Source organism: Hemitrygon akajei, chromosome 8 (genome assembly GCF_048418815.1).
Source record: "Hemitrygon akajei chromosome 8, sHemAka1.3, whole genome shotgun sequence".
Taxonomy (NCBI): domain Eukaryota; kingdom Metazoa; phylum Chordata; class Chondrichthyes; order Myliobatiformes; family Dasyatidae; genus Hemitrygon; species Hemitrygon akajei.
In genome coordinates, this window is record NC_133131.1 from 127,451,770 (window position 1) to 127,595,948 (window position 144,179).

General features: G+C 41.5%; 1 protein-coding gene across 1 annotated transcript; it reads left to right on the forward strand.

Annotated features, from left to right (window-relative positions):
• Positions 1-18,513: 18,513 nt before the first annotated feature.
• LOC140732248 (alpha-2,8-sialyltransferase 8F-like) lies at positions 18,514-87,342 on the forward strand. Its single transcript, XM_073054595.1, has 7 exons — positions 18,514-18,728; positions 44,443-44,532; positions 48,499-48,585; positions 50,937-51,081; positions 66,438-66,550; positions 75,109-75,198; positions 86,249-87,342. Exons 1-7 carry the CDS (start codon positions 18,634-18,636, stop codon positions 86,280-86,282), a joined length of 654 nt encoding a protein of 217 aa, XP_072910696.1. The 5' UTR covers positions 18,514-18,633; the 3' UTR covers positions 86,283-87,342.
• Positions 87,343-144,179: the final 56,837 nt, after the last annotated feature.

Below are 144,179 nucleotides of genomic sequence, written 5' to 3' on the forward strand. Positions count from 1 at the left end.
ACTGTTTGTCATGTTGGAGGCCAGTGACTAGTGGTGTGCCTCAGGGATCTGTTCTGACCAATTGTTTGTCATATACATTAATGATCTGGATTATGGGGTGGTAAATTGGATTAGTAAGTATGCAGATGATACTAAGATAGGTGGCATTCTGGATGATGAAGTAGGTTTTCAAAGCTTGCAGAGAGATTTAGGCCAGTTAGAAGAGTGGGCTGAAAGATGGCAGATGAAGTTTAATGCTGATGTGTGAGGTGCTACATTTTGGTAGGAATTACCAAAATAGGACATACATGGTAAATGGTAGGGTATTGAAGAATGCAGTAGAACAGAGTGATCTATGAATAATGGTGCATAGTTCCCTGAAGGTGGAATCTCATGTGGATTGGGTGGTGAAGAAAACTTTTTGTATGCTGGCCTTTATAAATCAGAGCATTGAGTATAGGAGTTGGGATGTAACGTTAAAATTGTACAAGGCATTGGTAAGGCTGAATTTGGAGTATTGTGTACATTTCTGGTCACTGAATTATAGGAAAGATGTCAACAAAACAGAGAAAGTACAGAGAAGATTTACTAGAATGTTACCTGGGTTTCAGCACCTAAGTTACAGGGAAAGGTTAAACAAGTTAGGTCGTTATTCTTTGGAGCATAGACGGTTGAGGGGGGACTTGATAGAGGTGTTTAAAGTTATAAGAGGGATAGATAGAGTTGACGTTGATAGGTTTTTTCCATTGAGAGTAGGGGAGATTCAAAGATGAGGAGATGAGTTGAGAGTTAGGGGGCAAAAGTTTAGGGGTAACATGAGGGGGAATTTCTTTACTTGGAGAGTGGTAGCTGTGTGGAATGAGTTTCCTGTAGAAGTGGTAGAGGCAGGTTCGAGATTGTCATTTAAAGTAAAATTGGATAGGTATATGGATAGGAAAGGAATGGAGGGTTATGGGCTGAGTGCAGGTTGGTGGGACTAGGTGAGAGTAAGCATTCGGCACAGACTAGAAGGGCCGAGATGGCCTGTTTCCATGCTGTAATTCGTATATGGTTATTTGGTTATAAGTACAATAAGACCTATACTTCTGTTTCATTGACTACAGAAAATCCTTTGCCACACCAAATCATCATGAAAATGCTTGAAGATATTAATATCGATGGAAAAGATCTAAGAATAATCAGGAATCTCTACTGGCAACAAAGTGCAGCCATACGGATAGACAATGAGATTGGTGAATATCAGCCAATAAAGTGAGGAGTCAGACAGGGTTGTGTTCTATCGCCAGACCTGTTCTCCCTGTACAGTGAAAACATCATGACAACCATACAAGTCCTACCTTGAATAAGTATAGGAGACTACAATATCAACAACCTTCGCTATGTGGATGATACAGTACTGATAGCAAACAGTGAAGTAAATTTCCAGAAAATAGCTTCTACCATCAACACAGAGAGCAAAAGACTTGGCCTAAACTTAAACAAAAAGAAAACTGAACTAACAGTAATATCAAAGTATCCTGGTATCCCAAACTGTAGGATCATATTGGGAAATGAAATCCTGAAACAAGTTCACAACTTCAAGTACCTTGGATCATGGTGACATCTGATGGCAAATGTGAAACAGATATAAAAGCAAGAATAGCAATGGCAAGAACAGCATTTACAGAAATGAGAAACATCCTATCAAACAAGAAAATAGCAATTGACATCCGCCTTAGAACTCTGAGCTTCTACATTCTTCCTATATTGATGTACGGCTGAGAGTCATGGACCACCACAAATTCAAAGGAAAAAAGAATCAATGCATCAGAGATGTGATTCCTCAGAAGAATACTAAGCATATCATATATGGACAGGATAACCAACGAAGAAGTGGAGGGAGGGTGGATGCATTTGCTGCTGCTTGTGAGTGGGTGGGATGGGAGGGTCTTCAAGGATCTGATGATTCTGTCATTCATTCTTTGTTTTTTTTTCTGTTTCATGGATGTCTGTGAAGAGTAAGAATTTCAGGTTGTTATACTGTATAAATTCTCTGATAAGAAATTAAACCATTGATAAGTGGGCCTAAATTGCTCACAACAGTCCATGTAAGGCCTCACCAGTGCTTTATAAAGCCTTAACATAACATCCTTGCTTTTATATTCTAGTCCTCTTAAAATAAATGCTAAGATCACATTTACCTTCCTCACCACTGACTCAACTTGCAAATTAATCTTTAGCGAATCCTCCACATGGACTTCCAAGACCCTTTGCACTTTAGATTTTTGAATTTTCTCTCCATTTAAAAAACATCTGCCCTTCTATTTCTTCTACCAATGTGCATGACCATACACTTCTCAACACAGCATTCCATCTGCATTTCCTTGCCCATTCTCCTAATCTGTCTAAGTCCTTCTGTAGCCTCTGCCACTCCATCTATCTTCATTGTCTGCAAACATTGCCACAAAACCATCAATTCTGTCATCCAAGTCATCGACATATAATGTCAAAAGAATCGGTTCCAACACAGATCCCTGTGGAACATAGTTAGTCATATACAGCCAAGCAGTTACGGCTTCCTTTTCCCACACTTTGCCTCCTGTGAATCAGGCACTATTTTATCTATGCTGGTACCTTTCCTTTAATAACATCAGCTCTTAACTTGTTGCGCCTCCTCATGTGTGGCATCTTGTCAAAAGCTTCTGAAAATCCAAGTACACAACATCTACCGATCCTTCTTTGTCGATCTTGCTTGTTATTTCTTCAATGAATTCCAACTGATTTGACAGGCAAGATTTTCCATTCAGGAAACCATGTTGACTATGGTTGAAAAATGGAAGGCACTGTGGGAAGGTAGTGTTAGAATGATCTTGAGGTTGGTTAAAAGGATAGCAAAATATTGTGGGCTGAAGGCTCCGTACTGAGTTCTATGTTCTATATTTAGATCACAGCCTTAAAAAGGAGGACATTTCAGAGCCACTCTTCTTTCCTCAATCTGCATTTCACCCTTCCCCACATAGATCCACTTATCACCTACTAGCTCTTGCCCAACGCCTTCCCTCTACCCTTTTCTACTGACTATCTTCCATGTATCTTTCAGTTTTGATGAAAGTCTTTGACCCAAAATGTTGACTGTCTGTTTCTCCGCCAGCATTTGTGCGTTGCCAAAGATTTGGATTATTTTACAGTCCTGTATACCAGGCTGAAATGCAATTCCTTGTTCACATGAGCCAATCTAATCGCTTTAGAATGCAATGATGAAGAAAGAAATTAGGGAAGAAAAATTGCTAAAACTCAAGAGGTTGGCAGCAGTTTGCACCTGTTTTCACCTCACAGCTCTCTTTTTCTCCTATTCTCTCTGATACACATTTATCTTTGTCTTTATTTTTAGTTGATTAATAAATCCAAATTAACAATCACCTGTCTTTAATGATGGTTGGATTGGATATTTGTTTTAGTTCCCACATCCTGCCTGCAATCAATTGGATATATATATGTTCTGAAATACTTCTTCTAAAAAATATTTATGTAATATAGACTCACCACTTTTGTACACCATTGAGACAGCAAGTTAATGGAAAAATCAAAGGCACAAATTTGTCATCAGACTAGCAAAGACAATAGATGAGATAGATTTGTATTTAAATTATTTAGAAATAAATTACTAAAACTTGACACACAGAACATAGAACAGTGACCTATTTGGAAATACTTGTCTTTAAAGGTACCTTGGTGTCCTTGTACACACACTATTAAAAGTTTATGTGAAGATACAACAACCAATTTGAAAAGCAAATTGTATGCTGGTCTTTATTACCGAGTGTCTTGAGTACAGGAGCAATGTTGTCTTATTACATTTATAAAGGGCTTTGCTGATTCCTACAGGACCAGACAGGCTGGTTGGAGTGACAGCATTTCCACTGGCTGAGTAATCAAATATTAATCGTAGGACCAAGATGAGTAGAAATGTTTTCATTTGCTGATTGTTTACCATTGTCTAGGCCTATGGGACCTCAGTTGTCAACTTCACTCAAAAGAATAGATTTCTGAACATTAACAGATATGGGGATAAGTTGTGAGAATGGAGCTGAGGAAGAAGGTCTGCCATGATGAGTAGTGGTGCTGCCTCAGAGTATCAAACAACAAATTTCTGATTCTTTGGTTATGCTCCCATGCTCTCTTGACAGCCCATGGCTTGCATCATGGAATCTCCCGTCATCAACATAATACTAATCATACGGTTCACCATTGACCAGATATTTACTCGGATCATCTAGAACTGGAGTATCCTTTGCCCACCTCCATATAAATTAACCAGAACTTGAACTGCCAAGAGCTGTGCATTAGTGCTGCCAAAAGATTTTACTAAATGGGAAACAAACCCTATTCTTTGATAAAATACTTTGAGGCTATGTGATTACGGTAACTTTAAGGCAGCAGCTGACACTAGGATAGCCTTCCCTTTCTCAATTACCCTGTCTGCTACCAGATGAACATTTGACTACCCAAGACGTTAATTCATGAATGACTCCAATGATAGGTAAGGATTCCTTTCCATACAGCAGTGTTTCAGTAGCTGCCATTTAATACTTTTAAGATGAAAATACTCATTAACAGTAGAAGTAGCCATAAACACTAGACATTGCATATCTTTCTTCGATATAAAGCTAGGTTTTCCACTGCTTCTAGTCTGCCACTGTGTACAACAGTCCTTCAACACTCTTCTCCTTTTCTGCTACTATCTAAACTAGTTGTTTGATTCAGTTTTCATGCAATAGTCATAATTTTAAATTACATTCAAGATGTTTAAATACTATTCCTGTTGTTTCATGAACCTACTCTTTGTTGTTGAAGCAAGATATTGAGCTGAAATGTTATATATACACATATGAGATAAAACTGCATCGAAAGTTAGTGCCACAATAAAAGCACCTAACCCAGAATGTAACAGATTGGAATAAACAGATAGTTGACCAGCTAACAGGAAACAGATATTATATTTCTCGGTTGACAAGACATGACAAGTGATGATAATCTAGGTAAATAGTTTGGATGAAGGAATGAAAGGTACGCTTGCTAAATATGCTCCTGGCATTAAGTGGCAGAGTAAATTGAGAAGTGGATAAAAGAAGCCTACTAAGAAATACAGGTTTAGTGAATAAATATTTGGCGAATACTGTATATTATAGGATAATGTGAAATTGTCCATTTTGGTATTATCTAAGAGGTAAGAGATTGCTCTTCACCATTCTTGCCAGTCACAATAATGTCATCAAAGTAACTTTGTGTTCCTGGGATATCTTGGATCAATTGGTCCATTGCTCTTTGTCAAGTTGCTGAATCAATGCTGAAGACTAGATGATTATACTGGAACAGTCCCTTGTGAGTGTTGATTGTGAGGAGCTTCCTGCGTGACTCCTCAATCTCCATTTGCAGATAGGCTTGTGACAAGTCAATCTTTGCAGACCTCTCCCTGCCTGCCAAAGATGAACAAATGTCTTCTACTCATGGCAGGGGATACTACACAGTACACAGTACTGGGTTTGATGCTCACTTTGAAATCCCCAGATATGCAAATAGCTCTGGCTCTCCCTTCCTTGATCGCTGGAACAATGGACATAGCCCAATCACTGCACCCAACCTTGGAGAGAATTACTGACACTTCCCAGCTCTGAAGTTCAGCATCCACTCTAGGGCATAGTGCGTAAGGCATGGGACATGCTTTATGGAATCTTGGTGTTGCTACTTCAGTCAATTCAATTCCGGCCTTCATGCCTTTGAGTTTACCAATACCCTTCTCATGAGCATTCAGCAGCTGTGACAGTCTCTGGTTAGTGCTACCATTTGGGCTTCAATAGCCGGTTGATGGCATATTGAGAGCTTTGATTGTGTGCCAGTCTAGTTAGATTTTTCTGAACCATTTATGTCTAAAATTTGTTGCCCCTCTACTTTTCAACACATAATGTTCTAACTGCTTTGTTTGACCTCCATATGTCTTATTCACTGTCAGTTTGCCTTTGAGAGACAGTTTTTTAGCTGTGCAGATCACTGAGGACTCCTCCAGTGGTAGCTTGGAAAACAGTGTGTTGTAGATAGTCTCTGAAATTATAGACAAAGCTAACCCTGTGTTCAGTTCCATTTTCAGTTTTACACCAGACACACCTATCGTGAGCCATAAGAATTTCTGATCTGCTTCTGTAATACTATGTAGTTCTAAATACTCTTTCGACCTTTTTTACATCTTTTCTGCAGTTGGGTAAACAAAACTGCACACAATGCTCCAAATTAAGCCTCATTAACATTTTATACAACTTCAACATAACAACCCATCTCCAGTACTCAATATTTTAATTTATGAAAGGCAATGAGTCAAAAGCTATCTTTACAAACCTATCTATAAATTTGCCAATAAGACAACTACTATGGCAGAATTTCAGATGGTGGCAAGGAGGCATACAGAAGTGAGATAGATAAACTGGATGAGTGGTGTTGCGACAACAATCTTGCACTCAAAGTCAGTAAGACCAAGGAATTGATTGTGGGCTTCAAAAATGGCAAGTCAAGGGAACACACACCAGTCCTCACTGAGGGATCAGCAGTGGAAGGGGTGAGCAGTTTGAAATTCCTGGGAGTCAACATCATCTGGTTCCATCATCTGGTATGGAGAGGCCATTATGTAGGATCAGAAAAGCTGCAGGAAACTGTAAACTCAGCCAGCTCCATCATGGGTATTAGCACCCTACTCACAGCATCAAGGACACCTTCAAAAGGCAATGTCTCAAAAAGGTGTTATCCATCATTAAGGACCCCTGTCACCCAAGACATTGCATCTTCTCATTGCTTCCAACAAAAAGGAGGTACAGATGCCTAAAGACATACAAACAATGTTTCATGAACAGGCTCGACCATCGGATTTCTGAATGGACAATGAATCCTCTCTCTCTTTGCACTACTTATTTGACTTTTTTAAGATAATTTATAGATTTTTTATTATTATATATTGCAATACTCTACTGCAGCAAAACAAAAGTATGCTGATATATGCTAGTGATATTAAACCTGATTCTGACTCTGATAAAGGTACAGGTATATCTTTATACATAAGCTAGCTGAAAATATAGTTGGAGTGAATATGCTGCAGGGACAGGCAGTGCAGACTAAATTGTGAATATTCATATTTGGCATCTTTAAGGTGACTGTTTTACTGGTGGTAGTGAGGTTAGGCGTCTCTTACGATACTGCCATCTGGTGCAGTGGTCTACGTGAAGCAATATGGGATACTTGGTAGGCACTCGGAGGTCCTCGACATGATAAAAGGATTATTAAAACAAGGAAAGAACAGACATTCAATCGCAAAGTATACAGTCCTGTTTGGCCAGTGAAGACATTAGTTGGCAGTTGGAGAATGACAGTTGATTATCACCGGTTAAATAAACACATCCCTCTGTTTGCTGCCACTATTCAGAACATACTGAGCTTAGTGAAGGCAGAAGCTGTAACAGAGGGAAGCGAGGTTACTATAAGACCCAACCTCACCATCATGATGTGGATGCCCTCAGAGGATTCTGCTCTCAGAATGGGGAGGGCATCTTAAACCTCTCTTGTAAAGTAGAAGTGGTACATTGCAAAACAAGCAAAGTCCAGAGGGAGTCAGCAAGTCACATGTCTGTGGATAGGTGTATACAGACTATCAAGCCTCCTATTCTAGTGCCTCCCTCCCTGTTACATGGGGCATGCCATAACACAGCTGCCTGAAGCAAACATCACATCTAGTTTACGGATGGCTCCAGTCACTGGAAAGCCAGTGTAGAGGGGTGGAAAGCTGTTGTATTTCACTCAATCACAGAAATAACCTTATAGCAACAAGTGAAGAGGAGAGATTCCCAGAGAAACCAGTTGTCTATATTAGAAGGGGGACTGGCCCAGCCCAGTATGGCAGATTGGTCATGTCCGACACTGGCCACAGCAGCGATGATTTAACTATTTGCTCACTATGACTGACACCTATTCAAGTCTTCTGATGTTAATTTCTTGTACAACAGGTGATCAGGATCTTACTTTGAAGGGATTTCAGAAGTTAATTTTCTGCCGAGGGCCCCTAGCGATTATGGGTCTAATTTGTCAACATGACTGGACTGCCCAAGAAGGCATTCATTAAATACTTGTCTATACTGATAAATATCCGATTTGTCAGTATAGAATCATGACTAATGGAATGGACTATTGAAGTAACAAATTTGTCTATTATCACCAATTCACAATTTACTGGCTTCCACTTAAATCTGCGGAGGTTCGACATGTAATGAAAAACCTTGGCAAACTGCTACAGGTTTGTGGTGTAAAGTGTGCTGACTGGCTGCATTATGGCCTGGTGTGGGAACACCAATGCCATTGAGCAGAAAATCTTACAAAAAATAATTGGTTCAGCCCTGTACATCATGGGTAAAACCCTCACAACTACTGAGCATATCGACATAAAACGTTGTCAAAGAAAAGCAGTATTCATCATCAAAGATCTTCACCACCCAGGCCATGCTCTTCTCTTGTTGCTGCCTTCAGGTAGAAGGTGCAGGTATCTCAGGACTCACACTACCAAGTTCAAGAACAGTTACTACCCCTCAACCATAAGGAACAAAAGGGTAACTACACTCATTTATGGACTCTGTTATTGTCATGGTCCGGTCCAAAGCCCGCATTCTGGTTCAAGGTCTGGTCTGCGACTCCGGACTCTGGGTCCTCCGGCTGTCCCTTGCTTCGGTTGGACTTAACCATAAGCACCTGATGCTCATCTTGGGGCTGGGAATATAAGTGGCCCTGAGAACGAGTGTGGTTGGGGGGTTGTCTTGTCAAGATTCCCTGGGAGCAAATGGCCGGTGGAAGGCTAGAATGGCCACTTGCCACCTTTAGGTCGTGTTGGAGGACCATTGCTTCTTGGAGCCTTGCTGTCAGTAGTCGGAGCTGTCATTGCGGTATGGATTCGGCCATTTCCCGGGCCAGCTGGGTGGCCGTCAGCCACTCTGAGTTAGGTAGGGATCCGGTTGTTTCCGTAGCCAGCCAAGGTTGCCGGCCGTAACGGCTACTCGGAGCAGCCCCGATGCAGAGATGGAACTGTCTGTCGTTCTTTGGTGTTTGTCTCTTCCTGTCCTCGCCCCGTGGGGTAAGTCAGGCCACTCTGCCGTTGTCCTGCGGGATGATCTGTCTTGTCTTGTCCTCTCCTCCGTGGGGTAAGTCAGGCCATTCTGCCGTTACCCGACGGATGGACCTGCCCCACCTTGGTGTGGATTGAAAGTTGAGTCCCGGCTTGTCGAAGGAGAAGTCCTGGCTCTATGTCTATGTACTGTTCAGTCTCATGTTAGTGACTTGTTAAAGAGGAGTCCCGGCTCTATGTTGATGTACAGTTCCTAGTCTGCCTCCAAGCTTCAGCCTCTAAGTTATGCAAGCCTCAAGCCTCAAGACCCCAGCCTCAAGCCTCAAGACCCCAAGACCACAGCCTCAAGCCTCAAGACCCCAGGCCTTGTCATGTCTTCGCCTGGTTTGGGGTCCGAGCCCGAGTCAAGACCCAGGTTCTGGGTCCTTGTCTGGTCTTGGGCTCGGAGTCCAAGCCCAGGCTCCTAGTTCCCAGCCCCTTGTCCTGGTCCTGCTTCCCTAGCCTAGACTGACCTGTCCCATCCTTCAGTTTTGTCCCGTCCTGTTCCTAGTACTTCAGTGTCTGTGCCCTGCATTTGGGTCCATTCCCAACTCCCCCACATATGGCAGTTATATTGTTATTTATTGCTATTAGTTTATATCTGCATTTGCACAGTTTGTTTACAGTTCAGACTTCCTGATGCTTATAGTTTACAGTTACTGTTGTATAGATTTGCAAAGTATGCCACAGAAAAAAATTCTCAGGGTTGTATGTGGTGACATGCATGTACTCTGATATTAAATTTTACTTTGAACAACAAACCCTTATCCCAGGGATCACTGAAAACCAGAATGAACAAATTTATTCAGAACCCATGGAGGGGGAGGGCAACAGGGGAGGGAAGGTATGGTTGCACATTCCAAATTTTCCGGTTTGCAGGAGGAGACTGGAAGAAACTGAGATGGTAACACAAACTGGATATCAGAACAAGGGAAAGACAACTTACAAATTGACAAGATAACAAGAGTTTAAAACTTTGGAATTCTGATAAGACAAAATGGTGTTAATCTGTGATGTGGGAACTTTTGGAAAAAGTATGTTGGAACCAGTCGGTAGTAATGTTTTACTGTACTGTTCTGTGTTCTATATTCTATGTTGCTTCCTGTTCATCACCTTTGCCTCCTTACAAAGCCTCATAAATCTCACTCCTACACTGGCTCACTCTCACAATGGTCACTTCACTTGAGCTTACTAGACACTAGAATACTACAGCACAGTGCAGGCCCTTGGGCCCTTGAAGTTGTGCCGACCCATATATTTCTTAAAAAAAGTACTAAACCCACACTACCCCGTAACCCTCTATTTTTCTTTCATCCATCTGCCTGTACAAGAGTCTCTTAAATACCCCTAATGTTTTAGCCTCCACCTCCATCCCTGGCAAGTCATTCCAGGCACCCACAACCCTCTGTCAAAAACTTACCCCTGATGTCTCTCCTATACTTCTGTCCTTTAACTTTGTATATATGCCCTCTGGTGTTTGCTATTCGTGCCCTGGGAAACAGGTGCTGGCTATCCACCCTATCTATGCCTCTCAAAATCTTGTAGACCTCTATCAAGTCCCCTCTGATCCTTTAATGCTCCAAAGGGAAAAGTCCCCGCTCTGCTAACCTTGCCTTATATGAATTGTTTTCTAATCCAGGCAACATCCTGATAAATCTCCTCTACACCCTCTCCATAGCTTCCACATCCTTCCTATAATGAGGTGACCAGAACTGAACACAATACTCTTAGCGTGGTCTCAGCACAGATTTGTAGAGTTGCAACATGATCTCTCTACTCTTGAACTCAATCCCCCCATTAATGAAGCCTAGCATCCTAGCAACCTGTGCAGCAACCTTGAGGGATGTATGGATTTGAACCCCAAGGTTCCTCTGTTCACCCACACTCTTAAGTAATCCTGTACTCAGCCTTCTGGTTTGTCCTTCCAAAATGCATCATCTCACACTGTCATAAGGGGGGGGGGGCATTGGAGTGGACCCAAAAGCAAGACACAGACACTGAACTACCTGGAAAATGACTAGGCATGAGAAGGAAGCAAGGAAAATGGGGAAGAAAGGACACTGGACATGACACCGGCCTCGGATGAGACAAGGACTCCAGGCCTGGGCTAGGACCTGACTAGGATAGGGAACCAAGACATGGAACTGGGAACTAGGAGCCTGAGCTTGGACTCCGAGCTAGAGACTGGACAAGGACCCAGAACCTGGGTCTTGACTCCGGCTCGGACCCCAGAACTAGGCAAGGACAAGATGAGGCTACAGGACGAGGAGAGGCACAGGACTGGACATGAGACTCCTGGACAAGGGAACCCAGCACAGATGAGGGAATCCCAGCACTGGGCTGGGCAAGGAACTCCTGTGCTGGGCGAGACAAATGGACAAGATGAAAACACAGAGACTTGGTTGACGGAGAGACAACAGGACTGGACGTGAGAGTTCTGGACCAGGGAACCCCTGCACAGGATGAGGGAATCCCAGCATTGGGCTGGGCAAGGTACTCCTGTGCTGCACGAGGCACATGAACATGACGAGAACACAGAGCCGAGGGAGAGACAGGAACATGGAACACAGAGCTGGGACCGCTTCTTGGGTACAGGACGCAGGGCCCGGACTCATAACACAGAACGCTGAACATGATGAGACAGTTCCCAATGCCAGGACCTGCAAGACGGCCGGACATACCTAACGAAGGCGTGGACACCGACAAGCTGTTCCAAACAGGGTGAGGCGAGGCTCCAGGCAGAGGCAGAGTCAAGGGGAGGCGAGGCTCCAGGCAGAGGCAGAGGCGAGGAGATGCTCCAGGCAGAGGCAGAGGCGAGGAAAGGCTCCAGGCAGAGGCAGAGGCGAGGAGAGGCTCCAGGCAGAGGCAGAGGCGAGGAGAGGCTCCAGGCAGAGGCAGAGGCGAGGTGAGGTGAAGATCCAGGCAGAGGCAAGGTGAGGATCCAGGCAGAGGCGAGGCGAGGATAATGGCAGAGGTGAGGTGAGGCTCCAGGACGAGGCAAGGGGAGGCGAGGCTCCAGGATGAGGCGAGACTCCAGTCAGAGGCGAGGCGAGATGAGGATCCAGGCAGAGGCGAGGTGAGGCAAGGATCCAGGCAGAGGCAAGGCGAGTCGAGGTGAAGATCCAGGCAGAGGCAAGGTGAGGATCCAGGCAGAGGCGAGGCGAGGATAATGGCAGAGGTGAGGTGAGGCTCCAGGACGAGGCAAGGGGAGGCAAGGCTCCAGGATGAGGCGAGACTCCAGTCAGAGGCGAGGTGAGGCTCCAGGCAGAGGCGAGGCGAGGTGAGGATCCAGGCAGAGGCGAGGCGAGGTGAGGATCCAGGCAGAGGTGAGGCGAGGTGAGGATCCAGGCAGAGGTGAGGCGAGGTGAGGATCCAGGCAGAGGCGAGGTGAGGCAAGGATCCAGGCAGAGGCAAGGCGAGGCGAGGATAAAGGCAGATGAGGGGAGGCTCCAGGACGAGGCGAGGGGAGGCTCCAGGTCGAGGCGAGGATCCAGGCAGAGGCGAGGATCCAGGCAGAGGCAAGGTGAGGGGAGGCTCCAAGCAGAGGCAAGGTGAGGCGAGGCTCCAGGCAGAGGCGAGGCGAGGCTGTGCCAAAGACACTGCACCCCTGTGGCTCCAATGACTACAGACCGGTGGCATTGACCTCCCACATCATGAAGACCCTGGAGAGACTTGTTCTGGAGCAGCTCCGGCCTATGGTTAGGCCACACTTAGACCCCCTCCAGTTCGCCTACCAGCCCCGACTAGGAGTTGAGGATGCCATCATCTACCTGCTGAACCATGTCTACGACCACCTGGACAAGCCGGCGAGCCCTGTGACGGTCATGTTTTTTGACTTCTCCAGTGCGTTCAACACCATCCGCCCTGCTCTGCTGGGTGAGAAGCTGACAGTGATGCAGGTGGATGCTTCCCTGGTGTCATGGATTATTGATTACCTGACTGGCAGACCACAGTACGTGCGCTTGCAACACTGTGTCAGACAGAGTGGTCAGCAGCACTGGGGCTCCACAGGGGACTGTCCTGTCACCCTTTCTCTTCACCATCTACACCTCGGACTTCAACTACAACATAGAGTCTTGCCATCTTCAGAAGTTTTCTGATGACTCTGCCATAGTTGGATGCATCAGCAAGGGAGATGAGGCTGAGTACAGGGCTACGGTGGGAAACTTTGTCACATGGTGTGAGCAGAATCATCTGCAGCTTAATGTGAAAAAGACTACGGAGCTGGTGGTGGACCTCAGGAGGGCCAAGGCACCGGTGACCCCTGATTCCATCGAAAGGGTCAGTGTGGAGGATTACAAGTACCTGGGGATACGAATTGGCAATAAACTAGAATGGTCAAAGAACACGGAGGCTGTCTACAAGAAGGGTCAGAGCCATCTCTATTTCCTGAGGAGACTGAGGTCCTTTAGCATCTGCCGGACGATGCTGAGGATTTTCTACGAGTCTGTGGTGGCCAGTGCTATCATGTTTGCTGTTGTGTGCTGGGGCAGCAGGCTGAGGGTTGCAGACACCAACAGAATTAACAACCTCATTCGTAAGGTCAGTGATGTTGTGGGGGTGGAACTGGACTCTCTGACAGTGGTGTCTGAAAAGAGGATGCTGTCCGAGTTGCATGCCATCTTGGACAATGTCTCCCATCCACTCCATAATGTACTGGTTAGGCACAGGAGTACATTCAGCCAGAGACTCATTTCCACCGAGATGCAACACTGAGCTTCATAGGAAGTCATTCCTGCCTGTAGCCATCAAACTTTACAACTCCTCCCTCGGAGTGTCAGACACTCTGAGCCAATAGGCTGGTCCTGGACTAATTTCCACTTGGCATAATTTACTTATTATTATTTAATTATTTCTGGTTTTATTTTGCTATATTTCTACTCTATTCTTGGTTGGTTCAACTGTAACGAAACCCAATTTCCCTCGGGATTAATAAAGTATGTCTGTCTGTCTGTTCACGTGAATACTGAAGCAAGGTATTCATTTAGGACCTCCCCAAACTCCTCTGCCTCCAGGCACATGTTGCTTTCTTTATCCTTTAGCGGCCCTACCTTCATTCTTGTCATCCTTTTGTCCTTCACATACACATAGAACGCCTTAGGGTTCTCCTTAATCCTACATGCCAAGGCCTTCTCATGCCCCCTTTGAGCTCTCCTAAGTCCTTTCTTAAGCTCCTTCCTGGCTACCCTATATTTCTCATCAGCCCCTCCCGCTTCCTTTTGACGAGTTGCCTCACTTGTTTCGTCAGCCATGATCTCCTTTTCCTACCATTTTTTCCTTGTCTCATTGGGACAAACCTATCCTGAACCCAGCACAAGTGCTCCCTAAACTTCCTCCACATTACTTCTGTGCTTTCACCCTTGAACATCTGTTTCCAATTTACTCTCACTAGTTCCTGCCTCATCCCTTCATAGTTAGCCCTTCCCCAGTAAAGCACTTTCCCAGTTTGTCTGTTTTTATCCTTTTCCATTGCTATGCTGAAGCTAAGGGAGTTGCGGTCACTCCCACCAAAATGCTCCCCCACAAAGAGGTCTGCCACCTGACCAGGTTCAATACCCAGATCTAGATCAAGTATGGCCTCTCCTCTCGTCAGCCAGTCCACATGCTGTGTCAGGAATCTTTCTTGAACACACCTGACAAATTCAGCCCCATCTATCCCCCTTGCAGTAAGGTGGCGCCAGTCAATATGAGGGAAGTTGAAATCACCCATAACTACTACCCTGTATTTCCTGCACCGTTCTAAAATCTGCCTGCTTATCTGCTTGGTGTCCCGAGGGCTATTTGGGGGCCTATAGACTACTCCCAGCACAGGGATCGATCCCTTCCTATTTCTGACTTCCACCCACTCCAACTTAGTGGACACTCCCTCTGCAGCATCCTCCCTTTCTATAGTCGAGATACTATCCCTGACCAATAATGCTACTCCCCACCCCTGCCCATTTCTACTTCCCATCCTATTCCTTTTAAAACACCTAAACCCCGGTACCTGCATCAGCCTATCCTGCCCTTCCTCCAGCCAAGTTTCAGTAACGGCCACAACTTCATAGATCCACATACTGATCCATGCTCTAAGTTCATCCCCTTTATTCCTAATACTCCTAGCTTTGAAATCAACACATTTCAACCCCTCTAACTGGCTATATTTATGTTTTGTCCCCTGCCTGTCCTTCCTCACCAACTCAGAACACATAGCGTCATGCCTTTGTCCTTCTACCCTAATCTCTGCACTCACATTTTGATTCCCACCCCCCTGCCAAACTAGTTTAAACCCTCCCCAACAGCTCTAGCAAATCTGCCCGCCAGGATATTGGTCCCTTTCCAGTTCAGGTGCAGCCCATCCTTTTTGTACAGGTCAGACCTTCCCCAGAAGAGATCCCAATGATTCAGAAATTTGAACCCCTGTCACCTGCACCAACTCTTCAGCCATGCATTCATCTGCAATAACTTCCTGTTCCTACCCTCTCTGTCTCATAGCAGAGGCAGCAATCCCGAGATTACCACCCTCGAGGTCCTGCTTTTTAACATCTTTCCTAACTCCCTGTATTCCTTCTTCAGGTCCTCATCCTTACTCCTATCTATGTCATTGGTCCCCATGTGGACCAGGACATCCAGCTGCTCACCCTCTCTCCTGAGAATACCGAGAACTCAATCTGAGATATCGCGGACCCTGGCACCAGGAAGGCAACAGACCATCCGGGATTCTTGATCTCTCCCACAGAACCTCTTATCTGTCCCCTTAACTATCAAATCCCCTGTCACTACTACTCTCCTCTTTTGCCTCCTTCCTTTGTGAGCTGAGGGTCCAGTCTCAGTGCCAGAGATGTGACCACTACAATTTGTTCCTGGTAGGTCATCCTCACCAGCAGTATCCAAAACAGTATACTTATTGTTGATGGGAACAGCCACAGAGGTGCTCTGCTCTTTCTGTCTATTCCCCTTCCTTCTCCTGACAGTCACCCAGTTACCTGCCTCCTGACTTTTAGGGGTGACTGTCTCCCTGAAACTCTAATCTTTTACTGCCTCTGCCTCCCAAATGACCCGAAGTTCATCCAGCTCCAGCTCCAGTTCCCTAACTCAGTTTGCAGCTGGATGCAACTTTTGCAGGTGTAGTCATCAGAGACAATTGTGCTGTTCCTGACTTTCCACATCTTACAATCTGAGCACTGGACTGCCCTGTCTAATGCCTCCATTAGCAACTCCTAAGTTAATTGAATTAATTAAAGAAACTTACCCGGCTTCACCTCATTGGGAGCAAGCTTGCCCTCCACCTCTTCGCGCTGAAGCCTTTTGAGTCAAAGCCTCAAAGCTCCACTCCTTCACTTGCCCACTAACTCACTTACCTTCCTTTTGTTGGCAGTGTTGTCACACATTGAGCCAAAGAGAAACATAGATTGCACAAGTGAATTGTTTCTCAAGCCTTCCAATCACTCACAAGTCTGTTCCTCTTCCCGACAGTCATCGATAAAGTAAACCATGTCCCCAGTGAAGAGCAGCTGAATTATAGTCATAGATTAATATAGCAAAGAATCAGGCCTTTTATCACAACTGCTCCACAGCAGCCATCCCACTAGTCCCAGTTACCCATGTCTGGTGCATAATACTCTATGCCCCTCCTCTCCATGTACCTAACCAAATGCCTCTTAAATGTTGCTAATGTACCTGCATCAACCATCTCCTCTAGTAGCTCACTAACTTTGATGTGGAGAAGTTACCTCACAGGTCTCTTTCAGATCTCTCCTCTTATGCCTGTGTCCTTTAGGTTTGTGTTGTGGTAGTTATTAGGTTAATCCTATGCCAGGTGGTTAACCGCTCCCACATGGGATAAGTTCATTTAATGCACAAGTAGTGTTATCAACAAAGTTCATTTGAATAGAATGCATACTGCTGGTGTTTTTGTATGCTCTGCACCTTCGTTAATGAACACAACAATTTGAACTCCCCAATGCTGGGATAAAGACTATGACCATCCACCTTATTTATTTATTTAAAGATACAGGCGGAGTAGGTCCTTCAAACTGTGTCACCCAGCAACTACCAATTCTTCCCTAGCCTAATCACAGGACAATTAACATACTAACTGTTATGGCTTTAGATTGTGGGAGAAAACCAGAGCAGCTGGAGAAAACCCATGCATTCCACAAGGATGTACAGCTCCCTACAGATGATGTCAGAATTGAACTCTGAACTCTGACACCCAAGCAGTAATGGTATTGAACTAACTGCTACCCCACTGTAGCACCCAATAAAAATTATCCATATCCCTCATAATTTCATAAACTTTTATAAGGTCACCCCTCATTCCCTTACACTCCACGAAATAGAAACCCATTATGGACAACCTCTCCCTATAATTCTGGTCCTCTGGTCCAGGCAACCTCGTCATAAATCTCTACAGATATATCATGGAGAGCATTCTAACTGACTACATCGTCGTATGGTATGGGGGAGGGGGTGGGGTGGGGTGCTGGCTAATGCACAGGATCGAAAAAAGCTGCAGAGGGTTGTAAAGTAGTCAGCTCCATCATGGTCTCTAACCTCCGTTGTATCCAGGACATCTTCAAGGAGTGATACCTCAAAAAGGCGGCACCTATCATTAAAGACCCTCATCACCCAGGTCATGCATTGTTCTCTTTGCCAACATCAGGAAGGAGGTACAGAAGGCCACAGGCACACACCCAATGACTCAAGAACAGCTTCTTTCCCTTTGCACCTGATTTCTGAATGGACATTGAACCCATCAACTCCACCTACTTTTTAATTTCTAATTTTCATGACTTATTTAATTTAACTATTTAATATACTGTATATATACTTACAATAATTCATATTTCCTTATTATTTTGCATTGATTGTACTGCTGCCGCAAAGATAACAAATTTCACGGAATATGCCGGTGATCTTAAACCTGATTCTGGTTCTGAAATCTCTACGCATCCTGTAGCTTTGCAATGTTCTTCCTCCAGAAGAATGGACCAAAACTTTTCACAATACTCCGCGTAACCTCAGCAAGGACTGATCTAACTGCAACATAATGTCCCCCACTCTTAAGCTTGCTGTCTTGACTGAATAAAGCCGTCATGTCTATTTGTGCAGCCACTTTGATTCTCTTTCCTACTCGACACTGCCCCGCCATTTCCATCTAGGTTCTACCATGATTTAACTGTCCAAAATGCATCAGCTCACACTTATTTAGATAAAAATCCATTTGCCATTTCGTAGCCCGTCTTGCTAATTGATCAAGATCTCTTTGCAATACATTGTAACCTGCTTACACCATCGATATAAGATTTTCGAATGAACAACCCGTAGGCGCGTACAATCGAAGGCTTTGTAGGACGTGGGCGGAACCAATCGCTGAAACACACTCGGTGAATGTTCTTATTACTGTCGTGGAAGGCGAGCGAAGTGAAACTGTTACTAGCGTCTAGAAAATCACCAGCGCAAATTTGGGTTTAGAATCTCTTTCTCAGACATTTGAAAGATTAACCATGCGAAATAAATTTTATCTGTTTATTCTACTAGCTTTTCTATTTTGCTTCTGCTGCATTTCCTGGTTTGGACGACAGAAGACCAATTACTTCAGGTACGAATCCCAATATTTGCGAATATTTTATCGTTGTTGAAAGACTCGCGTGAATAATTTGAAAGTAAAATCCAATACATAAATGTATTTAAGTAATTTGATTTGACGGTTCTGTTTCTCTACGAAGTAGTTGTTCGAGTGACGCTCAGTCATTCTTGTTTTTTTAATCCCCTCAGATCTTTTAATTCATTCCAATATTGTTTCCAAATTCGCATAGTCCTTTCTGACCGTGGAGTATAAACGAACAGAGCAAAGAGTTACAATACAACCGGAGACCACGGATAGAGTCAATATACTTTTCATTAACAAGTTACAATTAATTTCAGACTTAAGTGTTTAGTATTTTGCCAAACTAACATATAAATAAAGTTCCCCAGGATGTAAACAAATGTTTTCTGTGTCGATATTACACGAAATTGCAAGAAAGCACAGCAATAATAATTGGGGAACATTGGAAAAAGAAGCCTTGTTCGTGGGCTGCTTTGGAAGGGTTACTGTGATTGGGTAGAGTTGTTTGTAAAGCACAATACGATCGTAGTGAGTAGCAAAATTTATAATATTATTAAATTTTACATTCCGAGTGAAAAAGAAACGAATGGATACAGGAATAGCATTTCAAAGAGGATTAATGATGTAAGCCTGTAAGCAGAACTAGCTAAAATATTGAGGCATTGGCAAATTAAAATAAGCGGGAGACATTCAAGATGATTTTTCAGAATACAAGATGGAGGTAGCTTTCAGTGTCGATAAAAAGGTGTCTGTGTGTGTGTGTGTGTGTGGGGCGGGGGGGGGGGCGGGGTTGGACTACCCACGTCTGTTTTACACGTACACAAGGTGTGTGCAATGTCAGAAGATAGCACAGTTTAGTAAAAAATCCTTAATGACTAGCTAAAAGACAGATAGGAGACTAAAAGAGCGACAAATATGAATTGAATTGACTTTATTACTTAAATCCCCAGGGGTGTCAAACTCATTTTATGCCACAGGCCGGATTAGGCAAAATGCGGCGTCATGCGGGCCGTATCAGTTGTGCACGCGCGCATGCTCCCACAGCTTTCGTTGCCTTCGCTTTTTCAGCCCGCTCTCCTGTGTCTCAGTCTCTGCTATAACTACAAACTGCTTCACTTTACGAATTTCGTTTCTTAAGAAGAAGATTGCCTATTATTTTTATGATTGGTATTAACTTACAGTGGTAGACTACAAGAAAGTTATAATGAGAGAGAGAAAAAACGATGCTACTTTGGCTAAGCTTGCTTTGGGAGTCACACCCTTTCCATTAATAAATCATTTGAAATTGAACATTAGCAGACACAAGTGTAGATCTAATGAAACAAATTGTAAATGTAGGCTACACCACTGCACCTTATTTTTATTAGCATGCTTCCAGCAATCAAACTCAGACAATGAACTCAGTTCATTTTATGAACCTCTAAATTTTATTGAAGTGATTACATTTACAATAATAGAATAGTCAGAAAATGAATGAATCACAATATTACGACGCTCAATATTTCATAACGCATTTTGCTTACATGTCGCAGTGCATCGAACAGTGTCACTCATTTTTCACTTCCTGCTTCCAGACACCTGACATCTCTTGGCTTTAACCAGCCTGTCAACATCAGGGACCAGTTTCCGGGAAGTTGTGACTTTCATAATGTCATTTAGATGTCTGTGTGTCAGCTGCGAGCGCAGTTTGGATTTGTTAATGTTCACAGAGATATGTTGTCCCGAACATGCAAAGGATCTTTGAGGCAAAGTCTGTCATCTTGGGGTACATCGGTCTCAGGTATTGATAGTTTGAATCCAGACCCGCTGTCTCAAATTTATATTTCAAAGCCGAGTTACACTGAATTAGTTCCATTTGGAGTTCCTCCGACACATCTGATACTGCGTTGACGGCAAACGGCGAGCAAAATAGTGAGAATTCCTTCTCAAGCTGAGTAAAGACTTGGGAATGATTCTGAAACTCACTTTTCAGCCGTGATATTGTGTCCTTGTACCCGTCCATGTTGTCATTATTCCCTTGAGCGACACGCATAGATTGCAAAGAGGGGAAATGAGCTGGGTTGCTGCGGGATAGTTGCATCTCCCACAGGCCTAATTTAATTCGAAAGGCACGAATGCTGCTGTAGTATTCCGTAGCAAGTTTGTTGTGGCCTTGCATGTTAACAATAAGCACATTTAAGTGCTCTGTTATATCCACCAAAAATGCAAGATCATGAAGCCACTCTGGGTCATTCAACTCTGCCACTGGCTTCCCTTTCTCGTTCATGAATAGTCCTATTTCCTTTGACATGGTTTGACACAGATCAATGCTCTACCTTGAGCTGTATCAAAGAATGGTGGGCGCAAATAAATGAGTTATTAACCAAATAAAAAATTTTACTCTATTGATTATCTGAAAATGACTCTTGAAATTCCAATTCCCAAGCATGTTTAATTTTATCGTTAGATATCATTCGTAAATTCAATAGCCGTTTATAAATTATAGCTATCAGCCTTTTTTGAAGTGGTTTAAGCTGAAAGAGAGCATCTGTCATGTTATGTGGATAAGGAAAAGGATAATTTGGCAGCAGACCATGTAAAAAATCTTAATTTGTGAATATCTAAAAAAGTGTGTACATTAGATAAATCATATTTATCCACTAACTGAGAAAAAGATTAAACAATCCCCCAAAAATGCATCTATTTTAATGCTAGGAGCATTGTAAGAAAGGTGGATGAGCTTAGAGAATGGATTGATACCTGGAAATATGATGTTGTAGCTATTAGTGAAACATGGTTGCAGGAGGGGTGTGATTAGCAACTAAATATTCCTGGATTTCATTGCTTCAGATGTGATAGAATCGGAGGGGCAAGAGGGGGAAGTGTTGCGTTGCTTGTCAGAGAAAATATTACAGTGGTGCTCTGGCAGGATAGATTAGAGGGCTCGTCTAGACTATTTGGGTGGAATTGAGGAATGGGAAAGGGGTAGTAACACTTATAGGGGTGCATTATAGACCAGCTAATGGGGAGCGAGAATTGGAGGAGCAAATTTGCAAGGAGATAGCAGATATTTGTAGAAAGCACAGGGTTGTGATTGTGGGAGATTTTAATTTTCCACACATAGACAGGGAAGCCCATACTGTAAAAGGGATGGATGGTTTGGAGTTTGCAAAATGTGTGCAGGATAGTTTTTTGCAGCAATACATAGAGGTACTGTCTAGAGAAGGGGCAGTGTTGAATATTCTGCTAGGGAATGAAATAGGTCAGGTGATGGAGGTATGTGTTGGGGAGCACTTCGGGCCCGGTGATCACAATGCCATCAGTTTCAATATAATTATGGAGAAGGATAGGACTGGACCCAGGTTTGAGATTTTTGATTGGAGAAAGGCTAACTTTGAGGAGATGCGAAAGGATTTAGAAGGAGTGAATTGGGACAATTTGTTTTATGGGAAGGATGTAATAGAGAAATGGCGGTCATTTAAAGGTGAAATTTTTGGGGAACAGAATCTTTATATTCCTGTTAGGTTGAAAGAAAAGGTTAAAAGTTTGAGAGAGCCATGGTTTTCAAGGGATATTGGAAACTTGGTTAGAAAAAAGAGAGATATCTATAATAAATATAGGCAGCATGGAGTAAATGAGATAGATGCTCAAGGAATATAAAGAATGTAAGAAGAATCTTAAGAAAGAAATTAGAAAAGCTAAAAGATATGAGGTTACTTTGGCAAGTAAGGTGAAAATAAATCTGAAGGGTTTCTACAGTTATATTAATAGCAAAAGGATAATAAGGGATAAAATTGGTCCATTAGAGAATCAGAGTGGACAGCTATGTTTGGAGCCGAAAGAGATGGGGGAGATTTTGAACAAATTCTTTTCTTCGGTATTCACTAACGAGAAGGATATTGAATTGTGTAAGGTAAAGGAAACAAGTAGGGAAGGTATGGAAGCTATGATGATTAAAGAGCAGGAAGTACTGGCGCTTTTAAGGAATATAAAAGTGGATCAATCTCCGGGTCCTGACAGGATATTCCCTAAGACCTTGAGGGAGGTTAGTGTAGAAATAGCAGGGGCTCTGACAGAAATATTTCAAATTTTATTAGAAACGGGGATGGTGCCGGAGGATTGGTCTATTTCTCATGTGGTTCCTTTTTTAAAAAGGGTTCTAAGAGTAAACCTAGCAATTATAGGCCTGTCAGTTTGACGTCAGTGGTGGGTAGATTAATGGAAAGTATTCTGAGAGATGGCATATATAATTATCTGGATACACAGGATCTGAGAAGGAACAATCAACATGGATTTGTGTGTGGAAGGTCATGTTTGACAAACCTTATTGAATTTTTTGAAGAGGTTATGAGGAAAGTTGACAAGGGTAAAGCAGTGGATGTTGTCTATATGGACTTCAGTAAGGCCTTTGACAAGGTTCCGCACAGAAGGTTAGTTAGGAAGGTTCAATCGTCAGTTATTAATATTGAAGTAGTAAAATGGATTCAACAGTGGCTGGATGGGAGATGCCAGAGAGTTGTGGTGGATAACTGTTTGTCAGGTTGGAGGCCGGTGACTAGTGGTGTGCCTCAGCGATCTGAACTGGGTCCAATGTTGTTTGTCATATACATTAATGATCTGGATGATGGGGTGGTAAATTGGATTAGTAAGTATGCAGATGATACTAATGTAGGTGGCGTTGTGGATAATGAAGTAGGTTTTCAAAGTTTGCAGAGAGATTTAGGCCAGTTAGGAGAGTACATTTTGGTAGGAATAATCAAAGTAGGACATACATGGTAAATGGTAGGGCATTGAAGAATGCAGTAGAATAGAGTGAGCTAGGAATAATGGTGCATAGTTCCTTGAAGGTGGAATCTCATGTGGATAGGGTGGTGAAGAAAGCTTTTGGTATGTTGGCCTTTATAAATCAGAGCACTGAGTATAGGAGTTGGGATGTAATGTTAAAATTGTACAAGGCATTGGTAAGGCAAAATTTGGAGTATTGTGTACAGTTCTGGACACCGAATTATAGGAAAGATGTCAACAAAATAGAGAGAGTACAGAGAAGATTTACTAGACTGTTATCTGGGTTTCAGCACCTAAGTTGCAGAGAAAGGTTGAACAAGTTAGGTCTTTATTCTTTGGAGCGTAGAAGGTTGAGGGGGGCATGATAGAGGTATTTAAAATTATGAAGGGGATAGATAGAGTTGACGTGGATAGGCTTTTCCCATTGAGAGTAGGGGAGATTCAAACAAGAGGACAAAAGTTGAGAGTTGGGGGGCAAAAGTTTAAGGGTAACACGAGGGGGACTTTCTTTACTCAGAGAGTGGTAGCTGTGTGGAACGAGCTTCCAGTAGAAGTGGTAGAGGCAGGTTCGGTATTGTCATTTAAAGTAAAATTGGATAGGTATATGGACAGGAAAGGAATGGAGGGTTATGGGCTGAGTGCTGGTCAGTGGGACTAGGTGAGAGTAAGCATTCGGCATGGACTAGAAGGGCCAAGATGGCTTGTTTCCGTGCTGTAATTGTTATATGGTTATATGGTTAAAAACAAATCTGAAGAAGTTGTTATTCCCTTGATTTTCTAAATTTAAAAGGCCTTATCCAAAATTGATGGTTTAAAAATAATTAAAATAGATATTAGTAGAAAGAACAAAATTATTTTAACTCAAAAAATCTATGAAACTGAAACCAAATTCTTAAAGTATGTTTAATAATAGGATTAAAGTCTTGTCTGCTAATCTTAAAAACGTAAAGGGAAGAGGAGCACTCAGTAAAGAGGCCAAGGAAAACTCCTTCACCGAGTTTTTCTCCAAATCCAACTATGAATGACTTTCATGTATGTCTGAATAATAAATCCAAAAAGTAATATATTGAATATTAATTGCCCAATAACACATTCTAAAATTTGGCAAAGCCATACCGCCATCCTTTTTTAAATTTCTGCACATAGTTTTTCCAACATCAGTCCTATTTGTGACAGATGTAATATTGAGGTGGCCACAAAACTCATATGTTTTGGTCTTGTATAAAGCTAGACAATTTTTGGAGAGGAAATACGAGGAAATTTTTGGAGAGTTGTTTTTAAAACATTATTGAAAGTCCTGTGTCTGGTCCTACGATCTAATTTACTTACTGCAATATTTGGGATTACCCCATTGGAACCAGGAAATATTCCTGTTACTGCTCAACGTATGATAGCCTTTTCAACTTTATTGGCTAGGAGAGCCATTTTACTGAAGTGGAAGGATTGTAATCCACCTATTGATTTTTTTATTGGCTTTCCTCCATTATGTCCTGTTTAAGTTTAGAGAAAATATGAAATCAGGCATTTGATACATCCTTTAAATTTGAACAAATCTGGTGAATTTTATTCAATATTTTCATTTAATTTGATTTATTACTCTTCCAATTTCTTTTTTGAAGTCTTAGATTTGACCAGAAAGTCATTCTTCCTTTCTTTTTGGTCATATCCTCAGAATGGACTATCCAGTCCCTTTTTTACCTCTTTTTTTGTTTAGTGTAGCGGGTATTTTTTCTCTTTTTCAATCAATATTTTAAATTTTTTTCTTTATTCATGAACTGCTAAGAGGAGAATTGATTATCTTCTTTTTTATTATATATTTCATACTAGCTTAACACTATGTATGATTTTGATAATGTTTACTTCACCTTCTGTTTGTATTGTTATTGATATACATATTTGAGATAATTCTCCTCCTGTCTGTATTTATGCTCATTTTAAATCAATAAAAGCATTGATAAAGAAAGAATAGTCCAATTTCCACATGTAATTGAATAAAACGTTTCAGCCCTCTGCTCAACCAGCGGACTTCAATGTGGTAGGGTAGGCCATGTCCAATATTACTTTCGGACAAAAGAGTGTCAAATTGCCGATGGTTGAGTCCCTTAGCTCTAATAAAATTAACCGTTTTGATTACTACATCTATGACATTGTCCATTTTCAGGTTCCTGCTACATAGCTCCTCTTGGTGTATAATATAATGAAAATTCCAGAATTCATGCTCTGGATTCTCTGTCTGAACCTTCTTTCTGAGTTTCGCAACAACACCTGCCTTTTACCAACCATGGACGGTCCACCATCTGTTGCCATGCTGACAGCGTGACTTCAGTCAACACCCAGTCTGTCCATGGCCTCGACGAGGCTGGAGAAAATGTCGTTTGCCATTGTGGTGTTTGTCATGGACACCATCTTCACAAACACTTCAGTGATGGTCAAAGATGCATCAACACCACGAATAAATATTCCCAATTCAGCTACATCAGTCAAGTTGATGCTCTCATCAATTGCAATAGAGAAGGCAATAAATGACTTCACTTTGCCTTTTAGTTGACTGTTCAAATCTCCTGCAAGGTCCCCGATTCTCTCTGCTACAGTATTTCTTGACAAACTGATATTACCAAAAGCCTCTCTCTTCTGAGGGCACACCAGCTCAGCCGCCGTCAGCATGCATGCTTTGATGAATTCCCCCTCTGAGTATGGTTTCGACGCAGAAGCTATTTTGTTGGCAACAATATAGCTGGCCTTGACAGCTGCATCATGAGTCTCTTCACTTTTGGTGGACACTGATTCCTGTTTTTTCAGAGCTGCTTCAAGCTCATTTACCCTTTGCGTTCTCAGTCATCCTGCATACTTGTCATATTCTTCTTTGTGTGATGTCTCATCACGTCGTTTGATATTGTACTCTTTTGCCACAGCCACTTATTGCGAGCATATCAGACACACAGGTTTGCTGTTGACCTCACAGAAGAAAAAACGATCTTTCCAATTATCGTTGAATATCCGAACTTTGATGTCAACTTTTCTTGGAAAGCATTTTGAACCACAGCAGCAAACAGTCTCAGCCTTGCTACAGGTGTTACTTACCAGAGTACTGTGTGTGTTTATACTGTGTCTGAAGATGCAAGTGCGACCCTAGAGGTCTTCAGTGTAGGGTGGTAGGTGCTAATACACAGCCAGTGGTTAACTGCTGCCTATTGTATGGCTGCCATACTGATACATAATAAATGGTCGTTAATTTACTTTTTTTCCCCAAATCATCTCATGAGCCTGATTGGACCCCTTTGTGGGCCGGTAGTTTGACTCCCCTGTCCTACACAGAAAGAAGAGGAATAGTATGAGGTGGAGGATAAATGCGTGGCTAAGGGATTGAAGCAGGGAGCAGGGATTCAGATTTCTGGATCATTGGGACCTCTTTTTGGGCAGCTGTGACCAATACAAAAAGGACGGGTTGCACTTAAATCCCAGGGGGACCAATATCCTGGCGGGGATGTTTGCTAAGGTTGCTGGGAAGAGTTTAAACTAGAATTGTTGGGGAGTGGGAACCAAACTGAAGAGACAGGGGAAGAGGAGCTTAAGCTCACAAATAGAGAAAGCTTGTAGACAGTGCGAGAGGGAGGATAGGCAGGTGATAGAGAAGGGACGCACTCAGACTGAAGGTTTGAGATGTGTCTATTTTAACGCAAGGAGTATTGTGAACAAAGCAGATGAGCTTAGAGCATGGATTAGTACTTGGAGTTATGATGTGGGGGCCATGACAGAGACTTGGATGGCTCAGGGACAAGAATGGTTACTTCAAGTGCTGGGTTTTAGATGTTTCAGAAAGGACAGGGAGGGAGGCAAAAGAGGTGGGGGAGTGGCCCTGCTGATCAGAGATAGTGCACAGTTGCAGAAAAGGTGGAAGTCTTTGAGGGATTGTCTACGGAGTCTCTGTGGGGGGAGGTTAGGAACAGGAAGGGGTCAATAACTTTACTGGGTGTTTTTTATAGGCTGCCCAATAGTAACAGAGATATGGAAATAGATCCTGGAAAGGTGTAATAATGACAGAATTATCATGATAGGAGACTTTAATTTCCCAAATATCGATTGTCATCTCTCTAGAGTGAGGGGTTTAGATGAGGTGGAGTTTGTCAGGTGTGTTCAGGAAGGTTTCTTGACATATTATGTAGATAAGCCTTCAAGAGGAGAAGCTGTAATTGATTTGTTATTGGGAAATGAACCTGGTCAGCTGTCAGATCTTCGGCAGTAGAGCATTTTGGAGACAGTGATCATAATTCTATCTCCTTTACAATAGCATTGGAGAAAGATAGGAACAGACAAGTTAGAAAAGCGTTTAATTAGAGTAAGGGGAATTATGAGGCCATCAGACAGGAAATTGGAGGCTTAAAATGGAAACAGATGTTCTCCATGAAATGTATGGATGAAATGTAGCAAATATTCAGGTGACATTTGTGCATTTTTCTGTATAGGTACTTTCCAATGAGTCAGGGAAGTTATGGTAGGGTACAGGAACCATGGTGTACAAAGGCTGTAATAAATCTAGTCAAGAAGAAAAGAAAAGCTTACAAAAGGTTTAGAGAGCTAGGTAATGTTAGAGATCTAGAAGATTATAAGGCTACTAGGAGGAGCTTAAGAAGGAAATTAGGAGAGCCAGAAGGGGCCCTGAGAAGGCCTTGGCGGGCAGTATTAAGGAAGACCACAAGGCATTCTACAAGTATATGAAGAGGAAGAGGATAAGATGTGAAAGAATAGGACCCATCAAGTGTGACAGTGGGAAAGTGTGTATGGAACTGGAGGAAATAGCAGAGGTACTTAATGAATGCTTTACTTCAGTATTCAGTCTGGCAAACGATCTTGGCAATTGTAGGGATGACTTGCAGCAGACTGAAAAGCTTGAGCATGTAGATACTAAGAAAGAGGATGTGCTGGAGCTTTTGGAATGCATCAAGTTGGATAAGTCGCCGGGACCAGACAAAAGGTAACCCAGGCTACTGTGGGAGGCGAGGGAGGATTTATGAACATTTGGAGAGGTATAATATGATTAGGAGTAGTCAGCATGGATTTGTCAAGGGCAGGTTGTGCCTTACGTGACTGATTGAATTTTTTGAGGATGTGACTAAAACACATTGATGAAGGAAGAGCAGTAGATGTAGTGTATATAGATTTCAGCAAGGCATATGATAAGGTACTCCATGCAAGGCTTATTGAGAAAGAAAGGAGGCATGGGATCCAAGGGGACATTGCTTTGTGGATCCAGAACTGGCTTGCCCATAGAAGCAAAAAGAGTGTAGATGGGTCATATTCTGCATGGAGGTCAGTCACCAGTGGTGTGCCTCAGGGATCCCTTCTGGGACCCTTACACTTCGTGATTTTTATAAGTGACCTGGATGAGGAAGTGGAGGGATGGGTTCATAAGTTTGCTGATGACACAAATGTTGGAGGTGTTGTGGATAGTGTGGAGGCTTGTCAGAGGTTACAGGAGGACATTGATAGGATGCAAAACTGGGCTGAGAAGTGGCAGATGGAGTTCAATCCAGATAAGTGTGAGGTGGTTCATTTTGGCAAGTCAAATATGATGACAGTATATAGTATTAATGGTAAGACCCTTGGCAGAGTGGAGGATCAGAGGGATCCTGGGATCCGAGTCCATAGGACACTCAAAGCAGCTGTGCATGTTGACTCTGTGGTTAAGAAGGCATATAGTGTATTGGCCTTAATCAATCATGGAATTGAACTTAGGAGCCAAGAGGTAATGTTGCAGCTATATAGGACCCTGGTAAGACCCCACTTGGAGTACTGTGCTCAGTTCTGGTCACCTCACTATAGGAAGGATGTGGAAGCCATAGAAAGGGTGCAGAGGAGATTTACGAGGATGTTGCCTGGATTGGGGAGCATGCCTTATGAGAATAGTTTGAGCGAACTTGGCGTTTTCTCCTTGGAGTGAAGGAGAATGAGAGGTGACCTGATAGAGTTGTATAAGATGATGAGAGGCATTGATCATGTGGATAGTCAGAGGCTTTTTCCTGGGGCTGAAATGGTTGCCACACGAGGACACAGGTTTAAGGTGTTGGGCAGTAGGTGTATGTTTTTTACGCAGAGAGTGGTGAGTGCATGGAATGGGCTGCCGGCAATGGTGGTGGAGGTGGATACAATATAGTCTTTTAAGAGTCTTTTAGATAGGTACATGGAGCATGGTAAAATAGAGAGCTATAGGTAAGCCTAGTAATTTCTAAGGTAGAGGACACACTGTCGTGGAATCTGTGGAATATCAACGTAGTTGCCTTCTCACAACACTCACCTTTGGATTACAAATATCTCACATTAATTAACCTGTGCATTTGAACTGAACTTTTCTTACATACTGTAAGACTGTAACTCTTATCACCTGACCTTGAGAAAGTTCGGTAACTTTATTTACACCTATATATGCATAACACTGTTAACTCTTGATTTACCTGGTTTAAGTTACTATATTACATAGTTACTAATGAAATAGTGTTTTGTTAACAGCAAAACCAGATTCCAGGTGTGTTCTATTGCTGCTGATACTTTTACAGGGTTGCATGTACGTGACAGTAGAAACATAGAAATCCTACAGCACAATATAGGTTCTTTGGGCAACAAAGTTGGGCCAACATAGAGTCGAGGGAGAGACAGAAACATGGAACACTGAGCCGGGACGCCTCCTTGGGTACAGGACGTAGGGCCAGGACTCATTACACAGAACGCTGAACATGACGAGACAGTTCCCAATGCTAGGTTAGTGGCAAAATGGCTGGACCTACCTAGCGAAGGCATAGATATGGAGAGGCAGTTCCCAACGCTAGGTAGTGGCAAACGGCCAGATCTACCTAGCGAAGGCGTGGACACGGACAGACAGCTGCAAACAGGGCAAAGCTCTAGACACAGGCAGGGGCGAGGCGAGGCAAGGCTCCTGGCAGGGGCGAGGCGAGGCAAGGCTCCAGGCTGAGGCAAGGCGAGGCAAGGCTCCAGAAAGAGGTGAGGCGAGGCGAGGCAAGGCTCCAGAAAGAGGTGAGGCGAGGCGAGGCAAGGCTCCAGAAAGAGGTGAGGCGAGGCGAGGCAAGGCTCCAGAAAGAGGTGAGGCGAGGCGAGGCAAGGCTCCAGAAAGAGGTGAGGCGAGGCGAGGCAAGGCTCCAGAAAGACGTGAGGCGAGGCGAGGCAAGGCTCCAGAAAGACGTGAGGCGAGGCGAGGCAAGGCTCCAGAAAGACGTGAGGCGAGGCGAGGCAAGGCTCCAGAAAGACGTGAGGCGAGGCGAGGCAAGGCTCCAGAAAGACATGAGGCGAGGCGAGGCAAGGCTCCAGAAAGACGTGAGGCGAGGCGAGGCAAGGCTCCAGAAAGACGTGAGGCAAGGCGAGGCAAGGTTCCAGGCAGAGGTGAGGTGAGGCAAGGCAAGGCTCCAGGCAGAGGTGAGGTGAGGCAAGGCAAGGCTCCAGGCACAGGTTGCAGGGCAGGGCTTCAGAGGGAAGGAAGGGAACAGTCCAGCCTTAGGGTAATGGCAATGATGGTCTGACTTACCCAATGGAGGCAAGGACTGGGAGGGACAGATCCCACCATAGGGTAACGGCAAGGACAGGATACCAACAGGATGAAACCCATACAGCAGCAAGGACAGGACACTGACAAGATAAACCAGCACTACACTCGCACCCAGGGCCACTTATATTCCCGGCACCAAGACGAGAACCACGTGCCGACGATTAAACCCCAAATGAGACAAGGGACAGCCGGAAGACCTGGAGTCTTGAGTCCATGGACCGGATGGTGAGCCGGAACGCGGACTTCACGGACTGGACAGCCGCAGAGACACTATAACATTGATTGTCCATCAAATAACTCCACCCCTCCCTCCCTCTCTCTCTCTCTCTCTCTCTCTCTCTCTCTGCGACCCCCTCTCTCCCTCCCTCTCTTGAGCAGCTTAAACAGTGCCCAAAAGTCAGTCTCATTCTCCCAGTGTTTTAAAGTGACAATCCACAGAAATAATGAACCCTGGGGGTACATCACACAACATACGTGAGTAAATATTTTTATGTTGCATCTCATCTCATTCTAAATTTGAAATTTATAGTAATTTGTAATAAATATATATACAAGTGTATGTTATATGTCAATATAACATAGAAATGCAATTACATCAGCGTGAATTAATCAGTCTGATGGCCTGATTTAAGAAGCTGGTCCGGATCCTGCTGGTCCTGGCCTTTATGCTGTGGTACAATTTCCCCGATGGTAGCAGCTGTAACAATCTGCGGTTGGGGGAACTCGGGTCCCCAAATATACTTAGGGCCCTTTTTACACACCTGTCTACAGATGCACTGTGTTGTCTGCACTACTCTCCGTTAAGTCCTGTCACTGAGGGAAGTACAGTCCCTGTGTTGCATTGAGCAAATGAAGCAAATCCAAGTGCAGGAGATGGAGTTAGGATGCTTACCTGGACATCAATGTTGGACAGCTAACAGGAGGGATCTTGACATGGAGCCTTGACACAGAGAGATGAGATTTAATAGGTAAACCCTGAAACTGGAGCAAAACTTAGAACACATGGTTCTAAACGGCTGGGAAATTCACCACACAGGCAAAACCAATGATCTGGCGACTAGTGGTTGTAACACCAGGGTTCTTATGCTGCAGGTCTTGATGGAAACCAGGTGTGCCGTCATCACAGAGAATTAGATGCAAATGGGAAATTAATTGTCAGAACCATGGCACAATCAAAGGAAATTAGGAGCAAGATAGGGAATTAATGATCGGGACTGTGATAGCAACCAACAACGGGAGCATCCAGGTGAACCACCAGGCTTGTCCAGATTGTCTCGATGGAAATCATGGATGAGGGAAGGGTCCAGGATGAAGGAGCGAGGAATGCAGGAGCGTTCCACCGGGCTGTATCCATCCTAATCTACCAGATACTAGAGGCCCCTGCCTCGGTGGTGCACATCCAGTTTTCGCCAGACAGTGTACGCTGGGTGGTCGTCAATGATCCGGGCAGGTGGAGAGGGTTTGGCAGGAGGGCCCAAAGGGCTGACAGATACAGGTTTCAATTGGGAGATGTGGAACATGGGATGAATGTGCATGGATCCGGGCAGTTTCAGTCTGACCACTGAGGGGTTGATGACATTCTCAATCTCGAATGGTCCCAGGTAGTGAGGGGCGAGTTTCTTGGGCTCATTCTTGAGGGGGATGTCTTTTGACGAGAGCTAAACCTTTTGCCCAGGCTGATAATTTCGTGCAGGAATTCGATGGTGATCGGCAATCCTTTGGTTGCCGTCGAATCAGCGGAGCAGGGCCGGATGTGCATCCTCCTCGGTCTTGTGGCACCAGCAGAGATGGGCCTGAACTGAAGGCACAGCAATGTCATCTTCATTTGCAGGAAACAGAGGGGGTTGGTAACCAAGGGAGCTTTCAAAGGGAGACATTCAGGTGGCGGTGCTGACCAGGGAGTTGTGGGCGTGCTCAATCCAAATGAGATGGGTGCTCCAGGATGATGGGTTGTTGGCGGTTATACAGTGCAGTGCTGCTTCCAAATCCTGGTTTTCTCATTCTGTTTGACCATTAGTTTGTGGATGGAAGCTGGAAGACAGGTGTACTGAGGCTCTAAGGGCTTGACTAAAGGATCTCCAGACTTGAGAGATGAATTGGAGGCCCCGGTCAGAAATAATGTGCTAGAGGAATTCTTTGGAGGTGGAAGACGTGATGAACAAGGAGGTTGGCTGCCTTACCGGCTGTAGGGAGTTCGGGAAGGGCTATGAAGTGCACAGCTTTGGAGAAGCGATCCACCACAGTGAGTACGGCAGTGTTCCCATGTGAAGAGGGTAGTCCAGTAACGAAATCCAGCACAATGTGAGACTAAGGGTGGCTAGGGACAGGTAGGGGACGAAGCAACCCAGCAGGTGGTTGGTGGGAGGCTTTTCCGCGGGCACAAACAGAACAGGCAGAGATGAAGGAACAGGTGTCAGCATCCATGGAGGGCCACCAGAAACGTCTCTGCAGAAGGGACAGAGTTTGATCGATTCTGGGATGGAAGGCAAAACGAGAAGCATGTCCCCACTAGAGAACCTGAGACCGAACAGAATCAAGCACGAAGAGGCGATTGGAGGGTCCGTTGCCTGGGTCCGGTTGAGTCTCTTTGACTATGGATTCCATCTCCCAGGTGAGAGCAGTCACTACACAGGATGGTGGAAGGATGGTCTCGGGGTTGGGAAGGCGCTCCTCGAAGATGTATTGACAGGAGAGAGCATTGAGCTTCCCGTTCATGGACCCCGGACGATAGGTGAGTGTGAATCGGAAACGGTCAAAAAATAATGTCCAATGTGCTTGGCAGGAATTCAGGCATTTGGCGGTTTTGATGTAGGCGAGGTTCTTGTGATCTGTCCAGACGATAAATGGATGTTCAGCTCCCTCCAGCCAGTGCCTCCACTCCTCCAAAGCAAGTTTGACAGCCAGTAACTCTCGGTTCCCTACGTTGTAGTTCCATTCCGCGGGGGTTAGACAGCGAGAGAAGAAGGTGCAGGGATGGAATTTTTGGTCAGGACCGGAACATTGGGAGAGAGCCGCTCCCACCCCAGAGTAGGAGACGTCGACTTCCACAATGAACTGGCGAGAGCAATCTGTTTGGACCTGGATGGGAGCGGAGGTGAAACGCCTATTCAGCTCCGAGAAGGCTGAGTCCGCTTCAGGGTCGCAGTGAAAAGGGGTTGTAGGCAAGGTGAGTCGAGTAAGGGGTGCTGCCTCCTGGCTGCAATCCCTAATGAAGCAACGATAGAAGTTTGCAAACCCCAGAAATAGCTGGAGTTGCTTCAAATGTCGTGGATTTTGGCCGCTCCGCCACCGTCTGGATCTTTTCAGGATCCGCCTTCACTTACCCCGCTCTCAATGAGGTACCCTAAGAAACTGACGGCGGGGACATGAACCTCGCATTTCTCTGCCTTAACGAATAGCTTGTTCTCCCAAAGCCTCTGTAGAACCTGATAGACCTGGTGGGTGTGTTCCTGAAGACTGCAGGAGAAGATTAAGATGGTGTCCAAATAAACAAAAATGAAATGGCTAATAAAGTCCCTAAGGACATCATTTATCAGGCTTGGAAAACAGCGGGGGCATTGGTGAGACCGAATAGCATGACTAGGTATTCGAAGTGACCAAGAGGGGTGTTCAAAGCTGTTTTGCATCTATCTCCCTCCCTTATCCTGCCCAGATGGTAGGCACTTTGTAGGTCCAACTTGGAGAAGATGGTGGCTCCGTGAAGTGGTTCGAAGGCAGGGTTGATAAGGGGCAGTGGATACTTTTCTTTATAGTTATGCTATTCAGGCCCCAGTAGTCAATGCAGGGGTGCAGTAAACTGTCTTTCTTCCCCACAAAGAAGAAACCTGCGCCTACAGGGGAAGATGAGGGTCGGATAATGCCCTCCGTGAGACGGTCTTTTAGGTGAGCCTCCACTGCTTCCCCTTCTGGCCGGGACAGATTATACAGCCGACTGGTAGGTAGAGGGACTCTGGGGAGAAGGGCATTTGCGTAATCGTAAGGGCGGTGTGGAGGTAGGGAAAGTGTTTGCTAAACACTTCTCCCAGATCGTGATACTCTGCTGGAACCTTGGATAAGCCGGGGGTTTCAGAGGCAGACGAGGTCGCGGTGACTTTCACAGGGAACGGGGCCGATTGTAGACAAGTGGAGTGACAGAACGGACTCCAGCTGACTATCTTCCCGGTGGACCAGTCAATGTGAGGATTATGACGGCTTAACCAGGGGTAACCAAGAACTATCGGAGCTTGAGGAGAGGAAATTAAGTTAAATTGTAACTGCTCCCGATGGTTTCCGGAGAAGGAGAAATAGGGGTGGTGTGCAGTGTGTGACTCAGGCCAGAAGTCAACCGTCCAGTGTCCGGGCTTCCAGAAGGGTACTCAACAACTCCTGAGGAATTCCAGCCTGGGAAGTTATGCCTTCATCCAGAAGGTTTCCCTCAGCATCGGAGTCCACTGGAGCTGACAGAGGCAGGGACTGTTGGTTGTAACGTAAAGCAGCTTGGATCTGCATCCGGGTTTGGGGGATGGAAGGGAATCTTGTCTGGCTCACCAGGGTCTCCCTTTCTACTGGTGAGCCCTCCCTTTTAGCCGAAGGGAACAGGTAGCATGGAAGTGGCTGGACTGGCTGCAATAGAGACATTCACTCGCTCCCAATCTCTGGAGTCGCTCTGTGGGAGAAAGACGGTTGTGTGCCAGCTGCATGGGTTTACTTCCCGGGGCGGTGGAAACGGCCGGGCTGGACGCTTTTCTCGGAGCAAGAGGAGAAGAGAGGCTTGTGCTGCTGGGGGACAGTAATGAGTGCCGTGGAGTGGCCAAGGGTGGTGGGCGACCAGATCTTTCCCTATGGCATTCTCGAAGATAGTTTGCCCAACCTGGTGCCTAGGGAGATCAAGGAATCCAGGCTGTCGGTGTCGTCTCTTGCCGCCAACTCATCTTTCATCATGTTGCTGAGACCTTTCTGAAATACCCCTTGGAGTGCCTCATCGTTCCAACCCGAGTCGGCTGCTAACGTCCAGAACTCCACGGAATATTCAGCAACACTGTGTGAGCCATGACGGAGAGCAAGTAAATGCTTAGTGGCGTCTTTACCACGGATAAGGTAGTCAAAGATCTTTCTCACTTCCACGATAAAGGTGGGGAAAGAAGAGCAGATATCCAGTTGATTATCCCAATAAGCTGTAGCCCACGCTAAGGCACTTCCCCGCAACAACACCATGATATAAGCTATTTTTGACTTATCTGTGAAGTACATGGATGACTGCCATTCGAACACCAAGGAGCGTTGCAGAAGGAAGGCCTGGCACTTCCTCAAATCCCCAGCTTTGTGTTCTGGTTCAGGAACGTGAGGCTCTCTTGGCGGGGGGGGGGTGTTGCTGACACGTAGGGGGTTGCCACTACAGGCTGGCTGGGCTGGCTAGACAGAGTTGCAGGAGTGGATGGGGTAAAATGAGTGGGGACACAGTCCACCTGGTCATTGATCTTTGTTACGTTAGCAGACAGAGAATGGAGGTTCTCAATGACATCCCGGAGAAGTCGATCGTGCAGAACGAGTAGGGAGCCCTGGCTGGCAAGGACTTGTTCCAGGTTATTTGTGTCCGCTGGGTCCACAGTGACCAGATTGTTCTGTTGCATTGAGTGAAAGAAATGAACCCAAGGGAAGGACACAGGCACGGAGACTGAGTTAGGATGCTTAAGCGGACATGAACGTTGGACAGCTAACAGGAGGGACCTTAACACAGAGCCTTGACATGGAGAGACGGGATTTCATAGGTAAACCCTGAAATTGGAGCAAAACTTAGAACACACAGTTCTAAGCAGCTGGGAAACGTTAATCACCACACAGGCAAAACCAATGATCTGGCAACTAGTGGCTGTAACACCAGGGTTCTTATGTTGCAGGTCTTGATGGAAACCAGGTGTGCCGTCATCAGAGAGAATTAGAAGCAAATGGGAAATTAATGGTCAGAATGGTGGCACAATCAAAGGAAATTAGTAACAAGATATGGAATTAACAATGGAGACCATGACACCCTGTACCAGCCAGTGATGCATCCAGTCAGGATGCTCTCAATTGTGCCCTTATAGAAAGTTCTTAGAATTTTAAAATATAGCAATCGGAGTGTTGTTATGAAGTGAGTCCGAGGAACTGCTAACAGCAAACAATGAAAAGGCATTTGAATTAAACAAGAGATTTGAACTGCGAGAAAATACAGAAACGGCTGCTAATTGAAAACTGCAGGAAGCAGCAAGACAGTTGATGAAACATTCTAGTTTTCAAAATTCACTGGATTTGTGAAGGAGGTTGATACACATCAAATACAACTACTTTATGGGTTAGCACAATATTTTACAGTACAGATGATTGGGATTCAATTCCCACCACTGCCTGTAAGGAGTTTGACAGTGTTGGTTTCCTCTGCTGCACCAGCTTCCTCCCACAATTTAAAGACATACTGGCTGATAGGTTAATTGGTCATTGTAACTTGTCCCGTGATTAGTTTAGGAATAAATTGGGGATTGCTGGGGGTCAAGGCTTGTAGGGCCTATTCCATGCAGTATCTGAATAAAGTTGCACTCCATGGGGCACGGACTGGTCGACGGCCTGCCCCTGCATTCCTACTGGTGAGCGATATTTATTGTTCTTGTTTTAAAATTCTTTCGTGGGATTATGGTGCGATGTTCAAGTTCATTTATTATTACATTTTAGCTTGGGTTATGCAGTTATTTACATGTGTGTCTGTGGGGTGTGTAATTATCACTTACCCTGTCTGTATCTGACTGAGTGGGTTCTCTGCCTGGGTCTGAGTGCATGGTGTGTTCTTGTGTTTGTTGCAATAAAACTGGCAGTTCTGAACGGGCTTCTCTCGTTTGTCACCATGGACCAAATGCTCCCCATTATAATAACATTATTAAACATAAGGAATATACGCCACTGAACTTAAATGAGACATCAACCCAGAAAAATGAAGACAATTTGAAAAAAAAAGTTAACCAATGGAAGTGAATGACTCATCCCCATGATCTGAGCAGACTAGATGTCGATGAGGAAGTGATCAACAGCCTGGCTCAGTGTTAGACTTTTTCCCAGAAACAAAGGGTTTCTTGGAGAAATACAAGACCAGGTGTTTAATAAACAGACACACACAAATCAAAAATACATAATAAAAGACCAACAAATTCAAAATGATAGATGTAGAAAATGCTGAGAAAAACCAGAAACAATCCAAAACATATAGGATCCTGTAGCAGGTTAACACAATTTGATGTATTGACACAGGCACAATCAAATGTCAAACATCATTCATCAAAAGCTTGCTTTGGTTTTGTCCCTTCAATATCACCTAGTAAAAGTAATATTGGATTATGAGGAAGTTTTATTCCCGTAATTTGTTCCAATAAAAGTCTTAAATTTGTCCAAAAAGGTTGAATTTTAGAGCAAGACCATGTAGAATGTAAAAATGTACCAGTTTCTTGGTTACATCGGAAACACTGATCAGATAAACTTGGATTTAATTTATTTATTTTTTGTGGTGTAATATATAATTGATGTAAAAAAATATATTGCACTAATCTTAACCGAACATTTATTGTATTTGTCATACTGTCAAGACACAGTCTTGACCAATTTGTTTCTTCAATTTTAATATTCAAATCACTTTCCCATTTTTGTCTTGACTTATGGACTCCTTGTTTAGTTGCCTGGTTTTGAATCAAATTATACATACAAGATATAAATTTTTTAATATTTCCTTTTTGAATTAAAATTTCTATTTCTTTAGATTTCGGCAATAACATTGTTTGACCTAGTTTTTCTCTTATATAAGCCCTTAATTGAAAGTAACAAAATAAAGTGTTATTTGATATTTTATATTTATTCTTTAGTTGATCAAATGACATTAATATACCTCCTTCAAAACAATCTCCTATATATTTAATCCCTTGTTGAAACCAATTATATAAAAGTTGATTGTCCATTGTAAAAGGAATAAGTCTATTTTGAATTAAAGATCTCTTTGCTAATAAAGATAAAAATTCTTTCTAATAAATATCAGAAAGAATTTATAAAAATTGCGCTGGCTGTAGCCAAAAAGGCTATTGCAATTACTTGGAAATCAGATACATATTTAAGTATAGATTGTTGGAAAAAAGAAATCTATGGCTGTATTCCATTAGAAAAAATTACTTATAACTTAAGAGATAAATATGAAACATTTTTGAAAATCTGGGGCCCTTATTTACAAAAGACAGGATTAAATATATAGGTGCTCTGAAGAGAAAATTAATGGCTACTTGGGGAAAGAAATAAATATATATACTAAAGTTATTAAGAACTCCATGGAGCATGTGGAGACCTACCAACAACCAGGCACTCTTTCTTTCTTTCTTTTCTTTCTTTCTTAATTTTTTTTATATAGGGTAGTTAGGGGGGAGGGATTAAGGGGAGGGGGGAAGGGTCACATATCCTTTTTTCTTCACTTGTAATCATTTAAAAATTTAAATAAAATTTAGAAAAAAAAAAAAAAAAAGCTTGCTTTAAAATACAAACTCATTAACGAAGTCACACCTTACTATAAGGACAAACCTGTTCCAGTTTTAGAGTCAGAATGCCATAAATTATATTATGACCGATCAGTTATTACAGATAGGACAATCCATAATACCCATCTGGATATAATAATACATGATAAACAAGCAAGAACAAATTTTTTAATAGAGATAGCCATTCCAAACACACGTAACTTACAGAAATCAATAAGTGAAAAACACCAGGACTATGCCGAATTAAAAGTGGATATTAAAAGACTTCGGAAAATGAACTGTGTATACATTGTTCCGATAGCAATATCTACAACTGGTGTCATCCCAAAGGCACGACACAATTGCATTAATCGATTAGGACTACACAGTAACATTTATGTAAATCTTCAGAAAGCCACAATAGTAAACATTGCAAGAAAAGTCTGAAAGTTCATAGTAATTGACAAATGAGTGTGCTTGGACATGCTGTACCTCAGGTTTTACCAGCTTGAGCTGAGAAAAATTAAAAATGACAATAAAATGGAAGGAGACAGAAGGCAGCAGAAATAGCAGAACATTTGTTGAAGATGCATTAGCAGGACACTCAGAATTATTGTATGATGAACAGTCCTGATGAAGGGTCTCTGTGGAAATGTCCACTTTTTACTCCTCTTCATGGATGATGCCTGACCTGCTGAGTTCCACCACGTTCTAATCCTTACTTATCAATGATCCTTTTCATGCTTTTGTGAAAGAATAATTTTAAGGGAATTATTTGAAGATGTAGCTTTACAATGGATAAAAAAGAAATTATTCATGTACAAAGAAAGTCAGTAGACGTTCAATAGGTGCTGCATCAAAGGTTAATATGGAAAGTAAAACAACTAATCTAGAATCATGAAATGTTTATGCTACAGAAAGCAACCATCATTTCCATAATGTCCATGCTGGTTCTTACCACAGCACTCTACCACCACTATTCTTTAGCCTTGCAAACTCATCTTCACCATAGACAGTACTTAAGATTTCCCTTTGGAAGTGGATAATGAAACCTACTTCCACCACATTTATATTCCAGGTTTCAGGCACACATTAAAAAGTATTTCCTCATTTTGCTTTCAATTTTGTTCCCACTTGCATTGAGTTGGTGGACTGGACATAATTCACAGATTCATCTTCAAGCCTGAATGAATACACCACAGTTGTCACTGACTTCATTAAGACTTGCCTGGCTGAGTGTGTGCCTGTGAGAACATGCTGTACACACCCAAATCTAAAGCCTCGAATGACCAGCAGATTCGTAGTCCACTGAGGGCTAGATCGGTAGCATTCAAATCTAGTGATCCAATACTACACAAAGAGGCCAGGTACGATGAGATCTCAAGAGAGAAAGAACAATTCCAATTGAGTTTAGAGGCAGAATCAGATGCGTGCCAACTCTGTCAGTGTTTGCAGGCCATTACGTCTTACAAAGCAAACCCTAACATCATAAATGGCAGTGATGCTTCACTCCTAGATGAGTTCAGAGCCTTTTATGCACCCTTCGAAAAGGAGAATAAAACTATAGCACCTAGTGACCCTGTGGTCACTGTCTAGGAGGCTGATGTCAGAACATCTTTAAGAGGGTGAACCCTTGCAAGGTGACAGACCCGATATTGTTCCTGGTAGGGCTCAATACACTAAGTCTATAGTGGATATGATCTCAATAGCTCTTGTCAGAGCCTTGAATCACTTGGATAATACTAATATGTATGTCAGGCTGTCGTATATTTACTACAGCTCAGTGCTTAACACAATCACTCCTATAGTTCTGATCAAAAGCTCCAAAACCAGGGTCTCTGTACCTCCCTTTGCAACTGGATCTTTGACTTCTACACCAGAAGAGCACAGTCTGTGTGGATCAGAAATAACATCTCCACCTCACTGACAATCAATGCTAGTGCACCTCAAGGAATCACACTTTGTGCACTGCTCTACTCTCTCTAAAAACATAGCTGTGTGGCTAGGCACAGCTCAAATGCCATCTATAAATTTGTTGACGGCACAATTATTGGCAGAACTTCAGACGATGGTGGAAGGCATGCAAGAGCGAGACAGATCAGCTGTTTGAGTGGTGTTGCAGCAAAAACCTTGCACTCAATGTCAGTAAGACCAGAAAACTGATTGTGGAATTCAGAAAGGGTAAGACAATGGAACACACACCAATCCTCATCAAGGGATCAGAAGTAGAAACAGTGAACAATTTCAAGTTCCTGGGTGTCAGTGTCTCTGTGGATCTATCCAGGATGAACCGGACCTGGTGGCATTGAGATTCATTGTCACCAGGGAGGATGTTAGAAGGGCCTTCCTGAAGATAAATCCAAGGAAGGCGACGGGCCCAGTTGGCGTCCCAGGAGGGGTTCTCCGGGCCTGTGCAAGCGAGCTAGCTGGAGTGTTTGCTGACATCTTCAACTGCTCCCGTCTAAGATCCCCTCATGTTTTAAGAAGGCAACGATAATCCCGGTGCTGAATAAGAGTAAGGTGGCATGCCTGAATAGCAATCGACCTGTGGCCCTGACATCAATTGCTATAAAGTGCTTCGAGCGATTGGTTATGGCACACATCAACCATAGGCTACTGGTCAACCTCGACACTTTGCAATTCGCCTACCAGAGCAACAGGTCAATGGCAGATGCCATCTCTCTGTTACTACATTCCTCCTTAAAACACCTGGAGAATAAAGACGCATATGCAAGGCTCCTTCTCTTTGACTACAGCTCTGTCTTTAATATGATCATTCCAAATAAACTGATTCCTAAGCTCTGGAACCTGGGTCTTAGCACTCAGATCTGTAGCTGGATCTTCAACTTCCTCACAGACAGGACCCAGGCTGTAAAAATAGGGGACAAGCTCTCCAATACAATCACTCTGAGCACCGGTGCCCCACAAGGCTGTGTACTCAGACCCTGCTGTACTCACTGTACACCCATGATTGTGTAGCCAAGTTTCCATCGAACTCAATATATAAGTTTGATGATGACACCACAATTGTAGGCCATATCTTGGGTAATGATGAGTTTGAGTACAGAGAGGAAATTAAGGACCTGGTGGCATAGTGCAAAGACAATAACCTATCGCTCAACGTCAAGATGAAGGAATTGGTTTTTGACTTCAGAAGGAGAGTAGCGGACCACATGACCCCATCTACGTCGGTGGTGTTCTGGTGAAACAGGTCAAAAGCTTTAAGTTCTTTGGAGTCAATATCACAAATGACCTGACTTGGTCTAACCAAGCAGAATCCACTGCCAAGAAGGCCCACCAGCACCTTTACTTCCTGAGAAAGCTGAAGAAATTTGGCCTGTCCCCTAAAACCCTCACTAATTTTTATAGATGCATTGCAGAAAGCACTCTTCTAGGATGCATCACAACCTGGTATGGAAGTTGTCCTGTCCAAGACTGGAAGACGCTGCAGAAGACCGTGAACACAGCCCAGCACATCACACAAACCTATCTTCTGTCCTTGGACTCACTTTACACTGCACGCTGTCAGAGCAGTGCTGCCAGGATAATCAAGGACATGACCCACCCAGCCAACACACGTTTTGTCCCTCTTCCCTCTAGGAGAAGGTTTAGGAGCTTTAAGACTCGTACGGCCAGATTTGGGAACAGCTTCTTACCGATTGTGATAAGACTGCTGAATAGATCCTGACCCGGATCTGGGCCGTACCTTCCAAATATCTGGACCTGTCTCTCGGTTTTATTTGCACTACCTTACTTTCTCTTTTATATTTTTTATTTGTGATTTTTAATTTAAATTCTTCTTATATTTACTATCACCAAGACCAAGGAGATGGTGGTGGACTTTAGGAGATCTAGGCCTCATATGGAGCCAGTGATCATTAATGGAGAATGTGTGGAGCAGGTTAAGACCTACAAGTATCTGGGAGTACAGTTAGACGAGAAGCTAGACTAGACTGCCAACACAGATGCCTTGTGCAGGAAGGCACAGAGTCGACTGTACTTCCTTAGAAGGTTGGCGTCATTCAATGTCTGTAGTGAGATGCTGAAGATGTTCTATAGGTCAGCTGTGGAGAGCGCCCTCTTCTTTGTAGTGGCGTGTTGGGGAGGAAGCATTAAGAAGAGGGACGCCTCACGTCTTAATAAGCTGGTAAGGAAGGCGGGCTCTGTCGTGGGCAAAGTACTGGAGAGTTTAACATCGGTAGCTGAGCGAAGGGCGCTGAGTAGGCTACGGTCAATTATGGAAAACTCTGAACATCCTCTACATAGCACCATCCAGAGACAGAGAAGCAGTTTCAGCGACAGGTTACTATTGATGCAATGCTCCTCAGACAGGATGAAGAGGTCAATACTCCCCAATGCCATTAGGCTTTACAATTCAACCGCCAGGACTTAAGAACTTTTTAAAAGCTATTATTAATGCTTTTTGAGATAGTGATTTAGATGCATATCATATTTTTTACTGAGTTAAGTATTGTATGTAATTAGTTTTGCTACAACAAGTGTATGGGACATTGGAAAAAAGTTGAATTTCCCCATGGGGATGAATAAAGTATCTATCTATCTATCTATCTATCTATCTATCTATCTATCGATTTGTACTCCAGGGAGCGCAAAGTGCAGAATCAAATATTGCTGTGATGATTGTACACTCTAGTATCAATTGTTTGGTGACAATAAAGTAATAAAAATAACTAAACCAGCAATCCATGTTTTCGCCTAGAAACCTAGTTCCTTTACAAATATTGCAAAACAAATTTAGTTTTACTCAGTATAATTGCAGTAAGATTCAACATTAATGTCCATAATAATGTAAAATATAATCCTAAAAGCTCTGCAATTAGTTGTTTTATTGTTTGACTCTTTATCTTTATTTTTCTTAACCGGATTTTTGAAGAATCGCAAAACAGACAAGAAAGCATCAACAGAAGCGTATTTCACCAGAATGTATGGAACTGAGCAAAATCTTTACTCTTAAACCAAACAGGTAACAGTTCTTATTCTGTAAAATTTGTTATCTTTACTAATTATACAAAATAAGCCATTGTGTTGCAAAGGGGTGAAACAAGCTTTTGGTTTATTGATAGCACTCTCAGGTCAGGTGAAGTTTGAGTACTCCTCTGGAATTCAGATAGAATCATCAAGATTGAAATCCAGTTGAACACAGAGTCTAATGTCTTAGGATGATAGGATGACCTAACACGGAGCTGTAATCTGGTTATGAAAACCCCCAGTGTAATAGCTGAGAGAAGCAATGGTATGGCTCACCATCTGGATAAGAGTGTACAAGTCAGGATGTAGCCAAAGCAAGGCTTTGGGAGTTGGGATAAAGGGCAGGAGGCATTAGATTCAATAACAATTTATCTATTTCACATCACATGGAATTCCCAGAGGAGTTGATTAAGGATAATCAGTATGGCTTTGTGCATGTCTCACATATTTGATTTAGTAGTTTGTTTTTGAAGAAGGAACCAAGAAGGAGGATAAGGGCAGTGAAATAAATGTAGTCCACATGGACTTAAGGAAGGGTTTGATAAAGTTCTGCATGGTAGACTGCTATGGGAAGTAGATCACTTGGAATCCAAGGAGAGCTGGCCAAACAGATACACAGTTGCTTTGATAGGAGGAACCATGGGTGATGGAGGTAGATTGCTTTTGGATTGGAGGCTTGTGCCATTCCACAGGTGTCATTGCTAGGCCCATTACTATTTGTTATCCAGTAGCAGTGATTTAGATGAGAATATACAAGGTACGCAGAATAAGATTTCAGAAGACACTAAAACCAATGATGTTATTGACAGTGAAGATAGTTATTAGGAATTCAGAGCTGCTGATCAACTGGGTAAGTGGGCTGAAGAATGGGAAGAGGAGTTTGATTGATAAGCATGAGGATTTGGACCTTGGAAAGGTAGATCAAGTTAGGGCATTCACAGTCAACAGTCGGGCCCTGAGGAGCATAATTGAATTGAGGCAACCAGGAATACAAGTTTATGGTTCCCTGAAAGTAGTCAATTTAGATACCATTGAAATGAACTCAAAGACATTGCTCTGTGGGACCCCATGTAAGTTTGTTCTTGGTGCTCTTGTTGCTGTTCATCGTCACTCATTCTTGAGTAACACCATGATAACTAGTCTATAATATTGTGATGTGTACTGGGATGGCTGACTATACCAATATGGACTTGAAAGTTTCTTTCACACAGATGACCAATGTGTGTGAATGCTGGAAGAACTCAGCATCTATGGAAGGGAAAAATAATTGACCCTTCATCAGAGTTGAAACATTAACTGTTTATTCCTCTCCCTAGATGCTGCCTGACCTGCTGAGGTCCTCCAGCACTTTGTGTGTGTTGCTCAAGATTTCTAGCATCTGCAGAATCTTTTGTCTTGCTGTTCCTGGCCTCAGTTTCGAAACTCTTCAGGGAGTCTTTGAAGTACATTTTTCTGTCAACTACTTCTGTCCTCAGTAAGCTCTCCATAAAGTAACTGCTTCTGACATGTCCTCCTCACATTTCAGCATGTGTAACTGCTTTAGAGATTTGTTTGAGAAGGAATCTGTGTGTCTGGAATCTGCCTGGCTACTTAATGTAAACTATTGTGCAAAGACAAATGATGTGGAAGTGGCTATTCTGTCTGACAAGTTTACTGTACACTGTCCTTGTTTCGCAAACATAAAAGTATGTGTGACAACAACATAATACATCTCCAGCTTGGTCATTATGTTAATTCCCCTTTGCTCTCACATTTCTCAGTCCTCTAAAAGTAAAGCTGACTTTTACTGTCCTGTTGACTTTGTCATTGATATTGACTGATCGAGAGAGACACCTGCTATGGTATGTGAGCTAGCACACTGCTGTAAACTGACCGTTTATGGGAATGTTTGGTCTATGTGTGGGGTGTTTGCTGAAGGTAGGCGCATAATTTCAGTTTTCTTTGAGCTAATTATGAGAGCAAAGTTGCCACAGTCATTGGGAAGTTTGCCTGCACAACTGATTTTGAGCCGGAATTAGTGGACACTCATTTGCGAAGCTCAGGTTCCTTAAGTTGTTTCTTATACTTTGGTTCTGTCTGACTCATCTCTTTAGATTAAAAAGAGTATTATCCATCCTGTATCTAAACAACATGCACAGAACTCTGGCCAAACTCTGCAGGTCAGTCAGCATTTATGGAGTGAAGTAACAGTTGATGTTTCAGGCTAAGATTGTGAAAGAATTTGGCCCGAAGCATTGAATGTTTATTTCCCTCCATAGATGCTGCCTGACCTGTTGAGTTCCTCTGTGCGTTACTCAAGATTTTGCAGCATCTTCAGAGTCTCTTGAGTCATGTATGTCATGAAGGCCTATGGACGATCATGGCAAAGTATGGTTGCCTCAGAAGATCTATCATAATTGTCTGACAACTCTGCACTGTTAGAACAAGGAAGAATATCACAGTTACAATAACTTGACAGCAGTTGTGGCCCACAGCCATGCATTAAGTGGAGACAGTCACCATTTTGTGAGAGTTGATATTCTTACTGTAATCTACATACTGATTAATGGTTGTTAATTTCCCCCTTCTATGCAACAATACAGTTACCCTACACTGCAGATCTTTAGGATTATATTCCCTAGAAAGAAGAAGATTGAGAGGAGATTTGTTAGAGGTATGCAAAATTATAGACAGAGTAACTTCCACCAGGCTTTATCCACTGGGGTTGGGTGAGACTACAGCTAGTGGCCATGTGTTAAGGGTAAAAGGTGAAATGTTCAAGGAGAACATGAGGGAAAACTTCTTCATTCAGACGGTGGTGAGAGTGTGGAATGAACTGCCAGCGCAAGTGGTACATTTCAACATTTAAGAGAAATGTTAATAGGAACATGGATGAGAGGGCTACAGAAGGCTATTTCCCAGCTGCAGCTCAATGGGATTGATGAGCCAAAGGCTTATTTCTGTGGTGTGGAGTTTTATGACACTATGACTCTACAGCAATCATGCAAGGTGGTGTTTTCTAGAATCGGTTCATGTTGTGTGAGTTATAAGTTGTAATGCAGCAAATATTGAAGTTCTTCTTATCCTGTTCTTCTGTCTTCTAAAATCCAGCTGCTCACTGACATGAGGCAGCTCACTTACAATAAAACCAGACTGTAAAAATGAGCGAGGGCTGCAGACCGAGATATGTTGCTGGAGATCAGAGGAGGATGGGCAACAGAAAGCAAAATGAGCCTGTGTCTAATACTGTACTCATGCAGAATTTGTCTTAGAAAAAACTTTTAAAAATAGATTCTATAAAAATATATACATTATAACAAAAGGAATGCAAAAAAATTGAAGATAAAGATCACATCGCTGCTAAAAATACATTTTTGAATTTGAACTGCCTGAATTCTTCTTAAATAGCAACTAAACACAGATAACTCTAATATATTGCAAATGATCTGCCAGTAACCATGCATGGGTTTTTGAGAAGGATGCAATTCAATTAATAGGACCTCTCAGTACACATTCTTGGACTCCACTAGATTGTAGCACTTGATCACGGACAGCTGTTTCAACTGGAAATCTGGCAGGTTTAAATGGCAGTGCAATTCTGAGGGCTATGTGGCCTACTCCTGCTAATATTTTCCCATGTTTCATGTGTTTTGAGCAGATGATAAGGTGTGTTTGACTGACTTTAATGATCTTTTTGGTTTATATGATAGTAACATCAAGATGCAATCAAAGCAACACTTTGTAGAGCTGCTAGGGCTGAGTCAGAACAGATACCAATGAAACTCCTCCACCATTTCTGTGCAAAGGAGCATTCATCAGGAGGTAAATGGCAAGCCTATCCATATCACAGACTACATGGCAGCTTGCATGGAAAATGCATGTTAAAATCCATCCTTTGGAATATACCTTGTATACTGAATTTTAAATAATGCATGGGTTTTCCTTCATATTTACCTCTTCATTATTTGATTTATGATCTTAGGTTAACTGAGGATGATTTTATCAAACTGTTCAAGAAAGTTCAGAATTGCGGATGGGTGAAAAATCCTACGGAGCACAGAAAGATCCGGTAATTTTCTAGTGTTAAAGATCGGCATTTTTTAAAAGAACTATAGTAATGTTGATACTTAGAGTTTGATCAAGAAAAAACTATTGTTAAGGAATAGTAGCAACATGCTTCAAAACCATCATGCCAGGAGGCCAGTTCCCTTGAGATCGAGGTTTCCATTAGCTGTGCTCTTTGACCAGGTTTTTCACTGGTGGGGTTATCAATAAAAGTGGTGATCTTTTCATTTCTAAACATCAAGGTGTGAAGTGGAAGGTGCCTCTAAGCAGTTTCTTTTTTTTAGTTTGTAGTCTGCAGCTAGTAGAGTTCCCCAGAAAATAGTTCTTGGCCCTCAGTTATTTATGATTTGGATGATGAGGCAAAACATGAGGTCTCCCGGTTGCTGATGATACAAAAATAAGATAGAAAGACTTGGTGTAATCAGCTTGCCGTGACCCTATAATGGACTACAGATAGAGTGGACAAAAACTTGGCAAATAAAATTCATTGTGGGGAATTGTGAAGTTACGTACTTCAGAAGGATAAACGGAAAGGGAGATTATGATCTGAATGGAAAGTAACGGCAAATGAGGAGTTCGGTTTTACAAAGTTGACTAGGCTGGGAGTGACTGTGCCGTGACTGTGCCATGTCCAAATTTAGCCCCAGTCCAATGTAAAACCTCAAGGTGTTCTCCACATTTTTGAAGAACAGGCGGATGACTAAAATGAGGGTAAGACCGATCAGAGATAGAAGAGGAAACATGCCGCTAGAGTCCGAGGGGTTGGGGTGGGGGTGTTCTTATAAAATACTTCACTGTTCACCACGAGAGGGACCTTGATGTTTGTGAGGAACAGCGTAAAACAGTCTGATATGTCTGAACAAGTTGACATTAAGAAAGAGGATGTGCTGGAACTTTTGAAAAACATTCCTATAACAAACTGCCCAGGGCTAGATGGGATGCACCCCAAGTTCCTACAAAAAGCAAGGAAACTTTTGACAATTATCTTTGCATCCTTACTGGCAACAAGAGTAGTTTCAGATGATTGGAGGGTGGCAAATGTCATTTCTTTATTCAAGGAAGTGAGTAGGGATAACCCTAGGAATTAGAGACCAGTAAGTCTTACATCAGTAGTGGGCCAATTATGAAGAATATTCTTGAAGACAGGATTTACGAGCATTCAGAGAAGCATAGTCTGATTTGGGAGAGTCAGCATGACTTTGTGAGAGGCAGGTTATATCTCATAACCCTGAATGAATTCTTTGAGGGTGTAACAAAATGCATTGATGAAGGCAGAACAGTGGATGCAATGTATTTGACAAGGTTCCTGGTAAGCTCATACAGAAAATCAGGAGGCATTGGTTGTGTGGATTCAGAATTGGCTTTCCTATAGAAGCAGAGGACGATTGTACGTGGAGCATATTCTGTCTGGACATGAATGACCAGTGGTGTTCCATAGGGATCTATCAAAGACCTCTGCTCTTTGTGATTCTTACAATATAATTGACTTGAATGAGGATGTGGCAGGGTGGTTTAGCAAGTTTGCAGATGACATGAAGGTTGGTAATGTTGTAGACAGAGTACAATATCGTTGAAGGTTAAAACAGGACAATTGATAGGATACCGAAGTGGAAGATAGAGTTTAATGTGAAAAATGTGAAGTGATTCATTTTGGGTGGTCGAATTTGAAGGCAGAACACATAAAATGCTAAAGGAACTCAACAGGTCAGGCAGCATCTATGGAGAGGAATAAACAGTTGACCTTTTGGGCCAAGTCTCTTCATCGGGACTTGAAAGGAAGGGGGAAGAACTAGAATAAGAAGGTGAGGGTATGGGAAAGAGTACAAGCTGGCAGATGATAGGCGAGGCTAGATGTGGTGAGAAGTAGATGGGTAGCGGGGGGGGAGGGAGAGTGAGAAGGTGGAAGGTGATAGGTGGAAAAGTTAAAGGGTTGAAGAAGATATTGGATAAGAGAGGAGAGGGTACCATTGGAGAACGGGAAGGAGGAGGGGCACCAGAGGGAGGTGAGAAGAAGAGAAGTGTAAGAGGGGAGTTAGAATGGAGAATGGAAAAAGAGAGAAGGAGAGAAATTACCGGGAGAAATTGATGTTCATGTGATCGGGTTGGAGGCTACTCAGACAGAATATGAGGACACCTGATTTGTTTAGTATACTTTTGGATGAAGGATGATTATGCTGTTCAAGACTTTAGGTATTATCTAAGGCTAATCTTCTTCAATAGTGTCACTTGGTTCTGAAAATCGCTGTCTTGATCCCTTATTAAAAAAGGTACCTACATCCTCCTGAATGAGCAGTGATAAGTCAGCTAAATATATGATACTCAACAGTCATTGTCACAAAATGTTTTGCCTTCCAGATCACAGTTACAGAAATGCTGTAATGCATCAAAAAATTTCGTTATTACACAAGTCAATACTCCACTGGGTACAAACGTCAGTTATGCAATAGGGTCCAAAAACAAAATTACAATTACCAAAGACATCTTTGACCTGATTCCGAAGGTAAGTTTTGGTTTGCTCAGCAGTGCATGGAGGCTGTGGATAAGTTAAATTTGAGGAGTAGGGGAAAAAACCTAATGTTGCACAACATTAATCAATTAAAATCTTTTTATTCTTTCATTTCTGATCATTAGTGTCACATTTGGATACTGTTGCAATTTGAGTTGTTACTTCTGTTGGGATCCATGTCAGTGTCTCATAATTCCCAGCTTGATATATGCAGTTTTTCCAAGAATACCCAGATAAATTGGAACTCCTAAGTCTACAGAATGACTTAGGTCTGACAATCTCTGAAACAATTGGGTTTATACGTAATATATAATACATCCTCTCAGAATTTGGCCTGGGAAAATGCATTACCTCAATCTTGTTTGGATTTGTTGAGGAGAACAAGGTAGGGTCCAATATGGAAATGCATCAGCTAGAATAGGATCTACTACTGATCAGTATCTCTAGTAGAGCAAGGAACCAGAACAATGAAACACTCACTTGCAGCATCACAGATATGTTAAAAGAACACACAAAACATAAATTAGAGATAAGTTATGCAAGATGGTGAAAAGAAAAGGAAAATACTATGCAAAAGAAGGCAAGTGTTTCTTTTCTTAACTTACCTCTTAAATAACTACCGTAGATTCCGGACTACAGAGCGCACCTGATTAAAAGCCGCTGGCTCTAATTTTAGAAAGAAAATCAATTTTTTACTTGTACAGGCCGCACCGGATTTTAGGCCGCACCGGATTTTCGGCCGCACCGGATTTTCGGCCGCAGGTGTCCCACGTTGTAATATGAGATATTTACACAGAAAGATATTACACGTGAGGATTTTTTAACTTTTAATTAAATCCATATGGTAACATAAACAAATACATATTGCAAATGCTTTTTTTCGAACCGTGCCTGTAACGCGGCTACTTTTAAATATACGTTGCGTATACTTTTTTACTGAACAACATTCCAATATCTCCTAACGACTGGTAAAAAATATATATACTGCAGCCTACCAGGAAAAGTTATTGATCGCCTTTAACTTAAAAGCAGCGTTCGCTCAGATCCAATGCCGCTCGCGTAATGCCGCTCGCCCCCCGCCGTCCCGTTTATCGCAAACCGGCATTTTCCCACAAGACGCGGCGAAACTGGGTGTGACGTCATAGCATCCCGCGATGTAGTACAGAAAACAAATATAGTTAAAACACTTCTAACTTTAACTAGAAAATGAATTACTAAGCGAAAATATTATAAACTAAATAACTGCCATAAAGGCAGCACAATGCTTTTCTTCGAGTGTTTTCCATGTTGATGAGGGTGAGTACAAATGACTGATTTACAATAATTTAATTGTGAAAGTGCGCTTGATTTATCGTACAATTTCATTGGACCTCTGTGAACTACTCATCAATTTTATTGGTCTACTGTTACGAGGCAAAATGTTTTTGGCGGCATGAAAAAAACCATGCATTAGCCGCACCGTATTAAAGGCCGCAGAGTTCAAAGCTGTTCAAAATGTGGGAAAAAAGTAGCGGCTTATAATCCGACATCTACGGTAATCAAATCAAGTTTAATTATCATTAAAAGACCATACATAGATACAGCTGAGTGAGACAGCATTCCTCTAGCACCATGGTGCAAAGCATTCAAAATAGCCAGCAAACTTAAAAATAGCGAGTAACTTAATTCAAAATAGTGAGCAAATAAGCACTTTGACTCAAAAAAAAATCATAACCATAGAACCACAGAATATTACAGCACAGAAATAGGCCTTTTGGCCCTTCTTGGCTGTGCTGAACCATTTTTCTGACCAATCCCACTAACCTGCACCTGGCCCATATCTCTCCATACACCTCTCATCCATGTATCATTCCCTGTTTTTCGTAAATGTTAAAAGTGAGCCCACATTTACCACTTCATCTGGCAGCTCATTCCACACTCCCACCAGTCTCGGTGTGAAGAAGCCCCGCCCCCAATGTTCCCTTTAAACTTTTACCCCTTCACTCTTAACCCATGTCCTCTGGTTTTTTTCTCCCCTAGCCTCAGTGGAAAAAGCCTTCTTGCATTCACTCTATCTATACCCATCATAATTTTATATACCTCTATCAAGTCTCCCCTCATTCATCTATGCTCCAGGGAACAAAGTCCTAACCTATTCAACCTTTCTCTGTAACTCAGTTTCTCAAGTCCTGGCAACATCCTTATAAACCTTCTCTGCACTCTTTCAACCTTATTAATATCCTTCCTGTAATTTGGTGACCAAAAGTGCACACAATACTCCAAATTTGGCTTCACCAATGCCTTACACAACCTCACCATAACATTCCAACTCTTATACTCAATACTTTGATTTATAAAGGACAATGTATCAAAAGCTCTCTTTACTACCCTATCTACCTGTGAAGCCACTTTTAGGGAATTTTGTATCTTTATTCCCAGATTCCTCTGTTCTACTGCACTCCTCAGTGTCCTACCATTTACCTCGTATTTTCTACCTTGGTTTTTCCTTCCAAAGTGCAATACTTCAGACCATCTGTATTAAGCTCCATCTGCCATTTTTCAGCCCATTTTTCCAGCTGGTCCAAATCCCTCTGCAAGCTTTGAAAATGTTCCTCACTGTCCACTACACCTCCAATCTTTGTATCATCAGCAAATTTGCTGATCCAATTTACCACATTATCATTCAGATCATTGATATAGATGACAAATAACAATGGACCCAGCACTGATCCCTATGGCACACCACTAGTCACAGGCCTCCACTCAGAGAAGCAATCCTCCACTACCACTCTCTGACTTCTCCCATTGAGCCAATGTCTAATCCAATTTACTACCTCACCATGTATACCTAGTGACTGAATCTTCCTAACTAACTTCCCATGCGGGACCTTGTCAAAGGCCTTACTGAGGTCCCTGTAGACAACATCCACTGCCTTTCCTTCATCCACTTTCCTGGTAACCTCCTCGAAAAACTCTAATAGATTTGTTAAACATGACCTATCATGCACAAAGACGTGTTGACTCTCCCTAATAAGTCCTTGCCTATCTAAATACTTGTCGATCCTATCTCTTAGTATTCCTTCCAATAATTTACCTACTACCGACGTCAAACTTACCGGCCTATAATTTCCCAGATTACTTTTAGAGCCTTTTTAAACAATGGAACAACGATCCAATCCTCCAGTCCCTCACCCGTAGATAGCAATATTTTAAATATATCTGCCAGGGCCCCTGCAATTTCAACACTAGCCTCTTTCAAGGTCCGAGGGAATACCCTGTCAGGTCCTGGGGATTTATTTACTCTGATTTGCCTCAAGATAGCAAGCACCTCCTCCTCTTCAATCTGTATAGGCTCCATGACCTCACTACTTGTTTGCCTTATTTCCATTGACTCCACGCCAGTTTCCTTAGTAAATACAGTCGCGAAAAACACATTTAAGATCTCCCCAATTTCTTTTGGTTCCATACATAGCCGACCACTCTGATCATCAAGAGGACCAATTTTATCCCTTACTATCCTTTTGCACTTAATATACCTGTAGAAGCTCTTTGGATTATCCTTCACCTTGACTGCCAAAACTACCTCATGTCTTCTTTTAGCCCTCCTGATTTCTTTCTTAAGTTTTTTTGCACTTTTTATACTCTATAAGCATCTTATTTGCTCCCTGTTTCCTATACATGTCATACATCTCTCTCTTCTTTATCAGTTCCAATATCCCTTTTAAACAAGGTTCCTTGTTCTTATTAACTTTGCCTTTAATCCTGACAGGAACATACAAACTCTGCACTCTCAAAATTTCTCCTTTGAAGGCCTCCCACTTACCAGTCACATCCTTGCCAGAGAACAACCTGTCCCAATCCACGCTTTTTAGATCCTTTCTCATTTCTTCAAATCTGGCCTTTTTCCAGTTTAGAACCTCAACCCAAGGACCAGATCTATCCTTATCCATGATCAAGTTGAAACTAATGGTGTTATGATCACTGGAACCAAATTGTTCCCGTAGACACACTTACATCATCTGACCTAACTCATTTCCTAGTAGGATATCTAATATTGCATCCTCTCTAGTCAGTACCTCTATATATTGATTGAGAAAACTTTCCTGAACACATTTTACAAACCCTAACCCATCTAGACCTTTAACAGTATGGACCTCCCAATCAATATGTGGAAAATTAAAATCCCCTACTATCACAACTTTATGTTTCCTGCAGTTGTCCTCCAATTCTCGCTGACTATTGGGTGGTCTATAATACAACCCCATTAATGTGGTCATACATTTCCTGTTTCTCAGCTCCACCTATATGGCCTCAGTAGACAAGCCCGCTAATCTGTCCTGCTGAAGCACTGCTGTAAGATTTTCCCTGACTAGCAATGCCACACCATCACCCTTCAGCCCTCTGCCCCTATCACGTCTGAAACATCGTAACCCTGGAACATTAAGCTGCCAGTCCTACTCCTCCTGTAGCCAAGTTTCACTAAAGGCTACGATGTCATAATTCCACATGTTAATCCATGCCCTCAGCTCGTCAGCCTTCCCTACAGTACTCCTCACATTGAAATAGACACACCTGAAAAGATTATTACCACCACACACAACCCTTCTATTTGTGACTTCGCATAAACCTTTAACATCATTTATTTTCACCTCTGCTCCACTATCTGCTCTGGCACTCTGGTTCCCATCCCCCTGCAAATCTAGTTTAAACCCTCCCCAATAGCACTAACAAACCTCCCTGCAAGGATATTGGTCCCCTGTAGTTCAGGTGTAACGCGTCTCTCTTGTACAGGTCCCACCTGCCCCAGAAGAGGTCCCAATGATCCCGAAAACTGAAACCCTGCCCCCTACGCCAGTTCTTCAGCTATATGTTCATCCTCCAGAGCATCCTATTCTTAACCTCACTTGCTTAAATTCACCCAATGACTTGGCCTCCACAGCCGTTCTTGGCAACAATTCCACAGATTTATCACCCTCTGACTAAAGTAATTTCTCCATGTCTCAGTTCTAAATGAAGTCCTTCAATCCTGAAGTCATGCCCTCTTGTCCGAGAATCTCCTACCATGGGAAATAACTTTGCCATATCTAATTTGTTCAGATTAGATCTAACATTTGCAATGTTTCTATCAGATCCCTCCTAATTCTCCTGAACTCCAGGGAATACAGCCGAAGAGCTGCCAGATGTTCCTCATACGGTAACCCTTTCATTCCTGGAATCATTCTCGTGAATCTTCTCTGAACCCTTTCCAATGGCAGTATATTCTTTCTAAAATAAAGAGTCCAAAACTGCACACAATACTCCAAGTGAACTCTCACTGGTGCATTACAGAGCCTCAACATCACATCCCTGCTCTTATATTCTATCCCTCCAGAAATGAATGCCGACATTGCACTCACTTTCTTCACCACCGACTCAACCTGGTGGTTAACCTTTAGGGTATCCTACACAAGGGCTCACAAGTCCCCTTGCATCTCTGCAGTTTGAATTCTCTCCCCATCTAAATAATATTCTGCCTGTTTATTTCTTCCACCAAAGTGCATGACCATACACTCTCCAACATTGTATTTCATTTTCCACTTCTTTCCCCATTCCCCTAAACTATCTAAGTCTCTCTGCAGTCTCTGTTTCCTCAACACTACCCGCTCCTCCACATATTTTTGTATCATCGGCAAATTTAGCCACAAATCCATTAATCCCATAGTCCAAATCATTGACATACATCGTAAAAAGCAGCAGTCCCAACACCAACCCTTGTGGAACTCCACTGGTAACCGGCAGACAACCAGAGTAGTATCCCTTTATTCCTACTGTCTGTTTTCTGCCGATCAGCTAATGCTCCACCCATGCTAGTAACTTCCCTAAAATTCTATGGGCTCTTATCCTTATCTTGTTAAGCAGCTTCATGTGCGGCACTTTGTCAAAGGCCTTCTGAAAATCTAAGTACACCACATCTACTACATCTCCTTTGTCCACCTTGCTTGTAATTTCCTCCAAAAGTTGCAGTAGGGTAGTAAGGCAGGATTTCCCTTTCAGGAAACTATGCTGGTTTTGGCCTATTTTGTCCTGTGCCTCCAGGTACTCCATAATCTCATCCCTAACAATTGATTCCAACAATTTCCCAACCAGTGATGTCAGGCTAACAGGTCTATAGTTTCCTTTCTGCTGCCTCCCACCATTCTTAAATAGCGGAGTATCTTCTGCAATTTTCCGATCAACTGGTAAAATGCCAAAATCTATCGATTCCGGACAGATCATTGTTAGTGCTTCCGCAATCTCTCCAGCTACTTCCTTCAGAACCTGAGCGTGCAGTCCTTCAGGTCCAGGAGATTTATTCACCCTTAGACTATTAAGCTTCCTGAACACCTTCTCAGTCAAAACTTTCACTGCACATTCTTCATTTCCCTGACACTCTTGAATGTTCGGTATACTGCAGATGTATTCCACTGTGAAGACTGATGCAAAACACACATTCAGTTCCTCTGCCATCTCTGCGTCTCTCATTACAATATCTCCAGCGTCTTTTTCTGTTGGTGATATATCTACCCTCAGCTCTCTTTTACACTCTACATGCTTAAGAAAGCTTTCAGTATCTCCTTTGATATTAGTCCCCAGCTTCCTTTCATAATTCATCTTTTCTTTCCTAATGAACTTCTTAGTTTCCATTTAAAATTTTTTAATAGCTTCCCAGTCCTCTATCTTCCCACTAGCTTTGGCTTCCTTTTCCCCCCACTCTTTTGCTTTACTTTAGGAGGATTACAAGAGGAGAGCTTCCATCCTCTGTCACCAACCTCATGGTTCATTTACCCCACGCTGCTCGTTCTTACCTCAAACCCAAGATCCACAAATCTGACTCTTCAGGTAGGCTCATTGTTTCTGTTTGCTTCTGCCCCACTGAACTCATGTCTGAATATCTCAACTCTGTCATATTGCCCTTGGTTCAGTCCCTTCCCACCTACACCTGTGACACTTCACATACTCTTGATCCATTTAAGCACCTTCGGTTCCCTGCCCCTGATCACCTAATTTCCAGTTCTTATACACCTCTATCCCCCATCAGTCTAAGATAAACATGCACCTGCCACTTTATGTCAACATGTCAATCTTCAGGTCATACTACGCAAGGACTTGTGTAATATTATTTTGTGACTGTACAGTATGTGCTGGTTCATAACTATATGTGCTGTGCTTAACTATATACTGTATCTGTGTATGGCTGAATGACAATAACTTTGAACTTGAAATTGAACTTGAAGGTATAGCCAATGGCACCTGCATCAGTTCTAGCTATGTCTGCTCTTTTGTTGGTGCGTGGAACAGTCCATATTCCAAGTCTTTCCTGGCAATGCTTCCCAACTCTTTCTACGCTACATTAATGACTTGTCAAAAGCACAAGTTCCTGAGTGGCATGTCTGAAGATGCTGAGCTTGTCATCGACTTTGCATCCAACTTGTTTCCATCAAAGACCAACACAGTTGAAGGATGGTGCTGGGGCTAGCCCACAAGTGTTACCACACGTCCTGTGCCAACATTGCATGTTCCCTTTAATAATATCTTTTATTATATCTACCTGATATGTTTTATAAACCTACTGACTTTCAGTGCTATCTTGACTATACCTCTTCCCCAACCTGTCACGTGTAAAAATGTCGTTCTCTTTTCTTAGTTCCTCCGTCTCCATTGTATCAATTCCCAGCATAAGGCTTTCCTTTACAGAGCATCAGAGTTGTCTTCCTTCTTCAAAGAGTGGGGCTTCCCTTCCACTACCACTGGTGTTGCCCTCACCCACATCTCCTCCATTTCGCATTCATCTGCCCTCATCTTAACTGGGAGAGATTAACCTTTGCCCTTACCTACCACTCCACAAGTCTCTGCAACCAGCACATTATTCTTCATAACTTCCACCATTTTCAACAGGATCTTGCACTGAACACTTTTTTCTCTCTTCACCCCCTCCCCCCCCACTTTCCGCTTTCCATAGGGATTGTTCTCTCCTTGTCCATTCCTCCCTCCCCACTGATTCCTGCAAGCAGGACAAATACTACACTTACCCCTTCACCTCTTCCCTCAACATTATTCAGGACCCCAAACAATTCTTCCAGATGAGGCAACACTTCACCTAAGAGTCTGTTGGGGTCATCTACTATATCTGATGCTGCTGGTGTGGTGTCCTCTACAATGGTGAGACCCGACATTGATTGTGGGATGGCTTTGTTGAGCATTTTTGCTCCATCTGCCTCAATGAGCAGAATCTCCTGGTGGCCATCCAGTTTTATTCTGCTTCCCACTCCCATTCTGACATGTTGGACCATGGCCTCCATTTGTGCCATGATGAAGCATGTTTAGGGAGCAACATCTCGTATTCTATTTGGGTAGCCTCCAACCTGACAGCATAAACACTGATTTCTCTACTTTGCGATATCTTCTCCCCTTCCCTTCTCCCTTTTTCATTCCCCATTCTGACTCTTCCCCTCTCTTCTCCTCACTTGCCTATCACCTCCCTCTGGTGCACCTCCTCCTTATCTTTCTCTCATTGTCCACTCTTCACTCCTATCAGATCTCTGCTTCTTCAACTTTTACATTTTACACCTTCTCACTTCATTCCTCCTCCACCCACCCAACTTCTGCCTCAGCTGGCTTCAGCGATCACCTCCAGCCTGTACTCCTTCCCCTCACCCCATCCACTTATTCTGTCTTCTCTCCCCTGCTTTCCAGTCATAATGAAGGATCTCAGCCCAAAACGTGGTCTGCTTCTTCCTCTCCATTGGAATAAAGGACATGCTGAGTGTCCAGGATTTTGTGTGCATTACATGGGACATGGACAGGATGCAGAGCTGCACTGAGTTGTGGCAGGTGGAGTTCAATCCACAAAACTGAGAAGCGATTCTCTTTGGAAGGTTGATATTGAACAACAAATATAAGGGTAAGAGCAGGATTCTTAATACAGGGATACAGGGATACAGGGACCTTGGGGTCCAAGTCCATAGATCACTGAGAGTTGTTCTGTGAGTTAATAGGGTACCTAAGAAAGAGTACGGTGTGTTGGTCTTCTTTAGCAGATGTCTCAGTTCAAGTGCTACGAAGTAATGTTGCAGCTCTACAAAACTCTGGCTCGGCCACACTTCGAGTATTGTGTTCAGTTCGGCTCACCTAATTACATAAAGGATATGGAAGCTTTTGAGAGAGTACAAAGGTGATTTACCTGGATTCGAGAAAATATGAGGAAAAGTTGAGCAAGTTGGGGCTTTTCTCGTTGGAATGGAGAAGATAAGAGGCAACTTGATGGAGGTGTGTAAGATGTTAAGAGGCATAAATAGAGTAGACATTCAGCACCTTTGCCCCAGGACAGCAATGGCAATATACTTTTTAGGCAATTGGAAGAAAGCATAGAAGAAATGTTATTTATTGCACAAGGAGTGGTAAGTGCAACTCTGATGTTCTGTAAAGGAAACTGAAGGATATACAATAAATTTTGGGGGGAATCTGAGAGGGATTGCTTACACCCAGAGAATAGTGAGTACCCAAAATACAATGCCAGAGAGAGTGGTGGAAGCAGAGTTATTGACAGCACTTGAGATGTCATGTAACCATTTGAATTGATATGTAATTATTTGAATTGCCTAGGCATTGAACGATACTCACCAAATCTTAGAAGGTTTGGTTAATGCTGATAGGTGCTTACTGTTTGGCATGGATCAGATGGGCTGAAAGGCCTGGCACCATGCCCTATGGTATGTTTCTGTGAACCCTGATATTACCAAGTTGTGGTTTTGAAAATGTTTCTTATACATGCAAATATTTTGAACTGCACACAAAATCTGTGAGGTAAAGAACTGAATTGTTCATCCTGTTGTTATGTACACGCAACGGTTTAAAAGAACCGGCAGCAACACAATACACCTGGATTCTGGTTTTGATGTTAAAAACCATTATTTTTTAGTAACTACTTAATATAGTAACTTAAACCAGGTAAATCAAAATTTAGCATGCTATGCATATATATGTGTGTAAATATAATTCCCAAACTAATTCAAGCTCAAGTGGCAAGATTTAAAGTCTTACGATGGTAATGTAAGAAAGTTCAGTTCAATGCACGGAGTTGGTGGGGCAAGAGAGAGGTATCTGTAAGCCAAGATGAAATCCACAATAGGAGAAGAATGAATAAACAGGTGTCATTGGTCTTCTGTTGTCGGACTCCGAATCCACTCTCCAGTTAACCAAACGTAGCTTATCACAAAGGGTACCGTCTTCAAGGGAAAACTACCACCCAGGCAAGGGTAAACACATCGGTAGCCTCCACAGGGTCAGCCCTTCTACGCAACGTGATAGCCACTGATCGATTTCCCTGATCGATCCTCAACCCACCTTTGTATGCACTCGAAAGTTTCACCCAGTGACTTTTCTGTCCCTGGCCTCCTTTTCGTTGACCAGTCACCTTAACCGGCGTTCACTCTGTGTCTCTGCGAGAGAGTCATCTGACCTTGATTAAATTAAACATGTAATGAAGCATCAGTAAACATCAATTGTCCATCATATAACTCCACCTCTCTTTCATCATAGCAACCCAGAAGCAGGGAGCAGTACTGCAACCAGTTTCTCCCTCTCTCTTTTAAGGGCACAGACCATGTCTGTCACAGTGATATCAATTTTTTGGTACAAAATAAACATTATCAAACTCATTTTGTGGCCTTCCCACATCAAATATACATATTAATGCTTATTAAGATAATCAGTGGGATTTTTAAATTCAATAGTTTCTAAATGCATATTCTCAGCAGGCCAAGTGGCATCTGTTGAAATAGCAATAACCTAGATATTTCCAACTGCTTAGAACTGAGAAAGTGAGAAAACAAGGAAGATTAGAAAGGACAATGGGAATATATGAATAGAATTCCAGATTTGCTACAGTGATTAGCAGTGAAGAAAGCCATTAATAGTTTAATGACAACAGTAGAAAGAATACAAGCAAAGTAACATGGCACCTATGAATTTAGATTTGTCATGTGTACACAAGCATATAAAATGCTTTAGCTTTTTTCTGCTCTAATGCCCTCATCAATCAGTCAACTGACTGTCCTGACAAAGGGTCTTGGCCCGAAATGTCGATAGTGTTTCTCCCTATAGAAGCTGCCTGGGCTGCTGTGTTCCACCAGCATTTTGTGTGTGTTGAGTCAACTGAATGACCTTGTTTACAGCTTATCCCTTTTGCTTTAACTTGTCCTCTTTATCCCTTGCCCACCATCACTACAGCATAAAACTAAGAATGTTTATTCTCATAGATCTGACAAACCGGTTTGTAACTTGAAACATCACTACAACATAAAACTAAGAATGTTTATTCTTATAGATCTGACAAACCGGTTTGTAACTTGAAATGTCACCTGTTTCTCCTTCCTCCAAAGCTGTCTCACTCTCTAATGATACCAACATTTTGTTGTCCTATCTGTATTCAGATGCTCTTCCCACTTATACCATTTAAATTATTTTCAATTACCTTTTGAAAACACTAATCAATTGTGTTTATTCTTAAAGAAAATGAGTTCCAGATTGCAACCAATCTCAATATAATTTTCTTTGAAATCTCTTCCTCCATGTTTCTATTGTCCTTTATAAATCTGTTCTCTGTCCTCACATGAATAGCAAATGGTAATATGTTCCCCTTCCTAATAGTCCATTCTATTCTACCTGCACCCATCTTGTATGCCCTTAAGAAATCTCCTCTCCCTCATTATTGATTTGACTTCTCTGATCCAGTCTTGTAACTGACATCCCTCAATTGTGTCATCATTCTTGTAATTCCCTTCTGTGCTCCTTTTCTTCCTAAAACCGTACAGTCAGAAGGTACAGAAACAGGCCCCTCGGCCCTCTATGTCTGTGCCAGCCCTTGGTTCAATGCGCTCCATATCTTGGTGATTCATGGAATATAGGACAGTACAGTACATAGCGAGGTCCTTCAGCCCATGTTGTCACTGCTGGCTGTGATGACAAGTTAAATTGCATACTTGCCTTCACATTGTCAATATGCCATTCAGATGTTGTGAGAGTACTTTCCTCCACCTCCCTCCAAACAGAGCATTTCAGATTCCAACTGCACTCCTGCACTCCAGGTATGAAAATTCCAATTAATTCAGCATCAGAATCAGGTTTGTTATCATCAACATATGTCATGAAATTTGTTAACTTAGCAGCAGCAGTTCAATGCAATACATAATATAGAAGAAAATAATAATAACAATTAAATCAATTACAGTAAATGTATATTGAATAGATTAGAAACTGTGCAAAGTACAGAAATAATATGTATTTAAAAAGTGAGGTAGTATCCAAGGGTTCAATGTCCATTTAGGAATTGGATGGCAGAGGGGAAGAAATTGTTCCTGAGTCACTGAATGTGTGTCTTCAGGCTTCTGTACCTGCTACCTGATGGTAACAGTGAGAAAAGGGCATGCCCTGGGTGCTGGACATCCTTAATAATGGATGCTGCCATTCTGAGGCATTGCTCCTTGAAGATGTCCTGGGTACTTTGTAGGCTAGTACCTAAGACGGAGCTGACTAAATTTACAACCCTCTGCAGCTTCTTTCGGTCCTGTGCAGTAGCCCCCCTCCCTCCATACCAGACAGTGATACAGCCTGTCAGAACACTCTCCACAGTACATCTATAGAAGTTTTTAAGTGTATTTGTTAATATACCAAATCTCTTCAAACTCCTAATGAAGTATAGTCGCTGTCTTGCCTTCTTTATAACTGCATCGATATGTTGGAACCAGGTTAGGTCCTCAGAGATCTTGACACTCAGGAACTTGAAACTGCTCACTCTCTTCACTTCTGATTCCACTATGAGGATTAGTGTGTGTTCCTTCATCTCACCCTTCCTGAAGTCCACTATCAGTTCTTTTGTCTCACTGACATTGAGTACAAGGTAGTTGCTGTAGCGCCAATCCACTAGACAGCATATCTCACTCCTGCATGCCCTCTCATCTCCATCTGATATCCTACCAACAATGGTTGTATCATCAGCAGAAATATAGATGGTATTTGAGTTATGCCTAGCCTCCAAGTCATGGGTATAGGGAGAGTAGAGCAGTGGGCTAAGCACACACCCCTGAGGTGCGCCAGTGTTATCATCAGTGAGGAGTGTATATTATCACCAATCCACACAGATTGTGGTCTTCTGGTTAGGAAGTCGAAGATCTAATTGCAGAGGGATGGTATTAAAAGCTGAGCTATTGTCGGTGAACAGCATCCTGACATTGGTTTTTGTGTTGTCCAGGTGGTCTGAGGTGGTGCCAGGAGCCATTGAGATTGCATCTGCTGTTGACCTATTTTGGCAATAGGCAAATTGCAGTGGGACAAGGTCCTTGCTGAGGCAGGAGTTCAGTCTAGTGATGACCAACCTCTCAAAGCATTTCATCACTGTTGATGTGAGTGCAACCGGGCATTAGTCATTAAGGCGGCTCACATTCTTCTTCTTAGGCACTGGTGTAATTGTTGCCTTTTTGAAGTAAGTGGGAACTTCCGTCCATAGCAGTGAAAGTTTGAAAATACCCTTGAATACTCCCGCTAGTTGATTGGCACAAGTTTTCAGAGCCTTATCAGGTACTCAATCGGGACCTTCCACCCTGCGAAGTTTCACCCTCTTTAAGGACAGCCTAACATTGGCCTCTGAGACAGAGATTACAGGGTCACCAGGTACAGCAATGAACTTCACAGCTGTGGTTAAATTCTCCCTTTCAAAGTGGGCATAGAAGCCGCTGAGTTCATCTGGTAGTGAAGCATCCATCCTCCTTTCCACCTAATCTGCCTTAGTCTTCTGTGCCAGGATCAAGAGGCCCAGTGAGATACAGCACCTCAGCTTCCATCTGTGTATGTTGTAGCTTTCTGGGTTCTAGAGCAAGAAACAATCTGGTGGAGGAACTCAGCAGGTTGAGCAGCATTTGTGGGAGGAAGTGATTTGGTGACATTTTGTGTGCCACTGGTTAATTGGATCTCTCTCTACCTTACAATATTGAATTTATCCTTCGTATTTTATGCATAACTCATCTCTCAATTTTATCCTTATGTAACCCTCTATCCAAACTTGGCTTGCTAGCTAACTTGGCTAACAGCCATGTGAGCCAGCTGTGACAGGGCTACTTTTCATAAACAAAACATCTAGGGTCGGTATGATTTGGGTTTAACGAAACAGGAAAGTAAGGATGTTCTGATTAAGGAACACTGTTAGTAGTGAAAGCTGTGTAAATACTGTCCTAAAGACAATCAACATTTGCCAGGAAATGAAAGATTGATGAATGTCATAAAATTATAAAGCACGTATATTTACCAAATTTTTAATGTTAGCAAAGAGTTTCAGAAAAAGAAAATAAATTTAAAAGGGGCCATTAAGGTTAAACCATTCCAATGTGCACATAAACGTTGAAGCTCATTTTTGGAGTAGTTGGGTATTGCTTTACTTATGCGCTGAACCCACATCCTGTGTGAACGACTCCTCCCACAGTTTGAATTTACCTCAAAGACAATCACAAATGACAGGCTAACTCAGGAGCATTGGCTCTTCTTCCTTTAAACCATTCATCTGCACAATACACTGTTTCAAGTGGGATCCTCCGAGCATCTTCGCTTGTGCTCTCTTTTGTACCTCCACAGAAGAGACCCCAAACCAGACTACTGTCCTTCAGAAATCTGACACTCCCAATCTCTGGAATGACCCAAAACAAATGCTCCTTATCTTTAACCGAAGGCAAAACAACAGTGTATGAATCTCACTAACAGGACACACTGTATTTGCAGAAAATTACTAAAATAAAAAAAAAAGTACCTCACAGCATAGCAGTAGAAATCTTAACCAGGGTTTTACACTTACTTTCCTAAGTTATTGTGTGTTATATGTGTGTTATGTGTACGAATGTCCTTTACACCTTGCCTAGTTTGACAGTATACATGTATATAGTTAAATGACAATAAACTTGATTTGACTTGAAATTGTGCATCAGGACTGAGAATGAGGAGGGCAAGCTGGCCAGAATGGATGTGGTGAGAAAGGATTCTGGGATTCATTGTCTGAAGAGCAATGTCAAATGGTAGGCAAGTTTGCCATGCAGGGTAGGAGAGCAGGGTTGAGTTGGGAAGTATGGCATGTGAATGATAGACTGAGGCAGAGGGAGAGGGAGAGAGAAAGAGGGGGGAGAAGGAGAGGTAGAGAAAGAGGGGGAAAATGAAAAACAGATGGAGCAAGCCAGTGGGAGGGAAGAGTGAAGATTGAATGTGGTTACTGGAGAGAGATTTGCATAAACAGAGATGACTCACAGAATTGGGCTCCAATAAATAGCTCTGAATGTAGCTTAATTGTCTAATTGAATAATGTTTATTTTGTTCAGACAGATCCATTTAAAGATCACAAACTTAAATATTGCTCAGTTGTTGGAAATGCTGGATTTCTAATTAACAGCAGCTGTGGAGCTGAAATCAACGAGGCTGATTTTGTATTCAGGTAAGAAAAGAAAGAATAAAAAAAAACCCTACTCCTAGGTATCTCAAAGGTTTCCACAGCCAACAAAATATATTTAGCCATTCTCAATGTAGGAGCCACTTTGATAGCAATACATACCCACAAGTTATTATTATGTGATAATTCCTTCATAATCTGGTTTGCCAGAGTCAGATTCATACATCTTGGAATCAGGCCCTTCAGCCCAAAGAGTCCATGATGACCTTCAAGCAACTATTTACACAAACCATATCTCATTCTCCCAAACTTTCCCCTACGTTGTACCACTTCTGACTGCCAGAATCTGGATCAGAGATAAAGGCTCTAGATGAAGATTCTCCACCGGAAACATCAACTGTCCATTCCCCTGCACAGATGCTGCCTGACCCACTCAGTTTGACCAGCAATTTGTTTCTTCTTCATTTGGCTTGTTCATGGGATAAATTTTGACCTGCGATCTTCAGAAAAGATTGAACTAGATCACCTATATCTCTCCTCCTTGGTTATTGGGCATGGTGATTGTTTAAAGAGTTCTTGTTATTTTCACCTTAAAGAACACGTAACAGTTTATTCAAAAGAATGTATGTCTTGCTTGATTCTGTACCAGATTTTTATGCATTAAAGTTTCCAAAATAGGACTCAAATCCAAAACCTTCCAATCCAAATCATATCAATGCAGCTATTAAGAAGGCAAGACAGTGGCTATACTTCATTAGGAGCTTGAGGAGATTTGGAAGGTCACCAAAAACACTCATAATTTCTATAGGTGTACTGCGGAGAGCATTCTAACTGGCTGCATCACCTTCTGGTGTGGGTGGGTTGGGGGGAAGGTTGCTACTTCAAAGTAAGCTGCAGACAGTTGTAACATTATCAGCTCCGTCATGGGCACTAGACTCTGTAGTATTCAGGGCATCTTCAAGGAGCAGTGGCTCATAAAGGTGGCGTCCCTTATTAAGGACCTGCACATCTCAAGACATGCCCTCTTCTCATTGCTACCATCAGAAAGGATATACAGAAGTGTAAAGGCACACACTCAACAATTCAGAAACAGCTTCTTCCCCTCTGCCATCCGATTTCTGAATGGACATTGAGCCCATGAATACTCCCTCACACCTTTCTTTATTTCCTATTTTTGCACTACTTATTTAATTTAACTATTTAATATATATTTACTGTAATTTACAGTTTACAGTTCAGTCTAGTTTTCGTACTGTGTCATGTAACACCATGGTCATGAAAAACGTTGTCTCATTTTTACTATGTACTGTACGAGCAGTTATGGTTGAAATGACAATGGAAGTGACTTGACTTGACTTATTTTTCTCTCTGTTGTCGTGTATTGCATTGGACTGTTGCCACAAAGTTAACAAATTTCAGAACAAATGCCAAGGATATTAAACCTGATTCTGATTCTGATTAATAAGGGTAAGAGTGGAATCCCTCAGAAATTCTTAGTTGAGTAAAAACGTTTCTCATCAATGGTTGAATACTAATTATAGGCAGAGCCTCATTCCTAGACTTTAAAGTGGAAAAGACATTAGGTTTAAGTGATTTTCTAGAACTGATCATTTCTGATAAACAGGTAGAAATTAATAAGCAGATGCCTTCTGACCAACCAAGCACTGAACAGAAAGCTTTTTGTAATGAATCCTAGAGATTCATTGACCTAGTGACAGGATAACCACGTTCCTGCATCTCATTAGGTACAATTCTGGACTAATCCCATTTTCCATCACTTAGCTTGTAGCTTTCTGTGTCCTGGCATTGTGATTTATTCCTTTAGGAAGTACATTCCAGATTCCCACATCCTCTAGGTGAAAACATTCTGGATTAGTTCCCTTCTTAACTTCTTAACACTTACTTTAAACTTGTGCCCTCCAGTTTTACACATCTCTGCTCTGGGGAATTATTTGTGAATATATTCCATCTATGCTCCTCAATCATACCCTCTTTCATTCTTCTCTATTCCAAGGAAGATAAACCCAGCCTATATCCCGGTGATTCTCTTTACACACTATGAATCTGTGCTTCAATTATACACTTTGTTAATTAGGTATTGATATACCTTGCAATTAATACAATAAGTAATATTTTATAGACCAGAAACTGGTTCACAATATTGTAAATGTATTCCAAGCAGTGTAACAGCATAATTGCACATATGAAGCTTTACAGTTTGTGTCACTGCCAAGGCCGCAGATGCTTTACAAAGCAGCTATAATGATGCACACTCACCATGTGCAGAATGTACTGGTGATGGGCAAATTAATTTCCTAAACATACTGTAGGTCATAAGGAGATATATCTTTGGCAGGGAATATATCATTGAGAGAATAATCCTGTAATATTGAAAAAAATAAACAAGATCATCCTGGAATTTATATAATGCAGAATTATAGATCTGTAGGAAATTACACTACAAATTCTAAATGACCACTTTTTAAGCTGATAAGTAGTAACATAGAAAACCTAAGCACAATACAGGCCCTTCGGCCCACAAAGTTGTGCCGAATATGTCCCTAGAAATTACTAGGCTTACATATAGCTCTCTATTTTTCTAAGCTCCATGTACCTATCTAAAAGTCTCTTAAAAGACCCCATTGGATCCACCTCCACCATTGTTGCTGGCAGCCCATTCCACGCACTCATCACACTCTGAGTAAAATACTTAACCCTGACATCTCCTCTGTACCTACTCACCAGCACCTTAAACCTGTGTCCTCTTGTGGCAACCATTTCAGCTCTGGAAAAAAAGCCTCTGACTAGTCACATGATCAATGCCTCTCATCATCTTCTACACTTCTATAACATCACCTCTCAACCTCCATCGCTCCAAGGAGAAAAGGCCGAGTTCACTCAACCTATTCTCATAAGGCATACTCTCCAATCCAGGTAACATCCTTGTAAATCTCCTCTGCACCCTTTCTAAGGCTTCCACATCTTTCCTGTAGTGAGGTGAAGAGGGCTGAACACAGTTCTCCAAGTGGTGTCTGACCAGGGTCCTATATAGCTGCAACATTACCCCTCGGCTCCTAAATTCAATTCCAAGATTGATGAAGGCCAATACACCATATGTCTTCTTAACCACAGCGTCAAACTGTGCAGCTGCTTTGAGCGTCCTATGGACTCGGACCCCAAGATCCTCCACACTGCCAAGAGTCTTACCATTAATACTATATTCTGCCATCATATTTGATGTACCAAAATGAACCACTTCACACTTAACTGTGTGGAACTCCATCTGGCACTTCTCAGCCCAGTTTTGCATCCTAGAGATGTCCCACTGTAAGCTCTGACAGCCCTCCACACTATCCACAATACCTCCAACCTTTCTGTCATCAGTAAACTTACTAACCCATCCCTCCAGATCCTCATCCAGGTCATTTATAAAAATCATTTTTCATTTTCAATCTTGTTTTTATTGATTTAAAAAAAATGAGTAAGTACAAATCATTGGAAAAGTTATATCAAATACAAAATGCAATAAACATACAAACAATGAAAGGGATGTATACTGTCAAAATCATATAAATGTAATTTTAGGCTATTGTGTATAAACAAAGAACCACAACTCCTCTTGGCAATTCATACAAAAAAAAAAGACTGGAAATTTTTTATAAGAGATAAAAAAAACCTAGGAGGTAACAGAAAGCGTCTGGCAGTGAAATATCTCGCCAATTTCCTCTACATCTGTGCTTGAGCAGCAGAGGGCTTAATTCAGGTAAGGGGACAGACAGGGTTCTACAAGTTTTGTATGATTGCTTGACCACTGTCCCTTCATGCACAAACTAACTTTACACATTAAGCAATTCACATAAACGCTTGAAATGTATATAAAAATTTCAGTAAAATTACCATTTTTATAGTATTTATTCGACCAATTAATGACATCAACATAGGCGACTATTTGGAAAACGTTTGCTGTGTATATTCAATTAGAGGAAGGAAATTATACTTACAAAGGTCTTTAAAATTTTTAGTAATTTTAATACCAAGATAAATAAAATAATTTTTAGCAATATTAAAAGGTATTTGATCATAATAATCAGAGTAATTATTAATAAGAAATAATTCACTTTTATGTAAGTTTAGTTTATATCCAGAAAAAATACTAAATTCAGTAAATATGGATAACATAAAGGGAATAGATTTCCTAGGGTCTGAAATGTAAACTAATAAATCATCTGCATATAACGAAACCTTATGTAGTTTATCCCCTCTCTTAATACCCTGAACAGAATTAGTATCCCTAAGAGCAAGAGCAAGTGGTTCTAAAACCAAATTAAATAATAAAGGACAGAGAGGACAACCCTGATGGGTTCCTCTATATAATCTAAAATAAGGAGACTTTTGATTATTAGTTATAACCGCAGCCACCAGGGCCTGATAAGTCAGTTTGATCCAGGAAATAAATCCCGGACCAAAATTAAACCTCTTCAAAACCTGAAACAAATAAGGCCATTCCACCTTGTCAAAAGCTTTCTCTGCATCCAGAGACACAATAAATTCAGATTCTTTAACTGAGGGAAAATAAATGATATTTAACAATCTTCAAATATTAAAATGTGAATACCTATTTTTAATAAATCCAGTTTGATCATTTGAGATAACAGTAGGCCAAACTATTCTCAAGTCTATTGGCTAAAATCTTAGAGAGAATTTTAATATCCACATTCAGTAAGGAGATAGGTCTACAGGATGCACATTCCGATAAATCTTTTCCTTTTTTAGGAATCAATGAAATTAATGCCTCATAAAAAGTTTTCAGAAGATTCCCAGAGGATATAGAATCAGTAAAAGTTTGACACAGATGTGGTATAAGCATTTCATTGAAGGTCTTATAAAATTCCACTGTATAGCTATCTGGTCCCGGAGCTTTCCCTAATTGCATAGAGGATATAGCTTTAGCTATTTCCTCTTGTTTAATAGGTGCATCTAGTATATTAATATTTTGAGTTGAAATTTTAGGTATATTTAAGTTTTGCAAGAATCTGTTCATAATAAAAGTATTATCAGAGAATTCAGATTTATAAAGATTGGAATAGAAATCCATAAATATCTTATTAATTTCATAAGGGTCTAACGTTTCAGTTCTATCTGGTCTACGTATTTTCAAAATCTGTCTTCTGACCATGTTAGCCTTTAGCTGTCCAGCCAAAAGTTTACCTGACTTATCTCCATGTGTATCAAATAAACTTTTAGATTTAAAAAATTGCTGTTCAATGGGAAAAGTCAGAAGCAAATCATATTGTGTTTGAAGTTCGACCCTTTCCTTATATGGATCTTCAGTAGGTTTTACTGAATACGCTTTATCAATCTCTCTAATTTTTTTAGTAAGCACTAACAGTTACGCTTTAATTTCCTTTCTTAAAGCTGCTGAATATGAAATTATCTGTCCCATAAGAAAAGATTTCATTGTATCCCATATAACCAAATTTGACATTCCTTCAGTTGTATTAAGTTCAAAAAACATAGAAATTTGCTCCTTAATAAAACTAGCAAAGACTGGATCCTGTAACAATACGGGATTCAATCTTCACTGTGACATTCTCAAAAAACTATCAGAGAGCTTCAGGGTAAATTTCAGAGGAGTGTGATCCGACAATGCAATGACATCATACGCACACTCAACAACAGAGTGTAGCAAGCGTGTATCTAGAAAAAAGTAATCAATTCTTGAGTATTTATGATAAACGTGTGGGAAAAAAAAGAAAAATCTTTGTCATTAGGGTGTTTATATCTCCAGATATTGACCAGGCCATATTCCAGTAGAAAAGAATAAATTTATTAGGAGGAGTTATTAGGTGGCGATGGATTGGTTGATGACCTGTCAATCGCCTGATTCAGACAGCAATTAAAGTCACCGCCCATGATCAACTTATATTCATTCAGATTCGGTAGCTCAGAAAAAAGCTTCTTAAAAAATTCAGGACTGTCTAAATTAGGTGTGTATACACACACCACAGATACCTTTTGACCGCACAATAAACCAGTAACAATTAAATATCTTCCAATCGAACCAGTAATAGTATTAAGATGTACAAAAGGGATTTTAGAGTTGACAAAAATAGATACCCCTCTAACTTTATTAGTCGATAAAGAATGATATAAAGGGTCTTTCCAGAATTTGAAAAAGTGATCTTCATTCTGTCTCCGTACATGAGTTTCTTGCGCAAAAATAATATCTGCATTAAGTGTTTTTAATTTCTTAAAAATCTTTTAACGCTTAATAGGATGATTCACGCCATTCAGATTCCAAGAGATTATATTAATTTTACTAACAACCATGTTTAAGATTTAATTTAAACTTTTATAAAGAAAACTATTGTGCAAGCATACATTAACTCAAAAGGAACAGATTTGACCAGAAGTGACGACATATTTGAGAGAAAATGTCCATCAATAGGACCGCCCAATCAAGAAAAATATTATAATCACAAAGAGTAAGGGTCCCTGAACAGATCCCTGAGACACTCCACTGTTGACCGACCTCCATGCAGAATAGGACCCGTCTACAACCACTCTTTGCCTTCTGCGGGCAAGCCAGTTCTGGATCCACAACGCAATGTCCCCTTGGATCCCATGTCTCCTTACTTTCTCAATAAGCCTTGCACTGGGTACCATCAAATGCCTTGCTGAAATCCATACTGTTGAACCTACTGTTCTTCCTTCATCAATGTGTTTAGTCACATCCTCAAAAAATTCTATCAGACTCATAAGGCACGAACTGCCCTTGACAAAGCCATGCTGTCTATTCCTAATCAGACTATACCTCTCCAAATGTTCGTAAATCCTGCCTCTCAGGATCTTCTCCATCAACTTAACAACCACTGAGGTAAGACTCACTGATCTATAATTTCCTGGACTATCTGTACCCCCTTTCTTGAATAAAAAAACAACATCCACAACCCTCCAATCCTCTGGAACCTCTCCAGTCCCCATTGATGATGCAAAGATTATCACCAGAGGCTCAGCAATCTCCTCCCTTGCCTCCCACAGTAGCCTGGGATACACGTCATCCAGTCCCGGTGACTTACGCAACTTGATACTTTCCAAAAGCTCCAGCACAACCTCTTTCTTAATATCTACATGCTCAAGCTTTTCAGTCTGCTGCAGTCATCACTACTATTACCAAGATCCTTATTCATAGTGAATACTCAAGTAAAGTATTCATTAAGTACCTCTGCTATTTCCTCCGGTTCCATACACACATTCCCACTGTCACACTTGATAGGTCCTATTCTTTCACGCTTTATCCTCTTGCTCTTCACATACTTATACAATGCCTTGGGGTTTTTCTTAATCCTACCTGCCAAGGCCTTCTCATGGCCCCTTCTGGCGCTCCTAATTTCCTTCTTAAATTCCTTCCTAGTAGCTTTATAATCTTCTCGATCTCTAACATTATCTAGCTCTCTAAACCTTCTGTAAGCTTTTCTTTTCTTCTTGACTAGATTTATTACAGCCTTTGTTCACCACAATTCCTGTACCCTACCATAACTTCCCTGTCTCATTGGTACATACCTATGCAGAACTCCACACAAATATCCCCTGAAGATATGCCTCATTTATTCCATACATTTCCCTGAGAACATCTGTTTCCAATTTAAGCTTCCAGTTTCCTGCCTGATAGCTGTATAATTTCCCTTACTCCAACTAAATGCTTTTCTAACTTGTCTGTTCCTATCTCTGTCCAATACTATTGTAACTGAGATAGAATTATGATCACTATCTTCAAAATGCTCTCCCATTGAGAGATCTGACACCTGACCAGGTTCATTTCCCAATACCAAATTAAGTACAGCCTCTTCTCTTGTAGGCTTATCTACATATTGTGTCAAGAAACCTTCCTGCACACACCTAACAAACGCCACCCCATCTAAACCCTTTGTTCCAGGGAGATGCCAATCAATATTTGGGAAATTAAAATCTCCCATCATGACAACTCTGTTATTATTAAACCTTTCCAGGATCTGTTTCCCTATCTGCTCCTCAATATCCCTGTTACTACTGGGCTGCCTATTAAAAAAACCCAGTAAAGTTATTGACCCCTTCCTGTTCCAAACCTCCACCCACCAAGACTCCGTAGACAATCCCTCCATGACATTCACCTTTTCTGCAGCCGTGACTCTATCTCTGATCAACAGTGCCACGCCACACCTCTTTTGCCACACTCCCTGTCCTTTCGGAAACAACTAAAACCCGGTACTTGAAGTAACCATTCCTGTTCCTGAGCTATCTAAGTCTCTGTAATGGCCACCACATCATAGCTCCAAGCACTGAACCACGCTCTAAGCTCATCCACTTTGTTCACAACACTTCTTGCGCTAAAATAGACATATCTCAAGCCTTCAGTCTGAGCGTGTCCCTTCTCTATCACCTGCCTATCCTCCCTCTTGCACTGTCTACAAGCTTTCTCTATTTGTGAGCCAACCTCCTCTTCGGAAGTCATGCTATGTTCTGTGCATTTACTGCTTTTCATTAGTGTTTATCATCAGAGTAATGATTATGTTTTTATTGTGCTGTATTAAATGGAAAAGATATTTGTATAAATTTATTTGCAGATGCAATATTCCACCAATCAAGGATTATAAAGATGATGTGGGAACCAAAACGGACATGGTGACATTAAACCCAAGTATTCTTAGAAAAAGGTGATTATGTATAAATATTTAAAATTAAACCAAAAGTATAGAGACAAAGACGATGTAAAGAATATTGAATAAGTAAAAATAGGTTTAGGAAATATGATGTATTTTTTAACAACACATTTTCGGAAATCTTACCAATTTTCTTTCACCCTTTGCCAGCTGGGATTTTCCTCTTTATATTTGAATGCCAGAAATTCCATGCATTGCCTAATCTCCCCTCTGATCCAGATTTAGCTGAGTTCTGCCTCATTCACAGGCTGTTTTACATCAGGTGATCCATCTTTAAGAGAAGGTTACCTGTGATTGGGTGAACCATGACATGTTGCTGCTGGGGATTGCTGCTATGTATAAAGTGGTCAAAAGATACTCCAAGGGAACCTGAGAATTGGAAATTATTTGAATTTACTCTTCTCACCACCAAACATTTCCTGAACTAATAATCTATTTGAGCAAACGATCAACCATAAAAGGGCTTGAGTATATCTAGCTGCTTAATCAGTATCTATCATTACTGGCAGGTAACAGAAGCTGATGTAACATGGCTGACCTCAGTCCAACAGATTGCAGCTCCAGTTTCTGCATTGCTGAGCTCTGCTTAAATCCAGCCTTTGATCAGCTTGAGACAATCTGAAATCTTCACTGCAAATGAGGGAATTTATTATATGATGCAAGATCCCGGTTTAATTATTAAGTTCAAAGTTCAGAAGTTCAAAGTATATATACATCTTACATCCTTGAGATTTGTCAATGAACAGGCAGCCGTGAAACATAAAATAACCCATTAACAAGAAGAATTAGCAAGAACTGGTGAGCATATAAAGCACAGACTCTATTTGCATGGTGCCATATATTGAAAAGGAAATTGAAATTGAAATGGTAAGGTTTGTTAATGTAGTTTGAGACTTGTCAAGTACTGTGATAATGGGACTGAACATGTGAGGGAGCATGGAATCGAGAGTGAGAAATAAAGGCATATTCAGAGCCTGTAGCATCGAACCATGATGTATGCACTATCTAATTAAGTATTAATATAGGTTGCAAATACATAACAGTGGGGTCAATGATACAGATGTTTAAGGTAAGTTTAACATTAATTGATGAGAATGGAGAAATCTGGGTTCCAAAACTTCCAATGTTTTATGGAGCCAGCTACACTAGGTCTGAGATGGAAGCAGTGGCTCTCCTCATTTGAACTTTAAGCCGACAGTAAAACCCAGTCTCTTTGAAAAAGAGGTACCGCCTTGCAGAGCGGTCCTTGTGGAAGCAGTCGTTGTCTGAGTCATCTGTGTCAGAGTAGGAAGGCTTTGGCTCAAACAGGACTTCAGCGAGAACAGGTGGCGTCTAGGTAAGTTCACTTCTTACTTCTTCTTCAACTCTAGAATGAATAGGGGGTGTTCCTTCTGTCAGTATTCTGTTCTGGGTTTCAGATCTGGGATTTCCAATGGAGTCCCAGCATCCACGATGGCCACATCTGTGCCAGGTGCATCAAGATGCATTTCCTTAGAGACTGTGTTAGGGAACTGGAGCTGCAGCTCAATGACCTTCAGCTTGTTAGGGAAAGTGAGGCAGTGATAGACAGGAGCTACAGGGAGGTAGCCACCCTAAGGGTACAGGAGAGAGATAAATAGGTGACTGTTAGGAGAGGGAAGGGGGGGGGGGGACATCAGATAATGGAGGACAACTCTGTGGCAGTCCTCCTCAACAGTAAGTACTTCATTTTGAGTACTATTGGGCAGGGGGAGAACAGTCTACCTGGGGAAAGCAACAGTGGCCATGCCTCTGGCATTGAATCTGGCCCAGTGGCTCAGAAGGCACGGAACTGAAGAGGATTGCAGCAGTTATGGGGGACTCTATAGTCATGGAGACAGATCAACACTTCGGTGGATGCAAAAAGGAAACACATTTGGTAGTTTGCCTCCCAGATGCCAGGATCCGTGATGTTTCTGAAGACGTCCACAATATCCAGAAAAGGAAGGGTGAGCAGCCAGAAGTCATTGGACATATTGGTACCAGTGACACAGGAAGAAGAAGGGAAGAGGTCCTCATAAAAGAATATAGGGGTTAGGAAGGAAGTTGAGAAGCAGGACCTCAAGGTTAGTAATCTCGAATTTGCAACCTGTGCTACGCAAATGTGAGGAGAAGAATAGAATGAAGTGGCAGATAAATGTGTGGCTGAAGAATTGGAGCAGGGGACAGGGATTCTGTTTTTTGGATAATTGGGATCTCTTCGGGGCAGGTGGAAACTGTAGAAAAGGGACCAGTTGCATTTGATTCCCAGGGGGACCAATATTCATCTGGGACCTCCATCCACACCATCGGCTGCCACGAAATCCTGATGTTCCTTCTCCCACGATGCTTTCAGTGTGAGAGGCATGCCTCTCAGGCCCTTTGTAAATCTTCCCCTTCTTCCCTTAAACCTACGTCCTCTAGTATTCAATTCCCTTTTCCTGGGAAAAGACTGTGACTGTCTACCTTATCGAAGCCACTTATAATTCTATAGTCCTTGAAAAGGCACTCCTCCACTCTGTTTACTCTTGGGAAAACAGTTCCAGTCTTCCCAATTCTTTATAAGTCAAGCCCTCCAGTCCAGGCAATATCGTTGTGAATGTTCTTCTTCACCCCCTCTTTCTTTAAGCAAACCTGTTTTATAGTGTGGAAACTATAACTACACATATTCCTACAAGCATAATCTAACCAAAGATTTGTACAGCTGTATTTCTTCCAGAACCTAGATTCAAATTTTGTACTTTTAAAAAACTGCTTTAGTCACTCATCTCATTGGATAATCTTGTTTGTTTTTGCCCTTGAGCTTTTACCTTCTAAGGGCATTAACTTTAGCTATAAATGCCATCTTATTTGCTCTTCATTCAACCTGCGAACACCGTGACAACAAAAGTGCACACATCAGGATGTTCGTTATCAACTACAGCTCGGCATTCAACACCATCATCCCTCACAACTAATCAATAAGCTTCAAGGCTTTGGCCTCAATACCTCCTTGTATGGTTGGATCCTCAGTTTCCTCACTAGCAGACCCCAGTCAGTTTGAATTAGCAACAACATCTCCTCCATAATCTCCATCGGCAAAGGTGCACTACAAGGCTATTTGCTTAGCCCACTGCTCGACTCGCTTTACACATGACTGTGTGGCAAAGCACAGCTCTAATGAAATATTCACGTTTGCTAATGACACCACTGTTGTCCAGGCTGAATCAAAGGTGGTGATAAATGAGCATATAGGAGGGAGGTTGAAAATCTGGCTGAGTGGTGACTCAACAACAACCTCTTATTTAATATCAGCAAGTCCAGGAGCTGATAATTGACTTCAGAAGGAGGAAACCAGAAGGTCCGTGAGCCAGTCCTCATCAGAGCATCAGAAATGGAAAGGGTCATCAGCAAATTTAAATTCCTCGATGTTAACATTTCAGAGGATCAGTCCTGGGCTCAGCACCTCTACTTCCTTAGGAGTTTGCAAAGATTTGGTATGACATCTAAAACTTTGACACACTTCTATAGATGTGTGGTGGATAATATATCGACTCACTGCATCACAGTCTGGTATGAAACAGCAATGCCCTTGAAAGGAAAATCCTACAAAATGTCATGAATATGGCCCAGTCCATCACGGGTAAAACCCTCCTCACCGTTGAGCACATCTACACGAAATGTTGTTGCAGGAAAGCAACATCCATCATCAGGGACCCCCATCACACAGGTTATGCTCTTGTCTAACTGCTGCCATCAGGAAGAATGTACAGAAGCCTCAGGACTGACACAATGAGGTTCAGGAATAGTTAATAACTCTCAATCATCAGGCTCTTGAACCAAAGGAGATAGCTTCACTCAACTTCACTTGCCCTGTCACTGAAATATTCCCACAACCTATGGACTCACTTTCAACGACTCTTCATCTCTTCTCGATATTTTTGTTTATTTATTTATGATTATTATCAATTTCTTTTTGCATTTGCACAGTTTGTTACTTTTTACATACTGGTTGAATGCCCAAGTTGCTGCCATCCTTCAATGATTCTATTACGGTTATTATTCCATTAGGGATTTATTGATAATGCCTGCAAGAAAATGAATCTCAGAGTTGAATATGGTAACATACTGTATTTGTACTTTGATAATAAATTTACTTTGAACTTTGGGGTCTAGCCAGCATTAGCAGAGCAAAATAAGCATTAAGAAGTAAATAGAATTCGTGCAGTGACAAATACCGGTGTCAGAGATATTCTATTCCTATTAATAAAACAAAGTTTAAGAGGCATTGAGAGAAGCACATGAATAGGCAAAAATGAAGTGATTTAGACCATGGTCAGCTCATAATACAATGGTCCAAATGACCTGTTCTTATTCTGTGCTGTTCTAAGTTTTAAAGGAAGTTGTTAAGAAAGCAAATACCCCCGCCCCCCTCATCACTGAGGACGTACCCTCTTCTCATTGCTACCATCAAGGAGGAGGTGCATGAGCCTCCTTGATGTGAAGACACACATGCAATGTTTCAGGGACAGTATCTTCCCCTTTGCTATCAGATTTCTGAATGGAAAATGAACCCAAGAACACCACCTCAGTATTCTTTCCTGTCCTTTTTCCTTAACTTATTTAATGTTCTTCTCTGTATATACTTACTGTAATTTTTTATTGTTATGTGTTGCAATGTACTGCTGCCACCAAGTAACTAATTTCACAAAATATGCCAGTGATACGATACCTGAGTCTGATTCTGAAATTGCAGCTTCTTCTCTAATTATTATTATTCTCTTAAATTAGGAATCATTCCTTCAGATTGCAAAATGTGCACGAGGAAAATCAGGGTGTTTTATATCAGTTAATTCAAATTAGCCAGGAGGACAAATTAAAGACAAATTCACTGCCCAAGATGATAGTCTTCAAATGAAATCCTAAATAAGGAAAGAGTCAGATGAGGTGTCTGATTCATGTCTGATGAGGTGTGGCTAGCGTAATTGGCAGGGCAATATCTGTAGTCTTCCAGAAGGCACTCAATGAAATTCTTCATAAGAGGTCATCAACTAAAGCTGAAATTGAAAGCACATTATTCACTTAACTAGGAAATTCACTGAACATCAGGAGTCAGAGGATAAGGAAATGAAGAAATACTCAAGTTGTCTTTCGTATCCTGCAGACACCTATGTTGGGTCCACAGATACTGTAGATACAACTGATGATGGAAAGTACGCAAGTTTGGTGATGTCTTGAATATTGGAATCACGGAAAAATAATATTATGAAGTGACATTGAGATAGGGAAATTGAAAAATGCAGGTAAATTTGTAAAGGATTTAATGATGTTTCCAATTTTGGTAAGGAAACACTTTTGCTGCTGCTAACAGAATGATAGTACCACACATTCCAACAAAATATGTGCTTGCTTTGAGAATGTGATTTTGTGTTTACTGGGGCTATAAAGTGGTCACACTTTGATATTCTAAACAGCAGAGGACTACTTCAAAGAGGAGATAGAGCAGATGGGAATGGGTCACATTGTTGTGGATGTGAGATCATTCTGGGTGAGGATGGTAGATATCTTTATTTAATGGGCATTAGTAAACAAAACACCTTTATCATACTATGTCTGCTGACGCTGGTTAAAAAGCAAAGTGGTTAATGCATGAAACACTCATCAGGTGAAGCCACAGCTGTGGAGTAAGAAACAATATTAACATTTCAGGTCAAACATCCTTTTTCAGAACTAGAAAAGTGAGGAAATAGTCTCTCTCTCCATACCTGCTGGCTTGTTTGTTGAATATTTACAATGCTTTCAATTTCTGTTCCAGACTACCATCATCAGTTTTATCTGATTTTTGAATGTTAATGTTAACTTTCAATGTGTGTTAATTAACTAAATTTAATATTTAAATTTAAATTTGGCTGATGTGGGGATACCAGTTAACATCCTGGATTCATTATTCCAGATCCCAAGATTCACTCGTCCAGTAACAAGAAGTCATGCAAGTTAATAGATTCCAAACTTATTTTTGCCAAGTTGGAATTGCATTCTTTTTTTTAAATAAATTTTTAAATTAGTTTTTCAAAACATTTTACAAAATTAAAAACCCCAAAATCCCAGTGGGGAGCATTAATACAGTGCAAGATTAAGCACACAATAACAATATGCTACAAAGGAAGAGAGTTAAACAAAAAAGCACCTAAATTAAAGACAAGTGAGCTTAGTGTCCTCCCCAAGCCCCACAACACAAGAAAAAAAAACAACAACTCCAGACCAACCACCACACAGTATTAAGAGTATAAGTCCGGACAGTCAAACTCCCAGACTGTGAATACACTTAGTAACAGAGGATAATAATGCCTACTACCAGAAAAAAAAGGGAGCTGAAAGCAAGGGACCGAAAAGAAGAAAAAAAAAAGAAAAAAAAAAACCCTAGTCAAAAGGAAGGTTATGAAAGTACTCGATAAAAGGTCCCCAGACCTTATGGAACTTTAGATCCGAATTAAGAACTGAATAATGAATTTTTTCGAGGTCCAAGCAGGCCATAATGTCGTTAAGCCATTGCGCATGAGTGGGCGGGGCAACATCTCTCCATCTAAGGAGGATCAGGCGTCTCGCCAGGAGAGAGGCAAAGGATAGTATTCGGCATTTGGTCGGACCCAGACATACATCTGTCTCGCCCCAAAAACCGAACAGAGCAATTAAGGGGTTAGGTTCTAGGTGCTGATTCAGAATACCCGATAATGTAATGAAGACATCTTTCCAGAATTTCTCCAAGCTAGGACAGAACCAGTACATGTGGATGAGAGAGGCCACGCCCCTCTTGCATTTATCACAGAGCGGACTAATGCCAGGGTAGAATCGAGATAGTTTAGATTTAGACAGATGGGCTCTATGAACAATCTTAAACTGTAAGAGGCAATGGCGAGCACAAAGGGAGGTTGAGTTAACCGATTTGAGAACTGAGTCCCAGCTCTCCTCGGATAAGGAGATATTTAAATCCTGCTCCCAGGCCATTTTAATTTTATCCACAGGGGCCCGTCGTAAGGCTGCTAGTTTATCTCGGATAATTGAAATTAAACCTTTACCTAGTGGATTAATGGAAAGAAATAGGTCCATAGCATTTTTCACAGGCATTTCAGGAAAGTTAGGAATTAAAGGAGCAGTAAAGTGTCGGATTTGGAGATATCTGAAAAAGTGAGCGTTAGGCAGGTTGAACTTAACGGAGAGCTGCTGAAAAGAAGCGAAGCGATTATCAATGAAGAGATCTTGAAAATGTCTAATGCCCTTCCTGTACCAAACATGGAATGCTGAATCGTACATAGTAGGTAAAAAAAAGGTGATTATGTGTGACAGGGCTAGAAACGGAAAACCCCTGGAAACCATAGCATTTCCTGAACTGAGCCCATATACGCAAAGTGTGTCTAACCAGAGGATTAGCTATTGATCTGGGCAGACTGCTAGGGAGTGCAGAGCCAAGAAGTGCAGATATAGATAATTCTTTAGTGGAGCTCAACTCCATTGCCACCCAGTTAGGGCACTCGGGTTGACCGTGGAAGAAAGACCAGAAGGCAGCACAACATATATTAGCTGCCCAGTAATATAAGCGAAAGTTAGGTAAAGCCATGCCACCCTCTTTTTTAGATTTTTGGAGGTGGATTTTATTAATTCTAGAGTGCTTATTCTGCCACAGATATGACAAAATAATAGAGTCTAAGGAATCAAAAAAAGATTTAGGAATAAAAATTGGGATAGATTGAAATAAGTATAAAAATTTGGGGAGAACATACATTTTAACAACATTAATACGACCTACCAAGGACATAGATAGAGGTGACCATTGTACCAGACTCTGTTTTATAGCATATGAAAGATTGACAAAGTTTTCACGAAAGAGATCTTTAAACTTCCTTGTGACTGTAATTCCAAGATAAGTAAATTGATTATGGACTACTTTAAAAGGGAGATCACGAAATATTAGTTCTTGTGCTTCTTTATTAATTGGGAAAAGTTCACTCTTATGTAAGTTGAGTTTATAGCCAGAGATCTGGCTAAACTGGTCAAGAAGTGAAAACATTGGAGGTAAGGATGTAGACGGATTTGAGAGAAAGAGTAATAAGTCATCAGCATAGAGAGAAACTTTATGCTCAACACCCCCTCTCCAAATCCCGGTCAATTCAGGACAATTTCGAAATGCTATCGCCAGAGGTTCTATAGCCAAATCAAAGAGAAAGGGACTTAAGGGGCATCCCTGACGGGTGCCATGTTTGAGATTAAATACTTGGGATTTCTGAAAATTAGTTAGAACAGAAGCAGTAGGACACAGGTACAGCAATTGGATCCAAGAGATGAAACTTTGGCCGAGGTCAAATTTTTCTAAGACTGCAAAAAGCTAGTTCCACTCTATACGGTCAAATGCTTTCTCTGCATCAAGGGAGATAACACATTCAGGAGTCCCAGTTGGAACTGAGTATAAAATGTTAAATAGACGCCGAATGTTAAAAAAAGGGAGACGGTTTTTAATAAAGCCTGTTTGGTCATCAGAGATAATGGAGGGAATAACGGTTTCTAATCTATGAGCCAACACTTTAGCTAAGATCTTTACATCAACATTGAGCAGAGAGATCGGCCTGTACGAGGAACACTCTGTTGGGTCTTTGCCCTTTTTTAAAAGAAGAATAATAGATGCCTCATTGAAAGAGGGTGGCAATTTACCGTAATTAAACGAGTCAGATAATACTGAAAGTAACTGAGGAGAAAGAAATGAAGAGAATGATTTATAAAATTCTACAGGGAACCCATCAGGTCCAGGAGATTTCCCTGAGGACAGTGCAGAAATTGCAAAAGATATTTCTTCTGGTGATATAGGCGCATTGAGTTTGGCTTTGAAATCAGATGAAAGTGAGGGGATATTCAGATTCTGTAAAAATTGATCCACAGAGATTTTGTCATTCAGGGATTCAGAGGAATAAAGCCGAGAATAAAAATTTTTAAATGCGTCATTAATTTCTAAATGATCCGATGTAAAGTCTCCATTCTCCTTCCGGATCTTTGTAATATGTTGTTTGGCTTTGGAACGCCTCAGCTGATTGGCTAGGAATTTACCAGACTTATCCCCATGAATGTAAAAGCGGGTCTTGCTTTTGAGAAGTTGGCGTTCGACAGGTTGAGTGGACAGAAGGTTAAATTTAGTTTGGAGTTCAACGCGCTTCTTGTATAATTCAGGGTTCTTAGTTTGGGCATATATTTGATCCAAATCTTTAATCTGGTTAATGAGGTCTGCTTGATCTGCACGGGATCTTCTATTGAGATTTGCTGTGTAAGAGATTATTTGACCCTTCAGATATGCTTTCATGGCATCCCAGACAATCTGGGATGGCACTTCAGGTGATGTATTAGTGTTAAAATAAAAGGTTATCTGGTCCTTAATAAATTTTATGAAATCATCATCCGATAGTAAAGTTGAATTGAACCGCCAGTGTTTGTTCCTCTGAGGGAGACCAGGAAAGTTCAGAGAGAGGGTGATTGGGGCATGGTCAGAAATCAGTATACTCTGATAGTCACAAGAGTGGGCAAATGGGATAAGGTGGTTATCGAGTAAGAAATAGTCAATTCTAGTGAAGGTATGGTGAACATGTGAGAAAAAAGAATAATCTCTCTCCGTAGGATGGAGGAAACGCCATATATCAGAGATACCAAAATTAGAGAGAAACGATTGAATAGCTAAGGCAGATTTAGTAGGTGATCTGGTAACAGAGGACGATCGGTCCAGTTTAGGATCCAACCAACAGTTGAAGTCACCACCCAATATAAGAGAGCATGAGTTTAAGTCTGGTAGTGAGGAAAAAAACCGTTCAAAAAAGTTAACATCATCAAAGTTGGGGGCATACAGGTTTGCTAGTGCAACTTTAGTGTTATATAGTTTACCAGAAACAATAATAAAACGGCCATTTGTATCAGATATTTTATTATGGAGTTCAAAAGGAATATTTGAGTTAATAAGAATGGAAACTCCCCTAGCTTTAGCGGCAAAGGATGATTGAAAATGTTGACCCGCCCACTTTGACAGAAGCTGGGAGTTATCAAAACAACGAATATGAGTTTCTTGGAGGAAAGCAATGTCAGTTTTGAGTTGTTTAATATGTGAGAATACCTTCCTCCTTTTAACAGGGTGGTTCAGTCCCTTTACATTCCAGCTCACGAATTTAAGTGCACTAGCCATTATCAATTACTAATGCATAAAAGGCAGCAGGCATATAAAAAATCAAGCAGTACAATAGCAGTCTGGGAGCAGAGATGTAAACATAGATTCGTAAGGTCAATATATAAACATGTCCTAAGCAATAAAGAGATGTTGGAACTGGAAAACCCACCCCATCCGCACAACCCAAAACTAGACGGCTACCAAAACAAGTAGCTAGCTCTACCAAAAAAATTAACCCAAATACAACTTCCAGATCTGTGTCATTAACAACAGTTCCGTATAAATACTATAGCAAATAATAACTAGTTTATGCACTAGAAAACATAACTACAGATTAGAACACCTTCTGCAGAAATATACAACTTAATACAGAGAAAATCGGAAGAAAACCAAAACTCACCTACCCACGAAAAATTATAGAAGAATAAAGTAAGAGAAAGGGAAAAAAAAGGTAAGAAGGAAGAAGAAAAAAGAAGAGGAAGGGGAAAATTATAAATTCAAGACGAGTATTTATCAACCATTTACAGAGAAGGGAGAGAAAAATTCAGAGATTAGAAAAAAGGGGTGAAGAAAAGAAAAAGATAAAATAAATAAATATTTAAAGCAAAGGAAAAATAAATCAGCAGTTGAACCGTGAACCGACAAACAGGGAGGCCTTCACTAAAGACTTCGAACCTCCAAAACAAGTTAGAATTAGTTGTAGAACTCTGTGGGTAAAGTTATACCAGAATAAAAATAGGTTACACACACACCAAATCCCGGGAGAGATTGTCAACAGCCCTTAAAGTTTCAATGAATAATGTCTGAGTGATTCAAGTGAATTCCGAGTCCAGAGAAAGTAATTTTACTACGAGGAGTACTTATCCACCATTTTAGGAGGTCCGATCAGATTCCGAAGATGACTGGATAGCCGGAAGACTTGCCACAAACGCTTCAGCTTCCTTTTGCTGATTTGAACCACTTGAATTCCCCGGTATTAAGCTTGATTCGTAGATCAGCAGGGTTATGAAGGGAAGGTTTGAAACCACGATCAAAAAGCACTTTCATTACGCCTTTAAACTCAGCGCGCATCTTTAAGGTCTGGGGTGCAAAATCTTCCACAAAGTGAATGGTTGTATCCTAGAAAGAAAAAGAACCTCTGCAACGTGCCTCCACAATCAGACTGTGTTTTACCTGGTATTGATGGAAACACAAGACTACTGGTCGTGGACGGGAGCCCAGAATTCCGGGGGGAACGTAAACTCTGTGTGCCCGTTCGAGCTCGGGCGGCTTCGGAAGCAAATCTTTCCCGAATAACTCACAGAGAAACTGGGCGAAAAACTTCACGGTTGGTCCCTTTTCAGTCGCCTCTGGTAATCCCAGAATTCTGATGTTGCAGCGTCTGCTACGATTTTCGAGATCCACCATTTTGGAAAGAAGTTTATTAGATTTTTCCTCTAAGCTGGAACAGAGAGTCTCCAAGTATCGAACACAACTTTCTAAATCTTCGGAAGTCGAATCGACGCGAGGTAAGTGTTCAGCATGTTTGTCCTCTTTATCGTTGATCCGATCCATTTTGTCTTCTAACTGTTTGAAAGCGGTTTTAAATTCCTTTAAGATTTCGTCTCGGAGCTTTCCCAGCGCCGCCAGGGTCTCGTCCGACGGGGTCATAGTTTCTTTTCTCCCGGATTTAGAACTCTTGCTAGACATTGTAAGTTAGATATATTCACAGGCAAGTAAGAGATACCGAAATAATTCCTAACTAAGGTTTAAAAAATGGAGACATTTAGTGCAAAGGTAGCGACAGTAACGGAACAAAAGTTCGGAGCAGCTAAACAATCGCCATCTTACCGGAAGTCCAGAATTGCATTCTGAAGCTGTGGATGGCATTATTAACACCTGTTTCATGGCCAGTATCAAGATCACCCAATTTATTTAGCCCCAGACTGCCTGCACAATTCCCTTTGGTTGTGTTGACTATTGAAGTTACTTTGACAGACTGATAGTATTCCTATAAACAATACTGTTTATCTTACAGATTTCAACATCTGGATTCAAGGCGAAAGCCATTTATGGACCACGTATCCATCTATAAAAATGCCTTGATTCTGCTGCCTGCATTTACTTATTCAACTGATACTTCAATCTCATTTAAAGTGTCCTTCACACTGCAAGACTTTGGAGCAAAACAACAGGCAATATTTTTAAGTCCATCGTACCAGAAATCACTTACTCAATTCTGGAAAGCTCAAGGTATAGGTGAAACGTCTCTTTCCTCTGGTCTCATACTATTAAGTGTAGCATTGGAAATGTGTGAAGAAGTCTGGGTATATGGGTTCTGGCCCTTCTCCAAAGATGTAGCTGGAAACCAGTTGTTCCATCATTACTATGATAATATGATGCCAAAGAAAGTTCACTCATTTTCTAATGAATTTTACAAACTACTACTGCTTCACATGAAAGGGGTTGTGAAAGTGAAAGCAGGTCAATGTGAAAAATCCTCTGTGTAAGTCACTTCTTAGGATTTATTTTTTGAAAGAGGTTATAACTAACATGTACATTGGTAAGTCTTCCCTAATGGTGGGTGATGTAGACAGAAAAAATAAACACAACTCAGTTATTCAATGCTTGGCAATCAATCACCATTTCTCTGCAGTAATCCAAAATGTTATGATTCTCTTAAAATCCAAAAATCTTTGATCTCTTGTTTGATGACACCTAGTGACCAAACCTGAGTAGTGGCCACAATGAGCAACTTCCTGTCCACTCGAATGTTAGTGCTGGTTCTTACCCACCCATTCCTGGCATCAAAACCAATCACTGGAGCTTTCTTTCTAATATCAGGCTCAGTCCAGCCCCACTTTAGTCTCCTGAATTGACCCATTCTCCATCCTCCAATGTTGACACTAAAATTTTTCAGTTTTCTCAGTGGAGAAAAATCAGCAACTGCAGTATATGAACTACATCACTAAGGACCAGAATTGTAGGAAGCAACATAGTCTCTTTATCAGAGGCTACAGGAGTAGCTGGAGAAAGAGAATGTTGGCTGTGGCGATAGAGGGACAAAGTTAAGTGAGTCAGAATGACAGATGTTCAGAGGCGGACATTAATGAGTGTAGAAGAAAAGAGTGGGTGTAAAGAGTTGGAAAGGAGATGGGGATGAAGGGATAGCAAGGTAAGGAAATCACGGTGGGAGAGTGTTGATGGGAAAGGGGAAGAGAGCCAGATTGGTGTGTGGATGTGATGAGCAAAACCAAGACAGACAGAAAAGAGGAGAAAATACAGTGAAAGAGGAATAAAGCAAAGACATGATAATGGGTGAATGTGTGAGAGATGGAGGTAAAATTGAGGGTAAGAGACAAAAGGAATGAAAAGGATTAGATGAACCCACACTCTTCTCAGTTCCCTTGAACCTCTTTTTCTTTCCACACCCACTCCCTGTCACTCTCCACCATTCCTCTTTCATTCTGTTGCCTCCCTGCTCAATTTCTCTCTTCATCTTTCCGGGCATATGAGAGAGCATCCAGGGCAGCAGGAAAGTAAGGAAAGAGAATGGGACTGTTTGGATTTACTTCAGAGAACTAAGATGAACCCAAGGAACCCAACGGCCTGTCATAATTAAAAAAAAATGCATGTGCACCAGTGTTCACTAATTTCTAACCATTAAAAATGAATTAGTTTTGACCTTGTTTGAATTTACTCTCACATCCGATCCAAGGTAACTGTGGCTCTTCTGTCAGTAAAATAGTAAATAAAAGCTGTTTTTTTTCCCTAAAGTGAAGTCACCAAAGATGTCAAGGCAGCTCCCACATTAGATTAAACAGAGAGTAATAGTATTTGGAGATGCGTATAGTGAGGAAACAGATGGTAAGATTAAATTATTTTACTGATTGAGGAAAATTAATCTCCACACAGAAAACTTCTGAAGATTTGAAGCTGATTTAATTAGAGTGTACACTTGTGAAGCATTTTTGTCCACAGACTGGAGAATCTAGAACTAAGATAAGGGGTCAGCAACTTAGAATAGAAGGAAGGAGAAACTTCTTAACTCAGAAGAAACTTAACTTAGAGTTCCAAATTAGAACTCTCCATACATGGGAACCCTGAGCATACTTTATAATGACAAATTTGGATGTGTCCTAGCAGTTTGGCAATTTTGAGGTGGGGAAAGTAATAGATGAGCCACAGTTTCATTAAATAGAGAAGCAGAATTTACAGAAGCCTAAGAAGGAGGGCGGCTTGGCTCTACCAAACTTAAGATTTTACTATTGGGCAGTTAATATACGGTATTTAATATTCTGGACACAAGAATCGACTAGAGCTGCTTGCCCACAATGGGTAAATTTGGAATGTAAATCTGTGCAAGATTTTTCACTGATTTCAATCTTAGGATCTTCACTTCCTTTTTCGTTATTTAAAATGAATAAACAGATAACTAATCCCATAGTCAAGTATGCATTACGAATTTGGTTTCAATTTCGTAAATTTTTTGGCTTGAATAAGTTTATGCTGTCATGTCCTATAATATCTAACTACTTCTTTCGGCCTTCATCTATAGATCAAGCTTTTCTCTTATGGAAAACAAAAGGTATAACATGTTTTCGTGATCTGTTTTTGGATGATAACATTATGTCCTTTGAACAGCTATCTAATAAATATAATTTACCTAAAACCCATTTTTTTAGATATTTGCAAGTCAGAAATTTTTTGTATAATGAATTAAAGTCTTTTTTGAAAGAATGTCCATTGGACATTACAGAAAGAATTTTAGCCCTCAATCCTTGTCAAAAGGGTTTAGTAGCTATCATTTATAATATGATTATGAGTGTACAGCCAGATGTATCAGAAAAAATTAAGAAGGAATGGCAAGAAGAATTGCATTGTCCTATATCTACTGAGCAATGGGAAAAAATTTTATCATTGGTAAATTCGTCCTCTATTTGTGCTAAACATGCCCTAATACAATTTAAGGTTGTACATAGAGCTCACATGTCTAAAGATAAACTTGCTCGATTTTATTCTTATGTTAATTCAGCCTGTGACAGATGTCATTCTGATGTTGCTTCATTGACTCATATGTTCTGGTCTTGTCCTTGTTTACAAAATTATTGAAAAGATATTTTTAATATTATTTCAAGAGTTTTAAATATCAATTTCCAACCGCATCCTTTTACTGCAATTTTTGGTTTACCAATGATAGAGAATAATCGTCTATCCGCTTCATCTCAATGAATGATTGCATTTGTTACATTGATGGCTAGAAGATCTATTTTACTGAATTGGAAAGAAATTAACCCTCCAACTGTATTTCAGTGGTTTTCTCAAACTATTTCTTGTTTGAGTTTAGAAAAAATTAGAAGCGTGGTTTTTGATTCTTCAGTTAAATTTGAGGAAACTTGGAGACCATTTATTCAACATTTTCATATGAGTTAAATGGTCTGATCCTAAACCTTACTGTTATTATCCTTAATTATTTGGATGGAGGTTCGGAGTTACCAGCACTACTGTATGTATTTAACATTATGCAATTGCCCATGTTGGTTAGTTTTTTTTTAAAGTTTTCTTTTAGTTTTTTTTGGTTTTTTTTTTCTCTTTTTCGATTCTTTTACATTAATACTATGAGTTTGGGAGGCCTTATATATTGATTATTATATATCTGATTGTCTATTTAAACTATTAATTATGTACCCTCAAATGTTTTGTATTCATATTTCACTTACGTTTTTCTTAAAATTAATAAAAAGATTTAAAAAGAAAGAAAGAAAGAGAAGCAGACTCGAGGGTCCATGAGGTCATCTTCTGTTTGCTATTCTTGTTTCCATATGCTTTAGTTTTCAGAAGGACTGTAATTGCGGCTCGGTTGCTATGGTAAGGGATTTATAATTGGATAACCAAAAATGGATCTATTAAGACATATCTCAGCAATACATTTCAACATGGGGTCTTCTATGAACATTATCGATTTTTTTAAAGACCTGAAGATCCTGATAAGATCGCATGTTATACTTCAGGGTGTACAGACAAACTTATGTAATTGAAGTTAAAAATTTAAACTACAGACATTGGAAAGCTGAAATAAAAATTGAAAATGTTGGAAACAGCAAGTCAGGCAATACTTAGGGAAAGAGAATCAAAATTACTAGCTCAGGTAGAAGATTCTTGGCCAGAACTCAGAAAGAGAGAAAACATTTATTTGATGTTACTGGGAGAGGTAGGATAACCCCAATGAGCTGAAAGGCCTCCCAGCCACCAATGCTCCAGAGAATTCTGTCCAATTAATCTGTATAGCAGATACTGCCCAATCCAAGCAACATCATTGTGAACACGTTTTGCACCTTCTCCAAAGCCTCCATGGTGATAGAAACTGAACACAATACCCCAAATGTGGCCAAATCAAAATTTTATACAGCTGCAATGTGCCTGCAGAACTTTTATACTCAATTCCTTGATTAATAAAAACAAATATGCCTCATTTACCACCCTATCCACCACTAGAGGAAGTATGGGCTTGTACCCCAAATTGCCTTCATACATAAATGTTCCAAATGTTCCTGTATAAAATGGATTAATTTTAAGTTTTATACATACAAAATATAATTGATGATTGTATTATTGATATTTGCTCAGCTAGACTCAGATTTTGAAAAGCATTTTGGTGTTTAATAATAAAGTGTAAAGAATAGTAATTTTCAAAAACTGACGATCTAAAAGATGTTCATTTATTGTTTGTCTGACCTCTGCATTCTGAATGGCTGGAATACTACACAAAACTCCAGCTATGGCCTAACTAATATTCTATGCAGTTCAAACATAATCTCTCCATTGTCTCTCAATAAATTATCCAATATATCATCAACATTCAAGTATCATCAAGGATCTTTGGACATGGTCTGGTTGTACAATATATAGCATCAATACTGCATTCCTCTGTCCTCCACTGTGATTCGTTGACAAAGTTTATCTTTAGCCAGCCTAATATGCTTCTCTCCTAATTCCCTGCAGGACATCTCACTTCACTTTTCAGCAGATACTTTAGAAGTGTAGCAACTGCTGTAACAGCGAAAACTAGTAGACTTGGTTAAATGGAGTAATACACACAAAATGGTGGAGGAACTCAGCAGATCAGACAGCATCTATGGAACTGAATAGTCAACGGTTCAGGCTGAGACTTTTCAGTGTTTGTGTGTGTTAATCTTGGATTTCCAGCATCTACAGACTCCCTTGAGTTCTGGATAAAGGTTCCAGATTCAAAATACTTTAATATCATTTCCTGTACACAAGTGTAAGGAGAATGAAACAATTGTTACTCCCGATTCAAAGAACCAAAAAAACACAAAAGATAAAGAACAAATTAGTAATAAAAACACACACACAATAAATATCAATATATAGGATAGCTTATATACGTTTGATTGTGCGTCCATAAAGTGAACCTAGGCTGTACATAAGGTGACTACAGGGAAATAATAAAGTATTGGTTAGTGGGTGGAGATGATGATCAGCCTTACTGCTTAGAGAAAGTGACTGTTTTTGAGTCTGGTGGTCCTGGTGTGAATGCTGTATAGTCTCCTCCCTAATGGGAGTGGGACAAACAGTTGATGAGCAGGTTGTGTGGTATCCTCCATGATGCTTTTGGCCCTTTTCTGTTACCTTTCTATATATATACCGGTATGTACTTGATAGCAGGTAGGCTGGTGTAGTGATGTGTTGGACAGTTTTGACTGCCTGTTGTAGAGACTCCCTGTCTGCCACAGTGCAGATATCATACCAAGCTGTGATGTTATAATGTTCTACTGTGCATTTGTAGAATGACATGAGTGTGAAAGTGCAAAGTACAGCTCTCTTTAGCCTCAGAAAATCTAGGCATTGGTGAGTTACTGTGACAGTGTAGATTGTGTTCTGAGACCATGAGAGGCTGTGTGTGTAATGTTCACTCACAGAAAATTGAAACAATTAGTGACCAAGACACATCTGCTCCATGGAATGTTTCCTTTCAGCCTGTCTCAGTGAGTAAAAAAACACCTGTTCCTTTACCCACATACAACTGTAGTGGTTGCTTGGTCCCTAAGGTCCTCCACTGAATATCAAAGTGCTTGAGATTTTCTACTGAAAAGCTAAATCCCATTCTGAGGCATGTGTTGAAAGCCTGTCTTATCCCTGGGCCTGCTGGCAATCAAGTTACTTCAAGCTCTAAATTGCTGCCAATAAAATGAACTCAATTAATGCAAAAACAATGGAAATGACCAAACAGCTCACCTGTTTTTTTCCCCAAAGCTGCACTTACCTGTGAACTGCTAAACCTGCAGTGTCTAACCTGGGTTTCTTGCAAAACTCCAGATCCTCTCAGGAAATTTGGAGCTTTCATGTTTGCAATTAAGAACCCTTGTAAAATAGTCTTACTTTTCTAAATGCATTTAATAAGGAGCCAGTCAACAGTAATGGGGTTAATAAAATTGCACCATGGTTAAGGGAGCTTGTGTACTGCAAGTATGCTTTAGCATTGTGCAAATCTGCTTTTACCTCTATGTGCTCCACTAATAAATTTAGCACGAAATTAAACGGAGGTTCCGCGGCTCCAGGGCTGGAAAACTGCGCAGGGATAAGTGGACGGAGATGAAGAAGCGTTATAAACCCGCTGTTCCTTCGGTCATTATGGGGAACGTGAACTTGCTGCCAAATAAATTGGATGAGCTAGCCTCATTAGTAAGGAATGTTAAAGCACACAAGGAATGCAGTTTAATGTGTTTTTCCGAAACATGGCTGACGGCTAACATCCCGGATGTAAATGTAGAATTACCTGGTTTTACTACAGTAAGATTTGACAGAGATGCCAAAAAGTGTGGGAAGAAGAAAGGAGGGGGACTCACTGTCTACATTAACGTAAGATGGTGTAACCCCGGGCATGTGAGTACAAAGATCTCCGTTTGTGAAAGAGATATTGAGCTGATCGCCGTGAGTATGAGGCCATATTACCTGCCTCGAGAATTTGCAAGCGTCATTGTGGTGAATGTGTATGTCCCGCTGCGTGCCGACGCAACGGTAGCGTGTGACGTCATCAGCTCCGCTGTTGCTAGGCTTCAGACACAGCACCCTGAGGCACTGGTGATAATTACAGGGGACTTCAACCATGTGACTTTGGACAAGACACTACCTGCTTTCTCCCAGTACGTGGATTGCTACACCAGGGGTAATAGGACTATTGACCTACTGTATGCAAACGTAGAGGAGGCATATAGTGCATCCCCACTGCCTTCATTGGGTAAAGCTGATCACAACCTGGTTTTGTTACAGCCCAGATATAAATCAATTGTGATGAGGCATCCCACTACCACACGCTCTTTTAGGAAGTGGACTCCTGAAGCTGAACAGGCCCTGAGAGACTGCTTCGGTACTACTAACTGGGATGTACTGCAAGGGGGGCTCTGTGGGGGCGTTGAGGAAGTCACTGAATGCACAACAGACTATATTAACTTTTGTGTGGATGCCGTTGTCCCTGTTAGAACTGTTTGCTGCTATCCCAATAATAAGCCCTGGATCACTAGTCACATCAAAGGCCTCCTAAACCAGAAGAAGAGGGCCTTTAAAGATGGTGATCGGTTGGAGCTTAAAAGAGTTCAGAAGGAACTCAGAGTACAGATAAGGGGGGCAAAGGAGCAGTATAGGAGGAAGCTAGAACAGAAGCTGCAGAAAAAAAGCATGAAGGAGGTGTGGGATGGGATGAAGATCATCACCGGATGCAGTGCAAAGCGGGGGGCGAACATAAGTGGAGATGTGGAGAAAGCGAACCAGCTGAACAACTTCTTCAACAGGTTCGACAGCTCAATCTCATCCTCACCGCAGAAATCCACACCAGGCTTACTTCCCTCACAGGAAAATAGCCACTCACAGGAGACCTTGCCCTCACCCAGGATTACGGCTGCACAGGTGGAAGGTCAACTGAGGAAGATCTGTACCAGCAAGGCGGCTGGACCGGATGGAGTTTCCCCATGATTACTGAGGGCCTGTGCGACTGAGCTGGGAGAACCACTACAGCGCATCTTCAACATGAGCCTGGAGCAGAGAAGAGTACCCAGACAGTGGAAAACATCCTGTATTGTCCCGGTACCGAAGAAACCACAATCAAAGGAGTTGAATGACTTCAGACCTGTTGCCTTGACATCGCACGTGATGAAGACCATGGAGCGGCTGATAATACAGAATCTGAGGCCACAAACCAGGCATGCCCAGGATCCTCTTCAGTTTGCGTATAAGGAGAAGGTGGGAGTGGAGGATGCTATCACGTATTTGCTGCACAAATCACTCTCTCACCTAGATGGGGTCAGTTGTGCTGTGAGGATTACATTCCTTGACTTCTCTAGTGCCTTTAACACCATCCAGCCCAAGATCTTAAGGCACAAACTAACGGAGATGGGAGTAGACTCTCACATGGTGGATTGGATAGTGGACTACTTGACAGATAGACCTCAGTATGTGCGGTTGGGAGACTGTAGGTCTGACACGGTGGTCAGCAGCACAGGAGCGCCGCAGGGAACCGTACTCTCTCCGGTCCTGATCACCCTGTACACATCAGACTTCCAATATAACTCGGAGTCCTGCCATGTGCAGAAGTTCGCTGATGACACGGCCATAGTGGGGTGTGTCAGGAATGGACAGGAAGAGGAGTATAGGAAACTGATACAGGACTTTGTGATATGGTGCAACTCAAACTACCTGCGTCTCAATATCACCAAGACCAAGGAGATGGTGGTGGACTTTAGGAGATCTAGGCCTCATATGGAGCCAGTGATCATTAATGGAGAATGTGTGGAGCAGGTTAAGACCTACAAGTATCTGGGAGTACAGTTAGACGAGAAGCTAGACTGGACTGCCAACACAGATGCCTTGTGCAGGAAGGCACAGAGGCGACTGTGCTTCCTTAGAAGGTTGGCGTCATTCAATGTCTGTAGTGAGATGCTGAAGATGTTCTATAGGTCAGTTGTGGAGAGCGCCCTCTTCTTTGTAGTGGCGTGTTGGGGAGGAAGCATTAAGAAGAGGGACGCCTCACGTCTTGATAAGCTGGTAAGGAAGGCGGGCTCTGTCGTGGGCAAAGTACTGGAGAGTTTAACATCGGTAGCTGAGCGAAGGGTGCTGAGTAGGCTACGGTCAATTATGGAAAACTCTGAACATCCTCTACATAGCACCATCCAGAGACAGAGAAGCAGTTTCAGTGACAGGTTACTATCGATGCAATGCTCCTCAGACAGGATGAAGAGGTCAATACTCCCCAATGCCATTAGGCTTTACAATTCAACCGCCAGGACTTAAGAACTTTTTAAAAGCTATTATTAATGCTTTTTGAGATAGTGATTTAGATGCATATCATATTTTTTACTGAGTTAAGTATTGTATGTAATTAGTTTTGCTACAACAAGTGTATGGGACATTAGAAAAAAGTTGAATTTCCCCATGGGGATGAATAAAGTATCTATCTATCTATCTATTTTTATTACATTTGTGTTGGCAGAACCAATTATTCAAAAGTTTTAGTTGCTGAATGACCATTTGTTTTATAGATTCCTATATTGTTTCTTTAACTAATATCACTTAAATATGCATTTTTCTCATTCCAGACTGTGCTTTGACATGTTTATAATTCAGTGCAAAATGGCAAGTTGTCTTTAATTAACCACTGGAAAGGCATTAAAAAACAATTTGCCAAATTCTTTGCAATTAATTTTGTCAGTCCTTCTTTACCCTGTTCATTGCCTGATGCCAAAAATGTATAGTTTAATATCTAAAATGTTATGTATTCATCTAACACCAAGAGCACCTCCTTGCACCTATGTAGCACAAATAGACACCCTCCCTTTTTAAATATATCTGCCGTTTCGTGGATGCATGCATTCTCTTGTTACTTCCTGAACCATGTATTCCAAAGTCTTCCACGCTTTGTGCTGGACTGAAGTATAAGAACAAGGTACCTAAAGTGAGAACCCCTCTTTGTAATTGTGATCTTTTCACTTGAAGTCAATTAAAATCAGTTGGCTGAGTTGGAGCCAATGAGTGGACAAAAAAGTGGAAGAGAATTTGAGGTGGATTTTAAAGTACTAGTGCTGGGAAAAATAACAGATGAATATTTATACCTTAGAGACACAAGAGATTGCAGATGTTAGAATCTGCACTTCAAGGAAGGAGAGAAGACTCTGAATGCCATTGTGGACAGATTAAGAGGTACAGCTGGGTGTTGCTGGCATCTGTCTATCATCCCCCCACTAACATCGACCAATCACCTACCAGCAGTTACTTCCATCACTTCTTTTTATATACATCTCCCCTCTTTCTTTCCAGTCCAGGTGAAAGGTCACAACCTAAGATGCTGATTGTTCATTTTCCTCTATAGCTGCTGCTCAACCTGCTGAATTTCTCCAGTGCTTTGCACATCGCTTCAGTTTCTGGCACCTGCAGTCTCTTGTACCTCTTCAATAGTGCATTCCTTACCTGGTGCTAGGTCAGGATGAGTCAGAGCTGCAGCAGGAATTCTAAAAAGGGGTAAATATCCAGAGGTTATAGTTCAGATTGGACCTCATGACCTAGGTTTAAAAATAAAATGATGAGGTCCTACAATAAGTATTTAAAGGGTTAGACTATAGATCAAAGTGCAAAATGCCCATTATTATCATCTCTGGATTACTTGTGTTTCTATGTGCTCATAAATAAAGAAATAGGTTGTTAAACCCGATGGAGACACGAGAGTCCTCAGGTGCTGGAATCCAGAGCAAAATAAAACAAATTGCTGGAAGAAACTACAGAATGGAACACCTTCCATCGGGCGGAGGGATGAGGGATAGTGATCATATCTGCATCAGAGTTTGGATGTCTGGAGAGGGTGGATATGGGAAAGGGACAGAGAGGGAATACATGACATAAGGGTTACTCAAAATTGGAAAACTCATTGCTCATTCCATCGAGTTGTAGACCAACTAGGCAGAATATGAGGTGTTGCTCTAGTTTGTTGGATCTCACTCTGACAATGGAGAAGGCTGAGAACAGACAGGTGGAAATGGGAGTGGAATTGAAATGACAAGATGCTGGGCAGGTGGGATGGCCATGGTGGAGGGAGAGTAGGTGTTCTATAAATAAATGTTCAATTCTGTGCTTGATATTGCCGGTGTAGAGGAGGCTACATTGGAGGTACTGAATGCAGATGATATTCGAGGAGGAGACTATCAAACTTTACCTCACCTGAAAGATCTGTTTGGGTCTTTGGATCATGATGACAGTGCAAGGGCAAGTGTTGCACCTCCTGTGATTACAGGCAAAATTTCCAGGAGTCAGGGTGGGTTGAGTGGAGAGGGATGAGTATACAAGGGAACACAAGAGGGAATGTCCCTGCAAAAGGCAGAAAGTGGTAGGAAGGGGAAGATATGGCTCATGGTAGAATCCCATTGCAATAAGCAGAAATGACAAAGGGTGACATGTTCGATTGTAGGACAGGTGAGTGAAATATGATGACTAAGGGAACTTTATCTCAGTTTTCTGTTTGGAAGGAGGAGTGAGAGCAGGCCTGAGAAATGGATTAATTGTAAGTGAATTTGTTCAAGATAAGAACATGTTCATCCAGATACTTGAGAATGATGGTTGTGGGAAACTGGTTAGATCTTCATTACAGAAAGAAGCAGAAAGATTTAGGATATTCCTAATTGAGGACTGGAGTGTACAAAGGCAGATGCAATGCGTGCCAAGAAGAGTATTGTCTACGGAACCTGAGATGACTGCCTACCTGGTGCAGCAAGATGGCTGAGTTAAAAAAAAAGTTGCGCTATATTTCTGTTTGGAAAGAGGTCAGAGATAATTGACCATAAGATACAGGAGCAGAATTAGGCCATTTTGCCCCATCAAGTTTGTTGCTTTATTTCATCATGGCTGACCCATTTCTCTCTCAGCCCCAATATCCTGCCTTATCCCTGAATCCTTTCTTTCCCTGTCTAATCAAGGATTTATCAATCTCTACCTTAAGTACTCAATGACTTGGCCTACACAGCCACATGTGGGAATTAATTCCACAGATTCGCCACTATCTGGCTAAAGAAATTCCTCTTCATCTCCATTCTAAAAGGACGTACCTCTATTCTGAGGCAAAGTTCTCTGGTATTACGCTCCTGCATCATAGAAAACATCCTCTCCACATCCACTCTATCGAGGAATATCAGCATTCGATAAGATTCAATGAGATCCTCTCTCATTCTTCTAAATTCCAGTTGAGTACAGACCTAGAGTCATGAAACACTCATCATTTCCATCAGACCCTGAGCCATCAATGCCTTTCAATCCTCTCATACCTCTGTAAATCCACTTAAACCACTGTAACACTGATCCATCTGACTTTAGATTCTCCTTTTTAAATTGCAGGATGAATGCCTCCATGTTGTGATCACTGTTCTCTAAGGGTTCCATTATTTTAAGCTCTCTAATCAATTCCAATTCACAACCCCAATACAGAGTAGCTGTTCCCCAAGTGAGCTCAACCACAATCTGCTCTAAATAGCTATCTCATATGCATTCTACACATTCTCCCTCTTGCGATGCAGCACCAACCTGATTTTCCCAATCTACTTGCATTTTGGAATCCACCAAGACTATCCTAACATTGCCCTTTTGACAAGCATTTTCTATCTCTTTTGTAATTGTTAATGTTAGTTACTGTTCTGAGGATTATATACAACCCCTATCAGACTTCTTTTAACCTTGAAGTTTCTTAGCTGTACCTAGAACAATTCATCATCTTCCGATTCTGTATCACCTCTTTCTAAAGGATTTGATTTCACTTTTTACCAATAGAGTCACTCCACCACCTCCCCACCTCTGCCTATCTGCCTGTCCTTTCAATACAAAATGTATTCTTGGATGTTAAGCTCCCAGCTAAAATCTTCTTTCAGCCAAGATTCAGTGATGCCAATCTGTAACTGTGCTACATGTTAATCTGCCTTATTCCATAAACTGTATACATTCAAATATGGTACAACATTTCAGTTTGGTATTTATTGTCCTTTTTGATTTTGTCCCCCATTTAATTGGAACTCATCCCATTGACTGCTATTTTGCCTATCATCATCCTCTCCTTGCTAGCAATCTCATTATACACTGCCTCTGTTTGTAAAAAAAGACTACTCCATCCTCAGATCTTCCACTCCAGTTCCTACCCACTGCCAAATTAGTTTAATGCCCTTGAACAGTTCTATGAAACCTGCTGGCAAGGATATTGGTCCCCTTCATGTTCAGGAGTAACCTCCTCCCTTTTGTTCAGGACGTACCTTCCCCAGAAGAGATCCTAATGAAATCTGAACCCCTGCCCTCTGCACTAGTTCCTCAGACACACATCCATCTGCCATATCATCCTAATTTACCTTCATTGGCACGTGGCACAGGCAGCAATCCAGAGACTATTACCCTGGAAGTCTTGCTGTTCAGCTTTCTACCTAGCTCCCTAAAATTTCTCTTCAGGACCACCTCACCTTTTCCTGCTACAGTATGTCATTGATGCCAATATGTACCAAGACTTCTGTCTGCTCACCCTCCCACTTTAGAATGCCATGGACCCGATAGGAGACATCCCTGACTCTGGCATCTGGGAGGCACATACCATCCGGGTGTCTCTTTCACATCCACAGAATCTCATCTCTGTTCCTCTAACTATGGAATCTCCTATCACTACTACAGTCCTCTTCACCTCTCTTCTCTTCTGAGCCACAGCACCAGACTCAGTTTCAGAGACCTGGTCACTGTGGCTCTTCTCCTGCACACCACCACCACCCTGAAGTAGGTCAACCCTCTTGTGCTCCCATTCATTGAATGGGTTTAGTTTGAGTTTCAAAAAAAGCATAGCATGCTTTTTTTTTAATCTTCAGAACGGTAGAAAGATGGTTGAGTTAAAATAAAGGCAGAAAACAGATGAAATTCACAGGTTCAGAACAGTGAGTACCGGGTGATAATAATACTAATTTTTTTTTTGAAAAGCAGAAATTGCTGGTTAGATGAAAGATAGACTCATTCAATTGTGCAAAAGGTAACTGGTGTTATATACTGAATGCATTGAGCAGTATTTCAAAGCAAATGAAATAGCCAATGAAAAGTGTGAGAGTTACTGAGTGTAATAGCTGAAAAACATACTGTTTGCTTAGAAGTTTAACTGCTCTGACCAAACCAGCTGAAATGAGTTTTGCTGATATCACGGATGTAATACAGGGATATTTAGAACCATTGCTGATTGCAGAATGCTTTAGGTTTCATACAAAGTATCTAAAGGAAAGGGAGCCCATTGCAGCATACATGGCTGAATTGAAGTAATACACTGAGCATTGTCAGTTCAGTGATCATTTTAATAATGCTCTGAGAGATTGTTTATTTTGTAGAATCTTTCAAGAAAGCATTCAAAAATTGTCTCTAATGGAACCACAACTCACATTCAAAGGAACAGTTGAGTTCACTATATCAAAGAAAACAGCAGACAGATACACTTGAGTTGACATCAGGAATGTAAGTGAGCATGAACAAAATTGCAGCAACTAAACAGAAATCCGCCTGACTGAACAAATTACACTGCTGCTGTGGCAGGGGCCCACATACAGCAGACCAATGTGGGACAAAGGGCATCACTTGCAGAAAATGCAGCAAATTAGGATATGTACCATCAGCATGTCAGGTTGACAGCAATAAATGTATTGCATAGGGAAGAGAAAAGGATATAAGAAAGCCAAGGTGCTGTTTCAGAAAAGAAGGATCTAAACTGCATGCTGTTGACGAAAAATCTGATAATGATGAGAGTCAAACAAAACTGAGTAGCATTGAGATTTACAATGGGAAAACTAACAGGAAACAATTAATATGGCTTACACCAGAAGTGAACAGTAAATTAATTAAAATAGAATTGGACACTAGCTCAGCTCTTTCAGCATTGCAGAAAATGAGTTTGAATGGCGTTTTAAAGATATTGAACTAGAGCCTGCAGATATCCAAGAAAGAACTTATACTGGAGAAAAGATCATTCCTGTTGGAATGACATTAATATATTACATACCAACAGCAATAGATATGAAAATTGAGTCTTTTTCTTTATAAATAAACAACAAAATCTATTAACCTCTACTTAAAAACATAGGAAAGTAAACAAATGACTAACTTAAATGGAAGTTAACAGTGTTATGCGTCTATAGTTATCCAACAGTTGAACTTAGAGACAATTCTTAACAGATCTTACTCAAACATAATCTTAAAGTGGTAATTTAAGAAGTCCAAGTGATTCATAAAGTAAGTGAGGTGAGAGACTTCCTGAACCAGTGATGATCGATGCTTGAAGAAAAAATGAAACTGTTGATGCAGATCCCAGCCAAGAAATGCCTTTTCTGAAGAGATCACGAAGAATAAGATTTCTCAGAGTAACTGACCTTGAGCCAGAGGTGGTCACCACACAACACCTGAGACCATGCAGGGGGTAACCAAAAGTGTGTGCCACAATCCATGTCAATCACGTTCAAGACACACAGAATGCCGTTGATTTCTACCCAATTCTTTGGGTTCAGACGAAGCTGGCAATTCTTCACTCTCTTTCTTGACTCTCTCTCTCTACTTCTACGATTGCGTAACCACCGACTGTGACTCCCCAACAAAACAACTATGCAACAAACTGCGGTCTCCCCTTTTATACCGATCAAAACATGCCATCCCATGACATCACATCACCCCACTATCATGACAATTACATCATGCCAATATCACGAGATAATTACCTCATGCTCACGAGAAACTCACGGGACAGGTAACATCTCCTCCCAACAAAAGAGAACTTTGATCTATCAAGAGCAAAATTATAACTACAATTTACAAAATATACAAATGCATAAAATTTACTAAATGCACAATACACATACAATTATCATACAACACCCTACAAGCTAATATAACATATGGCCGGAGTTCAAATATCAAAGTCAAATATCAAAGTTCCACTCCATTAAAAAAAAATTATACTGCAAGTTGAATGTCTGGACAGACAGTCGGCAATTACATTATCTTTGCCTTTAATGTACATTATTAAGAGATCATATTCTTGTAAAATTAAACTCCAATTCAGCAACCTTCTATTTTTTTTCAGTTTACTTAAAAATACCAATGGGTTATGATTGGTGTAAACCACGAGTGGTTTCTGATTTGCACCAACATATACATCAAAATGTTGCAGAGCCAAAATAAGAGATAATAATTCCTTTTCTATGTTGAATAATTTCTTTGAGGGCCATTAAATTTCTTAGAAAAGTAGGCCGCAGGATGGTCAACATAATCATAATTATCCCTTTGTAGTAACACTGCTCCTGCAGCCTTGTCACTGGCATCCACAGTTAGGGAAAATGGCTTCTCAAAGTCAGCTGACCTGAACACAGGTTGGTGACATAGGATAGCTTTCAATTTATCAAAAGTCTCCTGACATTGCTCTTTGCAAACAAACTTCTCACCTTTCTTCAGGAGGTTAGTGAATGGAAGGGCAATCTCGGCAAAGTTCTTACAGAACTTGTGGTACTATCTTACCATTCCAACGAACCTTCTGAGTGCCTTTTAACCAGTTGGAGTGGGAACCTACAAAATTGCCTGAACTTTTTCGTGAAGAGGAGCCATCCTGCCTTGAACCACAACATTACCAAGATATGTCACAGTGGCATGGCCGAATTCACTTTTAGATAAATTAACAGTTAGGTTGGCTGCTGAAATCCTTTCAAACAGCTTTTCCACTGCAGAGATATGTGCTTCCCAAGTGTCATTCCCTGTGACTAAATCATCAATATGAACATATGTATGTTTTAACCCTCGAATTTCTCAATTAATCATTCTCTGGAAGGTTCATGGAACATTCTTCATTCCAAATGGCAGAACATTGTGTTCATATAACACTGATTGTATTACAAATGCAGAAATTTCTCTACCTTTATCCGTCAGTGGAACACACCAATACACTTTTAACAGATCGATCTTTGTAAGAAACTTAGCTTTTCCAACCATACAATCATCTACGCTACGGATTGGAGACGCATCAGTTTTTCTAACATCATTCACATTTCTGTAATCAGTACAAATCCGAATACTACCATCGGGTTTAGGCACCATGACACAAGGAGAACTCCAATCCGAAGTAGAGGGTCTAATAATATCATTTTCAAACCTAAATTCTATCTCTTGTTCAGAAATTCTACATTTTCCACGTCCATTCAATATGGATGTTGCTTAATTGGTTTGACATTTCCAACATCTACATCATGTGAGGCTACTGTGGTTCTTTTTGGAATGTCTGAAAATAAATCCCTAAATTTCATAATTAACTGCTTCATTTGCTGCCACTGCTGTGGCTGTAGATGAGCCAATTTCTCATCAATATTTCCCAAAATTGTCGAATTTGGTAGTCTGGCAGAAATAGCCTCAGATGTATCAGCTACCAAGTTCCCAGGGAGATCAGACTCATTGTTATTGATAACAACAGTCATAGTGGCAGACTGTTTTTCATAATATGGTTTTATCATGTTTACATGGAAAAACTGCATTGGCCTTCATCAATCTGGTATTTATACCACATAGTCCACATTTTTGGCAATGGGCTAACACAATCTACAATAACTTTTGAAAACGGTTCACCAAATGCTACAACCTGACAAATATGACAAGTTTGGCAAAACGTCGCTACATCTTTCCTCAACTCAGTCCAGTAGAAGTGTTTATAAACCTTGTTCGCTATTTTGTTCACACCAAGATGGCCAGCCAAGGGTATACTAGGAGCCAAAGTTAAAATCTCATTCCTATAGACTTTAGGAACTACTACCTGGTGAGCAACTGCCTATTCCTCAATTGTCAGAAGCTCAGGTGGTCTCCACTTCCTCATTAACACTCCACTCTTGAAATAATACCCTACAGGTACTTTCTCAATTTCACTATCTGGAAGAGCATTCTCTCTCAAGGTGGCATTTTCAGGATCTCGGCTCTGCTCTGCTCTGCTATAATCTTCTTGCTAGACAAAGACAACTAATTATGGTCAGACTTACAACAAGGATCTTGATTAAATAATGAAGGTAGAAAAGTTACTGACAAATCATCAAAACATGAATCCTGATTTGAGCTGTTATGGGTAGCAGACCCATGCTGCACAGAACCATCTGCCTTGGCAGACTGTTTGGCCGTTGCTCCGGTTACTGCACAGGAGGGATACATGTTAGAATCCATCTTTGGATCATCAGTGATTGGCTTAGTTGTTAGCTGCACTGCAGGAACAACTTTTCCATCTCCTAGGTCATTCCCTAACATAAAGAAACACCATCCACCGGTAAACTGGGTCGTAGTCTATTTTAACAGTTCTTGAAACAAACCCTGACTTTAAAACTTCTTTGTGAGACATAAGGTTGCCCCCAATACCTCATATAAGAATTACCTCACCAGTGTCAGTCTCATCACTAAACTTTAGAACACTGTCTAAAATAAGTGACTGAGAAGCCCAAGTATCCTGACATAAAATGATCGAATCCCTTCCTAGCTCAGTCTGTTGCAAGGGGGCGTTGGGAGCAGACCCAAATGCAAGACCCAGACCCTGAAATACTAGTAGCTGGACAAAGATGATCAATAATGCAAGGGTAATCAGGAAGCAAGGATTGATCAGAGGGAAATTAAGGAGAGAGCAAAGCAGAAGCGGGAGGAAATGAAGCTAGACACAGACACAGTCCCTGGACTAGACAGAGACACAGGACCTGGCTAAGACGTGGACTTGGAACATGGGACCTGGACGAGGAGCTTGGAAGTTGGAGCCCAGACGTAGGTTTTATCTCCGAAGTTGTTCCACTCCACACATGAAGTATCTCCGACAGTGATCTCCAACGAATATCCTTGCAACGCAAGTGGTATCACACCCAAATTCAGCAACAGAACATCTCAAAGTGATGGCCACAGGATATTCAAACAAAATCCATTTATGGATTATCACCAACAGTAGATTATCACAAAAGGGACCATCTTCAAGGGAACCACCACCCAAGCAAGTGTTGTCACACCGGCAGATTCCACAATGTTACCCCAAACACACAATGTGTTAGCCACTTATCCAGTTCCAGGACATATGAAATAACTCCAACAGTGATTTGCCACAGGGGTGCCTTTCTTCAGTGAACTACCACACCCAGACAAAGGGTAAACACACACGTGGTATTCACAAAGGATTTCCCCTCACCAGAAAACCCACTCTGGTGGATTACCTAAGTGACAATCACACTTCCATAGCCTAATGGAAACAAACTCACCCTTATGGGCTATTTAGAGAGAGTCCAAACAGTGATATCTTTGTGACTAGGTTTCTTCTGTTCCAAACCTTCCTCTCCTCTCTTCTCTTCCTGCAAACTTATTCTAGTTGCAGAACTTGTGAGAGTCATTTATTAATACTCTGGATCGATCTTAACTCACTTCTTTTGGGCTACTGAAAGTTCTAACCAGCGACCGACTCACTGGTGTCTTCCATTGACCGAATCTATCTTGACTCTAACTGTGTGTCTTTCATGAGTCTCATGTCTGTAAGAGGAATTATCTGACCTTGCTTATTCAAAACATGCTACCACTTGTATAAACAATCGCTGCTCACCATAGCAACCCTGCAATTCTGCAGTCAGTAGAAATCCAAAAAAGCAAAAATCAGTCTCAATTCTTTCGGCATTTTAAAGTGACAGACCACAGAAAAAATGAACCCTAGGTATACATAACAGATTGGACTTGATACTCGACTGGGACTGGGAACACCAAGTCTTGACTTGGACTGGACTGGGAACACCAAGCCTTGACTTGGACTGGACTGGGAACACCAAACCTTGACTTGAACTGGACTGGGAACATGAAACACAGAGCCGAGACACCTCCTTGGATACAGGTCATGGGGCTGGGACTCCTCTTAGACACAGAACACAGAGTCAGGACCCCTCCTTGGGTACAGGACATAGGGCCGGGACTCTTCTTATACACAGAAAACAAAGAGACAAATCTCCACTCAAGGTAGCGGCAAATGACCGGACCTACCCAGCAGAGGCGAGGACACAAAGAGACAGATCCCAACTCAAAGTAGCAGCAAATGACCGGACCTACCTAGTGAAGGTGAGGACACGAAGAGATAAGACCACACCATGATAGACTGTTCCTTATCTTGACGCTACAAGGCTCCAGTCTCACTCCAGCGAGTTAACTTGATGGGGATTCTGACAAAGTCACAGACGGGAATGGTCCAGCAAGGAATCACTGGTCCCCAGAGCTATTTATGTTGCCAGTCCAAAGTGAGAATCAGATGCTTCAATTAAGGCACGCAACGGAACCAGGGAAAAATGGAATAACCAGAGTACGGAATCCACGGACCGGACCATGAACCAGAATGTGGACATCACGGACCAGACTGCGACAATACCCTCCCCTTTATGGAAGCCTCCTGGTGACCTACAGGCTTGCCTGGATTATCGGCAACCTGGGGGGGTGGTGGGGGGTGGTTTCAACAACAGGGGACCCTGGAGGGTGAGAGTTTAACTACAGTGTCTGTGTTGCTGTGTTCATGTCTGACTTGGCCGTTCACACAGAGTCTGTGTGTCAAATTCAAGACACAGACTCTGAAGTAATAGGAGCTGGATAAATATTATCAATAATGCAAGGGAAGTTGGGAAGCAAGGATTGATCAGAGGGAAATCCAGGAGAGAGCAAAGCAAAAGTGGAAAGAAATGAAGCTGGATATGGACACAGGCCCTGGACCAGGCAGAGACACAGGACCTGGACTAGACAGAGACACAGGACTTGGACTAGGACTTGGACTTGGAGCACGGGACCTGGATGAGGAATTTGGAACTAGGAGCCTGAACAGGGATTTGGGACCAGGGGACTGGACAGGGACTCTGGACCTGGATCTTGGCAAGAACTCAGGTCTTGGATGGGACTTGACACTCGACAGGGACTGGGACACAAAGCCTTGACTTGGACTGGACTGAAAACACCAAACCTTGACTTGGACTGGACTGGGAACTCCAATCCTTGACTTGGACTAGAATAGGAACATGAAGCCTTGACTTGGACTGGACTGGAAACACCAAGCCTTGACTTGGACTGGACTAGGAACACAAAGCCTTGACTTGGACTGGATTGGAACATGAAACACAGAGCCGGGACCCCTCATTGGGTACAGGACATAGGGCTGGGACTCTTCTTATACACAGAACATGAAGAGACAAATCTCCACTCAAGGCAGCAGCAAAAGGTCGCATCTCCCTAGCAAAAGCAAGGACACGAAGAGGCAAGACACACTACAATAGACTGTTCCTTATCTTGTCGCGACAAGGCTCCAGTCTCACTCCGGCAGGTTAACTTGACAGGAATTCTGAAGAAATCGCAGATGAGATAACTCACAGGGTTCTGACAGGAATGGTCCAGCAAGGAATCACTGATCCCCAGAGCTATTTATGTTGCCAGCCTGAAACAGCAATCAGGTGCCTCAATTATTGCACCCAACAGAACAAGGGAAAAATGGAATATCCAGAGTACAGAATCCACAGACTGGACCATGAACCGGAATACAGATTTCACGGACTGGACTGTTACATGGTCAGATCTTGACAGAGCTTCCTTCGAATGTCCGAACCCTACAGGTTTATGGGTGTTTCAAAGTTTTTCACACAGGCATCTGGAACTGCCTCCTTTTCCTTCATCTTCAGACGGGAACAGTTAGCCATAACATGACCAGATTTTCTACAATAGTGACAAATAGGTCCAAAATGTTTTTCCTTCACTTGCGTCCCTTCATATTTATCTTTATCACTTGCTTCCGATTTAATTTCTGGTTTACCCTGACTATCCATGCTACTCTTTTGGAAAGTTTTTCTTGGAGTAATCTTACTCTTGTGGGTTCGAGCATACTCATCTGCTAATTTAGCAGACTCTCACAACGTGGCAGTGTCCCTTTCATCCAAATATGCCTTTATGTCATTAAGGATGCACCTTTTAAATTCCTCAATTAAAAATAACTCTTTCAAGTTGTCATAACCTCCATTCACATTTATCGATGTGCACCATTGCTCCAAACACACAGATATGTCATAAGCAAATTCCACATAAGTCTGCTTCACAGCTTTCTTCAGACTTCTAAATCTTTGTCTATAACCTTCAGGAACAAATTCATAAGCTTTACACAGTATCATAACCAGTGGCCTGTTCACCAGCTAAGGCCATATAAACCTGTTGTCCTTTACCTCTAAAGACACTTTGTAAAAGGACAAACAAGCCCTCTTTCAGCCATTGTGAACTCAGAGCAACTTTCTCAAAATGCTGGATTTATCCACTTCTGCCTCATTAAATGGAGGGACCAACTTAACTTCCTAACTAGCAATAAATGGTACAACCGGTTTCCTAGAACTGTAAGCTGGATTCTCGAGCCTCATCTTCTGCATCTGTAACTCAAATTACCTCTGCTTCTTCCCTCTGTTCCTCTGCTTCGTCTCTCTGTTTATCTGCTTCTCTCCTCTGTTTATCAGCTTCTCTAGCATCAAACTGCCTCTGTCTTTCTTTATCCTCTAACCTTATTTGTTCCAGTCGTAAATGGGTCTCCTTTTCACTTACAGGAAACTTCTCTATTATCTTCTCATCAAAGTCCCCCTTAGATATATAGTACTCAGCTATTTTCCTGTGAACCTCAGGCCTTGACATAGCCGGCTTTATCTCTGTAAGCTCCAGCTCTTTAGGACTTTCCAGTACCACACCCCTTTTGGCTTTTGCTAATACCTCAGGAGTTGGTGATGCCAGAAAGATTCCAACATCCATTGCTGCTGATTTCCACACACAAACAAATCAAACAAAAAGAATCAGGTATTTTCATTTTCTCAATCAGATCAATAATTAAGCAATCAATTAAGATCCAAATATGTTCATATTCTGGACGAGCCCCCAATTTTTTTTAATGCACCAGCAGCAATAGATATGAAATTGAGTCGAGTGTTTATAAATAAACAATGAAATTCATTAACCTCTACTCAAAAACATCAAAAAGTTAAAAAAAAGACTGATTTAAATGGAAGTTAACAGTGTTATGCATCTATAGCTATCAAACAGTCGAACTTCGAGACAATCCTTAACATATCTTACTCAAGCACAGTATTAATGTGGTAGTTTAATAAGTCCATATGATTCATAACGTAAGTGAGAGGAGAGACTTCCCAAACCAGTGATGATGGATGCTTGTAGAAAAGACAAAACTGTTGACGCAGATCCCAGCTGAGAAATGCCTTTTCCGAAGAGATCCCAAGGAATAACATTTCTCAAAGTAACTGACCTTTCGCCGGAGGTGGTCACCACACAACACCCAAGACCATGCAGGGTCTAACCAAAAATGTGTGCCACAATCCACGTCAATCACTTGAGACACACAGAATGCTGTTGATACCTACCCAATTCTTAGGGTTTGTATGAAACTGGTAATTCTTCACTCTCTCTCTCCTTCTACGATTACATAACCACTGACTGTAACTCTCAACAAAACAACTACGCAACAAACTACGGTCTCCTTTTTATACTGGCTGGAGCATGCCATCACGTGACATCACATCACCCTACTGTCATGAGACAATTACATCATGCTCACCAGAAACTCACGGGGCAGGTGACACCACAAACTCCTAAGGAAGTAGAGGCACTGCTGTGCTTTCTTTCCAATTGCTCTTGCATGCTGGGTGTGGGATTGCTCCTCTGAAATAGTAACACCCAGGAATTTAAAGATGCCAACCCTCTCTACCTCTGACCCTCTGGTAAGGACTGGCTCATGGATCTCTGGTTTCCCTCTTCTGAAGTCTATAATCAACTCCTTGATCCTACTGACATTGAGTGAGAGATTGTTGTTACAAAACCACTCCGTCAAATTTTTAATCCCTCTCCTGCATGCTGATTCATCACCACCTTTGATGCTGCCCTCAACAGCAATGTCATCAGCAAACTTGAGTATGGTATTGGAGCTGTAGTTAGCCCAACAGTCATAGGTGTAAAGCCAGTAGAGCAGGGGGTTAAGCATACAGTCCTGGTTTAATAAGAGAATAATCCAGTGAACTAAATCAACCTTCACAAGGTCAAGATGCACAAACTAGAAGAAGAAAAAGGAAGAAGGAGGGAAGTATCTAGAGCTGTCAGAACCACTTCCTGTAGCCTCAGAGTCAACTCCTACAACCACCACAGTGGAGACCTCAGAACCTGAGAATGTTTCATAACCACAAGTCTCACCTGCCAAGCACTTGTCAGGAAAGGCATTAACCCGCAAGAGTAAGAAATCCTCCACGGCGATTAAATCGTTAGACCGAAATGGGACAATTTTAAATTGACTATGCTGTGGATGTCTGGTTATGATGGTGCTGGTGAAGCACATGACAACTTGCTGCAGCAAACAAAATGGCTAACTACTTTATTAATCACACTTTTTCTCGGAATCTCACTGATTCTAACTAAAAAGGAATTTGATTTTCATTTGCTATCTGAGATTAGGCACCTAAAACAGACTGTTGGAATTTTGAACTTTTCTTACTCATGTAAGTATTTTATAACCATATAAACCATATAACAATTACAGCACAGACCATCTTGGCCCTTCTAGTCCATGCCAACGCTTACACTCACCTAGTCCCACTGGCCTGCACTCAGCCCATAACCCTCTATTCCTTTCCTATCCATATACCTATCCAATTTTACTTTAAATGACAATACCGAACCTGCCTCTACCACTTCTACTGGAAGCTCATTCCACACAGCTACCACTCTCTGAGTAAAGAAATTCCCCCTCATGTTACCCTTAAACTTTTGCCCCCTAACTTTCAAATCATGTCCTCTTGTTTGAATCTCCCCTACTCTCAATGGAAAAAGCTTATCCATGTCAACCTGATCTATCCCCCTCATTATTTTAAATACTTCTATCAAGACCCCCTCAACCTTCTACGCTCCAAAGAATAAAGACCTAACTTGTCCAACCTTTCCCTGTAACTTAGGTGCTGAAACCCAGGTAACATTCTAGTAAATCTTCTCTGTACTCTCTTTATTTTGTCCATATCTTTCCTATAATTCGGTGACCAGAACTGTACACAAAATATATATTGTATATTTGTATATATTGTTATTTTTAAATCACAAAACTTACCTCCAGAAGTGTGTGTTTTCAATTCACTGCTTCCCTCCAATACACAAAGGTGGTGTAGTACTATGTAATTGGATTTTGCCACAAGATCAGACCAGCACTAGACAGATGTTACACAAGTTAAAATAAGCTTTAAAAAGTAAAAATAGTGTAACTAGGAGAGGCAGATTTGTGTTTAAAGACCAAATAGAGGCCATCAACACTTGAAGGAAAAACACAAGTTATTTCAGAGAAATACTTTTAATGCACCTTTTGGAAAATTTCAGTGGGAAGCAGTGGATGCTATGTCCAGTTGCTTTGCTGGAAATTCTCAGTCGGATAGCAGTCCATGGGTTTCTCTGCAGATTCTTCAAATTCAACTAAGACAAGCATCAATTTTGTTTTAAATTTTATCAAAATCAGGGATTATAGAACGTGTGCAGAATGAGCTCAAGATTAAATGATGAACTGTAATTTTTTTGAATGGCAGAGCAGGTGCTACAATTTCTCACTATCCTGTTTCTTGTGTTTCATTGTAGCGCTTAGTGTAAAGTCACACATTCATCTTTGCTGCAGCCTTTTGACCACAGAGAGACTTGAGGCATTACTGCAAGTGGTTTTACAGTCAGACATGAAAATATTCTGTTCCCATTGTCTGTTTGTGGGTCTCTAGAGCAGTCGTTATCATCTGTTCATCCTCTGAATATTGCCAATAAAATAAAGAAACATAATAAAGGCTGTGAATGATCACTCCACAGAAAGCTGTTCTGGGCTAGATGCACAACCTAGAAGCCAATTGACTAGCACATTTCCGAATATGTTGCAGTGCCACTGAAAACAATTCCTCAGTTTGTATTACAGAGCAAAATTTACGCTTATTATGTCAAGAAAGTTAAGTATAATTTATGTTACTTTATATTTATATTATCTAATGTTTATCATGTTTTTCAAACACTGCATTGCTGCTGCAAATAGCTATTTTATGGTGTTTATAGCATGTGTTTGAATGCCTATAGTGATAAACTTAAACTTTGCACTTTAAAGAAATTGTAGGGCAAATACACAAGTTTAATCAAGACTTGGGCTTTAGTGTGAATGTTTAAGAAGAAATGAAGAACCAGAGATGAAGATTAAGGAGAGAATTCAGAATTTAGTGCATGGGCAGCTGAAGGGAAGATAACTGTTAGTGGAGAAATAAAATATGGGATGTTTAAGAGACTTAAGTTGGTGATCCCATCTATCTCTGAACACCGTGGGAGATAACAGAGACAGAGAACAAATCAAAAATATTTTGAAACAAGGTAGGAATTTTTTACAGTAGAAGTTTTTTTTAAGCAAAAGCTAAGATAGATCAGCAATGAGTAATGGGAGAAGGGTGAAGGGGTAATGATGTATGGTTGAATCATTGCCTTCCTGTTTGGTTTAGTAGTAATAACAGTACTACTGCACCAAGAGTGTGTTTGTTTCTTAACGCCTTTTCTCATACATTTTCATGAAGCCAGGTTTTAACACATTTTAAATTATAGAATCAAGACCACTGGAAAATGATGCTGGTGAGGTAGTAATGGGGAAGAAAGAAATGCCTGATAAACTTAATGGGTACTTTGCATCTGTCTTCACTGTGGAAGACACTAACAGTGTGCCAGAGTTCAGTGAATGTCAGGGAGCAGGAGTGAGTGCCATTGCTATTATGAAGGAAAAAATGCTAGGTAAACTCAGAGGTCTTATGGTGGACAAGTCACCTAGACCAGATGGACTATGTCCCAGAGTCCTGAGAGAGGTTGTGAAGAGATAACAGATGCATTGGTCATGATCTTTCAAGAATCACTTGGAGATCTTCCTGACTTTAAATCAGTTGTTGGTTTTTCTTTTGAGGAAGTCAGTGAAAGCTTTACCTGCTCAGTTACAGACAAATGCTCAGGAATGCTTATCTTTCTTGGCTGCACCAGTGGTTGGTACTTACATCACTGGTCAGGTTTCTTGCTTTATCTTCAACCTTTGTAGCCTTTATTGCAATTGTGTTGGACTGTCCTCCTCTTGTGCTTGAACTGGTATGGCTTCAACAGGTTCATCCACTACAGCCGATTTCTCCTCTAACTTGTCTTCAGATTTTACCAAATTTTCAATTTGCACCATGTTTCCTGGAGAAGCGTGTATAATTTCCTTAGTATCTGGACTGCTTTCTTTTAAAGGCAACTGGGAATTTTCTATATCAGTTCCTTCATTATTAGACTGATCATTTTCAAATTTTTCACGTCTTAGAGAATCTATTTCCCAATTTTTCTTCTGTACTATTTGTTTCATTTTCTCCTAAATGCCATTCCTTTAACTCGAAGTGTACAATAATTTTTTTCCCTTCTACAATTTCTTCATTTTTAATATCTGTATGCAGGTCAGATTTTGATCGGGACTGACCAAACTCCACTTTATGAATCTCTTTTTCTTCTGATTTCTCATTACAAAGCAGATCTGGCACTTTATCCTTAGAATGTGACTGAGTTGTTTCAAAATTACCCTCTTCAGATCCTTTCTCACCACCTTGTGCCCTATCTTTGGACTTTGCTTACATGCTTTCTGGATGGGACAGGCTATACAGCCGACTGGTGGATAATGAGGGTCTGGGGAGAAGGTCAATTGCGCAGTCGTAAGGGCGATATGGAAGCAGAGTAAGGGCCCATTGCTTACTAAACACCTCCCCAAGATCATGATATTCTACGGGAACAGTGGACGAGTCAGGGGGATTAGAGGCGGACGAGATAGCAGTGACCTCCACTGGGGGAAGGGCTGATTGCAGGGAAGAGGAATGGCAGAATGACCTCCAGCTGACTATCTTTCCGGTGGACCAGTCAATATGGGGGTTATGACGGCTTAGCCACAGGTGGCCGAGGACTAAATGGGCCTGAGGAGAGGAGATTAGATTGACCCGAACCACTTCCCGATGGTTTCCGGAGAGAAGGAGAAGCGGGGGTTCTGGGCAATGCGTGACATGGGCCAGGAGTCTTCCATTTAGCACATTGACATCCACGGGGCTCACAAGAAATACCAGCTTGGATGGCTAGAGTTTCATCCAGGAAATTTCCACTAGCGCTAGCCAGAGACAAGGACTGTTGATTATGACACAGAGTGACTTGAACCTGCATTTGGGGTCAGGGACATAACGGAAGGTTGTCTGCCTCACCAGTGTCTCCACTGCTACTAGTGAGAACTCCCCCCACACTTCTGGCCGAAGGGGACAGGTGGCAAGGAAGTGGCCGGACTGACCGCAGTATAGGCACTCGCCCGCTCCCATTCTCCCCGCTCCCATTCTCCGGAGACATTCCGCGGGAAAAAGGCGGGCCACCCCCAGCTGCAGGGGTTCCTCTCCCGGGGTGGTTGAAGCAACAGGGGTGGGAGCTCCTCAGGGTGCAGGAGGGAGAGAGAGGCTTGTTCTGGCGAGGGGTGGTAAAGAGAGCCGAGAAGTGTCAAAAAGAGGTGGGCGACCAGTTTTGTCTCTATGGCGCTCCCGGAGGCAGTTGTCCAAGGCCGGGGAGATCAGGGAATCCAGGCGGTCGGAATCTTTTCTCTCCGCCAACTTGTCCTTCACCAGGTCGCTAAGTCCTCCCCAAAATACCCCCTGGAGCGACTCATTAGAGTCGGCTGCTAATGTACGGAAATGTACTGAATATTCAGCAATGCTGCGGGAGCCCTGGCGGAGAGTGATTAGGCGCTTAGTGGCATCTTTACCGCGGTCTGGGTGATCGAAGACTTCGCTCATCTCTGCAATGAAACTGGCGAAAGATGTGTTGATATCGGGTTGGTTGTCTCAAACTGCTGTGGTCCATGCTAGTGCGTTTCCCCTTAACAACCCAATGACATAAGGGACTTTAGACTTCTCTGTGGAGTAGGTCGACGGCTGCTGCTCAAACACCAGGGAGCATTGAAGGAGGAAACCCCGGTACTTCCCCAGCTCTCCAGCATAGTGCTCTGGCTCTGCTACGTGAGGGTCTCCGGGCAGATTTCCAGCTGTGGTTTGAGTGATATGTGTGGAGACACGGTCCACCGGGTTACTGATCTGTGCGACGTGAGCAGACAGGGAACAAAGTTTCTCCATGAGCACCCAGAGAAGTCGGTCGTGCTGCCCCAGTCGGGAACCCTGTCTGGCGAGGGCTTGTTGGATGGTGTTTGTGTCCACTGGGTCCATGATGGGGCCAGATTGTTCTGTTGCAGAAAACGGGTGAGCCCAAACGCAGGACACTGGCACAGAGATAGATTTGGGGTGCAGACGAGGGTGTGAGTGTGTCTGGAATTGACCAGCAAACGGAAAGGCAGGTGGCAGGCAATACTTATCTTGACAGGGAGAGACACAGTTACACAGGCAAACCTCGGTACTGAAGTAAAACTTAGAAAACACAATCCTAAGTGGCTGGGAACGTGAATTACCACACTGGTTGAAACAATGATCTGGTGATGAGTGAATGCAAAGCCGGGGTATTTATGCTGCAGGTTTAGATGAGAATCAGGTGCTGCAATCAAGGAGCTCGGGAGAACACAGAGAAAGGGGAATTAGGAGAATATGAAGAATTAATGGTCGGGACCCTGACAGATTTACAGAGTTAAGGAGGAATTTTTTTAGCCAGAGAGTAGTAAACCTATGGAATGCTCTGCCACAGACTATCGTGGAGGCCAAATCCATATGTATATTTAAGACATAAGTTGATCATTTCCTGATCAGTCGGGGATCAAAAGATATGGCGAGAAGGCAGGTGTATGGGATTGAGTGGGATCCAGGATCAGCCATGATAAAATAATGGAGAAGACTCATTGCACTGAATGGTCTAATTCTGCTTCTATGTCTTATGGTCTTATGGCATTTCAAAGATTGTGAACTGAAGCCTGCAGATATTCAACTGACAACTTATATGGTCAGAAAGCCTTTGACAAGTTCCGCAGACGAGGCTGCTTAACAAGCTACGAGCCCATGGTATTACAGGAAAGATTATAGCTTAGGTAATGCAGTGGGTAATTTTCAGGAGACGGAGAGTAGGAATAAAGGGCGCCTATTCTGGTTTTCTGCCGGCAAGTAGTGGTGTTCTACAGGGGCCTGTGTGGGACCAATTCTTTTTAAGTTATCTATCAATTACTTGGATAATGGAATTGATGGTTTTGTAGCTAAGTTTGCAGAAAGAGAGGAATTTGCATCAGTTCCTCCTCTTCTTTATCCCTCCCCATCCCAAATGTCTTAAATTTATATTTTGCCATGTAATAATGGCGGGCACATGGTGGTTCGGCGGTTAGTAGTCAGGATATCAGAGGAGCCTGTTTGGGTTCAAAGGAACCGACCTGGTTACAGACCGTGTTGTTGCCCACATGAAAGCATCGAAGTTGGTGCAGTATAACCGTGGGAGATTGCCTCAGATATTTCACTTGTGAACCAAAGACTCTATTGGACAGTGATAACGTAAGTTGTTGCAGGTCTGTTACCCTTGTCTGCTGAAGGGACAGTCAACATGGGAGGTGTGTTGCCTCAGTTGTAGTGAGAACTTAGTTTCATGCCTTGGGTCTGCCTCCTGCTGCAGACCAACTGAGAGACATGGAAGCACTACAGTGTGGTTGAGCTCGGCTGGGGCCTGACACCACTCCCCCATTGGTGCTGCCCTCCTGTGTTCAAGCGGTGAAATGACAGGCTGGATGTATGTTTCTGTACACTGCTGGACTTTGTTGCTCAGGGTCTTGGTCTATATATATTTTTTGAATGAATATGCTTCTTTACTCAATATTTGAATAATGTTACTTCTTAACATTTCTTCTTTATAACACGATTTCTTCTTAATACTGCTCCTTCTTCTGTTTGGACCATGTACAGAAAGTTCTGATGTGTGGTTCCAATATTATTGTACTTCTGAGGTACACTCATACTTATTATCTGGCCATCCATCAATCACCACTTGTATTACCTGACTGAGAATTTTGTCCTTCTCTGTCTTGTTATGATACCAGCCCCCTCCTTTGTGAGAATCGCAAGAGCCCTAGTGAAGGGGGGGGGGGTGTCAATGACCCAAGAGAGAGTGAGAGACGTGCTGAATAGACACAGGAAATGGGAGAGAGAGAGAGAGAGACGTGCTGAATACCGCGTTCCACCGGGATGCAAAATAAGGCGACCTTGACTATTGTCTCATGAAGACCACGTGTAAAGCCCTCGGGCAAAGTGGGCTGGTTGAGAGAGAGATTGACACCTGCGATCCCATGAGGAAGTATAAAGGAGGGTCTGGGGGGGGGGGGGAAACAACCCCTCCAGACGCACCAAGGAGACACGATAGCGATCCCGTCGTAGCGGGAAGCCATTTTGAAGGAAGCCACGTGCGTTAGATTCCGAATCGGGAGTCTGTGGCTGGAATCACAGAAAATCGCTTTTAACTAACAACAGGAAAGCCTGTTCCCCTGATCCCACGGCTTTGCTTCGTAAGGACCCGGGCAAGTGTTCCTTTTTCTCACCAATCTCTCTCTCTCTCTCCAACACGGGAAACCCAGCGGTTCCCAAAAGGCTGAAGCCTGCCGACTGTTCAATGACTGTTATATTTCCAAATGGACAAGATATTATCCCCTAGACAACGATAGAGCTTATTTCTGATTGATCATTACCATACCTGTGCTTTAGATTGAGTATTGACGACGTATGTTATCTGAATGTTTGTATTAACCTTACGTTTGTGCCCCCTTTATAAATAAAAACGTTTAAAAATGGTACCATCAGACTTCAGCAGACCTCTCTATCTTTGCTGGTAAGTGATCCAGTTACGGGATACGTAACAGTCTCAAAACGCAGCAGTTCCAACTTTTTGGGAGCAACAGGTAATTTCTATGACCATATCAATAAATACCTGAACATCAGTAATGTTCCTGTGACTGTCTTTTGTTGTTGAATCCACAGCTCTGGAAAGTGTGTCAGCCATGTACGTGAATTTTCCAGGTGTGTGTGACACATTCAACACATATCTTTGCAATCTGATCATCATTCACTGAATTCGTAAAGGACAGTCACTTAATGGTTTGTTAAATAATGCAGTCAAAGGCTTATGATTGGTTTCAACATCAATAGACTGCCCTGACACAAACTGATGAAACCTCTCACAAGCAAATATTTTTTGTAATACAAAATATAATTTTTTTTGTATGACTCCTAACCGCTCCATTCTGTTAAGCTCTGTTTTCAGTTGATCACATAATGCAAAAGGCACTTTTCTACATGGGTGTACTGCAGATGGCACTGTGTTGTCAATTTTAATCTTGTGCTCTCCTGGAAGACAACCAAGCCCTTTGAACAAGTCCTCATACTCTTTCATCAAGTCACTGTATTCTGACTCTGTGTCACTGTCCAGGACTAAGACTATTTTCACCAAGTTCAGTTTCTCATAGACAGATAAACCCAGTATTGACTGTATATTCTTAGGCATGACCACAAAGGAAAGCATTTGCACCATATTTTTGTGTGATACTTTTGCCACATATGTTCCTTTAACTGGAATGTCTGCACCTGAATACCCAGTCACTTTTACATTTGTCTGATGTAACGTTGGTCTTGGTTTTAATGCATTAAACTCAGATTCTGCAAGAACATTTACTTGTGCTCCAGTATCCAATTAAAACAGAATATTGTTTTGGTTCACTTGCAATGGAATAGTCCAGTCATTCTTACTTTGTTTGTTTTCTCAAAGCACATCCATAAAACTCCTCACATTCATTTTCAAGCATGGCATTTACGTGTTTTATTTCCTTTCTACTTCTGCAACAGCGTGAAAAATATTATTCTTACCAGTTGTTGCACATTTTCTGATACACTGGACACTTTTTAGATCAGTGCTGCCACCCACAGCGATCACAAAGATTTTTTCTTGCAAATGACGTCTTGTTCTGTCTGTTTCATTGTCACTTCCTTATTTTTTCTAATAAGTTTGCACTTTACAGCATCTACGTAGCTCTCAATAAAAAGCTCTTTAGCCGGTGACATCATGGTCTCTGAAGCTTTGCAGAGATTCTAAGCTTTTTTCCAAATTTATGTCTGGTTCTCTTAAGAGTCTTTCTCTCAGAGCATTATCCAGAATGCCGCAAACAAGTCTGTCTTTAACGAGAGAGTCCATTAGCTCTGCAAACTCAAATGTGTTACTATAATTTCTCAATTCCATAACAAATTGATCAATTGCTTAATGAACTTTCTGCTTACATGTAAAGAATTTGTAACGTTCATATGTCACATTGTGCTTCTATATACAAAATGCTTCGAACTTGTCGATAATCACTTTTAGATTCAAATTATCTCCATTCTTAAAAGTAAAATGGTTATATACATCAATTGCGTCGTCCCCAATGACATGGAGTAGGATCACAGCTCTCATTTTTTCTGATTTATTTTCTGTTCTGGTTGTCGATAAATAAATTTCCAAAGGCTGTTTAATTTTTTTTCCAGTTTTCAGCTAAATTTCCAGTCAGCTGAAGCGTTGATGGGGGTTGCGAAATTTCCATTCTTAAAACTTTATCAAACATCAAAAAAGTTTGTGCTCTTTTTTTAACAATTATCTTTGCTTCTCCCATGTTAGCAAAACAAATTATTTTTCCAGACCAACTTCTGACACCATGTTGTGTTCTTTACATGTACCGTGGGTTACTAAGAACAAACCATATTCCGGAAGAATTAAAACTAGAACAGCAAACAGCAACCATGTTTAATATACAGGCTTCTCGATCATTTTGACAGTTCTGCACATGCTCCCCACTCTGTCCAATCACGTTCTGACATGTGACACGTGATATCACCACAAATTAATTTGTTCTTCTTCTAGTTGTGTTTATTCCATTTGGTGCTCTGTTGTTCAGGAGTCAAATACAGACTGTGGGACTTCTACATTATTCCAATGATGCCTAATGTAAGTTTGAGAACCAGCATCTCATTTTCTAATTAAGGATATCACAATCTTTGGGACCTGGTACTGTGCTTAACAGTTCCATGTGACTTTTATAAAGATATACCCATGACTTAATTCCAATATTTTATTTTTTATTCTGTGTCTATACTATTTTTAGTTCTAAGTGCCACCTTTTAAGATGATTGTTGCCTGTGGAATTTGTTGCCACTAGTGGCTGTGGAGGCCAAGTCATTAGATGCATTTAAGGCAGTGATAGATAGGTTCTTGTTTAGCCAGGGCATCAAAGGATATGGGCAGAAGGCAGGGGAGTGGGGATGACTGGAAGAATTGGATCAGCCTATGATTGAATGGAGGAGCGGACTCAATGGGCTGAATGGCCTACTTCTGCTCTTACGTATAGCTGAAGGAACTCGGCTTGTAAGGCAGCATCTGTGGATGGGGAGGGATGACTGGGATTTTGGGTTGAGAATATGCATCAGGGAATGGCTTTCATTCCCTTCCATAATTGCTATCCAAAACTGATGACTGTATCCTAACTAGAATATAATAACTTTCTAAAACAGCATGCTGACTTGCGTAGCCTTATGTTTCTGCACTCACACTTTCAAGGAAGTAGCTGCTGTCATCCGAGTTTCTGTTTGTTCACATTAAATTACACTCACCTACACATTCTCTGAAGCCTTTTACAAACACCTTTGTGGCTGGCAATTGACTATAATGTCATCCTCATGAACAAGTCCAGATCGCTGAATCCTGTAAGGAAAACACAATGTATTTTATGTGCAGTAATTTCATATTTGAGACTGGAGAACATAAGCAATGACACATTACGCTTGATCTTCTACGGCACTGCAACTGATCCTTTATTCCAAACACAAAACATCAATTTAAGTCTCTGACTGATTTAATGGAAAAATCCCTGTTACTGAATGATGGAGCAGTGGTCTTCAGTTTAAATGACAGAAACAAATGTAAAATTCCAAATCTTAAAATAAAGAATAGCTGAGCATCTGTCTATGAGCTGGACAAAAGTGCAGAAAACAGGTCCTGTTTTCCTACTTCATACAAGGTAGTATTGGCTGTCAAGCCAAGAATGTGTTTAAAGAGTGAGTAAAACTCTGGATTTATTAAAGTTACAGTTCCAATAAGACTGAGGGAACAAAGATGGAAATGCTGAAGAGTCGTCCAAATAAGGGGTAGTCTTCTTATGTTGATTGACAACCACCTGCTGGAAATGTTAGTGGAAGCTCTATCATTACTTCATTTCTGCAGGTCACTGACAACTTATGTGCCAACTAGAATGCATTTCTATATTTTATAAGTAATTCTGAGATCTTTTCTGCTTTATGTTTATATCTCAGTAAAAGTATCTGGAGTGGTCAACTTATTTGTATAGCTTCGATAATAATCACCTCGTTGTGGTGAAAAGGCTTGTGAATTCCTGAGATCTTGAGAGCGATGCTGTCTGGCAGTTAACCGTCTGGCGCTTAGCTCCTGATAGGATAACCGGTGGTAATAAGCTCATGGGGAATATTCCAGACAAAGAATGGTCCAACCAAGACCTCAACAGTGGAGCTGGCAGATGATGTCCCATCACAACAGCAGTGAAGGCAGGAGAAGGCTGCAGCAGGGAAGGGTTCCCAGTCGTCAGCATTCCATGCCCCTGGATCTTGACCCTGATATGTTTCAAAGGTTTCAAAAGTACATTTAATGAGAGAGAAATGTATATAACATACATTCCAAAATGCTTTATCTTCACAACCATCCATGAAAAACAGAGGAGTGCCCCTAAAGAATGAATGACAGTTAAATATTAGAACCCCAATGTCCCCCCCAGCTCCCTTCCTCCCAAGCATAAGTAGCGGCAAGCAACGATCGCTCCCTCCCCACACCAACAAAAAAAGGCATCGGCACCCACCGCCAAGCACTCAAGCGTGCAGGAAGAGCAGCAAAGACACAGACTTACAGTACTCCAAAGACTACTCATTCACTTGGTATTTGACATACCGCAGGCTCTCTCTCTCTCCCCCTAATTAGGGAGAAAGAGGTGTCTCCATTTTACAGTGAAGAGGAGACATAACAAACTGCTCACTGGTTTATGATGTTAAAAGTTCGTTTCATCGCTTTTTCCGAGCTCTGTGCCCAAAGATCTCGGATCTCCAGGCACACAGCAAAACTCTTAGACTGTGCCCTTGGCTTGTCAAATAATGGGCAGTTGTGAAACCCCAAGAGCAGGTCTCATTCTCACAAAGAACTGTAGTCAGCATGTAATTCCTTAAAAGGGAAAAATAGAGATATTAAAGATAGAAATATTTTTTAAAGGGCTATTTCTGAAGATGCAAGCAAAGGAGTTGCCAATAGGCGCCATTGATTCTACTAAGCCCCTCCTCCTTTGTCAAGGACCATTTATTGGCTGCACATGCTTCAGTCTCCCATTTTAAACAATATCACACACAGGCGTTCTCCATTAAGAGAATCCACCCTAGCAACCCTGATTAATCCATGATGATAATATGTGGGTCATGGATTGGCCTTTATAGCCAGCTGAGGACCCACCAATGGACAACTGCTTAAGAGAACATCATACCTGACTCGAGTGGTCATAATACTATTATAGCTGTGAGATGAGTTCATAAAGTCAGCTCTTGATGTAACTTCAGTCAAAGGTAACAGCTGTATAAAATAACCAATACTTGCCTTGCATCTGACTTGCTGTGAATCATAACCAAATGCCTTTAGTATCTGTGGAATGTTGCATTCTTACAAATTTCTTCAGTATAGATCACATCCATCATCCTCTGAAGGTGCAGGTCAAATCCATTGCATCTTGTTTCACTATCTGTCTGCATAATAAAGCTGGTAAGATATCTTTGAGGAAGTTAATTAAACTCTGGTACCTTTGGGCAGCTGCAAAGATCCTTTTGCTCTTAGTTCATTCACTTTCTTGTCTTTACACAGCTAGCATCATTTAGCTTAATTTCACATTAGATTTTATAATTTACTTACCAAGTTCTTACTCCCTTTTTCTCTGCATAATGTAATTATTCCCCAGTTAGGTTAATCAAGTGGATATTGAATTTTGATCAATACATAAACACATGAAAGGACACAAGCATCAGTCCTTTATACTTCTATCTATTTTCATCCATTTTCAGATTTTATATAATATTTATTTTCAGGCTGATGGTTTTTATTGATATCTTTTGTTAAGCTATATAATTTAAACCCTGAATTATATTATTAATGGATTATATATTTAAGTTAAATTTTATTTCATTCACAAGGACTGTCATTACACCTATTCGCATATAAATAAAAGCAAACTTCAGAATTATAACATCTGCTTGTATAGCAGCTGGCAATTTTATAAACCTCTATAACCCCCCCAGACTCCTGCATTCCAACTAGAATCAACTCAGTCTATCAAATCTCTCCCTCAAGTTCAAGTAATTCAACCGTACATGATTATACATGAATATAGTCAAATAAAACATCATTAGTCCAAGTGCCAACACTCACACACAGCACAAGGCACTGACACTGATTTGATGCCTAGTTCTTGCTATGACCAAGGTTATGCAGCTCTCTTGCCATCTGCTAATAAATAAGCTTTTAATGTATCCCAAATTACTAACTTTGAGACATTTCCTGTATTATTAAAGAGAAAAAACTCTTTTATCTGAGTTTCAATAAACTCAACAAATTCTGAGCTTTATAACAAATGTTCTGGAAAACACCAAGGTGGTCTTCTAGAAGCAACATCTTTCAGTTCAAATATTAGGTTTAAGGGAGTGTGATCAGAGATAACAATTTCATCATATTCATATTTCTGAACATTAAATAGAAGTCGAGGGTCGACTATAAAATATTTGATTCTCGAATATTTATTATGAACATGTGAGAAAAAGGAATATTCTCTATCACTAGGGTGCATATGTCTCCAAATCTCAATTAAGCCATAATCAATTAAAAAGGAATTAATAAGTGATGCAGAACGATTAGGGAGTTGATACTTAGATGATGACTTATCTATTACAGGATTTAAACAAGTATTAAAGTCATCACCCATTAATAACATATATTCTTTTAGATCAGATAACAGAGCAAAAACAGACTTAAAGAATGAAGGATCAGTAACATTTGGTCCATATATATTAACCAAAACTATTTTCCTGTTGTAAATTGTTCCTTTATCCTCCTGGTTAAAAGGAATGTAGGCATCAATAAAAATGGAAACACCTCTAATTTTACTTTGAAAATTTGCAAGAAACTGGGGACCCTTCCAAAATTAAAAAAATTGGTTTTTATCACATAACCTGATATGCGTCTCTTGTGCAAAGATTATATCAGTTTGTAATCGGTTAATAGTTTTAAATGTTTTCTTACGCTTAATAGAATGATGCCAACCATGGACATTACAACTTAGAACATTTAACTGTTTAAATATCATCATGAGATTTTGTATCTAAAAAGAAAAAGTAGTTAGACACATTCCAGGATACGATAGTCGAGAATGGTGGAAATAGACAACAATAATAATAATTTGCATACGCTCCGGAAATCCATAATGGGGATAAAAACAAGAAAAGAAAAAAGGAAAAAAACTCACCCAACCTACAAATCTCGGAAATAGGTCAATATCGATTGATGCAAGCCCCAAAGAATGCACGAAAAGCAATTATAAACTCCACCTGCCTGAATAGAAGGTAAAAATGAAAAGAGTAATCTCTGTCACCCTCTTCCGGATATACTTCTCATTACAGTCGACATACAGTTCATTACAATTGAGTTGAAAAGAAGAGTTATTAGAGACAACCTCCAGTTTTGAAAATAATCTTCAAAATATTAGATAAGGAAAAAAAAGTCCTAAAAATATTCTTGAAATATTTGCACAAAAGAACAATCACTATCTTTAAATTATCAAATCTATCTTTAAAATGTAAAGAAACCCGGATAATTACTTAAAAGTTCTTAACAAAAGCATACGAAGCAAAAAAGCAATTAGTTCATTTAAGTGCTGCAAAGAGAAAAAAGAATTCTTCTGAGGTTAAAATCATCCAAAACAGTCTATTTCAGAGATAAGAGTACATTTTAAGGTAAAGACTTTTTATACCAATCAAATCTTCCAATTTCACCACTCCTTACATCGTGAGACAATCAAACAGTTGTAAATCATTCAATCTTCAGACTTAGGACTCGTCAGGGAGAGAATTAATAAAACGCTGGGTACTCAAAACTACGAACCCCAGAATTTTTGACAAAAAGCCTTAATTTAGCTGGGTATTGAAGAGATGGATGCAACTTTCCCTTTCTTCCATGGTCTTCTGTCCTCTCTTATCAGATCCCCCCTTCTTCAGCCCTTTCTGTCTTTCACCAATCAACTTCCCTGCTCTTTACTTCATCCCTCCCCCTCTCCAAGATTCATCTCTTACCTACCACCTTGTACTTCTTCCTCCTTTCCCCCCTCCTTCTTATACTGACTTCACTCCTTCCTTTCCAGACCTGATGAATGGTCTCAGTCCCAAACATTGACAGCTTACTCTTTTTCATGGATGCTGCCTGGCCTGTTGAGTTCCTCCAGCATTTTGTATACCATTTGAGGTTGTTCACTTGTGAGAAAATGTAGAGAAGCACCCATCAAAAGTCACCTCATTAGACCGTGGACCACCAGGGATCCATTCCCATCACAGGTGAAAAGAGCACTTAGATCAGCTGCCTCACCAGACCTCCCTATCAATTTGAACCCTTAACAAATCACCAACATGAATTAAGCCTTCAAGATGGCTGCATGTTATGAGACATTTGTGTTGTAGTTTGCCCCAAGGTCACAAGTGTGGACTCTGTGATCTACATGATGCCCACCCAGGGGTGGTGAGAATGAAGGCACCAGCAAGAAATGATGCATGGTAGTCTTAAGCGGGTACATCATCACAAAAAAAAATGGAGATTCATTACCCACTGACTTTGACACCAACAGACCAGAAGGTCACAGAGAAGAAGTTGCACTCCCTGCGAGGGTCCACCAAGGTACACCAGTTCGTGGACCGGTACCGAGCAGAACAGGTATTTCATCATTTTTTTCCAGTTTACCTCAGATATTCACTTCCACTGCAGTTCCCATGTATATGAGTAGGGAGTAGGGATGAAAGGTATTCAATCAATTGCAAGAATGTGGCAAATTCTCATGCAATGGATTGAATTGACTGGGTTTCCTGTATTTTTTATGTGGGATTTGCAGTGTGCATGTGTTTCATCTTGGCAGGGCTGGATCATTGTTCCCTCACAGTAACTTGCCCAGTGTATACACTGGCAAATATGACTCTGCAAAAACATTTGATCCTACCGTTCCATTGTTATTCTCGCTTCACACTTATGTAACAGGAGACACAAGAGACTCTGCTGATGCAGCAAATTTTGAGCAACACTCACAAACTGCTGGAGGAACTCAGCAAGCCAGGCAACATCTATGACTTTTCAGTTCAAGACCATTCATCAGGTCTGGAAAGGAAGAGGGGAGAAGCCAGAATAAAAAGGGAACAGCACAAGCGGGAAGGTCCACGTGAGAGGCGAGAAGATAGATTGAGCAGTGGGTGATGAAAGGAAATGATGTGAGAAGCTGGAAGGTGACAAAGGGCTGAGGAAGGAGGAATCTGACAGGAGAGAACTGTATACCTTTGAATAAAGGGAAGAAGGTGGGAAAGCACAGGGAGATGATGGGCAGGTTGCATGAGGGTGGCAGGGGGAGAAAAAGAATGAGTGAGCAAAAGCAAGTGGGAGAACAGAAACAAAGTCAAGAAGTTATTGTAAGTTTGAGAAATTGGAGCTAGCTAAATTACTCCAACATGACAGCATCAACATTGATTTCTCTAACTTTCAGTAAACACTCCCATATCTTCCCCCACCCACCACCCCTTGTTTTTGTAACTTTATCAACAAGTGTATTGGGGGCTGTGTGAAAGAGAGAAACAATCCAGGCATTCCCAAAGAGGAAATTATGGATGACGCAGGAGATCCACTCCCTACTGAAGTCCCATTCTGTGGAATTCAAATCAGGTGACTCTGACCTGGAGAGGAAATTGAGATATGACCTGTGTAAAGCTATCAGGGATGTTAAAAGACAACACCAGTCCAAAATAGAGTCTCAGACCAGCCACTAGTTGTGACATGGCCTTTATGCTATAATAATCATATAACCATATAGCCATATAGCCATATAACAATTACAGCATGGAAACAGGCCATCTTGGCCCTTCTAGTCCGTGCCAAATGCTTACTCTCACCTAGTCCCATCTACCTGCACTCAGCCCATAACCCTCCATTCCTTTCCTGTCCATATACCTATCCAATTTTTTAAAATACTTTATTTACAGTTTTCAGTTTTACAAAGCCAAAACAATATTTAAGACCTACAAAACAATAGTTTTGTAGAATTGCCCTCATCCTAATCTGGGACCACCGGACAAAAGCGGAGAAAAACACCTCCAACTAACAGCCCCTTATTAGCAAACATGGTAAAGAACAAATTGAGGATAGAAAAAAGAATTGCCATAATTAATGTCTGCTCAGAGCACGTTTAGACTCTTTTCATTTATGTTGTGAAAAATAGCCTTTCAAGGTTTTTGGTCTACAAAAGACTTGGTTTCAACCGGGTTGTTGAATACTTTTACTTGCCCTTGGTGATGAACATGGAGCCTGGCCAGGAAATGTAGCAAATGCCGGACCTCCTTCTCTCTCAGCATTTGCAGCACCTCACAGAAACTCCGCCGTTGGTCCATAACCTCCGCGGTGTAGTCGGGGTAGATTAAGATTCAATGACCTCCATAATCCATTGAGTGTTGCCTCCCGAGCCGCCGAATCTTTTCTTTCTCCTGTGTGAAATGCACCCGTGCAATTATCGTATGGGGCCTTGAGCCTCCCGGTGGTTTGGGCTGTTGTGTGCGGTGTGCTCTATCAATAACGACCGGCTTGCTGAAGTTATCATCTCCCAGCAGCTTGGGGATCAGGTTAGCGACAAATTCAGTCAGCTTCCCTTTCTCCTCACCTTCTGGGACGCCAACAATCTTTATGTTATTGCGTCTGGATCTCTCTTCCAGATCTGTAAGCTTGGCCCGCAGCCCTTTATTTTCTTGTTGCAGCTCGGCGACTGAAGTTTCCACGACGTGGATTCGCTGCTCGTGGTCGGTGGTGTGATTTTCAGTGTTCAACAGTCTCTCAGTGAGTGCTGGAAACTGTCCTCAAACTTGTCAAATCGCTTGTTGAAGGACTGCAAGAGCTTGTTTAATAGTTTCTGCCAAATAAGAGGAAGCTTGTCTTCCTCTTCGGCTGACGATTTCTGGAGAGTTCTTGCTGGCTTGGTCCTGGCTAACATTAGCTGCAGCATCGGCTCGCGGGCGAGCGGCTCCCTTCCCGCCTCGTGCTGTTTTACTGGACATGTTCACGTTACACTTTTTGGTGGCATAAAAGAGAAACAAACAATGGAGATCTTGTAACAAAAACTGAGAGTCAAGCAATCAAAAAGGCAGTTTTAACCCGTTAAGTTTGGTGTGCCATGAAGAGTTGGAAAAAACATGTTTATATTGCACTCATCCTGCTAACCCCCCCAATTTTTTTTTTAAATGACAAAATCGAACCTGCCTCTACCACTTCTACTGGAAGCTGGTTCCACAGAGCTACCACTCTCTGAGTAAAGAAGTTCCTCAACTATCAATTCATGTCCTCTTGTTTGAATCTCCCCTACTCTCAATGGAAAAAGTCTATTTAAGTCAACTCTATCCATCCCCCTCATAATTTTAAATATCTCTATCAAGCCCCTCCTCAACCTTCTACGCTCCAAAGATTAAAGACCTAACTTGTTCAACCTTTCTCTGTAATTTAGGTGCTGAAACCCAGGTAACATTCGAGTAAATCTTCTCTGTACTCTCTCTAATTTGTTGACAGCTTTCCTATAATAATAGACTACAACATTAAGTAGAACAGCACACCAACAACAGCGTATCCCTTCCTGATGAACATAACACATTCTGTGCACATTTTGAACAGAAGAGCATTAGAATGTCACCACCACCGTCACGCCTGAATGCACAGTCACTGTTGCAGACATAAGATCAGAGAGAAGCTGCAGAAAGCATCTAGCCGAGAAGGTGTCCTTAGATCCTGTGCAAATCAACTTGGGGGGGGGGGGGGGTTAGAGGGTAGGAGGAGATATTTGTAGGCATTATTAACCTCTCCCTTCTTCTAACTGAGGTGCTGATCTCCTTTAAGAAGACCACTATCATTGTGTTCCTAAGAAAATTAAGGTATTGTACCTCAGTGACTACTGGCCAGAGGCTCTGACAGCCACAAACGTAGATACACAGTTCAATATGCTCAAAGGCTATACCTAAAGGTGAGAACAACATCTTCAAAGAAAAACCCACTCCATCTTATTTCAATAGAATACCTCACTGCCTGGAAAAAGATGAATCACAAGGCTGTATATGGTATACACACTTCAATAAAAATATACTATGAACTTTGGAAAATTTGTTACCTTTTGGGTTTAAGTGTGAGCATATTGGCTATTTCCACACATTCTGGTGAATTTAATTCCAGCTGATTCTTCCTTTGCTGTTTCTTGATTCTATAATGAAAAACATTAAAACCTGGCTTCATGAAAATGTATGAGAAAAGGAGTTAAAGAAACAAACACACTCTCAGTGCAGCAGTACAGTTATTACTCCTAAACCAAACAGGAAGGCAATGATTCAACCATACATCGCTACCCCTTCACCCTTCTCCCATTACTCATTGCTGATCTATCTTAGCTTAAATAAGACTACAACTACATAATTCTAACCTTGTTTTAAAATGCTTTTATAGGTCATTCTATGTCTCTGAGGTCTCCTGCACTGCTCCAGCTCTCAAAGATAGTTGGCATCTTCAGTTCTGGTCTCTTAAACATCCCATATTTAACTTCATGTCTTCACCTGCCCATGCCTTAAATTCTGAATTCCTTCACTAATCTTCATTTCTGGCTCTCTCTTTCTTCCTTAACATTCACATTAAAACCCAAGTCTTTGATTAAACTGTTATGGATCTGCCCTAATATTTCTTTAATGTGCAAAATTTAAGTTTATTGTTACAGGCATAATGTACATTCGTACAGTATAAATAGCATAAAATGGCTTCTTTGCTGCAATAGTACAGTGCATTACAAACATGTCAAATATAAGACAACAAACTTAAATTAACATAAATTATATTTAACCTGGGAATTTATTTTTCAGTTGTACTGCAGCATAGAAGGGGATGTCCTAGCCCTCAAGAAAATGAATTTGGCCCAGAATAACTTTCTGAGAAGTGATCATTCATCACTTTTACTTTATTTATTCATTTTATCAGCAATGTTGACTGAGGAAGAATGCACGATGATGGTTGTTCTAGAGACCCACAAGCAGACAATGGAAACTCCATACAGTATTTTCACATCAGCCCATAAATCACATCCACTTGTGCAAATATACTTTGTATCTCTTTGTGGTCAAAAGGCTGCAGCGAGAACGGATGTGTGATTTCATGCTCACACTAAACACGAGAAACAGAGGATAGTGTGCTGTGCCTGCTTTGCCATTCAAAAAAATTACAGTTCATCTTTTAACCTCAGTATCATTCTGTACTCATTCTATGTGACCCTGATTGCTAAAAAATTATTGGTCCTTGTCTCAGGTGAATTTGAGAAACTTGTTAAGAAACCTGCGGACTGCAGTCCTACTGAGCATTTCTGACAGCAGAGCAACTGGCAATAGCACTAAGTATTTCACATTGAAATTTTGAATTGTTGCCTTCAAAGGTTAAAGAAAAAAAATGAATACAGGTAATTCAAACAACTTATTCTCAAGGAAGATAAATACCAACATAGAATAGACAGACCAAATAACTTTTGCTGTAAGGTAATTTCAATATATTTTTGCATGTATCAATTTAATTATATATACTATTAATGAGTTTAGCTTCAAATTATTCTCATGTGTGTTGGAGATTATTATAAGTTTTTTGCAAAGAATCTATTCCATACCTGAAATTATATATCAGTTCTCTTCCCATCTAGGAGATGAGGTGTAAGAAAAATAAAGAAAATACTACAGCAAAGAAATACAATGCCTTCAGTTCCATGGTTGATGTTGCAATGATCAGAAACACACTAAATCCTGACGTCTGGACTTGGTTCTCATTTATAATAGCAACAATACACCCAATCGTTCCACCCACTTCTTGCAAACCTTAACAGTGAACTCAGATATGGAGACCAAGGAGAGTGCAGATACTAGAATCTGAGCAAGACATAACCTGCTTGATGAACACACTGAGCTGAACAGCATTTTGGGGGAGAAAGTGAAGTTTCCACAAATTATTGGGAAAAGTTGAGGCAGTAGCATTCAGGGCCCTAAATAGTCCTTCCAGGTGAGGCAACACTTCACCGGTGAGTCTATTGGGGATTATTTACTGTGTTCAGTGCTCCTGGTGTGGCCTCCTGTATATTGGTGATACCCGACGTAGATTGGGAGACCACTTTGGTGAACATCTATGCTCCAACTGCCAGAAAAAGTGGAATCTCCCAGTGGCCGCCCATTTTAAATCCACTTCCTATTCCCATTCCAATATGTCCATCCATGGCCTCCTCCACTATTGTGATGAGGCCACACTCAGGTTGGAGGAACAACACTTTATATTCCGTTTGGGTAGCCTCCAACCTGATGGCATGAACATAGAATATTCAAACTTCCGGTAATGCCCCAAACCCCCTCCTTATTCATTTCCCATCCCCTTTTCCCTCTCTCACCTTTCTCCTTACCCACCCATCGCCGCCCTCTGATGCTCCTCCCCCTTTTAATTTCTTCCAAGGCCTTCTGTCTCTTTCACCAATCAACTTCCCAGCTCTTCACTTCATCCCTTCCCTTCCAGGTTTTATTTATTATGACAATAGACAATAGACAATAGGTGCAGGAGTAGGCCATTCGGCCCTTCTAGCCAGCACCGCCATTCACTGTGATCATGGCTGATCATACACAATCAGTACCCCGTTCCTGCCCTCTCCCCATATCCCTTGACCCTGCTATCTATAAGAGCTCTATCTAACTTTCTCTTGAATGCATCCAGAGACTTGGCCTCCACTGCCTTCTGGGGCAGAGCATTCCACATATCCACCACTCTCTGGGTGAAAAAGTTTTTCTGCATCTCAGTTCTAAATGGCCTACCCCTTATTCTTAAACTGTGGCCTCTAGTTCTGGACTCACCCATCAGCGGGAACATGCTTCCTGCCTCCAGCGTGTCCAATCCCTTAATAATCTTATATGTCTCAATCAGATCCCCTCTCATCCTTCTAAATTCCAGTGTATACAAGCCCAGTTGCTCCAATTACCTGGTGTTTCTCTCTCCACTCCCCACACCTTTTAAATCTACTCCTCAGCTTTTTTTCTCCAGTCCTGCTGAAGGGTTTCGGCCTGAAACTGACTGTACTTTTTTCTGTAGATGCTGCCTGTCCTGATGCGTTCCTCCAGTATTTTGTGTGTGTTGCTCAGTTTTCCGGCATCTGCAGACTTTCTCTTGTTTGTGCTATTACTTTGGCATCAGTTAGACATTATTTGGATGAGACATTTGGAAAAGTTCCCTTCACTGCCACTAGCGTTGCCTGACTTCGTTGAAATTGCTGACGGATTTTTAAGATAAAGCAAATAAATACCCTTGGCACCGATACAAATCACCATGGATTCAATCACTTAAAACATTACAATTTTTAGATCCCAATTGTCTCTCAGACCATCAGTCTGCATCAGACGTATTTCCTGCAGCTGACTGAGCCCTCCCTCTGCAGCAGGATAAATGCTCATTCTTCCTGTACTTATGCTGATTGACCACAGCCGTGGGCATGTGGACAGCCATATGATCTGCTTCTCCACTGTAAGACAGTGGAGAAGTATATACAGCATAGTTCAGGCTTTTCAGCCCATAATGTTATACCAAACTTTAACCTACTCCATGATCAATCTAACCTTTTCCTCTCGCATATCACTCCATTTTTCTTTTATCCACCTGCATAAGAGGCACATGTCCCTAATGTATCTGCATCTGCCAGTACCCCTGGCAGGGAATTCTGTGCACCTAATACTCTCTGTGCAAAACACCGACCTCTGACACCCCCATTTACTTTCCTCCCAATACCTTAAAGTTATGGCCACTTGCATTAGCCATTCCTGCCCTGGAGGGGAAAAAAAACATCTCTGGCTGTCCACCCAATCTTTATCTCTTATCATCTTGCACACATCTATCAAGTCATTTTCTCATCTAAACTATCTCCAAAGAAAAAAGCCTAGTTCTCTCAACCTATCATCATAAGACATGCTTTCTCATCCAGGCACTATCATGGTAAATCTCCTCTGCAAACTTTCTAAAGATTCACATTCTTCCAACAAGGAGGTGACCAAACTGAGTAAAATATCCCTAGTGTGGTCTAAACAGACATTTATAGAGTTTCAGCATTGCCTCGTGACCCTTGAAATCAATCCCCCGACTAATGAAGGCCAACACACCATATGACTTCTTAACAACACTCTCAACTCGTGTGGCAACTTGGAGGGACCTATGGGCATGGATCACAAGATCCCTCTGTTCTTCTACACTCTAAGTACTCCTGCCATTAACCCTGAGTTCTGCCTTCAAATGTGACCTTCCAAAGTATATCATTTCACACTTTTCCAGATTAAACTCCACCTCTCAGCTAGACTCTGCATCCTGTCAATTTCCCATTGTAACCTATGACAACCTTCAACATTATCCACAACACCACCAGTCTTGATGGAATCTTCAAACATGCCAACCCACTGCTCCATGTTCATATCCAAGTCACTTGTACAAATCACTGAGAACAGAAGTACCAAACCAGATCCCAATGGGATATCTCTGGTTGCCGGCCTCCTGGCAGGGTTCTCTACTTCTACAACCACCCTCTGCCTTCCGTGGGCAAGTCGGCTCTGCATCCGCACAGCCAAGTTTCCTTGGATTCCATTTCCCCTAACTTTCTGAATAAGCCTACAACGGGGAACTCCTTACTAAAATTCATATATACCACAGCCACTGCTTTACCTTCATTGATATGTTTTGTTACTTCCTGAATGAATTCAATCAGGCTTGTGAGGCATGATCTGCCCTTCACAAAGGCATATTGACTATTCCTAATCAGACTATGCTCTTCCAAATGCTTGCAAATCCTCTTTAAGAATCCTCTCAAATAAATTGCCCACTACTGATGTAAGACTCACTGGTCTATAATCCACAGGGTTATCCCTATTACCCATGTTAAACAAAGGAATAACTTCTGCCACCCTCCTATCATCTGGTACTACTCCAGTGGCCAGTGATGACAACAATCATTGCCTAAGGCACAGCAATCTTTTACTTTACTTCCTGTAGCAACCTGGGGTATAGCCCCAAGAATGTATCTATCCCAATGTTTTTCAAAAGTTGCAACATATCCTCTTTCTGAATATCAATATGTTCCACCATATCAGCCTGTTCTACAATGACCTTACATTCATCAAAGTCCCTCTCACTGTATTCATTAAAGACCTCCCCAATCTCCTCCAACTCTAGGCACGTGATTCCAGTTTTATCCCTGGTTGGTCCTACCCTTACTCTAGTCATCCTCCTGTTCTTCACTTCCATGAAGAATGCCTTGGGGTTTCCTTAATCTTAATCGGAATGGCCTTTTAGCTCTCCAAAATCCATTCTTCAGCACTTTTCTGTCCACCCTGTGTCTCTTAAAATCCTTGGCTGGTCCTTGCTTCCTAAATCATAAGTATGCTTCTTTCTTTGTGCTTGAGTAAAAAATGTTCCTCATTTGTTGTCAACCATGGTTCCTTCTCCCTACCATCCTTTCCCTGTCTCTGTGGGACAATCTTTCAAGAATCTCTAGATTCCGGAATGGTTCTGGAAGACTGGAAAATTGCAAATGTCACTCCACTCTTCTAGAAGGGAGAATGGCAGAAGAAACAAGCTATAGGCCAGTTACTCAGGCCCCAAGTGGTTGGGAACATATTGGAGTCGATTATTAAGGATGAGATCTCAGGATACTTGGAGGCACATGATAAAATAGGCCATAGTCAACATAGTTTGCTCAATGGAAAATTTTGCCTGACAGATCTGTTGGAATTCTTTGAAGAAATGACAAGCAGGAGAGACAAAGAGAATCAGTTAATGTTCTATGTTTGGATTTTAGGAGGCCTGTGACAAGGTGCCACACATGAGGTTGCTTAACAAGCTATGAGCCTATGGTATTACAGAAAAAATACTAGCAAGGATAAAGCAGTGGCCGATTGGCAGGAAGAAAAGAGTGGGAACAAAGGGAGCCTTTTCTGGCTGGCTGCCAGTGACTAGTGGTGTTCCGCAGGGGTCTGTTTTGGGCAAATAAATTGCAGATGGAATACAGTGTCAGGAAGTGTATTGTCATACACTTTGGTAGAAGAAATGGAAATACAAAAAAACAACGTTCAAAGGGACCTGGGAGTCCTTGTGCAGGATTCCCTAAAGGTTAATTTGCAGGTAGAGTCTGTTTGGAAGGCAAACAAAATGTTAGCATTAATTTCAGAAGGACTAGAATATAAAAGCAAGGACGTAATGTTGAGACTTTATAATGCCTCTCTTGGAGTATTGTGAGCAGTCTTGGAAAGGATGTGCTGTAACTGGAGTAGGATGAAAGAAGATTAATAAAAATAATTCATAATTGAATGGCTTGTAGTTTGGAATCCTATTCTGGCTGGCTGCTGGTTACCAATGGAGTTCCACAGGGATTGGTGTAGGGACCTCTGCTTTTTACATAGAACATAGAACAAAGAACAGCACATTGTATCTGTTGTGAATGTCTTTTTTCAATAACGGCATGGGCTTAGTTTTATTGATAAGCTCTTCCTTTGTGCATTTCAAACTGACCTGTTATCCGATTCAGCCTGTTTTTTTTTTGCCCTTAAGTGTTGTTTTTAGATAATTTAATCATACGTACCCAGGAGGATAATGGCATGTTCTGTTCTCTACTTAAAATGGCACAGTTACAAACTTGTAAAAATGGTTCTTTGAACTCTTATCCATTAAGGTGCTAAAAATATTAACATTCAAAGTAAGTTTTATTGTCAGAGTACATATATGACACCACATACAACCCTGACACTCATTCTCCTTCAGGCATAGTCTGCAAATCTATAGAATAGTAACTATAACAGGTTTAATGAAAGATCAACCAGAGTGTAGAAGACAACCAAATGCAAATACAAATATAAATAAATTGCAATAATTAATGGGAAATAACAAGATTAAGTCTTTATGTGAGATTACTGGTTGTGGGAACATCTCAATAGATAGGCAAGTGTATGTAGTTATACCATTTTGTTCAATAACCTGATGGTTGAGGGATAGTAACTGTTCTTGAACCTGGTGGTGTGAGATCTGAGGCACCTTTTATCCGATGGCAGCAGTGAGGAAAACGCATGACCTGGGTGCTGAGGATCTCTGATGATGGATGCTGCTTTCCTACAACTGCATTTCATGTAGATGTGCTCATAGTTTGGAGGAGGGCTGAATCATGACATTCTGGGCTGAATCCATTACCTTTGTTAAAATTTTCTGTAGAAAGGGATTCATGTTTCCATACCAGGCCATGATACAGGATGATATATGATAAATAAAACTGGAAGTTACTGGAAACACTCGACAGATTGGGTGTCATCTGTGGACAGAGAACCAGACATGACTTTTCAGGTTCAAGATCACTGGAATTGAGAAAGAAAAGAAGATGGTTTTGATATGAAGGAATTGTTGTCTCCAATAAGTATTTGGCTTTCATCTTCCCATTGCACCTGTCTCCACCCCTTCTGACAGTAACAATACTTCATTCCACCAGTGAAAGTTTTAATATTCTCTCCTCACTATTCTTTCCACACCAGCCCATATCTTCAAATCTGTAACTATCTCTGAAATACCTTGTGTGCTCCATTCACATATTCACATGTACTATTTGCTCTTCAAACACAAGCCCACCACTTCTAGCTCCACTTCCTTTACTTTTTTTTAGAACTCACAGTATGTTGCTTTACAAATAGGTCTGGATATTCTCTTGTCATCATGTTGCCTTTCCTTTACGAACACTTTGGTTGGTTGCATTCTTTTCTCCAGATCAAAAGACTGCAACTTTAAGATCACATCAGAGTAGATGAGACCAGGAAGGTTAGATCACTGTCTGCTTCCTAATACCAACCCAATTTTAGATTCAATGTACCACTTGCCTTGGGAACCTTGAACCCTAAACTCTTGTACCAACCTCCCATGTTGAACCTTTCTGACAGCTTCCTGGAGTCGGGACTTAGGGCGAGAGGGAAGAGTTTTCAAAAGAGATGAGTATCAAGCCGTTCTGTTTAGTTTCAGTTTGTGGAAGTGTTTTCCTACTTCTGAAATCTTGAATGCACAGGAAGGGATCTAAAACAGATCTGAAGCTGCTCATTTTAAAATAAAAGCTACATGTGCCTGACCACATAGAAAAGAACATAAATCAATTGCTTGAAAGGCAGAACACTCCCTGCCTGATCTTTATGAGTCACTACTAAATACTTTGCTATAATTTTTAATGTAAGTCTTCTTTGGGGAGGAGCAAAACAACTTCTGAGACAGGTTTCAGGGAGGTCCAAGCAGAACCTTGGTTTGTAGTCTTGACCTCTACTTCTGGACATTTCCATCCCTTCCAGTGAAGGCAGCAGTAACCCTAGCCATGGGCCACTCTTTGCTGGTGCCTTGCTGTCTCTCAGGAGCACAGAATCTTCCTCTTGTAAATCCCTGCAATTTCCATCCACTTCTGGTGGGCCTGCAGAGTTGGGAGGTACTCACAGCTCCAGCAAGTCAGAACATGTTGTTAGGAATTTGCCTCCATTGTCTACTGAGAAGATCCAAGTAGAGGAGTCCTCTGGAAGACCAGATTTGTAGTCCATGTGTGGAGCCAAAACAGATGGGGGAGGTCTTAAATGCATTCCTTGCATCTGTGTTTACTCGGGAGATGGATTCAGAGTCTATACAAGTGAGACAAAGCGGCATCAACTTCATGAACCCTGAGTTTGGTACACTAAGGTAAATCAGGGTGGATAAATCCCCAGGCCCTGACAAGGTGTTCCCTTGCACCCTAGGGGATGCAAGTGCAGAAATTGCCAGGGCCCTAGCAGAGATATATAAAACATCCTCAGTGACAGGAAAGGTACCAGAGAATTGGAGGATAGCCAATGTTGCTCTGCTGTTTAAAAACGGCTCTAAACACAAATCAGAAAATTATAGGCCAATGAGTCTGACATCAGCTGTTGGAAAGTTATTTGGAGATATTCTAAGGGACCAGATATATGAGTATTTTGATAGAGATGGACTGATTAAGGATAGTCAGCATGGCTTTGCTCATGGTAGGTCATGACTAACCAATCTCATAGAATTTTTTGAGTAAATTGCCAAGAAAGTGGATGAAGGCAAGGCAGTGGATGTTGTCTACATGAACTTTGATTGGAGTGCTGCGCAGACGCAGTTGAAGCATTCCTGAGCAAGTCTAGCTTTAAAAATCCAGTCTCCATAAAATAGGGGTACCCTCCAGCCGAGTGGTCATCGTGGGTGCGGTCATTGTCAGAATGGTCTGAGTTAGAGACGTAAGGCTTTGGCTCAACAGGCTTCAGCAAGAACAGGCATAGGTGAGGTAACTAGGTAAGTTTATTCCTTATTTCTTATTCCTTTTTTCTTATTTAATCCTTAAGAGAATAGGGGGTAAGTCTGCAGGGCAGTGTTCCATTCTAGGTGTCATATGTGGGATTTCTGGGAGCCTCCCAGCCTCCCCGATAGCCACATCTGTGCCAGGTGCATCAGGATGCAACTTCTTAGAGACTGTGTTAGGGAACTGGAGCAGCAGCTCAATGACCTTCAGCTTTTTAGGAGAGTGAGGCGGAGTGAAGTTAAGATGGCACTAAGCGATGACTCCTTTGCTTGCACCTTTGGAAGCAACTCTATTACTATCTTTAATATCTTTGTTTTTTCCTTTCAAGGTTCTTTTGAAGACCCTTACCTGGAATTACATGCTGACTTCAGTTCTTTGTGGGAATGGGACCCCCTCTCAGGGTTTCAGGACTGGCCGTGGTTCGGCACGCCAAGGGTTGAGACTGAGAGTCTGGCTTGGATTTGGAAGCCTAAGATCTCGGGGCTCTGGAAACAGGCAGATTGAGGGTCAGTGACCCCTTGAGTCGTCAGTGGAGTCGGAATATTTACTGCTGTGTGCCCAAACACCTGGGATCTTTGTGATCTTCAGGCACAGAGCTCGAAAAAAGCAATGTAACTGTCTTTTAACATCATAAACCAGTGAGTTGTTTGTTATGTTTCCCTGCTCACTGGGGAAGAACGGAGACACATCATTCTCCCTTATTATGGAGAGAGAGAGAACCTGTGGTATATTGAATGCCGGGTGAAACGCAAAGTCCTTGAAGTAACTGCAAGTTTCTGTTTTTGCTATTGCTTTGCTCACACTTGAGTGCTTGGTGGCAGTGCTGATGCTTTGGGGGGGGGGATTGTTGCTCGCTGCCACTTACGTGCAGGAGGGGGGAGCTGGGGGTTGTTGGGGTGCTTACATTTAACTGTGATTCATTCTTTGGGCACTCCTCTGTTTTTGTGTATCTTTATGAAGAAAAAGCATTTCAGGATGTATATTGTATACATTTTTCTGACATTAATTTGGACCTCTGACCCTTTGAACATTTGACAGACAGGAGCTACAGGGAGGTAGTCACCTCAAGGTTACAGGAGACAGATAAATGAGTGACTGTCAGGAGAGGGAAGGGAGAACATCAGATAGTGGAGAACACACCTGTGTCCTTCCCCCTCAACAATAAGTACTCCATTTTGAGTACTGTTGAGGGGTTGTGACCCACCTGGGGGAAGCAACAATGGCTGTGCCTTTGGCACCGAGTCTGGCCCTGTGGCTCAAAAGAGTAGGGAACTGAAGAGGATGGCAGCAGGAATAGGGGACACTAGAGTCAGGGGGACATACGAGGCTATTCCATGGACACAAAAAAGAAACATGGATGGTAGTTTTCATCCCAGATGCCAGGGTCTGCAATGTTTCTGAATGTGTCCACAATATCCTGAAACAAGAGGGTGAGCAGCAAGAAGTCGTGGTACATTCTGATATCAATGACATAGGTAGGGAAAGGGAGGAGGTCCTGAAAACAGAATACAGGGAGTTAGGAAGGAAGCTAAGCAATTTCGAGATTGCCAACTGTGCCATGTGACAGTGAATATAGGAACAGAATAAGATAATGTGTAGCTGAAAAATTGGAGCAGGGGGCAGGGATTCAGATTTCTGGATCATTGGGAACTCTTCTGGGGCAGGTGTGACCAGTACTAGAGGGATGGGTTGCACTTGAATCCAAGAGGAACTAATATTCTGGCGGGCAGCTTTACTTGGGCTGTTGGGAGTGGTTTAAATTAGTATGGCAGTGGGATGGGAACAAGGATGACAGAGCTGAAGATGGGCCAGCAGGTTTACAAGCAGATGTGTACTGTCCTGGTTATATTTTACTGTTATGCTGTATGCATTTTGTGCTGATATCACGTGTCATGTGTAAGAATGTGATTGGACAGGGTTCAGAGCATGCGCAGAAATGAGAGAATGATCGAGAAATTTTTATGGTAAAAACGTGGTCTGGCTGTTTGCTGTTGTAAATAAAAGTTCTAGTTCTATTCTCCCAGAATATGTTATGGAGTTGAGAAACTGCAGTAAAACTTGCGAGTTTGCAAAGCTCACAGACTATCTCATTAAAGACGGAATTGTTTGTGACATTTTGGATAATGGTCTGAGAGAAGGACTGTTAAGAGAACAAGACATCAACCTGGATAAAGCTTTGAGGCTGTGTAAAGCTTTGGATACTGTGACTTTGCAGGCAAAAGAGCTTTTTCTTGAGAGCTGCATAGACGTTGTAAAGCGCAAACATATTAGAAAAATTAATGAAGCAACAACGAAACCAACAGAGAACAAGACGTCATCTGAAAACTTTGTGATTGCAGTGGGTGGCAGCACTGTCTAAAAAGTGTCCCGTGTTTCGGAAAATGTGCAATGACTGTGGTAAGAGTAATCATTTTTCAAGCTGTTGCAGAAATAAAAGAAAATAAAATAAGTAAATGCAGTGCTTGAAAATGAACGTGAGGAGTTTTATATCAATGTGCTTTGTGAAAACAATCAAAGTAAGAATGACTGGACTATGCCATTGCAAGTGAATCAAAATAATATACTGTTTAAACTGGATACTGGAGCACAAGTAAATATTCTTTCAGAATCTGAGTTTAATACATTAAAGTCAAGACCAAAGTTACATAAGACAAATATAAAAGTGACTCGGTATTCAGGTGCAGACATTCCAGTTAAAGGAACACGTGTGGCAAAGGTATCACACAAAAATATGGTGCACATGCTTTCATTTGTGGTGGTGCCAAAGAATGTACAGTCAATACTGAGTTTATCTGCCTGTGAGAGACTGAATTAGGTGAAAAGAGTCTTAGTCCTGGATAGTGACACAGAGTCAAAATGCAGTGACAAGAATCAGGATCCAACTGAAGAACTGAAAGCACAAGGGAAGGAATTGAGAAGTTTTACTGAAATGATGAAGTCTCAGCATAAAAAGGAGATTACACAGTTAATGAATGAATTAGATGAAGAAAAGAAGATTTATATTTCTTTAGGACACAGAAAGCTGCAGTACTTGAAGAAGTACAACCCAGATCATACATGGTCCAAACTGAAGAAGGAGCAGTGTTAAGAAGAAATTACAAATAGCTTAAGAAAGAGCCAACTTCAGGGTTTCAGTTAACTGATGCAGACCAGACAAAACATGAAAATAATAACAATGAAACACAAGAACGGTGTGAACCACTTAGAAGGTCTAATCGTGTTCGTAAACCCCCAGAGAGACTGATAGAAACATGTTAAATTATGCATTTATTCTGGTAAATGTTGCAAATTGTTTTCTTTTTATGAAAGCAAGATGTGATATCACGTGTCACATGTAAGAATGTGATTGGACAGGGTTCGGAGCATGCGCAGAAATGAGAGAAAGATCAAGAAACCTGTATGGTAAAAATGTGGTCTGGCTGTTTGCAGTTATAAATACAAGTTCTAGTTCTATTCTTCCAGAATATATTTCGTTATTAGAAACCCACAGTATGTATAAAGAACACTACATATTTGATTTTGGCAGTTCTGTAAGAGCAGCTTGTTTTCAGTTTGCTCCATTTTCAGCTTGTTTGGGTTATTGTTGAAGATAAGAGATGAGGAGAAATATGTGCTATCCAATTAGAATAGACAAATTTAGGGGAGGCTTCTCTGGTGAGGAACACTAAGGCTGGGCTTGGGGCATTTATTTGAGATGTTACGTACCCCGTAACTGGGTCACTTACCAGCAAAGATAGAGCGGTTCGTTGAAGTCTGATGGTACTATTTTTAAAAGTCTTTATTGATAAAGGGGCACAAAAATAAGATTAATACAAACATTCAGATAATATACGTCATCAATACTCAATCTAAAAGCGCGGGTATAATAATAATAATCAATAAGAAATAGCTCTATCGTTGTCTAGGGGATACTGTATTGTCCGATGGAAAAATAAAAGTCACTGTCATTCAAGCTGCAGCTCTTTGGGTTTAAGAGAGACGGTTTTAAACTTGCCCGGGTCTTTTATGAGGCCAATC

Coding starts and splice junctions, on each gene's coding strand:
- LOC140732248 (XM_073054595.1), top strand. CDS start 18,634: ATGCGAAATAAATTTTATCTGTTTATTCTACTAGCTTTTCTATTTTGC. Junction 18,729..44,442: donor CAGAAGACCAATTACTTCAG/GTACGAATCCCA, acceptor GGATTTTTGAAG/AATCGCAAAACAGACAAGAA. Junction 66,551..75,108: donor GAGGCTGATTTTGTATTCAG/GTAAGAAAAGAA, acceptor ATTTATTTGCAG/ATGCAATATTCCACCAATCA.